We start from the raw sequence: 144,179 nt of genomic DNA, 5'->3' as shown, positions 1-144,179 counted from the left end.
GGCATTTTCTAATACAACTACGAGTGCTAGTTACCTATCCTTCACTAAAGCTGATGTTTTAAAAATCTTAAAAAACATCCCAAAAGCGAGGGCCCCAGGTTTGGATTCTGTTCCTGCAGATTTGTTTATGCATGACAAGGATCTTTGGGCTTCCTACATTCAGTTGCTAGCAAATGGTATTGCGAAGGGTTCGCCTATTCCGGAGACCTGGAAGGGAGCCGAGATTATCCCATCTTTAAAAAGGGGGCATGCTCGGACCCAGGCAACTATAGGCCTATCAGCCTTATCGCATGCATACAAAAAGTATTGGTGAGGCTTGTACTGCAGCGTATCCATGGCTGGATAGATGAACAGGACATTCTGTCACCTCTACAGGCAGGGTTTCGCAGTCACACTAGTACCATTGATCAAGTTTTTAGATTTGTTTTATTATATTGGCGTGTAGTGCTACTTGGGGGGGGTATGCTTTTTGCAGCCTTTGTTGATCTAAAATCAGCATTCGACTTGGTCCCTCGTGCTAAGCTGTGGAAAGCTCTACAAGAACAGGGCATCCCAAATAAAATGTTGTCTTTATTAATCAGATTGCACGAGAATAATTTTGCACAAGTTCGATGGAATCAGCAGGGTAGCGTAACTGATCAATTCCCCATTGCAAGGGGAGTACGCCAAGGATGTGTGCTAGCCCCAACCCTCTTCTCGTTATACATCAACAGGGTGATCAAGTATTTTGAACAACAACCGACCGACGCACCTAAGTTGGCGGGAAAACTGATCCCCCTGTTGATGTTTGCGGATGATACTTTACTAATATCAAAGACCCAACAGGGACTTCAGAAGGCCATTGGAGTCTTTGAAGCATTTTGTGCAGACCATGGTCTTGTTATTAACACAACTAAAACAAAATTCATGGTTCTGCACAAACAGAAACATGTCAGAGGGAAGGTGACCATGGACGGGGTTCAATTAGAACAGACCCAAGTCTTTAATTATTTGGGCATTACCCTGTCATACAAGCTAGATTGGAAACAGCACACCAGCCAGCTGGTTACGAGGCATGCACAATTGACAGGAGCACTCACCAAGGAATTTTATTCCTCACGCACTAGACCTATCACTCCGGTCTTACAGATCTACAATGCAAAGGTTGGAGCAGCGGTCCTCTATGGGGCTGAACTCTGGGGGCCCAGTAACCTTACAAAGCTGACGGTTGCCCAAAATACATTTTTTCGCAACATCACTGGTTTACCAATATCCACTCCCTTGATACCTCTCCACTATGACCTGGGAACTCATAGCTTCGAGGATATGGCCAAATATAGATCGGTTGCCTACTGGAGGAGATTATGGGTAACCCCGGAACTCTCCCAGTATGCCCAGGGTTTCCTCGAGGTTAGAGCCTCGGATAAAGCCCATAACATTTTATGGATGAGAGAGGTGAAAACAATTTATATGGCTATGGGTCTAACTCCACTATGGGATGACCCTGTGAGGAATGTTTTCCCACCTAAGAAAATACTTCGTGATCTGTATTGGACCATGGTTGAGGCTAAGAGCTTTGGAGGTCGTATTGAACCATCCTTTACTACTGATTTCTTAGAACTCAAGCATGCTCCGGCCCTAGAACCTTATTGGGATTGGATTACCAGCCCAGGGGACTGGAAGAAGTACCATCAATTGAGGGTGGGAAAACTACCATTAAATGCCTTAACTGTAAAATGGCATGGGAACCAAATTTCGGGGTGCCCTTTCTGTCCTGATCAAAGGGAAAACATTGGGCATGTGTTGTTTGCCTGCCCAGAATATAACGCACCCAGACGATCGTGGCTAAAACCGATTTGTGTTCAGTTAGGCTTTAAAACGGCTAGTGAGGCCGCTAGGATCTTAAGAACTGATACCTCTCAGCCAGTTGTTATAGCCATGTCAAAATTTCTTCATTGGATGTGGATAATTCGGGCCCGTAAAATGAGTTTAGAATAATCCTAGGGCCAGTTGTTATATGCTGCTATCCGATTTTGTACATTGTATTAAGTAACTGACATATTTTGCATTGAATGAATTTCGTTTTTTAATAACTGTTTTATTCATTTTAATATAATATATTTAAACTTTGTAAATATGGATGAGCTAGTTTGCTATTTTTTTTTTTAGATAAAGCCAAAATGACTTATTGTGGATCTTGTATTTTGCTGGGTGTGGGGGGGTTAATTTGTAAAATGTCTTTTTATGATTGAAAAATATTGATTAAAGACTTTTGAATTGACTGCTACAAAGGTGTGTGGTATGTACAAACCCTATTTTGCCAGTCGGTATTTGTGGGAGGCTGGCTTAGTATATGGTGCACACTTATGTAAGTGGGCACCCTGCACTAATCCAGACAACCCTTATGGTGATTTTAGTGGTCTTAGACAACCTTAGAAAGCTTTCTAAGTGGTGGCTGTGGAGAGCAGCCTTCCGGCTTAGTCCAGAAGTGGTGTAAAGCAGCTTGTTTTACCAGAACATAATCTTATTTGTATAGATTAAGTGAAAAAGAACCATACAATATATTTATAAAAATTGGTATTTATTATAAGATACTCACTACCACATACTACCTGGAGATATACACAATGCACACAATACTTCGCAATAAAATAGGTAAGTAGCACACACAGTGGTCGCCATGGGAAGGCCAAACCATATACTAAAATAGTGGTATGCGAACCAGGGCTCAAGTCAAGACTATTCCCAGAAGACGTATAAGTGCTGGGGACCCTAGGAACCACCCGAAGTAAGTAACCAGGAACCCCTCTGAGGTTTGTGCAGAGTGGGAACACGACCATGTACTCAATTCAAGTCAATAGATAAGTCGCAGTTGCAATTTTAAAGAAGAAGGACCCTTCCCATTAGACCCTGAAGAAACCTTGTGGAAGACAGAAGGTTTGAGAGCCACCCTACCTGTGGCTACCCTAGGAACCCGGATACCTACACCAGGGAAGCCAGGTGAATAGGTGTGAAGTGGCATCAGAAACCAAAGTCGAATTCAATGGAGAACTTCAGGAAGATGCTGCAGCTGGGGAAGGTGAAAGTGTCCAAACCCAAAGGTGGATTCAAGTTGAGAAGACCCTGCAAGCATAGGGGAAAGAGTCTATGCCACCCCAGGAGTGACCAGGAGGCACGGAAGACGAATTCCCACCGATGTCGGGTATTGCAGGAGAGTTGACGGTGATCTTGGAGCTGCAGCTGTGTGGACCAGGCGATGCTGTGGAAGACCAAGAGCCATTCACGAGCTGTCCCACGACGTATGTGTGTCAGTCGGAAGCACCAACAAGCCTTGGCAACTGCAAACAACATGGAAGGCGAAAAAGGTGCAGTGTCAGGACCAGCAAGGTCCAAGTGACTCACCACAAACAGGGGAGTCAGAGAAGGCCCTGAGCAATCAGGGAGCCTGCTGGAATCCAATAAGACCTTCAAGAGGACCTATAGGCCTGAGGCACTAGAGTCGCAAGAGGACGTCAAGCAGCTCATCAAAGATGCAAGCCCACGGTGCTAGAGATGTGGTGAGGACAGAGATCTTGGTCATAAGAGATGCTTGAGGTAGGGGCTTTTTGGAGCCCAAAGATATTTGAGAAGGAGAGGCAACAAGCCTTTGCAACGGCAAGTCAATGTGGTGCACTGGGGTTTGGTTTCTGAGGTTCTGACGAGAAATATTGGCCTCAAACTTGGTGTGAAGACAGTGCAGGCCTCGAGGGAGTTGTAGAACCATGAACTGTGTTGCTGAGCCTTTCTTAATCTGTGAGAGCCCAGGAGAAACAGACCAGTTAGCTTGGTTGCAGTGCCTCCAGATGCAGGGAAGTGACTCCTGAACTTCAACGGAGATTCCTTCAGGTGTCTTGGATGTCCACAGGCCTTGGAAGTTTCCTGTATGGAGCACAGCCACAGACATTGCGGCAGATGAGCAGGTTGATGAGACCAGGAGCAGCAGGATTCTTCCCAGTTGCAGCCTTAGTGCCCAGAGCGAAGTCCAGCGAAGTCCAGAGTGCCCGGACGGTCGAAGATAAAGTGGAATCTTGATCTGAATCTTTCCACACAATGAATCTAGGGAACGACCCACAGGCAAGCCCTTAAGTACTCTAAGGAAAGGGTTGGGACGATTCAGGGGTCCCTCCCAGAGGAGGAGCTGGACAGTGGGGAGGATACTCCCATGTCCTTTGTCCAGTTTTGTGCCAGAGCAGGAGTCAATGGCTCCTTGAACTGGTTTGAACTGGAGTATGCAAGGAGGGTACCAAATGTGTAAGCAGTCTCAGTGGCGCTGGCAAGCACTCCCACCCTGCCCCAATACACTAAATCTTGTCTGGGAGGTGGCCACACCTCCCTGTGACAGGATCTCTATTGTTCTGCCTTTTCCTACTCGAGCTGTGTTAAGCAGCAGGAGGGCAAAATCATGTGTTTGGTCGGCAGCAGCCATATCTTGTTGTCCGGTTCTGGAAGACTGGTACCGGGAACACTGAGGGCCTCCCGGAGGAGCTTTACAGTGCATGGAATCACATGTTTGATACCAAACATGACAGGTTTCGTTACAGCCAGTTTAGAGATGGTCATTGCGTAATGATGCATGGTCCCTCTATATGTTATAATGGCTGTGCACTTACAAACCAGGAGAATGGATTCCCAAGTACCATCAGCTTTCAGTCAACTCAAATCTTTTTCTAAGTGAGTAATGTTGGTAATATAGCCGTCCAAATCTTTACTTTTATCAGGGATATACATTCAACATTGTTGAACTTTCAGCATCCAGCATACCCTGCCTTCCTTTGCAAGATGGCCGTCTAATGCAAGTCAATTTTGAAGCACTGCAGATCTGATAGAAACCAGTCAGTATCTATGACAAGGTCTCTTCCAGCTGAGTCAGTCTATAATCTATTAACCACCGTTGAAAGTTTTTGAATTTTGTGAGAAATTTAGAATCACCCCAACTGACGGAATTATTGCACCAAATATATCCCTATTATTGCAACAACATTGTGTGTTTAAAGTCATTGGTTTCATCTGATTGTCCCACATGATACATTTTTAGAAATACTTTACCCATCTCGCAACATCCATTCCAGTGTTTTGGTAAACTATAATAGCCATATTTAACACAGATATAGTAAATTCAGGGAATACAGGATCCAGTCCTCCAAGATACAAACTCCATCTTCCCACACTTAGTAAAGTGTGGTCACATTCACTAGAACCAACAAATGCATTGTTTATTTCAGTTTTGTGTCGCAATATACAAAGCTTCACTTTATGTCGCCAATCTAGAGCCATTGCAGCTTGTATGTCAACCTTTTTAAACTTAGTTTCCTTGTGTGCCCAAGGTGGAATCTTTGAATGACTTTCAGCCCTTTTCATTATTTCTCCTCGTCCGTCTTCAACTGAATGAATAAATTATTTTTTTATATTATGTAAGGCAGGTTAAATTATGTTGATGTGAATAAGCAACATCTAAACTTTGAGTGAGTAGGAAACATTCACCCATCATTTCAAATATTTGTGTGTCAGGTACAATATTCATGTTTTTCAGGTACTTCAGAAAAAAACGAAATCATAGTTAGAATAATAATACTGAAATTGTCCTTTGCAATTAAACAAGCTAGTTATTACACTACCAGAAATTCCGTAGGTAACAGGCAACTGATGGTAGGTCACCCCCTTCTGATACAGAAGTGGGTAACTGCATACACACATAACAATTTCAAGCGTCCATTGTTCCCACATATTCATAGAGCAATTTAGTCAAAACAATTAAAGAATAATCATTAATAGATTGATTTACTGTAGGGTTTTTTCAGCTAGCATGTTTAACTCGACTTCATTATTTCTTCCTTCCAACGACTTAGAAACAGACGTAGGTTTAGAATTCTCTACATAGATATGATTAGGAAGATTTAATATAATAAGAAATACAACAATAACAATAGAAAATGTGGTAAATAAACATGTACATTTGTGTTTGCGTTTTACTGATACCGGGTTTGAATTCACAACTTTCCAGACCTAGACTTCATGACTCCTGTTAAAACATTTATAGAAGATGTTAATCAGCCTTTTGCTGCAAGAATTAGGTTAGAACGTATAAGTACTTTTTGTTTTTCTTGTTAGCACAGTTCACAGGTATTCACTACTTTGCGGACTCAGTTCGTTTATGGCATAGATCAGTGTAATTTCACCTCTTTTGATTTTGTAGACCTTGTCGTATGATTTTTGCTTTGATCTCTATCTGTTATAACAGCTCCTCACCGTGGTTTATGTGAGCTTGAATTATTGAAGCAAAAAGTGTGATATGCTTTCTCCCAGTCATTGGTTGCTGCCAAATAAGTCCATTCTGGTGCAGCTTATTTACGATTTAGAACTTTGGCACTTTTCGACCTTCTTACTGACGGTCCATCATCATCAGTGTCGGTCTGTTCAGATTGATTTGAGACTTCGATAACAGTCGGGGGTACTTTGCCTTCAAGCAGAAACAGCCTCAATTTATCAGTTATTTTGGGCCAAAGAGCACCATTTATCACTTGTGTTTCTGCTGCACTGTTCTCTTCAATTGAGTCATTTACTCACCTAGTTGGCTCCTCCTCTATCTGACCTCTATCTGACCTACAAGAGCTGGCTCTCTCAGACCCTTCCTAAAATCTGTGCTTCGAGACCCAGTAGCTGGAGCCCCCTCTAATGTTTGACTGACCTGAGTCGGATGTCTCACTGTAACCACCCGCACATCCGCTACAGGTACTGTATCTTCAAGGGGACATGGAACTCAGCGAGTATGGGCATCATGTACCCAATTTGGAAGACCAGCACATTTAACAGCAGTTGTGGTTACCCCTATTATTAGGAATGGCCTACGCCAGCGAGGTTCCAAGCACGACTTGTGCACGTGGTTCTTCACCAGGACCCAGTCACCGGGGCTGAGGTTGTGGCACTGCTCCTGTTGAGGCAAAGTAGCAGCTTCCCCAACCTGTTGAGACTGAACGTATCACATCAGCCAGCCCTTTACAGTAATCAAGTACCAAATCATCGGTAATGTTCACCAACTGATTAGTAGGAACTGCAGGCTGTCTCATAGCCCTCCCCATAATAATTTCATGTAGGCACAATCCTGTTCTTCTGTTTAGGGTACTTCTCAAACTCATCAACACAAGAAGAAAAATATCAGGCCATTTTAGAGACAGCGAAGCACACACCTTCGCCAACCTGAACTTTAACTTTTCATTAACCTGTTCAACCACTCCAGATGCTTCTGGATGATAAGCACAATGTAGGTTCTGTTTGTAATGCTGTACATAAGATCTTCAAGACATTGATAAAATGAGTCCCGCTATCCAATTCTAAAGAAGTCGGAAACCCAAAATGCAGTATGAGTTCTCGAAGAGGTAATTTTACCACAGTTAAACTGGCATTTTGCCTAGTTGGGTGGAGGCCTAGTAGGATACGCCTCCACCCAACGAGAAAACAGACACACAATTACAAGGACAAATTTTAGACCATTGTAAGGAGGACTCAATAAAATCGAGTTACATCCGATTAAATGGTCCTACAGATCTTCCTACACGAATCATTGTAACCAGTGTTTTCTTTCCCACATTTGTTGCTGACACACCACGCACCTTTGACACAACGCTTCTGCAATTTTGGGAATTGAACCATGTTTGACGAAAGAGATGCAACATGACATCTCTTCCAATGCGTGCAGGACCATGATAGTGGTGCGCCATGGGCAATAGAAAACTATCAGGCAACACTGGTCTCCCATCTGTGTATAGCCAGACTTCATCTTTTTGTCTCTGTGTACACCCTGCTCTGATCCAACCTTGTCTCTCTGTATCTGGTACTTCATCTTGTAGCACTTTTACTTATACCCAGGTTTCTACTGTTGATAACATGAGCCTACATTCTGCAATATCTGTTTTTTCTCTCAGCTGTACAGCAGTTGCCAACTATAACATAATTATTTCCTTGTCGGTTGGCAGGGCACTAAGAGCCAGATGTAGGTAGGCAAATACCGGTCGGTAACGGACAAAATTTGGTAATTTCGGTCGTTACCGAACGGTATTTGGAAAATGAGATGTAGGTGGGCATTTTACTGATTCGGTAATTTACCGAATCGGTATTTTAAGGAATCGGTAAATTACCGATTCCTTAAAATACCGAATCGGTAAATTACCGATTTTGCTATGTAGGGAGCACTCAAATGAGTGCTTTTCCCTTTTTAGGATTCGTTATTTACCACCAACTACAAGTTGGTGGTAAATAATGAAAACCTTGGGAAAAGCATTTTTCTTGCTTTTCCAACAGTGCCATGTTGCAAACATACATGCCCTTAGGGAATGTATGTCTGCAACCTGTGCACCCATACACAATTGAGGGGTGCAACAGGGTGTCAAAGTGACACCCTGCCACCCTTCAATGTTTCCCCTTTTTACCGAATCGGTAAATACCGATTCGGTAATTAGCATTCATTCCTATGGGCCTCCAGGCCCATAGGAATGAATGGCAATTACCAAATCGGTATTTACCGAAACTTACTGATTCGGTAATTTTTTCGGTAAAATTACCTACATCCTATTTGCCTGTTCTTAAATACCGAATCGGTATGATTCGGTATTTAAGAATCGGTAATCTGGGATTACCTACATCGGGCCCTAAACCACTAAAATTTGGAAAGTATTTGTACTGACAGCAATAGGTTTCTCACACTCTCTCCATCACAAATGGGAGAACCTGAAGAGGTCATGAACTCATGAACTCATGTTGTGACCACAACTGCCCAAAGTCATGCACGACTCCAAAGTTGTACTGACTGTCAGTAAAATGCTAACTGTCAATCGATCAGTAATGCTGCAAGCCCTTGTCAAGGCAATCAGTTCTGCCACCTGGGCAGAATACACTCCTTGCAACCAAGAAGCTTCCACTACACCCACAACCGTACAAATGGCACAAACACTTCTCAAGTTTTCTCCAACATTTCGCAAGCATGATCTATCCACAAACAACACATGATCTGTTTCAGGCAAAGGGACATCCAGGATATCCGGTCATGGCTTTGTACATAGTTCGGTCACATCCAAACAATCACTATTTCATTACCAGGCAACGGCATCAGAGTAGCAGGATTCAAACTTGTACATCGCACCAAAGTCACATTTTCTGCACCCAGAATTACCTGCTCATAGTTAGTCAGTCGACTACTTGTGAGATGTTGCGTTTGTGTATGAGTAAGCAATATCTCAACAGAGTGAGGCACATACACTTTCAATGGATGACCCATCACAATGCTTTCACACTGTTTCATACTTACATGTTGCAGCAACAGCTTTAAGACATTCAGGTAAAGCAGCGGCTGCAGGATCTAAGGTAGCCAAAAAACATGCAACAGGTCTATGCATAGTACCATGCATTTGCGTTAATACTGACAATGCGCAGTCTTTTCGCTCTCTGCAGAATAAAGTAAAGCTTTTGGTAAAGTCGGGCATTTCCAATGTTGGTGCTTGACAAAGACTGTCTCGCAGTTCGTTAAAAGAACACATGCATTCATCATTCCAATGGACTGGATCTGACACATCCTTATGAGTAACCCTTTGAAGTGGCTTAGATGTCAATGAGAAGTTTGGAATACGTTGTCAACAATAACCAACCATTCTCAAGAACATGCATACCTCCATTTGTGTGTTTGGTGAATTCATCTGCAAAATTGCAGGGATCCTGTCCTGTGACACTTTCCTGGCTCCTTTCTCAATGTGATGTCCTACGTAAATTAAGTAAAGTAAATTGTAATTTGACTGGGGACACCTTATGTCTGTTTTCTGCCTAATGATTTAGTAATGTGATGATATCACATACACATATGCAAGCCTCTTGAGTACCTTTTATTTTTTTTATTTATTATTTTTTTTTTTTTGTCTTCATCTCACCTTGGCACGTACAAATGAACACTCGCAACCCACTATCCATCCTGGGCGCCCCGGGTTGAAGTTCTTGCTGTACCCAGAGCCGACCTGGCTACCCCTTTATTCCGGGGCCAGGTGTAATCATTGGACAATTTCAGGGTTTCTTACCAGCCTCATTTCCTTGGCCCATTCCATCAGAGGTTGCCATACTGCGCTATTCCTATTGTGTGCTGTACTAGTTTCTAAGCGTGCTATTCTTAGTACAGATTGAAGCCATTTTTCGTGTAGGGGGGGAGTAACATCCTTCCAGACTTTACAAATTTCCCAACGTGCAATTAGAATAAGCGTGAAAAATAAAGCCACCTGTGTCTCCCGTAACCCATTTAAGAGATCAGTGTCCAAACCAAAAAAGACCCTTGCAACATTAAAACTAAGTTTCATCTTGAAGACACTCTCCAGTGTCTTCTCAATGGTGGCCAAAAAGAGCCAATCATAGGACACTCATAAAAGACATGGATATCATCGGCCTCTGGCATGTCACATCTGGGGCATACAGGAGGTGGGTTGACAAATTTTGCGATTTGTTTTAGGGGTGTAGTAAAGCCTATTTATATCATAATAGTGATTCTTTTTAAGGGGAAGCCTCTTGAGTACCTTTTACTAAGTCATCAATGTACTGTACCACCACAGAGTGATTTGGCATCACTAATGATTCCAGATTCTTTTTCAAGATCTGATTGAAGATTGAAGGTATACCCATGTGGAACTCGGCACTATGCCAAGATACGATTTCCGAACCGGAAAGCAAATAAAAATTGACTGGGTGTAAGGAATGGAAAAGAAGGCTTAATACAAACCAATGACAGAAAACCATTTAGCTTCGCATGGAATCTGATAAAGTATCATGGCTGGATTTGGCACAATCGGACAACATAGAATTAGAATCTGATTAATCCTGCGCAAATCCCTCATGATTCAAACTTTCCATTTGGTTTCTGAATTACCATAATAGGAGAATTACATGGGCTACCCATGATTTCTTTTCAAGATTCCTTGTTCAATCAGTGACTGTGAAGACTTGTGATTTTCTTACCGGCTCTGGCGTGTTGGAGAGATTCTTGACTTTGGTTCTTGAGGGTTCTGGTCTGTCCTAGGTAAGGGTGACCCTTTCTGGTAGCCACAGTGCAGAAGACAATGAAATAGCCAAGGCAGACTGTGGCCTCCAAAAGGGGTTCCAAGAGGAAAAAACCCTGTAGGGAAAACCTCGGGTGGAAATGGGAATTCCAGGAATTAAGAGGAAGGTAAGAATCCTCCAGAAGGAGAAAAAGAAGGCCAGGAATCTGAACCAGAATAGCAGGCTAAATCATGAACAAGGTAGGCCAACAGGAATCATAGATACACCAGGCAGGAGCACAGGATACTAACATGAGCAAGGACACACCAGCAGGAGCGAAGAGTGTTGCAACGCAAGGGAATGAAGGGTCCAGCCCTTTAAATACCCATGAACAGGAAGTGACCAAACAGGAACAGGAAGTGACCAAACAGGAAGTAAGTAATCACCATCTTGGATAAGGAAAAGGATAGTGGATGGAATAGGATGGTCGCCATCTTGAATTGGTAGAGCAGATACTTCCCAAGGCCTTCTGGGAAGAAGACTATGGAATCATGGGAAGGAAAGATGGCCCCAAGAATACATGAAGAAAGAAATATATATCCTGTGAAAGGAAGGTAAGAATATAGTGCCCCAACATGTGAAAATAAGAAGCCGTAGCTCCAAAACCAGAGCTGGGGCATTCCTATCATGCAAATTTTCACATAACGGGCCGCTGCGTAGGTAGGCACCATGCCCGACACAAAAAGAGAGCAGGCACCGAGGGACGCACTGTGACGCCAAAACAGCAATGTTAGCCTGCCGCGCAGTGCCGCACCCGAATAATAGAGGGAGGGTCCGTGGGCTGTATCGTGGCCCGCGAGGAAGAAGTGGGCAGCACCGCAGACCGAATCACGGTTCGTAGTGCAACAGTGACTCAATTAATGGTGTAATACCGGCAATAGTTTATGGGCTCAAGTTATATGGAGAGATTAGAGGAAATTCTGCATTTGGTTTCAATCTGATGCAGATTGGAGAAACTTCTTTGATTAATCCAATATCTTTATGCTGTAAAATCCCAACCCGCAGGTGGCACAGTGTCTCTTAACTCCAAGGGCAAATCATCACTTGTGAATAATGGGAATAAACCTTCAGCTTCATAATGTTGTTTAGCCAATTTAAATACAACATCCTCATCATTAGTGTGAAATTCAATTCCTTTTGATGTACAATAAATGGAACTATTGAGTTTGCACAACATGTCTCGTCCTAATAGATTTACTGGACTAGAATCACATACTTCAAACTTGGGCAATGACCCAATCTGTACAGAGGCAGGTTTGGTCACAGCATTTGACATCAGCTGATTTGAAACTCCTGTAACTTAGATTCTTTCTTCCTTGAGGGGTAGGTTTCGAACTTCCACTGTTCTTACAGTGGAACGGGTAGCACCAGTGTCAACAAGGAATGAAGTTGGAGTTCCATTTAACTTGCCATTCAGATAGGGACCAATCTGGTCTACCTCTAAGGGTGCGCCAAGCATACATTCCTCCTCCCTACCCAGGCACCACCATTGTGACGAATTGGAATTGGTATCATCAAGCTGAATTAAATACTGCTGAGTAACATTTGGGTTTGAATCAATTTCATTTGTGTGGAATCCTTTATTTAAATTATATTTTTGAACATGACCATTCATGTGTGACCTCAGGGCTTGAGGCATATTTTGGTTTAGATTTTCTATCTTTGAGTCTGCTGATTCTGTTCCATATGATTCACGTGTGACTGTGCATTCCCCTCTTGTGATACCTGTCTGTTCCTTTGATTTAAGGGATTAATTCAACACTCGTGGGTCCAGTGCCCAAACTTGCTGCAAATGTGACACAAATTAGTCATTTTCAACATCTCGATAGAAAAACCTCTACCTTTGCCTTGCTTCGATGCACCCTGCTGTTGTCCACCTCCTACTCCTAGCATTCCCGAATTCGCTTGTCTTCAACTTCAACTTCTCTTTCAATCTCTTGTGCTTGGATTCCAATTAATCTCCACAATATTTGACCTATCAGAGAATTTAGTCCATCCACAAACCGATATATAAAATGTCCCATATCCTTTCCAGTCACATTTTCCATTCCACTGTACTATCTGAATGCTTGCTGATTTCATTCATAATATACACACACTGTTCCTTCAATTCCTGTGTTGTCCTGTCAATCTTTACCCAATCTGTTACCTTTGGAGACATTTTCCCTTTCAAAAAAGGTAATGGCTTGATTGTATTTCTTCATTATCTCAGGTGATGGTGTACCAGTTTGTGGATGCCTAAAAGATTCAGTCTCAGGCCAATCAATAGCAATTTTACATTCGTTCCATAACTCACTCAGGACTACGATATCAAATAATGTATCCAAATCCTTCAATAAAACCTTTGAATCTTTAACAAACCTTTCAACTTGCTTGTACCATTCAACAGGTCACCATTGTCTTTGTTTCCTTCTTTTTAGCTCATCTACGTCCCATTTTTCTAGCTCACCCTATTTTCCAATGGTGGTTAATTCCTTAACCTGCAATCTTTCAACCTGAATGTTTCATATTTTTGAGGTCTTTCTCAATAAAATCTAATCAGAAAGTTTTCTGTAGTGACTTTGAGTTTTGCATGTCCACCCAATATTTCTGTGCCAATTCGGTTAATTTATCATAGGTAATTCTAGCTTGTTGAGAAATATCAAGAAGTTTCGACTACACTTCACTTTCCACTTCATTATCTTGGTAGTGAATAAATCTAGCAGGACTAATGGTACCAAGAATCATTTCTTCCAATTCCACTTTAAGTTTGACTACGTTGTGTGCTTTCCATATTTCTTTCAGCTAAATCTGAAAAGGAAGTCGGTCTCATATGGTTATTTGATACATTCAGATGGACCAAATTTGCACTTGATCCTAATCCAATTCCTCTAAGGGAATTATCAGAATTTGAAATCATTGGTGTTTGATTTAATTGTTCCACACTTGGTCTCCTAGGGATAGAATTTGTTCCTCCCATCCCAGTGGGGATAGTCAAGGAATGTACATGCGGTCCTCTATTCCCAGATTGATGAAGTGAAACTACAGGTCCTATTATAACTAGAACTGAAAGAGCATCAGGCAATTCTGTGTCATGGGATTGTAAAATTCTGCTCATCTAGGTGTTTCTACACCTGATAAGAAAGGATTGTATCGATTGGGATCTATGGGCATCATTGTGCATCTGGTACAATTCAATCTCACTCTCATCAGTTAGTGTCAATGGTTGAGTCATCAAGATGTTTTATCTTCTCCTTACTTCGCTCATCTTCTCCCTTCTCCGCAACTAATAAAGGATACATTTGTGTTCCCTCTGCAATATATGTTCTCCTATGATATCAAATAATGTATTTTACTTTTTCAACAATGAATATTCGAATGTCTTTAACAAATGTTTCTCTCAGCAAATTCCAAGAAATGCTTCCTTGTTTTCATTCCAACAACCAATCCCAGCCCGACTATATATGAGGTTGTCAACCTATCCCAGCACGGCTTCACACCAACCAACTGTTCCCAGTGTGACACTCTATTATGTCATTCAACTCCTTGTAGCAGCTGCCCCTCCTTTACAATTCAGCTCATACTTCTCCTGACAAAGCATCCTCAAAGCAAAATGTAACCACAAAATGTTACAAAGCAGGAGTATAAGAAATACCTCTCAAATAAACTCTTGTCTGCTCCACTAAAAGAAATGTATAGACTTTCACTCACTCAAAAAGTATCATCATTTATCACACATTCCAAGCGAAATCTCAAACAGAGCGACCTCACTTAAATCCTTATGATTATTCCCAGTGCATTGAGAAAAACCTTAACGATTATAATTCCTCATCCTCACAAAAGTTCCCTCCTCTGGTGTTATAGCAGATGACATTTCACATACAGCACCTTCAAACCATAGCAGACAATCTTACTCAGCATATTACGTGTATATCCCTGGATCTTAGGCCACTTCGGACCCGATAGAAACGTCAACTTAGCAACAGGAAAGAGTTTTGCTGAATCATAAGTACTAAAACATTGCATATTCAATTTCCACAATTTACGCTTCAAGCAACAGCAATGCACAAACACAATTACTGTTTCGTCGTTCTTCCTCAAGACTGGCACTTGATCACCTTTACTAAAGTTGGGTTTGGGTGAAATCTATAGGAACCTCAATATGCATCCAAATTATTTCCTAACTTTGTCAGACAGTAAACCAACCGACACACTACCACAATAACTGCTGTAGCATTTCCTGGGCACTCAGGCAAATTTTCTTACTATTGAGCTATACATACTTTCTATGTGGTCCTTCGATGGCTCTTGCTCTATGCTGAAAGTGGTTGGATATTTGAGTAATGGGCAGTTACCCAATGAGGACCAGGAATAGTATAACTACAAATCAAATTTAACATCATATAGATTAATCCCCCACATTTATCTCTAAACATGAACAACCCATAATTAATGTTCACTCACAAGGAATGATGAGTCGGAACAGCAGAGTCAGATCAAATATTACAGTTTTGTTATTCAACTGAAAAGTTAAAGAACATACATTCAAGAAATGTTGCATACTGCTCTAGAATTCAATTAGTAAAGGATTTAATTAATTATACCAAGGTTTCTGTATACAGCGAGTATAAGGTGAGAAATGTGGGCCAATCTTCCTCAGCCAAGGCAGATTCTGAACACATACAGTCTATGCATCAATATGGATAGGCTGCCATGTGAGCCTTCTGGGAAATCTCCCAGGAAGGTTCAGCAAAGTTTCAAGTAGCCAGTCTAGTTCATCAAGGCAGAAATCTGTCTCAGTCTCCCGCTGTAAACAGCAAGAGTCACAGCATCGTAACAGGGACCCTTTGTCAAAAGTGAGCCCAAGTCCCTCCAGCAGCAGAATCATCAAGCCGTTCCACCAACAACAACCCACATCAAGTTCTCTAAATGAGCAATTATACTTGATCAGTTTCCGGAGTGACACCCATTGGCATCACCTCAATTTATCAGGCCACTCAGTCCATTGGTTAATCCTCATAGGATGAGCGTGATTTGGCAGTAAAGTAGACACACATCTAGAAAATATATGTGGATCAATTACACAATTCCTTAAGTCATTGAAACATGTGACACATTGAACAATAGGACTTTGAAGAAGAAGACAAAAGTGTTTGGAAGGGCATTTATTTCCAGGAAGCTGTTGTAGAGTGTAACAAAACATGTTGCAAGTGCACTTTTCAGTACAGGAGGGTACAAAGGAAACAATTATTATTTCAATACAACTGGCAATATAGCAAACATTTCTCATACGCTTTGGAAATATCAGTCCATGACTTCACTGCAAGGAAATGAGGCCTCCATGAAATTTGGCTAATATACGGCTAGATCATGTTAATTTGTGAATCACACATGAATAAAGAATTAACCATATGAATTCCAAAGTACATCAAAATACATTAATAAACATTTCAATCTGATCACAACTAATACATGTAAGTATAGGGTACTCATAAAAAAGGTTGTAAGTGTCAACATATATCTATAACAAATAATCTGCATGAACTTTGTCGTTTAGGTGTTATTCTACTAATACAAATGTGTAATACATGCTAAAGAAGTTTTATGAAAGCACATTTAGGTATATTCGCTTAACACCTACTTTTCTTTTGTCATTTTCAGTGCACACGTTATTACAAGAACTAACATTATAGTTATTTTCACATGAAAACCAAACTAAATCATAATATTTTCTTTTACTCTTATTAATTTCATACTCATTATATGAATATCAAATCAATTAGCAATAAAATCTTTAACATGACTTTTTTTCTACATTATTATAACACGGGTGAATGATTTTAATATTAAAAATCACATTTATATTAATTAAACAAATAATGTTTCAAATCTCTTTTCTCCTGCATGCTTTTATGATGTAGTAACTATATCTCATATATTTTTGTAATTTTTCTAACGTGTAACTTTGCATATGTTCTATGGTTTACACAGAAGTTGTCATAAATCATTTCTTTTATCAACAAAATCATTTGATATAATCTCTGCTCTATCATCTTCAACCGTCTCCTTTTATCTTGCCACTTTTTCCTGAGCTCACCCATGCTATGTTCCTCCACCACTTCAAATAGTCTGTCAGTTCCTGTCACATTGATGCCTTCTCTACACCACTTAGGGTTTTTGATAGCTAACTTTGTAGTTCTTTGTAACAATCAACTACAAAGGTAGCTACAAGGTTAGTCTCCTCCCAAGTGAAGTTCTTCTTCCTCTTAAGTGGGACTAGTTGCATCTTAGAATGTGTAGATGTGGTGTGGTGATCTGTTTGTTCGGCAGTCCAGATTGAAGAGTGCAGGTAATTCTATGGATATAATTTATGTAAAAAGAGGCACCACCCTCTTGTAAGGGGGTGGACATTCATACATCCTACAACCAGGCAAAGATTTCTACGTGGAATTGGTGAATACTAGCAGGGTGGAGATCTCTGCCTAGGTACGGGTAGAACTCAGAGTGTGCAGAGAACTCCAAACAAAGACTTTCCTTCATGAATCAGATCAAATGTATACCCTCAAAGTCCCTCTGTCAAGAACTGAAGAGACGAGAACCAGCAGAGATTTTCTCTTTTCTCAGATGGGACAATGTTTTAATTAGATTACATTTGATGTATTTAATTATTTTTACAACATTTATGAAGACTTGCAGTGGCCTGCATCCCTCTAAAAGTAGGCACCTAGACAATGTGTGACACTGACAGAAAGTAGAAATGTAAGCCACCATCCTTGATGGCGAGACACTTTCAGCAGAAGATTGTTATAGGGGAAAGACATTTTAAAACCTCCTGCATCTGAGAACAGGATAAAATGAGTTTGTAAATGCCAAAACACATAAGCCATTGGGAAAAAGGGTGTGGGAGCTTAGGTGTTGGAATGCCTGGTTTACAGTCTTCATCAGGCCTGTGAGTACACATTGCAGGAGCAGCAATGCACAGGGCATGGGAGCAACATGATTTTAAAGTACAGGGCCACCAGATGAGAAGGGCACACTTCTAACATATCCATATGAAGGGAATTTAGTATGTAGTTGGCAGGCCTATCAGTCTATTTTGCCTGCTGTGCCAAATACCTACTTGCCAGCTACCTTTAAGTAGTAATATTATATTGAAAACTCTTGTCATGCTCCCCTGGAGAGTTGATGTGATACCCTAAAACGGATGGCCTTAATTATTATTGCCCCATGAAAGGTGTTTGGAGGTAGTGTTTATTATGTATCACAACACTGTTTCTTCTGTTTGCCTACAAGTTTCATCCTCTTAGAAAGTTATAGAGTACCTTGCAACCCCACAAGGAGCCTAACTTACTTACTACACACCAGGGCTATTGTCTTCTACTAAAATGTGAATTTTTGTGGGATTGGTGGCACCATTCCATTGGCCCAGTGTCTGATTTGCTACTAGCCTAGCCTGTAAACATATCACCACTCCCCTGTGGAACTGCCACCCAAGCTCATATTTAAATGTACCAAAACTGGAATCAAAAACAAAGATGAAAACGAAAATGCAGAGGAAATGACAAATATATTTTGACTGACATGCCACCTATCCTATCCGGGTAAAATGGAAAGAGTATGCATAAAGCTGGAAAGACAAAATGGAATCACCCCAGTTGAGAATCCCCTACCTTTTTGGGGTTCATACTCAGTACATTGTCATAGTCCCCGAAGACCATTCATATCTGTGGAAAAACAAAAATGCACAGGCCATCCTACCCACTGCCTACTTTTCCTAAATATTTCCTAAAATTCTAATTTCACCTGTGAATTTGATTTTTAACAGATCAAACCAAGGTCAATGGGAGCCCTTGCCCACGCAATGGGACTCTTGTTGATTGATCTCAGATTGATCCGTTCCTGTCTCGGACACTAGACCCAACCACCAAGTGGCACAGAGTTTTTATCAGCACAAGTTGGGTAATGCTAGGTGATAGGAATTTTGTGGATTCCAGCAGATTCCAGAAGTATCCACATGATGCTAGGATGGGCAACACCCCCCCATCATTTTAATAAAAGTATATATTCCTGCTGTACAGTGGGCTTTCTACCTCCATCTGACCCCGCAGGGATGAAGAAAAGTTTTGTCCGTTTACTTTTTTTTGTATTTATATTTTTCAAATGAAAGAAAAACAACTGACAATTACAACATAAAAAGCCAGCATGGAGTTTACAGCAGCACAAGGAATATAGCAGTCACGGTCAAAATATTTTGAAATACACTAATGACATTGAGTGACCCACGTATACATCACTGTGGAAAAGGTATGGTTTCCACCACTTCAGGCATCAATCTTCGACATTTAACACAACATTACCTTACAGTCTATGGAGGGTGTATAACCCGAAAAGGTTCAAACAGGCCCAGCTTACGGACAATGCAGTGCAAGATAGTATAAATAGCATAGAAAGGCATAGGCAGTACAAAGGCTCGTAGCACAAATAATTCTCCTCCGTGTGTGCAAGCGTATTAGACTCAGGCTGACCTTGAGCCCAGGTTAAAAATGGTTCCCATATGTTACGGGGCCTCGAGGTCGGGGGCAGAAGTTCCCAAAATGTACTCAGTTGTATGTGGCCCTACGTGACATCATTTATCCAACCCTTGATTGAGGGCACCTTCTTCCTTACCCAGTGAATTGCAACCTGCCTTTTAGCAAAAAGTAGGAGAAGTGCATGCAATTTGCGTAGCTTAGGTGATGTGTCTTTAACATAACCCAGTAGGCCCAGGACTGGAGACAGGACATCAGTTCTATCAATGATTTGGTTCACTGCTACAAAAGTTTTGAACCAGAATTCAGCTATCTGTGGGCATTCCCACGCCACATGCAAAAAAGAAGCCGGAGTGTATCTGCAGCACCAGCAGCTCTCGTCTTCCCTGAGCTTCCTACGACACAGACCAACAGGAGTCCTATAATATCTATGCAAATATTTAAAGTGTATCAAACGCAGCCTATAGTTTGGAGAAAGTTCAGTGAGCTGCCCGCAGCAGAAATCCCACTGGGCCTCAGTCAGTTGAATGGGGAGCTGGCTGTTCCAGCACTGAAGGGACTTAGGTTTCACGAATGGGTTTGTGTTTTGCATTTGGGTATATAAGCGTGTTATAAGTTTTCGGGGAGAAGAGGATTTCAACACATTCTCCAATGCAGGCAATGATGGAGGAGCTGCAGGGAAGCCGCCCCAGAGGGCACCGCAGGCTGCACACAGTTTGTGATATAAGAAAAGCTCAGCATAGGGTACCGTCTGATCTTCACCCACCTCGGGGGTGGCCTGAATGTGTCTCCAGGATACAAATCTGCAAATGTGTGTAGGTTCATGTCATGAGTCAGAGTCTTACTGACCCCATCCTGGATACAAGGCAACATGGGATTTTGTGCCAGTGGGACGTAAGGAGCGTAAAGCAACGCGACTTCAGCTCTTCTCCGCAGCGCTCCCCATGTCCACCGCAGAGTCCCGGCTGTATCTATATCTCCTCGGGGGCGCCGTGAAGCCTGGTAGAGCGCAACCCTAATTGGAACAGGGGCTACCGCATCAATCTCGACCGCCACATGGGCCTGATAGGGCGTCGGATGGACTTGTCTGTTTACTTGAGGTGGTCATGGCCATGTCATTGCTCGGCAGCCATACCACATATTTAAAACCCCAATTCTTGATGTCTAGTGGTCTTTTTGCCCCCAAGTGGGGCAGATTGGGACTAATTATCCCCACCTACCCCACAGAGGCAGCAGAAAGGTCTTTGCCCCATTTAGTTGGGGCGGGGTATAGCTATGCCCATTGTGGGCAGCCCCAACCCCTACATTGTTTGCTTTAACATTTCTCTAGTTTCTAGTGAGCTTTCTTCCCTCCTGAGGGGCAGATCAGAGGTATTTCCTCCTTATGCCCCCCATGGGGGCAGACAAACTGTTGCCCCATTTATTTTCGGTTGGGGAATAGCCATGTCCATGGTGGTCAGCCCTCATCCATATATTTAAAGACAAAAAATTCCCTGGCATCTATTATGCTTTCTGCCCCTGTGGAGGGCAGGTCAGGGATAATTACCCCATCATCTCCCCAGGGGGGCAGAAAGACTGTTTTCCCATTTGCTTGGGGTGGGGGTATAGCCATGACCACACTGGGCAACCCCACACCTATATTTTTATGTCACTAAAGCCCCGGGGCAGAAAGACTAAAATATTCAAATTGCCAATAGGGAGCACAAGCCCTTTCCCAAGGGGCCATTTGTCCTTGTCTAGTGGGTGGATCCCTGCTTGGGGATCGCTCTCCTGTTGCAATCCCCAAGCAGGGATCCACTGGGCAGATATAGCATTGGAAAGGGGAGATTCTTCCCTTTCCAACGATACTCTCTGGTGAGAATCAGTACTCAGGAGGCTGAGCTATGTCTTCAAGCACTGATGCAGTGAAAGTAAAACGATCCCATCAGTCTTTTTTACTTTCACTTTAAATACAATGACGTCAGTAAGCCCTGCGCACGATCATCACTGCAATAAAAGAAAAATCAGGCTGGTCGACACCCACACTGGGGAGGTAGTGCCACACATTAAAGGTTATTCAATGTTGGTGATGCATCAGTTTTGAAGTACCGCTGTTTAAAAATAGTTATCTGGGATTCAAAACTGAAAAATATGCTTTTCCTCCCTTCTCCTCCCTGTGCCACCAACCATAATTTACATCCTCGGGTAAAATGCATTTTACTTCACAAAAAGAAAGGTATTTTTTTTCTACAATTGCAAGTCTCCTAAAAAAGTGCAAATAAAAAAACTATCATTAGAAGTGGTGTGTAGAAAAAATCCAGGTATAAAGTGATGATCAACTACATTTTGATAGATAAGATAATATATAATGAATAAAATGCCCCCCCCCCCATTTTAAGGACACTGCAAGTTACTGAGGCGTTCCATTACCACAGAGAAGAATGAGGCCGAAGGTCGAATTCCTATATAAGGTTATGGGGTTTCGAGGTGACTTGCACAATCCTTATCATGAACAGCAGAGGGTACTTTATCGCATATATTACATGGTCACACCATCACCTTTCTCACAAAGCACTTTAAACCTTGTTGTATAGTTGTTTCATGTGAAAGCAGAGAATGTTTGAAAACATGAAAAATAAAAATAGAACCTCTAGTACAAAATTAATTACATCAAAAACCTGTTCGATATTTGTTGCATAAATATATAAGAAACAATTCAATACAAGTTATTTTAATTTAGAAAAAAACAGCAGAATGTGTAGAAACATGTAGCAAGATTGTAACTTTTCTATATTTATCTAAGGAATGTGTGGTAATGCATTATTATAGTATTATTTTGTAATTATATTTCCTATATGTTTTCCCCTCCTATTGTTATATGTTAGGTTCCTCTTCAGTGGTCTGTATTGAATGTTTATGTTGAAATTAGGAGACTGCGAAAGAGAGTTGTCAGGACTCCCCTGAGAGCTGTGGATGGAGTTTCTTTTACTGTTTGAATAAACCTGCTTGATATGTCTCAGCCGGCAGTTTTGCTGATCTAAAGCGTTGCTTCCACATTGGTGACTACTTGTCAACCTCGCGTGCGGACAGAGGCTTCAATATGGCTTGCACACCTTTTGTACATACACAGGATCTTCTCTGTTACTCTGCCTTGCAAGTGGGCTTGCATTCATAATTTTTGTGATTTACCATACTTCTACAGGTAATGTTTCGCTACGAAGCAAGCGTGTTTTTTAAATTTATTTAGCTGGTCTGCTATTGCGCCGTACGTTTTTGAGCGAACTTCATTTACTGCTAAAAAACCCTCTCGCATACTCATAGGGCCCCTGGGATTCATCTTAATCTAACCTTATTTTGTTTAGCCACCAAAATTTCTATTTTCTTGTGAAGGCTCGTGCGGGCTGCGAGCTTACCAGTTCAATTCCAAGAGTTCATCCTCAATATGCTTCTCCAGTTTCTCACTAACCATTGTTCTTCATGAGAGCTCGCTCACTCTTAGCTGGACCCACCTGGGCACGTGCTGTCAAGCGTTCACTGACAAGTGCTCTCCATTTGTGCACAGCGCTGCACGCACTCGTCATTCTTTGGCCTGCTTCCGGCCCATTGACAGCATTATCTAGTTGCTTTGCCACTCCGATGTGCTAATGGTGGATTTTGTCTTCAATTTTCTTCAATTTCTACGGATATCACTTCCTCCATTTTTTTCCGTTTTAGACTTATGATGTCACCACTAACATCGAAGAAGGACAACTCTTCATCCACTCCTCATTAAGAACTGAAAGAGGACTATTTAGTTGCCCATCTTTTAATGCTTGAGAACGTTGTTTTACTGGTGGAATTTTGGATACAGTATCATGTATTTGAGATTTATTGTGCTCTTTCGCATTTCTTTCTGTGTCCTACTCTTTATTAGAACATTGGAATGTTGGGAGCTCCATTGAAAACAATGGAGGAGCTCCGGGCTTATAATGGCTGGTATAAGCCCGGAGCTCCAACATTCCAATGTTTGTTTTTGTTCACAGCTGTGGCTGTGAACAAAGGCTTCAGGGAGCCTGAGGGGATTTCAATCCCCTCGGGCTCCTTGAAGTCTTTTGTTTTATTTGTTAGAACATTCTGCTCTCTACAAGAGCTCATTTGCTCTTAGCTGCGCCCACCTGAGCTTGTGCTGTCAAGCTTGTCACTGACAAGTGCTCTCCATTTTTGCATAGCACTGTATGCACTCTTCATTCTTCGGCCTGATCCCGGCCCATTGACAGCATTTCTTAGTTGCTTTGCCACTACGATGTGCTAATGGTGAATTTTGTCATCAATTTTCTTCAATTTCTACGGACATCACTTCCTCCACTTTTTCTGTCTTAGACTGTTGATGTCACCACTAACATCGAAGAAGGACAACTCTTTATCCACTCCTTATTAACAACTGAAAGAGAACGATTTAGTTTCCCATCTTTTAATGTTTGAGAACGTTGTTTTACTGGTGGACTTTTGCATACAGTATCATCTATTGGAGATTTATTGTGCTCTTTCAAGTTTCTTTCTGTGTCTTACTCTTTATTAGGGGTATAGCGAGGGGGTTTTACCCAATAAAGTCGCTGGGACCTGGGTTATATGAGGTATTGCAAAGAGGGGGGTCCCAGTGAAAATATGTTAATGAATCAAACAAATTATTTTATCAGAAAATAAACACAAATAATATATGCACTAAATGAATCTACAATGTTTTAATCACACGGTAGATGAAGCCAGAATATGGTATCAAACAATTTATCAAATTCTAGAATCTTAAGTGGTTGGATTGTGCCCAAGAATAAGGGTAAGTGAAGAGTGAGGATAGTGCAAGTTGGGAAGGTGACATAAAATATGAATCTGAGATCAACCGACAATTGATGGATGGTGCTAGTTACCATAAATTGAGATCTGACCCTACACCAGCCATTGCCTCTGAAATTTTGTTACTAACTAAGGAAGGATTTGACCAGGGTTTCCTGTCAAAAAATGAGTTTGATTACCTCAACCAACAACATCCTCGCCTAGCAACGATCTACACACTTCCCAAGATCCACAAGAACACCACGGACCCACCCGGACGTCCCATCGTATCAGGATGTGGTTCGATTTTGGAACCCCTTGCAGATATATAGACTTTTTCTTAAAACCCTTGGCCGAAGCTACCCCAACTTACTTGAGAGACACACTTCATACGATCAATATCATTGAGAACCTACCGTTCAACCCAGAGCACCAAATTCTTGCCACCTGCGATGTGGTTTCCCCCTATACCTGCATCCCTCAAGAGGAAGCATTGGCAGTCATCTTCAAACACCTACAGCTAAGACCAGCTCCCATGCAAGTACCAACTGAATTCATCATCGCACTACTCCGGATAGCGATGACCAAAAATTTCTTTATGTTTAAAAACCAGTTCTTTTTGCAAACCCAAGGAGTAGCCATGGGGGCACCTTTCGCACCGGATGTGGCCATTCTATACATGGCATCATTTGAGGAAGATACTGTGTTAGGCCCACACAATCCATTCAGAGGTAACCTACATCTATGGGTGAGGTATATCGATGACATTTTACTGATCTGGAATGGAGATCAACTGGAATTGTTAGCTTTCCATACTTGGTTAAATCAACAACTACCACACCTTCAATTTACTATTGAATCCAATACCCATAATGTGAACTTCCTTGACATCACCATCTACGAGGAACAGGGACACCTACTGACAACCCTATATCGTAAACCTACGGAGAGAAACTCTTTACTGCAGTACAATAGCCATCATCCCCGGGCCCTCCGCGACAACTTGCCCTTTGGCAAATTTTTAAGGATTCGTCGCAACTGCTCGAATAAAGATCACTATTTCCAACAATCAGATGACCTGTCCAATCGCTTGAAACAGCGTGGATACCCCAGGAGACTCATCACAAAAGCCCGCAAAAGAGCTTGGTTCTATCCTCGAGAAGAACTTTTGGCTCCTAAGGACCCACCTAGCCAGACACAAGATCGCATAGTCTGTGTCACCACTTACTCTACCAAGAGCAACAAAATCAAAAACATTGTGAACCATCACTGGAAACTTGTCTCAGATGATATCAACCACTCTGGGACTCCTTTACACGCCTTCAAACGAGGAAAGAGTGTCAAAGACTTTGTGGTACGATCTCTGCTACCGACCCCAGCTCAACCCACTCTAACAACATTATGGAATTTGCCACCAATAATCGGTCATTTTAAGTGTGGCAATTGCAAGGCTTGTGACTCTACAATGCAAGTAAAAGCATTCGAACATAACCAACATAAGGTCACTCTAAAGACCTTCAGCAATTGTAACACCTGCAACATCATTTACGCAATAGTCTGCCCCTGCAATCTAATTTACATTGGGCAAACCCAGCAGAAGGCCAAACTACGTATTCTCCAACATATGAGCAGAATCCGCTGTGATGTACAGGGCGCACCTCTCGTTGACCACTTCAGATTGGCTGCCCACCCTCCAGAAAGTCTTAAATGGGTCATAATTGAACAAGTGAAACTTGGACCCCGGGGTGGCAACATTGCCACCATATTGAACACTCGTGAACTAAAATGGATGTTTTTCTTTAATTCCATACTAACTGGTCTTAACGAACATGATAGCTCATTTTCTCAGACATTGCCCTAATACATCTGTAACATTTCTCGAGATTTTGGCATTCTTCCTATATGACACTGTACCAGTACTTTGTAACCAGTATACCTAATGCTATTCTGGAATTGGTTTATTTAACTTATGTTGATGCACTTATTTTGACATCTAAATGGTTTTCTCCTATAATTTGGCAGGGTATGTATAATGGCAGTATTTGATTTTGCACCTTCATTGGTTTGTTTGTTTAATTTTGAGCTATCAAGGTCTATACCGTCTTGTGACAGGTACACCTTTACAACTACCAGCCATTAAATGCCGAAGGTGTTGGGGTTTGCAAGTTTTTGACACGGCTGATTCTTCTTAATACACCTTGAAGCCATTTCCCTTTGCTCCATAACTCTATTGTCATCCCCAGTACTAAGAATGCTACAGTGCATTACTAATTCATATTGAAACAGAATCTGTCTTCCGTACAAACCATGTGGCATGCTTGCTGCGCAGTCTTTCTACCATTTCGACCATTTTGTTTGGTCACCTGGTTAGATTACCATGGTAACAACCACCCCTACAGGAAGCGGGTCAGTCAGCTTCCAGCCTTCTGTGAAGACGCCGCGCTCGGCTACCCACCAGGTAATCCGGACGGCTGCCCTGAGCATTTTCTCGTACTTTAATGCGAACGAGACCCCGCTAATGCGGTGGATACTCACTTAGTCTTGTTTTCTTCCAGCGGGTGAGCACCGATTTATTCACAGCGCTCGGTGATCTTTGGGGACGCCAGCAGTAACGACCTACAGTCACGGTAAGCCCCGGTCCGGGAACTAGCCTACTTCTCGTACGGTGTTCCTGTGGCTCTTTCTTCCCTGACGCTATTTCCCCATTGATTTTATTTAACTTTTTAGAATGATTGGTGCAATTTCGTGCTTGCCGTCCCTGGGCTGCATTAGATCCTCCCCCCTACAAACTCAAAGTGATATTGTTTACATCAATGGGGACTACCGTGCAGTTTGCCGAATATCTCGGTAAGCCCTATTAATTGTCACACGATTGCTGTCGTAGCCACGATTAAGATCGGCACCTGAATATATCTTCTTACTGCCTTAGATTGAGCCAAGACAACCACTGCCCAACGTCCCCGGGCCACGCCTGACCCACGCCTCGACGCTCGCCTATGATATTTACTCACTCATATGTAAGTTTCAAGGGGTTGACATCTAATACCGATGTTGCAGTTTTTTCCTCTTCTATCTAACCAGTATTAAGTACTTATGCCATGTTTGATTCACTCTATTCAGATTAAATTTCGTCTCCATGGAGGTTTCCCTATGTGATGACAAGATGATGAGCCCCACACTACTTGGTATGCTCTCTTCTTTCTAATGTGTGCCAGAGAATAACATTGTCCTAATGATTATGCTAGTTCTATATGCGGTCACTAACTTTGACTCCTCTATTTTTAACTTCATTAGGTTGCTAGTCCCAACCCCCGTCCTGAAGAAGACCCCACCGCAAGGGTGCAATAAGTCCTGCTTCTTTTGAGGGTCGAAACGTCGACAACACTTTCTTGTTTCGCAGCCCCATCGCTAAATAATGACATAATATGTACTCATGGGGCATGTGTTGTGAATAACTTATGTGATTTATTATCATTGTATTTTCATACAGATGCAAATGTATCAGATCTTGTTCTGATTTTTATGTCACCTTCCCAACTTGCACTATCCTCACTCTTCACTTACCCTTATTCTTGGGCACTATCCAACCACTTAAGATTCTAGAATTTGATAAATTGTTTGATACCATATTCTGGCTTCATCTACCGTGTGATTAAAACATTGTAGATTCATTTAGTGCATATATTATTTGTGTTTATTTTCTGATAAAATAATTTGTTTGATTCATTAACATATTTTCACTGGGACCCCCCTCTTTGCATTACTCTTTATTAGAACATTGGAATGTTGGGAGCTCCAATGAAAACAATGGAGTAGCTCCGGGTTTATAATGGCTGGTATAAGCCCGGAGCTCCAACATTCCAATGTTTGTCTTTGTTTACAGCTGTGGCTGTGAACAAAGGTTTCAGGGAGCCTGAGAGGATTTCAATCCCCTCGGGCTCCCTGAAGCCTTTGTTTTATTTGTTAGAACATTCTGCCCTCTAATGGCAGAATTTTCTAATAGCTTTATAGCCCTTCGTAGCTGGGCTATTTCGGCTATTAAAGTTCCGCTCCCTTGTTAAAGTTGTTAATGTTGGAGCGGGCCTTTAATAGCAGATATAGCCTGATACGACGGGCTATAGGGCTATATTAACAGTTCTATTTTTCTTTGTTCCTCCTGTTTATATTATGCTCTTTTTCTTTGTTATCTGCAAACTGTTTTCCTTTCTACCTTTCTTACCCTTTCATCATGCAACATATTTCACGGGCCCTATTCTTTCTAACAACACCAGGTAATCCTCTCTGCCATGGTCTAAATGGAAAAAAGTATTTATGAATTATTTAAAGGTATGTGGTACTGATCCATCTCCTGAAAAAAGACATCCATGCTTATACACTGCCTGGATGCAGAAGGGCAAGAAATATTTGAAGATTTCTTGATTTGTCTTTAGATGGAAATGTTGATGCTTTACATTAATTTGAAGCTGCTGTTGGGAAACTTTATACTCATTTCTTACCTAAAGTGTCTATATTATTTCAAAGTTAATATTTTGGGAAAACAAAGCAAGATGAGGGTGAATCTGCAGAAGAGTTTGTGACTTCTCTTAAAAACTAGCATTGTCGTGTAATTTTGGAGAATACAAGGAAAAGATAATCCCAGATCAGTTCATGCTTGAGTGTAAGAGTGACAAAGTACGGGAAGAATTGTGGTCTCAAAATGATTCCAAAGTGTGGCAAAAAAAATAGAGCACTCCATGCAATGTTTCTGAGATCTGCAAAAATCCAAAGCAAGTGTGTCTTCTGTTCAAACTATTAACACTTTTAACAAAAAGCAACAAAATACTTTTAAGACAAATATTTTCTTTTCAGGTGTGGCAATCGGATTCATCTAGATATTAGTAAGGATTGCCCTGCTTTCCTTGTCACGTGGACACTATGTGGGAGGGGGGCATTTCGCAAAATGTTGCAGGTCCACTCCTGTCAAAGAAAAAAGTCAATGAAGTGTACATGGAGATGGTTGATGTTTTACAAATCGTCAATTATGTCAAATGGATAATGAGTGTACGTTGTGAGCATCCTGCTGATGTGGATAAGGTCAATGGCATTGAAGTATCCATGATGATGGATTTAGGGGCAAGATTGTCCTTAGTGTCCAATAAGGACTATCCTCAATATTTTGAGTGGAAAGTAGTTCTTTTAGATCCGGGTGTCAATCCATTCAGTTATGGTGAGAAAGGTATAGGGTTGGTGGGCTATTTTGAGGTAGACTTTGAGTTTAGAGTGAACTGTGCCAAAGGAAAGGTATATGTCCCTGTGATTGGTGACGCATTTTTAAGCTGGCTACATCAAATTCTCCTCGGGATATTTCTTGATCCTAATCTCAATCCCCCAGTACAAGTCAGGAAAGTAGACTTCATATCAAATCTTTTTCTTCAAGACTTTCCTCAAGTTCTTTCCAAGGGATAAACCCACCGTATCATTTTGAAAGATAATGCCACAACAATTGCTTTCAAAGTGAGGCATTTTCCTTTGGGTTTACATGGTGCAGTTGAGACAGAACCCATAGGTTAAACAGATAAGGAATAATTGAGCCAGTGAAAGCCTCACGATCGGTACCACCTGTTGTGGTGGCAACTAAGGGCCATATGTACAAAATTTCAGGTTTGCAATTTCCAAATAGCGAATCAATAGAAATCACTATCAGGGAATCATAAATAGGGCTCCCGGTTTTATGGTATTTATTTTTTTGCCATTTACGTCTGTATTTATCCATATTTATTTTTGGGGCATTTTTTTCTGTATTTATCCACATTTATTTTTGCCACAAGCGAAAGACAACGCTACAGCTGATATTTTTCCACATTTATTTTTCCTTCACCTATACTTTTCTTTCCTTGTTTCTATCTTTCTCTCTTTGTTTATTTCTATCTGTCTTACTTCCTTCCTAAATTTTTGTCCCTCCCTCCAATTTATCCCTCTCTCTCTTCTTTCCTCCCTCTCTTCTTTACTGAATTCCTGCTTTTCCTCCTCTCTTCCTGCCTTCTTTTCCTGCTCCCATTCTTCCTACTTTTGCAACAACTGCCTGAGAGAGGCATGGGATAACTATCACTCCTCACCTACCGGTGGCTGGAATTGTTTATTTATATTAAAGACAAATGTCATCCCGTGTTGCACAGTACTTATTGATTTTTAGTGGGAAACTCCTTCCAAGATTGCTGGACGAGCCTGCACATGCTTCTTGAAGCATGTGTTCACGTCAGTCAGTCTTGTAACTCAGCCAACGTTGAGAGATATTGGCTTTGCCAATGCTTGTTAATAGTCCTGTACTGTTAAGCTACAAAGTAGAAGAAGCACAAGAGCCTCTTGATTACTTTCCCTTGCGTTGTTCATTACTTTCCCAGTGACCACTTTTACATTGAGTAATTCTCTGAGGCATTGTGTCAGCTGTTTTTGTCCTCGTTTTTTCTTAGTCAGTCTTTATGGGGGATATTTATTGTGGGCCTTTCTAAATTTGGACCATAAATATGGGAGTGCATGGGATAATCTCATGCCGAACTAAAAACTTAATTTAAACATTCAGACAGTGCAGTTTTTTATAGAATATTTTCCAGCAGCGCCGTGGTGCTTGGGTTATTTTTATTTATTTATTTATAAAGTTTTATATAGTGCAAACTTGATCCCAAAGGATATCAGAGCGCTTTACAATTTGAGGCAAAGGTAACAAATCAGAACAATGTGTAGAATGTCCATTTCAAGTGCAGCCTATCCATTCCCTGTGCAGACTGTCCATTATGTTTTTATTTTATTTATTTATTTATTTATTTATAAAGTTAGAAGGATATCCGAGCGCTTTACAATTTGAGGCAAACGTAACAAATCAGAACATTAGTCTAACATGGACTGTCCATTCCCAGTGCAGACTGTCCTTTACCAGTGCAGCCTGTCCATTCCCAGTGCAGCCTGTCCATTCCCTGTGCAGCCTCCATTATGTCCTAGAGAAGCATGGATTGTCAATTCCTAGGGCAGCTTGTCCTTTCCTTGTGTAGAATGACCATTCCCAGTGCAGCCTTAATTTCCATGATGGCCCCCAGCGCCTTGAGACCTGTAAGGTTGAGTAGTTCGCGCTTTACAAATACGGACTTACATGCGAGCAATGCCTGCATAGGTGTGGTCCTGAAGTTCGAGATGCAGAAGAGGTGGGAAATATAAACAGCCTAAAAATGCCAGTCTGCTGCTGAGCCAGTAGCTGAGTGACTAGGTGTCTTATGTGAAGGTGAGTTGACAATGGCGGGGGTGAGCTTCATTAGCCCCTTGATGCAAGGGGCACAATCTGCCCTACTTCAAGTTATCCAGGAAGAATGTCAGAGACCATCAAAATGGGGTCACCTGGGAACCTGTCTCTTTAGGAGTTATGTCCGGAACCTGCCTATACATCTGATAGAAACTGGTGAGACACTCAAATGTGGGATACTCTGCTTGGTACAGCATCTTCTCAAAGATACACAGGAGGCCTCAATTTGACCATCCTGCTAACAGCAAAGACACCCGATCGATATCCCAGGACTGCCCACAGGCGGTAAAAGGATCTTGGGCCAAGAGATAGGTTTCAGGAAGTCCCTAAAAGTCAAAGGACTTTAAGCTTCGATAACACCAAAACAGGTGCCCGAGTGCCAGATGAGGGGGGAAGAGTCTGCAGGGGTTTAAAGGACTTGGGCATGGGCAGGTTCCATGGCTTTGTATTAAAGACCTCTATTAAGGTTCCAACTTTGCACATTACATTATTATGAAGATTTCGTCCAGTGGCTAAGCTGATGTCTCTTTGACCCTGACTATGCACTAGACCTCATTTTGTAAATCTGAGGAAATTACTCCATATTCCTGGTCTGACCTCCCTACCCAACCCAGTTTAACCTCACAATTGACATCTATTTAGAAATGACTGCGTACTTTGGAAGCTATATGTCCGTAATTTCAGACGGCAGACTGCCTGATTTAAAGCTCTGAATGTAAGATGAAAACCACTGCTTCGCATTTCAGCATTATTAAGCATTCCAACATTCAGAAGTTGATAACAAGGGCACCGTTGAATTTGGTATACATTACACATTTCAGTTTGTGTAATGCACTAATCATCCATATTATCATTAGTTCCACAGAAGTAGTACGGACAGCGGGAGAGGGTGGGGGGTGCTGGAGCCTGGCTCAAGATGGCTCAAGATGGCGGTACACACAGTCAGTGAATTCTGCTGTAGCCCTGTAGTACCAGAGAAATAGAGTAACAATCGCTCTACTTTACATGTTAAGAAAAAGGAAATTGTGCATGGATGACCCAAAAAATAAATAAATAAAAAAAGAAGAAAGCAAGAAGCATAATATTTGAAGAAAGGCTAAAAGCTAAATTTATATACGTTAACAAGAGGAGGGAGAGATACACTTTTTGGGAGGCAATGCTCCCAGCGGGTGAGTATCTGGTGATTAACTGCGACTCAGAATACGGCACCCATGTCAAGGCAGTTTGTAAAGGGAGCACTTGTCTAACTCCCACTCTTCCTGTACCCTCAAACGTAATCACCAAATACAGTTTACACATACTCTTGCTATACCGTCCTTGGATTACAGCAGCAGAGTTTATTCTGGATACATAATAAATGATTCATCAAACTTCAGAGCCACTCATCTGCCTACGCAGCCACCCTACTTGCGCCACAGGTGACAGCAGAAAGAACAATAAAGCCTCGTTAACAAGTAAATGGTCTTCAAAAGACCTGTGAAGTACTCAGGCGCGGCTGTGTGCGCCCGGGAAGAAATTTCCAGCAGCAGCAAGGGGGTGGAGAGGGGGGGAGGGTGGCGAGGCATCATTTTCTAGTATTTTGCCGTTTTTACATATAAATACATAAAAAGGAAACATTCTTTTCCATCTGTATTTATATGTAAAAATCTGTTTAAACGGAAAACCGGGAGCCCTAATCATAAAACAAGCTGCATGTAACCGCTGATTCCACTTATTAGTGATTCCGGCTGATTTGGCTTTGCAAAAATTGCTTTTTAATATTTATGTGTCCGAATTAGCAGCGCTCATCAGATCCTTTAGATTGGCACAAACATCTTATGCGGACGACACCCAAATTGTCCTGTCCGTTTATAAAAACTGTGTGCCTCCACTTAATAGATTTAGGGACTGTATGAGGGCAGTCAGCTCCTGGATGAGTTCACACTGTCTTAAATTGAACTCAAGCAAAACTGCGATAATCTTTTGTGGCAATCACATCCCCATCTGATAGCATTTCTGGTGGCCGGACGAACTGAGGGTAGTACCAACTCCAGTATCCAAAGTGAAAAATCTGGGAGTGATCTTCGATGAGAAATGTTACTTTGAGGATCAAGTCAATGCCTTTTCCTCATCCAGCTTTTATCTACTTAAAGTGATAAAGTAAATCCTGCCTTTTATTCCAGCAAATAAGTATAAATATCTTTGTTACATCCTTAGTTCTCGCCAAGCTGGATTATTGCTTTATGTTAGCATGCCTGAGAAGCAGCTACGAAAACTTCAGATGATCCAGAATGCTGCTCCAAGGCTATTGTTAGGGATCCCTAAATTTCAATGAATAAGAAAGCACCTTCAAAATCTTTATTGGCTTCCAGGCAGAAGCCGTATCGATTTCAAAGCTTTATGCAGTACATATAAACGCTCCATGGTACCGGCCTTCGGTTTCTGAGGCAGTTTTTGAAATGGCACTCCCCAAATAGATGCCCCTACTCGGAAGGAGTGAAATTGGTGCTTTCTCCCAGGTTTCGCAAACCCAACTGGGGTGACGGAAGTTTCACAGGGGGTGCCACGAAACCTTGGAATAGCCTTCCTAGTTCCATTAGGACTCTCCCTTCCCTTACAGCATTCAGGAAGGCTCTCAAAAATTGGTTATTCAATAAATAGGGATCTCAGTTTACTCAGGACTGCTAGCGCCAAGACACAGTTTGGTATTCGTGCGCTCTAGACATTATAATAACATAAGGAGATCTCAATTTTGGAAAATGCAAAATTGCGATTTCCTAATAGGAATTCACAAATTAGGAAAAGTGCTTTCTGATGCAGAAGGAGGATGTCAGACTAGGGAATTTACAAATAAAGGCAGTGGCTACAACCCAGAGGGCTAGAAAGGTTCTGGAAGTGAGGAGCGCACTTGTCTCAATACTGGCAAGGGACTACCTCTTACTGCACTGCACTGTGTCCAAAAAAGATGAGGACAAGGAAAAGGGGAGCAACAAGTGGAAATTCTCTGAAAAGGAGCTGGAGCTCCTAACAGAGGAATGTGTGGCCCATATGGACCAGCTATTCAGGAAGGCCTCTCTTTCTCTGTACCTGAGAGCCAGAAGACCAAGTTATGGACCAGCATTTAGAAGCAGGTAAATTCCCTTCGCGTAACACAGAGGACCACCCCAGAGATCAGTAAATGGTGGTATGGCCTGAGATCCCGCACAAAGAAGAAAGTGGCCAGCAGGATGGCTGAGGGTCGTGGCACAAATTAGTGGACCCTCCAAACACCCGCCTTCTACTCCCATGGAGACACTAATCGAGGGGACACTGGATCCGGAAAATGTGGGTGGTGGTAGTCTCTGACACTGACAGCATCAGCGCTGCAGGCACAAGCTAGAGTAAGTCAACTTCCCTTTGCTCCCCATAACTTAATTTTTTGTATTCCTCAAAATAAGATCAAAGCAAAGCTGACTCCATGGAGATGCTTCCGCTTCCTTGGCAATGCATCATGGGAGTTGCAGTACACAATAGTTAAATGCTGTCCTGTGGGCTGAAGACTAAATTACACAGACCTGTCCATCACCATCATGTCACACACATGAAGCACTGTTACAACAATATTGTGATCAGACATTAACCATTTATTTACACTAACTATATACATGCATTTCCACAGATCAAACCCAGGATGTGTCAGAAACAATTGAGGCTGAAGAAGATACTGACACACATGTTGATATGGGGGTTAGGAATAGACCACATTACAAGGCATGCTTTTAGAACACATGCCATTACAACGCGGTCATTACAACGACGCGTTGTTACATCGCATACCATTACAACGCAAGTCATTAGAATGACTTGCTGTAGGGGGGCGCTGGATGTTGGAATAGTATAATTTACTATTCCAACTCCAGTCTGTGCAATAGTTTGGAAGGTATAAGATTAAAAATCCAAAACCTTCTGTAAGCTACAGCAAGTCGTTGTAACGACCTGCATTGTATTGGTATGCAATGTAACAATGCAGTTGTTGTAAGGACTGTGTTGTAATGGCATGCGTTGTATCTTATGCGTGGTAAACGATGTTTACCGAAGGTTAGCACAACAGCAACCCCTATGACCATCAGTCCAACTCCAACTGCTCGAATAACAACCTTTACACCACTACCAGACTTTGTGGACTGTGATGAGGAACAATCCCAAAGCAGAGACACATCACACCTGTGGGCAGGACACACAGACAGTGTGGAATGCAATCAGTAAAAATCTGCAATGAGAATGTGTCAGACGGTATGGCAGAAAGTTAAAATCCAATACCTTCTGCCCCCTACGTAAAGTCGTTGTAACAACCTGCGTTGTAATGGTGTGCAATGTAACAAAGTAGTTGTTGTAATGACCGCATTGTAATGGTATGCGTTGTACCGGAGGTTAGCACATCAGCAACCTCTATGCCCATCAGTCCAACTTCAACTGCTTGAATAACAACCTTTGCACCACTACCAGACTTTGTGGTCTGTGATGAGGAGCAATTCTAAAGCAGGGACAAAACACACCTGTGGGCAGGAGACACAGACAGTGTGGAAGGTAACCAGCAACAATTCACAATGAGAATGTGTCAGACGACATGGCAGAGAGTTCTCCTCTGTTTGGTGGGCTGGAGAAGTCCATCTTCTCTGTACAGGACCTGCAAACCAACCAAACCAAGACTGTCAATAGGCATCTGCTAAGAATGTTAAGCTCCATACAGCAAACGCAAATGTAGACAAGGCAAGACAGGTGGAATGCTACCATGGAGAAAGAACACCATGTGCAGAGACAGAGACACAGGCAGTACCTGGAATGTGTTGATGCCTTCACCCATTCCATTAACAGATTGGCAGTGGCCACAACAACCATGGCAAGGAGAACTGTAAACAAACAGACTGACATGGGGCAATGCTGTCAGGATGTTGCACGTGGCTAGTGCAAGTAACCACAGCCTTGGAAAATATTCAGACCCACAACCTTTGTGTCCCCAACATTCTGCCCCCACCTCAGAGTAACGAGGGTTCTAGCCTCAGTGGCACTTCTAAGCAGAAGGATGCTGTACCACGCGTACATTCCGATACAATTCCGGGTCTGGCGTTTCCGTTCTTCCACAGGCCACTGTTGCTGACAAGGCACCCAACCTTAGAGGCCGTAAGAAGTGAATCCACTGAACATTCAGAGTCATGAGTGTACAGATTTTTTGTTTGTAATTACAGACTTTGCTGCCATGGATACTGTTGTTTTAGGAGAAAAGCAAATACAAAGAGATGATGGACAGAGCACTAAAACTTTTCAGACACTCACCCCCATCACAGATCTGGGTTGAAACCATCATAGTTCTTTAGCTTACTTCGCCACCCCAGTTCAGACCCAGCTATATGCAAATCAGTCTTGACGCTGTACCTCATGGGAACAGTCCAGCCCGTACTGCCAAGCCTGGTCTTCCCTGGACCAGAAACAAACATCCTGGGACCGGTTTCGGGGTATCACCCCCTCATCAGCCAGCTTAGCTTGAATCCAGTGGCAAAGTGAGCAAGGGACCCATGTCTGGAGAGATACATTTTTGTCACAACCTGAATAGAAGGTGATCTTACCGTTATGCACCATGGAATGGCAATTATGTGTGATGTCCATTTCTTACATGTTGTACTCACTCTTACCTTAAAAATAGCTGTTGGTAATCACATGTCCCATTCTTCTGCACCTGTGGTGGTAGTAATTCAGCATCTGAGTCAGATTTGTCCTCAATGTCGATGTTGTGCAGACCCTTCCACTTTGGAATATTGTGCAGGATGGCACATATGGCGATGATCTTATAGCACATCTCAGGTCTGTACCGTAGTTCTCCGCCGCTCTTGTGAAAGCAGCGAAACCTGAACTGCTGTACCTCAAAGGTCCTCTCAATGATAGAGAGCATTGTCCTGTGTGCTCTGTTGCACTACCTTGCACTCAGTGTCCTTGGAGTCAGGTATGGTGTGAGCATCCCGGGTCACAAGGCATAAGCGCTGTCTACTTAAGAGCATGAGAAGAAAAACCCTTAGGTCACATTACACAAACAGTCCAGGGCACTGTATTCATTGAGTCTGCAAATCTCTTACCCAGTAGAAAACCACCCCCAAATTCATCCTGTGACAGTCAGTTTCGTATTCCACTGTGATGAAACATGAAGGAGTCATGGGTGCTGCTTACTAATCTAGCTACAAGGTCTGTTATGATACATGAGGCATCCCTCACTACCTGCACATTGAATGAGTGTGAGCTTTTCCTGTTTCTGTTTATGAATTCAATAGCTGAAGGAAGACATATGGCAATATGTGTGCCAACAACACAGCCAATGACATTGGGGAATTGAACTACCCGGTAGAACATTAATTTGGTCCATTTCAATGATTGGGATGTATTTGGTAAATATATGTATTGGTTAACCTTGCTAACCATGATGTCCAGGAACTTGTAAAAGAACCTGGAAAAGGCACTCTCTGACACCTCCACCACTGCTATGACCCCCTGGTAACTGCCAGAAGCTGAGGTGTAGGCAACACAATACCTGTACATAATGGTGAGATCGCATTGTTCCTGAGTGTTGGGTCTGAAGCTGGGGTTGTAATTCAGCTATTAAGTCCAGGATTACCTCACTTTAGAGCCTGTATTTCTCAAACTTCTCCTCCTCTGTTAAAACAGGGTGACCGTCAACCTAAGTATCCTCTCCTATCTCCTCCTCCATCTCTACCTACCAGCCAAAATCCTCATCCTCCATGCCAAAATGTGCAAGGGCACTATTGCAGAAGAGCAATATGAATTTGGGCGCCTCTTTATAGTTTGCAGATGGTCACCCCAGATCCAAAGTGATGGTAGTTGCATTTCCTAAATGACTATTTTGCAACTAAAGTCCACATTTGTAAAGCGCACAATCACCCGTAAGGGTCTCTAGGCGCTGGGGGCCGTCGGGAAGATTAAGCGAGCTATTGCCCAGAGTCACATGGTGCTGGGCTAACCTGCCGCCAGAGCCGGGGATCGAACCGTGGTCCCCAGAATCCAGCGTCAGTCGCCCTGGCCGCGGCGCCACACCTCTTCCACTAATTGGAATGAGGAAAACCTTTGTACATGTGGTTAGCGATTCACAATTTAGAAATTCCCATTTGTAATTTTCTATATTGCGATTTGCAAAATGTGATTTTTACTGGGTAGAAATCGCACCATCACAAATGCCTTACCTAGATAGCGGAATGACATTTTGCATTTCCTAACAGCCCAAACTTGTGATTCTCACCATTAGGAAATGCAAAATGCCTTTGTACATATGGCCCCAAGTCTTTCAAAGACATGCATTTATGTATTGACCTCAGACATCCTAATAAGGAGATGGTTGAAGACAAATTTCCATTTCCGAACCTCATGGAAACGAAAACGATGATCTGAAATGCCAAATTTTTCACCTCTCTTGACTTATGCCTTTCATCCAGTTCGGCTGAATGATGATTCTAAAAACCTCACGTCAGTCATTACGCCATTTGGAATTTTTTGTTTCTCTTGGATGCCCTTTAGACTTGCTCAGCTGCATCTATCTTTTAAAAATGAATGTCGTAGCTGTTTAAGGGAATGTCAGACGTCATGTTTTTTCAGGAGGATGTGTTGATTTTTAGTGATGCTTTGGATGAGTATTAGAACAAGGTCAGAGAATTTTTGAAAAACTTTAAAAAGAAAGGGATGACACTTAAATTTAGTAGATATTTTTGTCTCTCATAGATCACGTACCTAGGACACATAATATCTGATAAGGGTGTGAGACTCAAAGATTACTTGATCAGGACTGTTGTGAGTTTACCACTTCCTGCAAAGATGATATCTATTTCAACCCTATTACACTTGACACCTTTTTCCCTATTGACACTAAAACCCTTACTAATCTTTCGAACCGTGTTAAATCTGGGTCACCCTATGATGTCTGTCCTCCTTACATCATTAGAGAAGTGATCCAAGCTATCCCACAGGGCATTCTTTCCTTACTAAACAAATCACTTTCTAAGGGCAAGGTGCCTGGCAACTTCAAGAATGCACTACTCATCCCGTTAATAAAAAAACAAGGAGCAGACCCCCATAACCCGGTCAATTACAGTCCTATCTCCCTACTCCCCTATCTCTCCAAATTACTGGAAGCCCACGTTGCCAACTGCATGTCTAAGTTTATCGAAGACTCCGATTACTTAGAGCCTAACCAAGCCGGTTTCCGTCCCTGTCACTCTACGGAATCCGTGATTTTGGCCGTCCAAAACACTATGCAATCCAACGCGGACAAAGGTACACATCAGGCGTTGGTGCTTCTTGATTTATCGGCGGCGTTCGACACGGTTGACTATTCGATTCTGATCAACCGTGTCGAACAGGCCGGTCTAAGAGGCCCCGCACTAAGTTGGATTGCTTCCTTTATTTCTGGACGCACACAAGCAGTTAGGCTTGGCTCCTTTACAGCACCTACAACTTCATCCACTTGTGGGGTCCCACAGGGATCCTCACTATCACCTTTATTATTTAATCTTTATCTCCGCCCTCTTCTACACTCCTTAAAACAATTTAATGTTATTATTTACAATTACGCAGACGACCTTCAACTCGTGTTTACACTTAACACCTCAGACTCTGTTGCGCAATTTCAGAACACCATGCAACACATTCAGAGGTGGATGAGTCTTAACCATCTCAAACTCAACCCAGGCAAGACAGAACTGATCTTGCCTGGGAAAAGCGAGCTGAGTTGGGGTCCACACTTCTGGCCACCTGATCTGGGAAACTCACCAACGAAATCCACTTCTGTCAAGAGTCTGGGCGTTACTCTTAGCGCCGATCTCTCACTGAAAGGACAAGTAGGTGCTGTCGTTTCTGCCAGCTTTTACCAACTGAGAAAAATTTTAAAAATCTCTCAATTTCTAACTCATACCGCACTCATTCAGGTTATAATAGCCCTTGTCCTTTCCCGGTTGGACTTTTCTAATAGTCTTTACCTAGGACTCCCAGTTGGTTTGCTGAAAAGACTCCAACTTGTTCAAAACCAAGCAGCCAGATTGATCCTCAAACAGCCAAAATGGCAGTCTATCAGACCCAGCTTAGAACATCTTCACTGGCTGCCAGTGGAACAGAGAGTCTTATTTAAAACTGGCTGCATCATTCATAAAACCTTACGCAACACCGGTCCCAAATTTATTGCGCAACTTGTGCCCAGATACAGCCCCTCATTAAACCTCCGCTCTGCTAAAAAAGAGCTTTTAATTATCCCGTCTTTTAAGAAAAAACGGCTGGGCGGCAGCTCCTTTCACCATCTAGTAGCCACCCTTTGGAATTCTCTCCCATTATCTTTGAGACAATGCTCAGACCTCCTCACATTTAGGCATTCTTTTAAGACATGGCTTTTTAGACAAGCTTACTATTAGCTTCACTACCTTGTGTTATGTTCTTCTTTCGATAGCGCCATGAAGCCCAAGGGCGTACGAGCGCTGAATAAATAAATTTTAACATAACATAACAAGTGCATCCTTTTTAGGAAAGGCTGAGTACTACTCTAGATTTGTTCCGAATTTTCCAGGTCAGACTCTTGCCATTAGGGCTCTTCTTAAGAAAAATTTTCAGTTTGTGTGGTCTGGCACTTGTCAGAAAGAATTTGATGATGTGAAGACTGCACTTTCATCTGCACAAAGATTGAGAAGTTTTATACCAAGTCAGCCATGTCTAATTGTGATAGATGCCAGTGAGAGGGGCTTCGGAGCTGTTTTGAGACAGAAACAGGAAGGCAAGGATGTGACTATTGCTTTTGCATCAAGGTCTTTGAAGGGAGGAGAAGAGTGTGACTCTACCATCGAGAAGGAAGCCCTATCTGTGTATTAGGCAATAAAAAAATGCAGCCGGTCTGTATGGGGCGTCAGGTTTCTGGTTTAGACTGACCACAAACCATTTGAGGAAGTGTTTGGTAAAAGGGGTCTGGATTACATCTCGTCAAGAATTTGCTAATGGATGGTGGGCTGGAAGATTTTCAACTTGTAGTTTCATACTTGCCGGACGTAGGCAATAAAGAGACAGATTGCCTCTCAATGTTAGCTATGAATGTGTGTGACCAGGAGAGTGAGAGGGATGCCTGGTGGAAAGACGACAAAGTAAAGGTTTGTAGCATGAAGCTAGGATATGTATCAGAAGACGAGTGGTTGTGTAAATTGGAGTTGGATGAGGGTTTGAGACAAGTTTGTCGGTTCACTTTGGCTGAAGATAACAAGTGGGAAAAAGACAAAAAATCATGAGTGTGCAAGAGCTTCTATGAACAGGCTGTGGTCAATTATCTTGTTTTAAGGAGGACCAGATTTGTTCCACCCCTAGGTGTCAGGCATCAACTGATACATCTTTCCCATTAAGGACATCAGGGGATATGTAAGACAAAAGAGAGACTCAGGAGCCTTTACTGGTGGCCAGGGATGAATAAGCAACTGAACATGTGGTCAGTACAACAAATGTAATAAGGCCATGAAGGTGCGGACATCGCCCATGATTTGTGCAGAGATACCTGGTGTAGTTTGGGAGAAGATAAGGTTGTACATTGTAGGTCTTATCAATGCAGAGGGATCCAGCAAGTACTATTGTTGGTCATGGGCATGCTGTCTAGATGGTCAGAAGATGGCGTCACAAATTAAATTAGCACAGCTGTGGTGACAAACATTTTGTCTGAGATGTTTGCCTGAGTTGGTAATACCAAATGTGACCTTACATATAGTGGGTTGCAGTTGAACTCTAGGGAGATGGAAAATTTCCTGAAGGACAGGGGATAACACACAAAAAGTGCACTCACTATCATCCCGAAACCAATGTGTGGTGTCCTACTGTTTGACATGCTGTTTCCATGTTCTGGCTACATTGCTAAGATTGCATGCTCCATACCAGAATGTGTCTGTCATTGGAATGGTGATGCTTGAATCTTGTCAGTTACAGCTTGGACCTTGAGGATGAGGTCACTATGGATGTATCCTACATTAAACCTTCGATCTACCGCATCAAATGAGTGTTACATTTCTTGCTAAAGGGTGCCACTTACCCTATTTTGGCAACAAGTGGAAACTACAAACATCATCCTTAAAGAAACCTCATGGGTTATTGAAGCGCTGCAGTCTTCTCTACAGCCCCTGATCATATTTGCTGTGCTCAGCTCAACGAAGTGGAATTAATTCTTCACCCGATTCTTCATCTGCGGCTCTCAGTCAGGTACTTTGTTTCTCAGCCGGGGGTGAGCTTGTTGGCTACTTCAGCTTTGGTTTATCGTGCCCCTTATGCTTGGGTGTTCCTCTGACCTCTGATTGTGTGCGCTTGATGACTGCCAGATGCTGCGTTTGAGAACTGCCGGACGCTGCGGGTTTTCCGCTCCTCTGTACATGCTCATGCAAGTCTGGGGTGTTTGACTTTGCTCCGCGGACCAGCGCCTGACTCTGCCTGATTCTGGTGTCCCTATGCTAGCGTCATCTACCTGGCGGCCATCTTAAGGTGCCTGACCACAATACATGCCTCATGCTGATGACTTTTGTTCTGCCTGTTTTATTCACACAACAGCTGTGCATGGACGCTACTCATGTTTTCCTATTAAACGTTTAGAACATAGACAGAGCACAGCATAAATAAGTAAACAGCTGACTTGCTACAATCGGTACAAAAGGGGGTGGTGATGGACGGAGCATCTGAACCAATCAAATACTCACACCCAGTCAAAAGATCTGGGTTTGACCCATCACCGTTCTTTAGCCCACTCTGCCACCCAAGTTTAGACATGGCTATATGCAAATCAGTCTGACCCTGTGCCTCATGGGAACAGTCCAGCCCGAACTGCCAAGCCATGCCTTCCCTGGACCGGAAACAAGCTTCCGAGGACAGGTTTCTGGCATTACAGCCATCTTCAGCCCGGCTTGCTTGAATCCAGTGGCAAAGTGAGCAAGGGACTCACGTCTGAGCATACCCTGCCACACTTATGGCGGCCAAAAGCGGTCCAAAAGGGGGTGGTGATGGACGGAGCATCTGAACCAATCAAACACTCACACCCAGTCAAAAGATCTGGGTTTGACCCATCACCGTTCTTTAGCCCACTCTGCCACCCCAGTTCAGACATGGCTATATGCAAATCAGTCTGACCCTGTGCCTCATGGGAACAGTCCAGCCCGAACTGCCATGCCATGCCTTCCCTGGACCGGAAACAAGCTTCCGAGGACCGGTTTCTGGCATTACAGCCGTCTTCAGCCCGGCTTGCTTGAATCCAGTGGCAAAGTGAGCAAGGGACTCAAGTCTGAGCATACCCTGCCACACTTATGGCGGCCAAAAGCGGTACAAAAGGGGGTGGTGATGGACGGAGCATCTGAACCAATCAAACACTCACACCCAGTCAAAAGATCTGGGTTTGACCGATCACCGTTCTTTAGCCCACTCTGCCACCCCAGTTCAGACATGGCTATATGCAAATCCGTCTGACCCTGTGCCTCTTGGGAACAGTCCAGCCCGAAATGCCAAGCCATGCCTTCCCTGGACCGGAAACAAGCTTCCGAGGACCGGTTTCTGGCATTACAGCCAGCTTCAGCCCGGCTTGCTTGAATCCAGTGGCAAAGTGAGCAAGGGACTCACGTCTGAGCATACCCTGCCACACTTATGGCGGCCAAAAGCGGTACAAAAGGGGGTGGTGATGGACGGAGCATCTGAACCAATCAAACACTCACACCCAGTCAAAAGATCTGGGTTTGAACTGGGGTGGCTGAGTGGGCTAAAGAATGGTGATGGATTAAACCCAGATCAGTTGACTGGGGGTGAGTGTTTGATTAGCTCAAACGCTCCGTCCATCATCCCCTTTTGTATCGCAAAGATCCAAAGATGTCTATTATAGCGAGGCTGGATCAATAAAGTTTTCACCCGCAATGGCGTGGAGTCGGAGTTTCTTACAAGTAATACCAGTATGGTCGCTCTCTCGAGCGTATATAATCGTAATAAGACATCCTCCAGTAAGTAAACATATGTCAACACAGTCGCCAAGTCGCCAAAATCCCTTTAAACTCGAAAAACGTTAAACTCCGGTCCCCACCAGCAGTAGCAGTATGAATAGTTCATTGCGGGTGAAAACTTTATTGATCCAGCCTCGCTATAATAGACATCTTTGAAGTACGAAGAAAACCGACGGGCATATGTGGTTTTTCCAGTACCAGTCTACACTTGAAAGACTTTTTTATTGATCTGGAAAAACTTAATCCAGACCTCGTGTGATTTGATCCGCTTGAACAAACGCAATTTTCGATTTTTGACCATACTTAGCACTGGAGCCTTGAAAAAGTCGCTAATGGCGACGAAACACGTATCGGCTGTAGCTGTATCAATGTTGTAACAACTGAACAACTGTGATGAAGATCTTTCGCTGAACAAATTACCTACATGATTTTTTTTGCATTAAATATCTTTGCTGGTTGTGACAAGTCAGCTGTTTACTTATTTATACTGTGCTCTGTCTATGTTCTAAATTTCATTTATATATATGGAGAATTCTGCATATATTATATGGTACTGTGGGTGGCATGGTATGAGGACATAGAGCACGCTTTGAAGGAGAGAGTTATTATCTAACCCTAATGCAAACATAACGGAGGTGCTGGCTGTTTAAATTATCCACAGCCACCATCTATTTGTTTACTATTAAACGTGCCTGACTTTGCCTGACTCTCGAGTGCTACCCACTTCAGGTACAAGACTTGTTTAGTTATGCTGACTTGCACAGCTGATGTGCAGATTTTATTATGCTGAGCTGCACAGCTGAACTTCAGGTCAAATCTTTCACAGTGTTCCTCGCTCACATTGATTTGAACCCAGATCTGTTGACTGGGTGTGAGTGTTTGATTGGTTCAGATGCTCCGTCCATCACCACCCCCTTTTGTACCGCTTTGTCACCATAAGTTGGCAAGGTATGCTCAGACGTGAGTCCCTTGCTCACTTTGCCACTGGATTCAAGCAAGCCTGGCTGAAGACGGCTGTAATGCCAGAAACCGGTCCTAGGGAGCTTGATTCCGGTCCAGGGAAGGCATGGCTTAGCAGTTCGGGCTGGACTGTTCCCATGAGGCACAGGGTCAGACTGATTTGCATATGGCCATGTCTGAACTGGGGTGACAGAGTTAGCTAAAGAACGGTGATGGATCAAACCCAGATCTGTTGACTGGGTGTGAGTGTTTGATTGGTTCAGATGCTCCGTCCATCACCACCCCCTTTTGTACCACATTGATTTGAACAGCTGATGTGCAGATTTTATCACTCACTTTATTTTCACGTCGTCTACTCTGATTTGCACAGCTGATTGGCAAATTAGTCTGCTAGTCATTTCCACTGGCTGGTAACGTTGTCTGCTCCAGTTCTTCGGATGGTATTAACATTGATCTGCACAGCACTTTGGCATATCATCATATTATTATCAATAAGCTTATTTTATTTCTTATGCTAATTGGCTTAGTATTTGTCTGTAGTTCTATTTTCTTTCTTGACTGTTTAGACTCTCTTTTTGTCTACCATGCAAAACATCACTGATCCTCCATTCTTTTCATCATCTCCTGGGGATCCTTCCATACCCTGGCCAAAGTGGAAGAAAGTCTTCTCTAACTATGCCAGAGTTTGCAGCACGTCATTAAGTGCAGAGAGAAAACCGTCTTTGTTTTTTAATATTGTTTAGGGTCCGAGGGGCAAGAGGTGTTCGAACATCTGCCAGATCTTCCGGACAATTAATCTTCCACTTTGAATTAGTACGAGATTTGTATAAAAAATGGACTTACATTATCTTCCCAAGGTGAGCATGATTTTGGAGCGTTACCACTTTGGGAAAAGGATGCAAAGGCACGAAGAGTCTGTTGAACATTATATCACTGCATTGTATAAACTTGCATCTACTAGTTACTTTAGTGCAAGTCTAGAAGAAAGGTTGAGGGATCAGTTGATGCTAGGTTGTGCTCTGGATAAAGCCAAGGATAGTAACTGGCAAAAAGATAATCCTCCTCTGCAAGGAACATTCTAAGGCGTGTGTTGGTGATATTCGCAAGGATGCCCATGTTTCCAAAAGTGAGAGTGAGGTAGTTAAGGAGGTGAGGGTTGGGTCAGCTGACAAGTTTCACAAGTCTACTTTGGCCAGTGCCTCTGGGGTGCCGAAAACCTCACACCCCTACTTGAGTCTTAAAACATTTCATGGTAAGTGTTTCAGGTGTGGGAATTCGGGTCATATGATGAATTTTATGGACTGTCCGGGTGGAAAGTTTTCTGCACTCTGTGTAAAAAAAAGGGGCATTTCTCTAAGTGTTGCCGATCTAACAAGGATCGGAAGAAAGTTAGGGAAGTTGATATTTATGATCAGTCTGATCAAGAAGTAATTATTTGTCAGATTAGGGATCGGACCATTGAGGGACCTTTTGAACAAGTGCTAATTAATGATGAGTCAGTTAACATGCTATTTGCCTCAGGTGCGAAAATTACTCTCATTCCAAAGGGGTTCTATGAGAAGCAGCTTTCTGGAAAAGTGCATCTGAACAAGCGCAATATAAAACCTAGGGGTTATGGGGTGAAGTCTTCGATCATTTAGGATATTTTTGGGGCACCATTGAATTTAAGGGAAGGTTTGTTCCAGGAAAGATCTACATCTCGATAAAGGTGACTCTCTTATTAGTTGGTGTCACCAGCGGGACTTACATGTATATTTGGATCCCAATGAATCTCCCTCTGTGTGCATGAGAGTGGTACCTGTAGTCAAGACTGTGAGTGGGGCTGGTGAAACTTGGCTCACAAAGTTGCCAAACGATTTTAGTAATGTTTTAGGTTGTCTCAAGAATTATGTACATCTTGTAAAGTTGAAGTCTGATGTCATTCCTAAAGTAGCAAAAGTTAGGAATGTGATGTTGCTGGTTAAGAGCAGCATGAGACCAAAATTGGATAAACTATTGAACAATGGAGTCATTCAAGAAGTCGAGGCCACGGAATGGATCTCTCCTGTGGTGATGGCTCACAAGGCCAACAGGGAGTCCAGGCTGTGTTTTGACTTGAGGGAACTAAACAAGGCAGTTGTGGTGGACCATTATCCCCTTCCAAATATTACGGAGATGTTGTTGTCTCTCGGAGGTGCCACTCACTTCTCAACTTTGGACCTCTCCTCGGCTTACCATCAAGTCAAACTTCATCCTTCTTGTCAAGACCTCACAGCTTATATTAAGCCCTTTGGAACATTTACATTTCTTAGGGTACCCTTTGGACCAATCTCTGCTTCCGCGGTGTTTCAGATGGCGAGGGAGAATATTCTGTGTGGTATTGATGGCATCAGGATATATCAGGATGAAGTGCTTGTTCATGGTGTGGATTTGGAAGAACATGACAAAAGTTTGGCTGAGGTTTTAGGGAGATTGCCAGACTCTGGTCTTGCACTTAGATTGGACAAATTCAAGTTTGATGTGAGGGAGATTGAATATTTGGGGCATTTGGTATCAGAGTCTTGCATTAAACCAAAACCCTCTTTAGTGGGCACTATTTCTCATCTCAGCTAATCTGAAAGCAAAGATGAACTGGTAAAGTTCTTAGGTATGGCGAAGTTCTATAATAAATGTTTTCCTAACTTTGCACAGAAGACTGAGAATATGAGAGGGCTTTTGAAGAAAGGGTGTGAATTTGTGTGGGGTCAAACCTGTTGTGATGAGTTTGATTTGGTCAAGAAGTGTTTGAATGAGGCTCCCAATTCGGCAAGTTTCCATCCCTCTAAAGAATCATTTGTGATGACTGATGCAAGTTCCAAGGGGTTGGGTGCAATCTTACTACAAAATGGGAACGATTCAGAGAACACTATTTTGTTCATAGAGGTGCAGAATGTAGCTACTCAGTGGTAGAAAAAGAAGTGCTAGGTGTTTACTGGGCAATTCGCAAACTCAAGACGTTTCTGTGGGGCAGGCGTTTTTGTGTTGTTTCAGATCACAAACCATTGAAAGAGCTGTTTGGGAAGAAAGGAGTAGACTTTGTCTCACATAGAATAAGGAAATGGGTGGTTGCATTACGATAGTTTGAGTTTGATGTCTCCTATTTATCAGGGTCAAACAACATTCTGGCTGATTGTCACTCTAAGCTTGGTGGTTGTCCTGACACCCTGGATTGTCTGGACTGGATACTTGTGATTATTTTGCTGGTGAGGATATTGAAGAAGAATTGAATGTTAGTCTGGTTAGTGAATGTATCATAACTAAAGCTGAGTGGATGGATGCTCTGAGTGCTGACACTGCATTACAATGAGTTATGATCTTTGTAGGTGAAGGATGGGGTGAGAAACGCAATTGTAGTGACCAGCTGAAGAGTTTGTGGTGCGTAAAGGTTGAATTGGCTGTGTTGAATGGATTACTTATGAAGGGAAGCAGATTGGTGTGCCTGAGAAGTTAAGAGACAAATTAGTGGCAAATGCCCATGCGTGCCATATGGGTATCGCCAAGACCAAGGAGAGGATTAGAGAGGCCTACTGGTGGCCTGCCATGGATGTGCAAATCGAAAGGATGGTACGTATTTGCTCTCAGTGTGCATGTAGCGACTAAATTCTCAAATGTAGAACTCAGCCCATGGTGCTCAAAAAACAAGTGAGTGGTCGTTGGATGGACATGGGTGTGCACATTTTGGGTCCTGTGAGGTTAAGATCATAGGACTGCTATGTCTTACTCTGTCTTGACATGTTCTCCAGGTGGCCTGAGGTCAACATTGTCAACTCTGTGGATTCTGGGATGGTTGTCAACTTTTTGGAGGACCTTTTCAAGAGGGAAGGGTTGCCAGCTTCCATCTTGTCTGATAATGGTGTTCAGTTCACTTCTCGTGTGGTAGAAGAGTTTTTGAGAGTGAGAGATATTAATCATATGCAGTGTGCACTGCACCATCCTGAATGCAATGGCATTGGAGAAATGATTGTGAAGGTTCTTAAGGAGGCTATGCAATTAGCAATCGTCTTTGGTAATGACTGAGAAGAAGCGGTAAAGAAAAAGGTGTGTGAGTACAGGTTCACTCCTCATTCCGCCACTTGGGTTACTTCCTTCAGGTTGTTCAAAGGGAGGACGGCCAACAGTGAGGTGACTCTGTTTTGGGCTACGTCTAGAATAAAGGAGGCAGGCTGGGCTGTGGAATGCACTGAGGGGTGGAAGGAGAGAGAGCTGGAAAACATGGAAAAGAGGAAAATGTGTTTCGATTTGAGGAAAGCTATGTAGAAAACTGTGGTTGTGGTTGGTGACTGGGTTAGCGTAAAACTTCCCAAAAGAATAATAGGTAAATCTAAGTTTGGTCAACCTATAAAGGTCATCAAGCTGTTAGGTAATGCTGTCAAAACTCAGGATCATAGGGCCTGGAACCTTAACAGGATTGTCAAATGTCTACTCCAAAAGCATGGGTGTGCAAGCGCTTCGTGCTCCTCAGGTTGTGAGGAGCATAGTCACTTCAGGGCCACAGGAACCCCCCGCCCCCACATAACCAACATCCCGCAAATAACACACAGACACAAGTGTTAAGATTGGGAAAAATTGCTGCAGGTTTATTGTTACATACAACATTATGTAATCACGTTGGGTTATCTTACGGGAAATCCAAGGGCAGGCCGCATTCTCGCCACCTGCCCGCCTGATGAGCCAATCAGCACAGTGGCGAACCACCCATATGCTGACCATTATGGTAATACACTACTCACGCCCCTTGCGGGGCGTATCTAGGCAAACCCCCGGTTGCGCAGGCCCACAACCGCCCGAAGGACTACTGGGGCGCCGACTCGGATTCCTAGACCTCACATGAGGTTCTAGGTTAGGCTCTGGCACCCCTATGTGCCCGCTGAAGTACTGTGTTGCACCTCTCTGTTTCCGGATTGCCCTGTAACTCCGCCACAGCCCGTGCGATGGTCCCCGCCGCCGCACGGGCCCCCCCCCCACCAACGCTACTACTTTTACCTGCAACCTTTGCTCTAAAGAGCCTCTTTTAAATCGAGGAGGAATAGGTCAAAGCCCACAGGCGTGAGATGAACCCCATCCGCCTCAAAGTAGCATTTGACTTTGTCCTGAAAGTTTCATGTTTGAAGAAACCCAGACCCCTCCGTTGGGAAAATTTCTTCATGGCGCTGTGCTTTTCTTCCTTGACCTTACAATTGCTTGGCACAACAAGCGCCCCACCAGTGACCTGATCCTGACATGACAATACATGCCTGAAGAAACCCAGGCCCTTCTGCCCCTAATCTGCAGATACCCCGGGTCTTACTCCTTTACAACATTAGTGTAACCATCCCCGGGTCGTGAAGTCATACTACCAGGTAAATGACAAAGTGAATAGGAGGGGCCCCTACTTCTGAAGGCGCTTCGTAAAAAATAGGCGTTCCAGCACCCGCCCTGACACTCAAACACCCTTCGCGACCAGCGACAGCAGGCTACCCCCATCTAAGTTACACTTCTGCTGTAACGCCACTCTCCGCATACATAGAGACAGTGTGCTTACGAACAACGCTTGTGCTGCTATACTCATAAGAGCACAGAGGCATAGAAGGGATAAGTACCTATCCTACTATCTAACTAAGGCGATGTCCTTGCATGTGCCAATACAGGATTGGAAAGGTATCAACAGCAGGCATCACCTGCCCTCTCGGGTATTAGTCTGGAAACAGCTTAGGCCATGCTACCTCTATGATAGCTTGTCTGAAGGTTGATTTAGGACCACCACAAAGGGATTGCTGGAATTGAAACAAGTGCCCCCTTACAATCCCGACCTGTATCAGGACACGCCTGCTGAACCAAAAGCCCCTCTGACGCTAGTGAGCATATACCCCCGGGAACAACCCCTCTACAGCAATAGTGTAGACTATCCCAGGTTCGTGAGGTCATACCCATGGAAAGAGCCCCAGAGGTGAGGGGGCCTCCCCTGTTGAAATCGCTCCCTAACCTAAACACTAGGCGAACCAGCGCTTTACACTGAGACCCCACCACACACCTTCCCACAAGCATCAACAGACTATCCCCAGTAATGTATAACTTCTGGCGAAACGCAGTTCTCTAAATTCAACTGTAACTGTGCTTTGTGTACGCTTTTGCAACTATACTAAGCAAAGTACAGCGGGATATTACAGTGTGCAAGCATAATCTATTATAACTTGCGTGGAGGACTTACATTATACACAGGATTGCAAGGAAAACAGCTGGTAACACATGCCCCCTAGAAAGGAGGCTGCTCAACCATGCTACCTCAAACCTCAGGCCATCTTCTCACCTTGGGAGGAGCACAAAGGAATCTAGAGGTTACTCCGGTTCATCACGAGGCTGTTCAACGCAGCCAGGGGAGCCCAACCACGCTAACCCAGAACGAGAAGCCGTGAGTCCTATTCCTGATAGGAGCCCATCGTGCAATTCACCACACATAATAGTGAAACGAACAACAGGGGGCTGGAATACCAGAAGACATTCTGAGTCCTCATCCAGCTGTTGCTTCACTTACTGAGCCATTCTAGTTGAGAGTCTTCTAGGGGCCCACCCTATAGGTATTATTGGCAGTCCAGGCTCAGGCAGTGGTTGCAGTAGCTCCACTACCGTGAAATGAGTGTGACACTGCAGGCTGTAGACCCTACACACTACTGAGAGGCCGCAGAAGCTCCCGACTGATGGCTCAGCAGGTAGGCTGCCTTCAAGATTCCATAGCCTTGGAAGAAAAACAGACAACAGCAGTAAGGGGAGAGCTAATAAACTATTGTCAAGTTAAAACAGTGCAGGTACCATGAAAGTACATAAGCAAGACTAAATATACCACTTGGTAAGGCCCCAGGATAGATATGCGCATGGGGTTAATATGCCCTATTAGCTTAGGGCTAACCTTAGGATTTGCTGCCATCTAATTTTGGCACATCCAGGACGGACTTCCAAAAATTAAAAACCATGACAAGACAGTTCAGTCAGATAATACACAAAAGTGAGGGCCCCAACCATTGAGCGCCACAGGAGTAAGCCCAGCAGGAATCTGTCATATGTATGATATTAAGGGCCAATATTAATTTCCCCACAGCCGGGGCTCCCCATACTACACATACACGTGTAATATATGGGGTGCCTGCTCTTCAGTAATAAAACTGACGCACCGGCACCAAATTGCATAGAAGTGACTGAAATTAACACCATTGGCACACTGATATCACACTGTTGTGGTCTATGTACATTCTGTTCTGACATTCGCGGCACTATCTTGTTATGAGGAATGTTAGATGGAGTCCAGAAACGCTCCAAATGACCTTACAAATGCGCACGAGCAGGTGTCCATTCACATACCTGTACACTGAGCGCACAACTGAGCGCCTCCCCTGGACCGAGCAGTCAGTCAATAGTCTGCTGTGCACACATGACCAATGCTCGGCGCCTCTCCTGCAGGTGACAGGCGCGCAGCTATCGCCCTGCCCCGCAGCAAGATGGCAGTAAACCATGCATGAACCAAAGACAAGGTTCACTATGCGGCGCGCGGAAAACTGACGTAGACAGAAACAATGCCAGGCAACGCCTGTGCCCACCGGCCTGGGATCTGAACTGCACGGAGTGACAGACGCCAAGAAATGCGAAGTCTGGCTGCAGGTGCTCGTATTTCGACCCCAATAGAGAAGGCTGAGGGACCCGACTAGGATAGAACCTGTGACCCCGAGGTAGACCGCGGGCCTCGTATGTGGCTGCTAAATTCCACTGAGCCACCCGACCCGGCGGCACCCATCGTCCCCGAGTGCCACAGAGTAACTGACAGCCGAAGTGACGTCACAACTTGAAGGAACCCTGGTCCACTACCCGGGATGAGCAGAGAACTCGCATAACGGACTCCTATCCTGCCAAATGTGATTACGTGAAGGAACACTATATTACGGAAACCGACGCAACCTCAAATTATGTGTAGATCAAAACTCCTACTGGCAAACTATGCCCTCGAGAACCGGACAAGAGATAGATTTTGGACTCGCAACTCTGAAGTCCCTGCCGATCTTGCTCGAAGGCAAGAATCACTTGACAGTACACCCCCCCTTCACATGAACGCCCATCCGTGTGAATAGAACCACAAGGATAGCTCCTGTCTTGATGCCTAGTGCATTGTGTACCGCAAACCTGATGAGATAGCAAGGGATCCAATAGTGCCACAGAATACACATAGATGGATCTACCAGAGGACCTAAACGTCGGGCGTAGTTGGCCAACCCCTGCCACGCCGCATTGCCCGAGGTACCAAGGCCTAATGACACGCCGTCCCATATTTACATCAGGACGCTAATAAGCATACCAGCACACGAGATCGGCTTACCCTATTCGCTGAGATATGCCAGGCCACGTATGAACTGAATAAACCTTCGATTGGGCCTAGAACTGCCAAGGCCCCTGATGCTATACACCAAATGCATAATAGAACACAAAACAAGGTAGCGGTCGAAACGGCTTATCTCTCACGCAGGAATATGCATCGCCGCTTGACAGAACTAATGTGCCTGGAGGTACTAATGTCAAAGACACTACCTACTTTTGACACTACGACCCCTTTAAGAATGCTGACTAAGGCAAGAAATTCGCGCACGCAATGCATACCAATCTCACATCAATAAACAATGGCACATGAAAAAATTGCACAAGGCACACAATTGGGCCTATGATACTACTCTGCCCTTCGCTGCAAGGAGAAGAGAGCGCTACTAAATAGCCCTTGAGAACAAGCGCGCAACTGATGTGGTAAAATGTGGGCATGGCGCGACAAATTGGAAATGCCCCAGGCACAGGACCATAAGCGTGAAACGAGGCTCGACCCTGCTCCTTAGGACGGGCGCCTCCACCGGTCGGCCAACTGGCCGGACGTATGGTGTGTTGAGAATGTATTCCGCGGCCTGAAAACTGACTGGAACACCCTACCTGTGAACCACCTACCCGGCAGCGGGTACAATCACGCATATTCCTACCCTAGTAAACATGAAACGGTATACTTTCAATTTCAAAATGGCCAACTATATATCTACACTTCAATACCCCATCCCGGAACACGGGACTAGGTGAGAAATTAAGCTTCCCGCAACCAGGCCCACAAACGAGTGGCCTACCAGTGCACGCACCCCAGTGCATGGCACATCCTGCCCACCTGCGACTGCCGAGGAGGTTGGGCAACCGGTGGGGAGAAACAGCAACTCCGTCAGCACTAAGTCAAGCCCTATCGAAGGCCGCACCACCCGCATGCATGGCCACATCGCACTACTGAACAGGGCACTAGAACCAGTAACGCCTACACAGCCCGGCTTGTCAGGCAAAAAACGGACCGAGTCGAGCATGGCCACTCGACGAAAGCAAAGTGCTCCAGAGATGCCCGCTCGATGCATGAAAGACCGAAGCTCCTTCAAGAACCGACGCTAAACGTGGCCCCACTAGTGGTCTAGTACCTACATGTTATGTAAACACGGTGGGCAATCCACCAGAAAGTAGACCTGGAAAGCCTAGCGGCGAAACTACCAAGTGCCGCCCAAAAGGTGATAACAAGCAAACTCTAAAACGCCTCACCCCTACCGCGCGATATGGTCACAACAGCCATATACATACCTCACAAATAATGCAGATGCAGGCAGGGGGGGGCGTACCACCGGGGCGCGCGCGCCGGGGCACCAGGCAAGGAGATGCATTCGAAGATAAACCGCAACCGTCTCACGCTGGTGCTAAGCTCAGAATTAAACCGACAATGGTTGGCCGACACACGCGTCCATAAACACTGATAATCAATCAAAAAAAGCACTTCCAGGCTTGATTGAGCACAAATTGCTATTGCTGTAAACAACCCGGCCCACACAACCTGTATAACCGCTGCAACGACATGGCCACGACCTATGCAGCACAAGCACATCATGTTATTGCGCACGCATGCCCCCAACAGCGGTACTACCCCGCCAAATGCATACCACACTGTGCCAGCCCCCACGCACCACGTGGAGAATGGCTGCCAAGGCGCAATACGCCAGAGTTTCTCACATTCCCATGCGCCAAGATGGCCAAAATGGGCTGGTCTGAACAGAAAGGCACGCGAGGACTGGCAGGAAAAACTTGGGTAACGAGTGATGAACCCCAAGGAACAAGACTGCTTTCGCTAGCTCTGTGGGAACAAACCACTCACGTGCCAACCTGACAAACATTGCAATGAAACACAAGATCCCCACATAGTGCCTGATCGGCTAAATGTCCCCAAAAGTCATGCAAATAGATACATACATGTAGATGCTTTACATTTTCCTGCGCGCACCGCATGCTACCTAACCCAGAAATGAAGGGGACAAGGGGGGCCTGAAACAAACGTGTGTGCACCACCTCGAGTATTGCGGGCCTATACGGACAAGAGCACCCATACATATTGCACGGGATATACATAGCAAGCTGCTTCTATACATTGGATCCCGCATCTGAGCAAGAGGTCATGAATGGTACGCCCGCTCTAGGCACCCATCCATATTGCACGTGAAATACCTTGAAAGAATGTTATTAACATAAGCTCCCGCATCTGAGCATGAGGACATAAGGAACGCCCGCCAAAATGCGCTCTACACATTTCCCCATCTAAAGACCCCGGTGAGACACGGAGGCCTCGGCACCTGTGCACGACATAGAACAATGCAGGCATAAAATTGAATCATCACAGAAAACATAGCATTCCTCATAAACCTTATCATCAAAAACATTAGCGCGCCTGAACCAGCTGCGCCTAAATACATAGCATTCTCGAGGCCAAAGCAAACAAGGAACAACGCCCCTCGCCAAGGCATGGAAGGAGGTGACTGCACGGCCTCACGCACCCCGCCTAACGCCCAGGGACGGTGAAGGCCGCGACACATTCCCCGAAATACCTGCCCGCCTACCTCCCGGCGGGTCCCAGCAATAGGCACACAAAACCATATGGTGACTGGGAGGGCAGGTCAACGGTCCCCTTCCACACCCGCCAAGGACCAAGGGGCCCAACGCCTTGCCACGTGGCCCCAGCCCAAGTTTGCGGGCAACGAGGCAGCGGCCGCTCGGAGCCGCTAGGACAACGGAGATGCGGAGCAAAACAGCAACGCACCCCCACCCGGCCCGTTGGACACGGCCCTAAAATACTCCTCCGCAATACTCCGATTCCCCCAGCAATAAAGAGAAGGAATCGCTGGGCGGGCCAGCACCTCCCGTACCTCAGCCGAGGCCAGGACCCTGTCCCGGATGCACGCGGCCCCAGCCAAAGTCTGCGGTCACAAAGGGATACCGCCGCTCGGAGCCGCCAGGACCACGGGGATGCGGAGCATAGCAGCAACGCACCCCCACCGTAGGCCGCAAACCCGCCTACAACCCCCACCTCCACAGCGGCCCGACGCTAAGCGGGCCGCCTGGCCAAAACTCAGAAACCTCCACAGGGAGGGAGTAGGCGGAGGGGGGGGTAATGCCCGTAGGCAGCCCGAAGGACACTCACCGAAGCGGAGTGAGTGTCCCGACGTGTCCGCCGCAACGTCCGGAGCGACAAAGAGGCCGCAAAATGGCCAGTGGGTGAGATATACCCTCTCCCAGCCAGTGCCCCGGACGTGCATCACAGGACCGCCCACCTCCACCGGGCAAGCCTGCCCTGAGGAGGGGTGGCCACCATAACCGCTGGGGGGGCGGGGGCAGCCCTACGTGACTAAGGGCCCGCCCTCCTGATGGCCACCGGGTGGCCTCGGGCAGGCGCAAGTCTGTTAGAGTTAAGAAGGTGCCCCTTCACTTACAGGATTGTGATTCTTAATCATTTGCTTATGCTTGCAGGTTTGTGTTTTCATTATTATCTTTTCATGTACTTTTCTTTCTTCTGGGTTTTTGTAATTTATACTTTGTTATGTTGGGTTCTGTTTTTCCACTTGATTTTCTGTGTTGGATATTGTTTGCAAAAATGATATTAGAAACAATTCAATACAAGTCAGTTTGTTTTTTAAACAAAAAGCTGCAGTAGTTCTGAATGTGTTGAAACAAACAGAAAGATTCTATGAACCTCCATGAAAAATGACATACAGGAGGTGCACAGACAGGTACTACCGGGACAAATGTACTTAACTGTCTCAATCATTGTCACCTACACTAAGCTGTGGCAATGGGTGAGGCCTACCAAACATGTCTGCCAGTGTGCCAACATCTTTATAGGATGTTAGAAGTAAATGTAACTTGTAAATCCAGTATTTGCAAAGCGCAAACAGTTACCCGGAGGCATCCTGGCGCTGGGGGCCATTGGGAAGATTAAGCAAGCTATTGCCCAGAGTCACATGGTGCTGGGCTGAGCTGCCACTGGTGCCGGGGATTGAACCGTGGGCCCCAGATTCCAACGTCAGTCGCCCTGGCCGGGGCGCCACACCTCTTGTAAATGAAATAAATGATAAGAACCGTCACTCTCTCTTCTCTTCTCTCACCTCTCCTTCCTCCCTTTCCCTTCTTTTGCCTTTTTTTCTTTCTTTTCCTCTTATTATTGATCTTGTGGGTTAGATAAGCAAGCGAGACACACTGTCTTAGGACTGTTACATATGATAATGTACCTGATATGCTTATGCTAACCCTGTAACAGATTGCCTGTTTGTTCTTGGATAAAATCAATAAAGTATTTTGAAATTAAAAAAAGAAAGATTCTAACTTTAAAAAAATATATATTTAAGGAATGCAAAAAATAATCATGCTCTTTCTGCTGGTCACTTTAATCTAGAAAAATAAAGCAGAAGAAAGAAAAGCAACATTTCATTTTCATTGCTTTTAACAGCTGTACAGTGAGTTGACCTGGCCTGCCTTTCACCTGGCAGCTGGCTCCGGCAGCAGTGCTGCATTGCGACTCAGAACTCGACTGCAATAACTTATTACAGTCGAGTTCTGACGTCGTTTCTTTATAATCGGCTACTGTGCGCCTTACAAGTCACCGATTATGAAGAAATTAGAAGCAGGCCTTTATTTACACTGGGATTGCAGAATCCCATGTATTATGAGGATATTACTAATAAGTAAGCAAAGATCATTTTCATTAAAAATAAATAAAACCGAGAAATTTCAAGTAACGAATTAGCAGTATCCTTAATAGATGGAAGAATCGCTGTTAATTCATTTTCATAAAAGAGACCGCCCAGAGCATGTGAATGCCACGTATTCCTTGCACGCTGCCTCATAGACCCACACTAGAGACTGGGAGGGAAAACAACAACAAAACACGTTTCCTGTGATCCGCTGTTGGGTAGGGCTTAGAAGGCGAATGGGGAGGGTGAGAGGGGGTCCTTGACAGCATTCAACCAATTCCAAGCAAAACAAATCTGGCATTTGAATCGGGGACATTGGATGGGAATTTTTTCCGTGCCTGTTTTTGGCTGGATTCTCGTGTCAGTTTTGTGCCTGGTGTCACCTAGCCAACCAGGCCGCTCTGTGTCGCCATCCAAGCCGGAGAGGAAGTAGAGAACAAAGGGAAGCTTTGCAGGCCGGAGCGTACTAATGGGCTGGAAGGAGCCGTTAATTCAAAAGACTTTGAAACAATGCTGCGCTAATACTTGACATTCTTTAAATAGTATTTCCAGAGCTACCGCCCTCCCAGTGCCAGGCCAGTTATCAAAGAGCCCGTGCAACGCAGCACCTTACTCGGTGCATGAAACAGGGCAAAGGCTGGGACTTTTTGAGGGGTCGACAGAAGTCTACTTTTTTTTTCCTCACATGGGCGGGGTCTCTAATGAGGGCCTGGTGCTGCCCCTTTAGATGCAACTATTTGAAAACATTGAAAAAATGTGTATTTACTCGCTCCTCCTGGGTTGCCTCCTTCGTCTGGAGTTGATTTACAATTTTTATTTAGTGCACTAACATTTCCTGGAGTACTTCCGCGAAAGGGATTTAAATATGCCCTTGCCATGAGTAAATTTCCGACCTTTTTCAGGGTGGAAGTTGTTGAGGAAAAACATTTTTAAAAGCTCACACACAAGTACTGTCTACAGGCACACACTTTCGCATATTCCCACCCTGTTATACCCATTCAATTCCACAAATTGGTAGCAGATTTAGTCACACAAAAATCTTTGGGGCTTATTTACAAGCCCCTTGCGCCACTTTTGCGTCAATTTTCCCATGTTAAAAGTGATGCAAAAGTGGCGCAAGGGGCCTGTAAATCTGCCCGTGTGTGAGTAAATTATTTAACAAGCATAAACCCAACTTTTATACAAATGAAAAGTGGATTACATGCCTAAAAGTTTTCATTGCATGCGTAAGCTAAAATTACGCATCTAAATAGCATTGTGAATCGGATTCAAAGTGTCAATTAGATTAGAAACGCAAATTGTTTTTTAAATGATCTGTGCAAATCGGCATATGCTTATCAGGTGTTAGATGCATTTTGCATTGCCAGCTCTTAAAATGGCTTCATTGTGGAGCGCTATGTAAAAAATCAAGCCCTCTTTTGTGAGAGGGTTGCGTCATGTTTGCACCACGCAAAGTGGTACATGCATGACGCAAACCTCTAATTCAGATTTTGAAGCCATGCAAAGCCACTTTGTGTGGCTCTGAGAGGCTTTGAAAATCTGGAGTAATGCAGCGCAAATCTCTGCGTTGCATTACTCTGACCTGGGTAGGTGTTCTATTGGTGTTGTGTGGGTGTTCCAATGCAACTCCCATGGATTTTGACGCATGCTCAGATTTACGAGAACTTGTAAACCTGGGGATGCGCCAAGAACATACAACTTACCTGGGAGGAGTAAGAGGATAAATATCTCTAGTATTCATTGTTTCTTCCTCTTTCTATGTGTGTTGCATTCTGCAGCACACATAGAAAGAGGAATAAGCCTACCAGGATTGGTTTTGTGGAGGAAGGTGTCCCTTCCTCCACAAAAACAATCCTGCATGCAACACAGGGCAAGGGTTCCTGCAATGGCACTAGGCTGTCAAAAGGCAGCCAGTACAGGGGAAAGGACAGGAATGAGTCGTATTGCCTTAACCCCTTCGCTGCAGGGATAATTCCCCCGCTGTGCTGGGGGGGAGGGGAGAGCGCACAGCGCCTCCATGCTCATGACGAGCTCAGCTCGTCATGAGCCACGGTGCTCCTGTGCTCATGACGAGCTGAGCTCGTCACAGGTGCACCGGCTCCCGTGGAACGCTCAGCACAGCAGGGGAATTCTCCTCGCACCTGAGCGTTCCACGAGCCATGACGAGCTGAGCTCGTCATGAGCACCGGAGCGCCGTGGCTCATGACGAGCTCAGCTCGTCATGAGCATGGGAGGGGTTAAATACGGCACATTCCTGCCCTTTCCCTGTCACGCAGTGCAGCGCAGCAAGGTGACTTGCTGCGCTGCGCTGCACTGCGTGACTTCCTCATAAATAGAGCCCTGAGTGTTTGAAATTTTCCCCAAAAGAGTATTTGTGCAATCTGTCACATGTATAATTGGCAAGGCCATTGCGCAAAACAGTATTAGTTTTAAGAGCACTCACAGGGCAGAGAGGAGATCACTCTACTAAAACCATCTGAAAAATGGGCATAACATGATATTTATCAAGCTGATCGAGAAAAGCAGCATGTCCAGTTCTTCAATCCTATCAATTACACTTATCTGCCACAATGTGGGAACCAAGTAGTCTGCAACACAAGTGGGCTGTATCTGGCTGCAACACGCGTGTTCCAGGCACCTTCAGCTAGCTCAGCAAAAGTAATAGATGGAAAAACTGCAACAATAATGACGGGCAATCCGGCGCCATTTAATATTCACAAGTTGCAACAATGTGCATATATTTAGCAGACAGTGTCCTGTCCCCAACACACATATGCATTAAACATATTGCTGCTGTTATAAGCAATATAACTGGAGCTTTATGCTCTAGCAGTAGCCTTATATAGCAATAGTCACGGCATAAGTGCCACTCAGGGTTAGCCTCTAGGACAAACAGGCAGTGCCTGAAGAGTTGATCTTAAAAGTTAGTGTGTGGGCCGGTTGTTTGGCTGCCTGTGGGCCTGTTTGATGATCTGCTGACAGTTCTTACTGTAGATTTCCCGGATATTAAAACAAACCAACTGCAGCAAGCTTAAATCCAAGCAGTCATACATGCCTTACAAAACCCTTGAACAGCGTGTTTTTATAAGTTCAAAACTGCACCATTTGCAAACAAGGGCTTCTTCTTTAACTATCCAATTCACTAATGGTGCCACTTTTATTTTGGTTCCCCTGGCTGCTGTGTGCAGCAGGGGTTGACGACAGGGCCTGTGCCTAACCCTCTGCTGGCAGCCACTGCTGCAGACTGCCTTCAGCTTTGTACACAGAGTTGGCCTCAGGCGATCAACCCCCGCTGCGCATGGACTTTGCCTCAGAGCCTAGCCTGTTGTCAGACCCTGTGCCCAACCCTTCGATCAATCAACCAATCAAGGATTTGTACAGTGCAGCAAATCACAATTGAGGGTTTCCAGGCGCTAGAGAGTGTAGGTTGCTGTGTTGTAATTGTTTTTATTCGCACAGCCAGGCCATGAGTCCTTCCTGAATTCATGGAGCGATGAGGTGACCCTAAGGTGCAGGGAGAGGCTAGTCCAAGCCTTGGCCTCCATGTATGAAAAAGAGATCATCCGCTGCTGTTGCTTTGGCCGATCCGGGGGGTGTCAGCGATTAAGAGTGCGGCAGATCACAGCTGTCTGGTCGGTTTGAGAAAGGTCATGTGTTTGTTGATGTATGCTAGTCCTTTGTCATACAGGGCCAGTGAAGTTCTTGGGGTGTGGTGTGAAGTGGGTTTGTTTGGGGAGGTCAAGGATCAATCAATGAATCAGGGAATTGTGAAGTTTGCTACTCACCCCTGAGGGTCTCAAGGCGCTGGGGGTGGGGTGGAGCAGCTCCAGTCAGTCGAAGAGCAAGGCCTTGAGGGTCTTCCTGAAGACGTGCAGAGTGGGTGCGTGTCTTATGTTGATCGGGAGCTCGTTCAAGAGCTTTGCTACGACGTAGGAGAAGGCTCTTCCACCTGTTCTGGCTCTGCAGATGTGTGGGGGTTCGGCGATGGCCAGGTCGGCGGATCGGAGGTTTCTCTTGGGTAAGTAGAAGGCGATTCTTTCGTTGAGATATTGAGGTCCGATGTTGTGGAGGCTTTTGTATGCATGTGTGAGTTACTCTCTTCTCGATGGGGGGGCCAGTGTAGGTCTTGCAGGTGTGGGGTGGTGTGTTCCTGTCAGGGGACGCCGAATACGAGTCTGGCTGCGGTGTTCTATATGGTCTGGAGCTTGCGGATGTAACGATTACACACGGTAGGAAAGCAAGTCAGGTACACACGCACCATAAAAGTCTCCCCTGTATGCATGGGCATCCGCTGCACTACATTTCCCAGAAGGCAATAGGGCCTAGCAGAGACAAACTGAACTGCCTTTTGTAGAAACTGCCTCCTTTATAAGCAGCTTCTCTTCAGAAAGAAGGTGCTTGACAATTTGGGCCAGTGTTTTCCTGCAAGAGCGAAAGGTTCTTCCCTGCTGGAGGATTTGGTATGTGGCGTTTCTAGCTGTGTGTTTTTCCAAGGATGTTGGCTCTCCATTAAGTACTCGTTGTGCTTTATTAAGACTGCCCAGTTTGAGCCCGACGACCGGTTCGGGAGCCTTTCAGATATCGTGATTCCCGATTTTGAGAAGCGCTGGAGCGCTTTTCTTTCTCTCTCCCGCTTCTTGTTTTGCTGTTTTAGTATAGCGTGCTGGAACAATTACTCAGCGCGTCCTCCCGGCAGACCCTCCAGCGCCTTCGTGAACCGCGTGGAGGCTGTGACTGGCTCTTCCGCTGTGCTTTGATAACAGCAACCGGGGCCTTTTTTGGATTTGTACAAACACTCGCTGTGATATTGAACAGCAGTGGAGTGCCTCTTTTAGTTTGTGATTTCATTAACATTTGTGGTTGCTGGAGACTGTGATTAATGAAGCTGGAAGGATCCTGTTTTTTCCGTGTTGGGGTCCAAAGAGATCATGGTGTCTGGAGGATTTTAGTATCCAGGTTACTTTTAAGAAACTTGCTGCTGGGCTCCTTGTCAGTGGGAGACGCATAACAAAAACTTGTTGATTGAATCTGTATGTGGTTGTCTGTGTGGCTTTTCACGCTTGTATTGTATTGTATTGTATTGTATTGCATACTTGTATAGCGCGAACTGTCACCCAAAGGGTATCCTGGTGCTTGACTTGTCCAGACCAACGCAAAACACAGCCCTACACTGCCCTGGGGAATAGATGGGACTTCAAGCCTTTCTTAAATAAGAAGAGTTCCCCTCTGCTCCTTAGAGTCACTGGCAGAGAATTCCAAAGTTTGGCTGCAGTATATCCAAAGGAACGGCCTCCCATCCGTATCCTCTGGATCTTAGGGACTGTGACCAGACAAGCCGATAAAGATCGCAGGGGTCTGGAGGTCGAGTACCAGGAGAAATGCTCTTGTAGCGGGACAGGCCCCTGATCATGGAGGGCCCTAAACACTATACACAATGCTTTAAAACAAATGCGCTGGTGGACAGGTAACCAGTGGAGGTCCTTGAGCGCAAGGGATGAAGAGGCTAGACGCGGTCGAGAAAGGGCTAATTTAGCGGCCATATTCTGGATGCGCTGCAATTTTCCGATCAAAATACCAGGGGCACCTAGAAGCAGTGCGTTGCAGTAGTCAAGCCTACTGAGAATAATACTGCGCACTACTTCTGGTCTGGCTTGAGCCGGAAGCATAGGGAGAATATTACGTAGAATGCGAAGTAGCATCATACAACTGGCGACAGTTTTGTTTACAAAAACATTCAACTGCAAATTTGGTCCAAACATAACGCCCAAATTACGGGCGGAATCTGCTGCCGCAACTGTACCCTGGAAAGCAGAGGGACAAAAATCCGCCGGCAAAGGCCGAGGAATGCGATCCATAGAGCAGTGCAGCACCTCAGTTTTTGAGCCATTGAACTGAAGAGAGTTAATGCGCAACCAGTTCGCAGTGGCTATCATGCAGCGGTGAAAGGTCTCCTGGGACACAGCCTCTCTACCTTCCAGGGAAAAAATAAGCTGCGTATCATCGGCGTATTTAATAACCGAGATACCGAATGATTTAATCAGCTTAACTAAGGGCCGGAGGTAGAGATTAAATAAGATGGGACTGATGGCCGACCCCTGAGGTACCCCTTGCCCCACTCTTTTTGTGCCAGATCTAAAAGGCGGTAGGGCCACTACTTGATGTCGATCCTGAAGATAGGAAACCAGCCAATCTCTGGCCAGACCAGCCACCCCGGCTTCCTCCAATCTGCTGATGAGAATAGCGTGGCTGACCGTGTCGAACGCGGCCGACATATCAAGCAGCACTAGAAAGGCTGCATGACCTGAGTCGACACGCGAACGAAGATCATCCAGGACAACCACTAATGCAGATTCGGTGCCGTGGGCAGGCCTGAAACCAAACTGAGCCGTGTCCAGCCAGGTGTTAATTTCCAAAAAGCTGGACAGATGTTAGGTGACCCACCTTTCCAGAATCTTAATAGGAAATGGAAGCAACGAGATTGGCCGGTAATTTCCCAAGCAAGAGGGGTCCAATGTTGCCTTCTTCAGGAGGGGGGAGACCACGGCAAGTTTCCAGCTATCCGGAACCGTAGCAGTGCTGAGGGATTGACAGCAGATGGAAAACAGAGGCGAAAAGAGTTCATCTTGAAACACCTTCTACAATCTATGGGGCAGCGGGGTCCATAGGAGATCCGGAGGACACACCATTTGCCAATTGCCATTTGCTCTATTTTTTTTCCATGCAGTGCATTGACATAAAAGGAAGATATTCCGAAACCTAGACCAGACCTAGGAAGCAAGAATTCCCGGCAGTATTCTTTGTTATTTTGTCCCCTTCCCTTTTCCCCGGGCGCTATTTCCCATAGCTGTGTTTACTACACTGTGGGGAGTTGCGCTCAGGAGAGTAGGGAGGCTCCTCTACAAGCCATCGTCCCCGCTGGCTGCTAAGAAGAGGTTAGTGGCTTGTTTTACCTTTCTTGTGCTACTAACAGCAGAGCAGGGATTTGTTGGTCCCAGCATAGATGGCATTTTCGAGGTGTAATCTGCTGGTTATGAGTGCGTGGGTGATGGCCTTTCTTGATTCGGGGGATCCATTTGGAGGTCTTGTGAAGGATGCAGACAGACAGCGTTGATCTCACGGGTCATGGAGAGGGAGGAGTCAAGTATGATGCCAAGGTTCCGGGCATGGTCCGTGGGTGTGGGAGGGCTACCGAAGGTGTTTGGCCACCAGGTATTGCCCCATGCAGAAGGGGAGGGTCCGAGGACACAGACTTCTGTCTTCTCCGAGTTGAGCTTCAGACAGCTGCTGCTCATCCAGGTTGCGACGTCCTTCATTCCTTCCTGGAAGATTAAGTCTTACTGTTGCGTTCTATAATGTCTGTAGTCATTTCAAGAAGGTTGCAGTGATTCCTACATAGAGTGTGTTCCATTAGTCCAGTCTGCTGGTGACTGCGGGCTTGCATGACGGTCCTTCTGGTGTTGGATGAGAGCCATCTGTAAATCTTGTGGAGCATACATAGGGTGTAGAAGCAGGCAGGTGATATTGTGTTGATTTGATTCTTCATAGAGAGCTTGCTGTCCAGTATGATGCGGAGAGGTTCTGGGCATGGTCTGTTGGAGTGGGCCGAGCTCGGCAGGCCTCCAAGTGTCGTTCCATGGTGAGGTGTTGTTCCCGAAGGTGAGGACTTCCGTCTTGTTCATGTTGAGCTTGAGACAGGCTTTGAGGCACTAACCTTCTCGGTACAGCCTCCAGACTCATCAGCCATTAAGGGGATGTTAATATATCACCCCCCAGGAGTAAGGAGCAGCTTCACCAATAATCTCAGTATGGTGATTGAGTTTAATTATCAATGATAATTTCAACGTAATAGGGAATGTTAATTTTCATTTGGAAAAATACACTGATCCTGATTCTCAAAAACTGATTGACACTATGGACTCCTTTGGACTCACTCTAATCAATAAGGGTCCAACACATAGGGCTGGACATATGTTGGATGGTAGTTTCTCCACTGATGATGCCTTTAAACATTTTCTATCCTTTCCAGTGACATGATCTGACCACTAGGTGGTTAAATGGCTAATTAAAACTAAAGAAAACATCCAATATAGGCCCACTATTCAACAAGCAAGAGGCAGAACCTGAAATAAAATATGCCCTGCAGAATTAGGAGAAGCTACTACCTCCATTCCCTGTCAACTAGGTATTAATTTGGAGGAGAATGTGGAGAATTTTTCCTACTGGTTAAAAACTGCTTTTGACACCGTAGCACCAACCACTTATAAAAATTCAAATGGAACAAAGTCACAGCCAGAGTATAATGAGAGGCTCAGGATATCCAGACAGGATTGCCGCAGACAAGAGCAAAGATGGAGAAAAAGTTATCAGGCAGAAGAAATGATCATTTATAGAGCTAAATTAGCAAAGCATAAAGAAAGCATCCTAACAGCAAAGACCATCTATTTCACCGAGCACATAAAAGCCGCCTGTAATTCCAATAAAACTCTCTTCTCTGTGATAAAGAAACTGGTCACACCTACTAGTGCTAGTCACGTTGGGATAAATCAAGATTTCTGCGACACGCTAGCTAGTTGTTTTCAAGAGAAGGTTGTTAACATTTACAATAAATTTGCAGCAAGCAAAGTAGATAACTATCTGGCTGAACAGATGCCAACCAATCTAGAGGACAGAAGGAGTTTCTCCATTTTCACGACCCCTCCAGAGGAACAACTTAGAGACCTACTTCTGTCAATCAAATGTGGCTCACCATATGATCCCTGCCCGCCCATATAATGTATATGTTGCCTGCCCAAGTGGCAAAAAATGTGGGATATATCCTTAACCAGGTGTTCGCTAGTGGGATTTTCCCCCCTCAGTGGGAACTTGCCTCTATTCTCTCACTTTTGAAAAAAGACAACATGGATTCTGCAGACCCGAGCAATTATCGTCCCATTTCAAGACTCCTTTTTGCTGCTAAATAGGCAGAAAAAAATATGAATCAACAAATCTCAAAATATATAGAAGAGAACTCATTGTTAGACGACACACAACACGGATTTAGGAAACACCATAGCACTGAATCAGCACTAATTGTGGCAGCGGAAGACATACGGGAAATTCTGGATGGAGGGGGGATGGCGGTATTGGTGCTGCTCGATCTCTCCGTGGCCTTTGATACGGTCAGCCATGAGATTTTGGTAGAATGGCTCCAAGACCTGGGGTTAAAAAGAACAGCTATGATTCTCCTAAAATCTTTTTTAACGAACAGACAACAAAAAGTGGCAATGGGCAATTTTGTCTCCAGGTAGTTCTCCCTGACATGTGGCATACCACAGGGATCACCATTGAGCCCTACACGCTTCAATCTATATGTTATACCACTAGCATTGATTATTAAAAACACATCCTTCACCCTGGCCTCATAAGCAGACAACACCCAAAATGTGGTGTCTCTAACTAATGGGGGAAATAGCTCTGATGAGGCATTCAGCTCATGTATGAAGAAAGTGAGCAATTGGATGGATTGCAATTGCCTGAAGCTGAATGCCTCCAAAACCGAGGTTATCATCTTCGGCAACATACCCTCTCTCTGGACACCATACTGGTGGCCGCCTGAGCTAGATACACTGCCTGTACTCTCTGCCAAGGTAAACAACTTGGGAGTTGTGCTGGACAGTGAGTTAAAATTTAAAGAGCAAGTTAACAAAATAACATCTGCTTCTTTTTGCTCCTTAAGAAAAATCAAAAAGTATCTACCCCCGATCTTCTTAAAAACAGTGACCATGGCTTAGGTCCTCCCACCGATAGACTACTGTAATAGTCTCTATCTCACTTTGACATCAGGCCTTCTGAACAGACTCCAGATTTTGCTTCATTTTCAAAATACCCAAATATGAATCAGCAAAAGAAGCCATCAGAAGACTACACTGGCTGCCATTTAGACAACGGTGTAAGTTTAAAGCCCTCTGTTTGGCTTTTAAGTCTTTGCAAGGACTGGGGTCTGACCGGTTCATTAAAAGATTTAAATGGTATATACCGGCAAGAACATTACGCTCAGGCTCAGCCAGGTATAGGGTGGTCTCCCTATTTAAGAAGGTAACATGGGGTGGGAGAATCATTTAAAGGACAACAGCAATGCTTTGGAATGATTTGCCATTTTCCTTAAAAACCGCCACCTCTCTTCTCAGTTTCAGGAAGACACTAAAAAAGTGGCTTTTTACACAGGATAGATAAAGCCTTTTTGCTCCAATTTACCTCAGTGTTTAGCTCCGCTGTCCTTGATTAGAATACTACAGGGCCAAGATGCCTTTGGGCATAAGCTGCGCTTTATAAATTGAATTTACATTACATCACAGTTGGCCTTCATCCATTCTGCATCATTCGTCATGCATCTGTGGAAGTTGGCTCTGGTCATAGAGGTGTCTTATGGTAGCGAGAGGATAAGCCCAGGTGTTGTCAGCGTAGGAGATGACATTGAGTCTGTGTGATCTGACAATGTTGGCCAGGGGGATCATGTACGTGTTGAATTGAGTGGGGCTGAGGGGCGACCCTTGTGGTACGCTGCAGATGATGTTCTTGTCTACATTTGAAGGCATTTCCTTGGACTCCGATGTGGTGGAGTCTGTTCATCAGGATGTGGTGAAAGACAGTGTTGAGTGCGGCTGACAGGTGGATGAGGGCAGCCAGTTCTCCATGGTCCAGGAGGGCTCTGATGTTGTTGATGGCTGCAATCAGGGCAGTATCGGTACTGTGGTTGGCATGGAATCCAGATTGACAGGGATCCAGGAGGTTGTTGTGCTCCAGGTATACGGTGAGTTGCTGGTAGATGTCCTTCTTACAAACCTCCGCTGGGAAGGGGAGCAGGGAGATGGGCCTGTAGTTCTTTGGTTCTACTGGGTCGGTGGAAGATTTCTTCACTTCGGCGTGTTTCCAGTCCACAGAGAAGGAGGGCAAAGCAATGGAAGGGATGTATGACATTACAACGCATGCTTTTACCATGCATGCCTTTACAACGCGGTATTTACAATGCATGCCTTTACAACGCATAGCGCTTTGGGGTGCTGGATAGTGAACAGTTTAATTTACTATTCCAACTCCAGTCCCCGTGGATAGTACGGAAGGTGTTGGATAGTAAATTAAATCTATTCCCTATTCTAGAGCGCCCCCCAGCGCAACGCGTTGTAATGGTTTGCGTTGTAAAAGTTGCGTCGTAAAGGCACTGCGTGGTAAAAGTTGCGTTGTAAAGGATGTTTCCCCAATGGAAGTGGTCAGGACTTTCTTGAGTTCGTCATCAATTGTCTTGCTTTTTGTGGTTGAAGATTTGTTGGGGACATGGGTCCGTGAGTGCTCCAGAGTGCACGGAGTTCATGACGGAGATTTTGACCTGAGTTGTGAGAGGATCCCGGTGGGTGAGCAGGTGGTGGTGTTTGGTGTTTGAGCATGTGAGCAGCTTGATGCTGTCTGCGGTGGAGGGTAGGGGTGAAGTTTTTGTAGATGACTGGAATCTTGTTGTGGAAAAAGTCTGCCAAGGTGTCACATAATTGTTGGGAGAGGATGAGGTTGTTCACAGTGGCTGCAGGGTTAGAGAACTCCTTCACGATTTTTGCTGGCTTCTATGCAGTCTGCTTGGGCGTTCTTCTTTGTTTCTTTAAGGAGGAGGTGGTCCTGGTTGAGTGCCGTCTTGAAGGTGGTGTGGTCTCCTGTCTCTTTGCTGGTCCGTAATTTTCTCTTCAGTTGCCCGCACTTGCATTTGGTGGCTTTTAGCTCAGCTGTGAACTAGCTGGCTCTTCTGGCAGGTCTTTAGGCTTTAGCTGGCTTTTTGGGGATGATAGTCTTGGCGCAATCTGTGATCGATTGGGAGAAGTTCTTTGCAGCTTGTTCTGGGTTGGATGTGGTGTGTGGGAGGTGGGCATTGAAAGCATTGTTGTACTAGTCTTCTGATATCTTTTAAGCATGGGCGGATTTTGCGGATTCGCAATCCGCGAATTTGCGTATTTGCGTATTTGCGGATTGCGAAAATCCGCAAATTCCGCGAATTCTCGCGGATTTGCGGATTTTTTGGGGGGGGGTGTGTTCGCACGGGTTTCTGCAAGTTCGCGAGGGTTTTGTACAATTTCGCAAATTGCGAACTTACTTGTCGGGTCGCCAGTTTTGCGAACTTGTTGTTTCTACGTGCCCAGCCTGTTTGCAAGGCTTTCTTCATCACTGCCACCCTCTGTCACCACTGGCATTCTCTTTGGTCACCATGCCACCCTCTGGCTCACCCATGTTACCCTCTGTGTCATCACAGCACCCTCTGTACATTATTGGGGCAAAGCAAAGCACTGCCATCCTCTGTCAACACCTGCACTCTGGTTCACCCATGCCACCCTCGGTGTCATCACAACACCCTCTGATTGACCAGTGAGTGTACATTATTGAGGCAAAGCAAAGCACACCTGCTAAGTGCTTTAAGTTTTGCAAACAACAACACCTGCCCTGCCCCAACTGACATTAATGAAGGCTGGCACCTGCTTGTCTGCTCCCTTTCCTTTTTGTTGCAATGTAAAAAATTTTTAACAGGATGCAATGGCATACTTGTAACTATGCTGTGACTGTCAGAGCAGGGTCACACAATAGTTGCAAGTAGGCAACCGGATTCTGGAGGGCCCCTTCAGGAAGCACTACAGGTAAATGGTTACAAATGATGAGCTCGAACTTTTGCACCTGCTCGTTGGTTTTGCTTTGGCAAAACTCGTTTTTCGGTAATTTCGCCCTATTCGCGAGGCGCGGCGTCGTGCGAAATCGACCGTGGAAGCCGCGAACTCGTGCGAGTTACCCCAAGGTTGAGTATGGGCGCCGCCATTTTGTTTGCGTGACGTATTTCCGTTTCCGCCCGCTATGTGTAATCTCGCGCGATGAGCGCCTTGCGAATACAAGTTCGCACGAGTTCGCGAGAGAAATCGCGTGCGAACTTACTTACACGCACGTGTTCGGGCGGCCATCTTGTTTTTCATTCATTCCTATGTGTCTGGGCATGGTGTTTCTATCCTCTGTATATCTCTGCCATCCTTTGCTTGTTTTTTTTTTTTTGATCTATTAAACTTTTTTTCTATCCCTCTTGTTTTCTAGGTCTATATTTTTGTGTTTTAGTCTACTTTTGTTTACTTTTCAACTACTTTTTTAAACTTTTATTTCCTTCTTTTCTACTCTTATTCTTTTTCATTTTGTCTCCTTACCTGCCCAGAACATGGTGAAGACAGCAGTCAAGCTGCCCAAGACGGGCGCCGCAGCCCGTGCCCGGCTCCCGTGTGGCCGCTTGAGGGCGGAAATGGTGGTGCCCCGGGAGATCTTCAGTCCTGAGGAGGTGGGCTCACTGGTTTATTATGTGCAGCGCCGTCTCCCCAGGACCATCGCGGCAGGCGGCAGGATCGCTGCCGGTTACACCAACAGCCAGGAGCGACGGAAGCGGTGGGGGCAGGTGTGCCGGGCCCTTTTTAACATCACGGGGGTCCAGCGCACCTATAATCAGGTGACCCACCGCTGGACCGATATCCTGGACCGGGAGCACGACCTGCTCGACCTGCTGGGAGTGGAGGTCCCCGGGCTTGGTGAGTAGTAGTAGCAATTTTTTCATCACTCGTCACTACTCTGTTTTTTCTCCTGCTCTGTGTGTTATATAATATTGCAAATGTTTGCTTTAACTTTTTTACAAAGAGCAATAATGCTGCTGATTACATTGATAGGAGAGGTAAATTAATATTTCAAAATCTTCTGTGCATTTCAGGTGCACTGCTCTCCTTCTCTGCTTATTTGTTTTCTATTTTGTGTTCATTTATTTGGGCTGAGTAATGTATGAGTGTACTTTACAGAACTGCGTAATGCTAGACACAAAGGGGCAGATTTACAAGCCCCTTGCACCACGTTTACGCTGCCTTACCTGACTCACAGCGACGTAAACGTGGCGCATCCCTGCGAGTCATGTATGTGATGCATCTAGGGAGATGCGCCACGTTAAGACCTGGGCCTGCGCCACAATGGGAGCGTTCCCACGCAGGGGGAGGGGGGGGGGGTGGCAGTCAGGCAGATGTGTGCCTCGCAAAAGTGCCTGCGTGAAATCTACAAGATTTAACGCAGGCACTTCCGCGACGCTGCTACGTCAATTCTTTATGCCTGCTTGCTTGAAGCAGGCGTAAGGACTGATGCGGTATGTTGAGTATTGGGCAGCCCTGAGCATTGCTATAGTTGCATATACATATATAGCCTGCGACGCGACTCTAGAGATGCACCCCTCTTTCGTCACGAGATGCGTCACGCATCTGCCTACCCTACCAACGATGGCGCAGCTCCAGCAATGCTGCGTCAAGCCGTAAGTCTGCTTCATGCAGGCGCAGGGTTTCAGTGACGCATCATTGTCCTAAATGACTGATTGAAATTGTATATATTCCCCATAGCCACTTTTAGCATGCGTTCCTGCGCAGGAACGCCCTCCCTTGCGCTGGAACGCTCCCTTATGGCGCAGGGCTTTAGAATGGGATGCATCTCCCATATGCGTCACGTTGTTAATTTACGCCACACCATGGCGCCTCTCTTGTTGTGGCGCTGCGTCACAAAAGTGACGCAAGAACGGAGCAAAAGAGCTGCAAGGGGCTTGTAAATCTGCCCCTAGAGTAGAGGCTCAGGTGCAGTCCTTCCTTTGTAGCCCTCTTTTTGGCTGAAATAGTTAGTTCTTGTTCTTTCTAAATGTTTGATTTGGTTGACAAGGACATCGACACGCAGCAATCATCAATTTTTTCTGTTCTTTCTTTCATGTTGTACGTCAGGTCCGCCCAGGGGCAAGCGGACAGAAACAGTGGATGCAGTGGCTCCAAAGGAGGAGGAGGATGCAGGCCAGGGCGGCAAGTGCTCCTTTGCTGGCCCCAGTAAGTTTTCATTTAAATATAGAGGACCTATTGTTGTCCAAGCGTTCCTAATTTAATTTTTTCGAAACAGTGTTTAGATAGGAGCAAAATCAATAATACTACTGTTGCAGGGACAATTCTCCACAAACCAAACTATGGACACCAAAGACCAGAGTCATAATATTTCAGAGTGGTGTGTTTGGCACACTGTATAAACCTGGTAGTGTCAGCGGCATGGACTCCTCCTTGCAAAAATTACAAAACCTTTCGCTCAGTCACTCTAGTCTGGAGGACCAAAAACCACAGAGTCTATTCAAGTTTAAAAGCTTTATTTAAAGTAAAAGTAAACACATATATTAAAATAAAGTTAGCTGGAAAAGGAAAAGTGCTTGGTGCTGAGTTGATGAGTAATGGAAGTTGGAACACATTTCTTGTGGTCGAGCCGAGCTTTCACCTGGTTTAGTTGATGTTGCTCTTGTCCGTAGAAGTGTAGCGTCTGTCTGTTCAGAGAAAAATGGTGTGTGTTAAAATTAAGCAAGCATTCATCAATTGTGACAAAAAAAAGCACAAAGCCAACAGCCTTCCCTGCAAGGAGGGACATTTTTACTTTAGACTAGAGTAGACAGTCAATTATTTTTTCTGTTGTTTTCAAATTTCTTCCTTCCTAAACCAAATACTAGTGAGTGGTGTAATCTAACAGTCTTAAATATATTTTTTAGGTGGAACATCTGGTGGCGGGGCCAGCTCGGACGTGATCGTGATCGACTCCGAGTCTGAGGAGTACTCTGTGGAGGATGCGGCGCCAGCGGACAATCAGACTGTGAGGAAGCAGGCAGTGGTGGTGGCGAGTACAGGTAAGCTGGATCATGGTACTATCTGACTCTTAGATAGCATATGATGTGTATCCAGTGCTGGCCCAGTGACAAATTACAATATGGTAATTACAGCAGGCTGGGATTGACAGACAGATAGAGGCAGAGAGAGAGGAAGACAGAAGGAGAGAGAGAGAGAGGGAGGGAGCCAGAGGGAGGGTGAGGAAGGGAGACAGAGAGAGAGAGACAGCGAGGTAGAGGGAGACACAGGGAGACAGAAAGAGGGAGACAGAGAGAGCGAGAGAGAGAGGGAAACAGACATATCGCCTGGGCCTGGTGCAGATGATACGGTTGCTGGTGTGGTTAACGGCTGAGAGGAAAAGTCACTCACTTCTGCCAGATCTCTTTCATATGAAAGAGCACCAAACCATAAGCGCCCCACCTTGCCCCTCCATGCAGACGCCCATGATAGTGGCCTGAATAGATTTGTACTGCGCTGGCTAGTTGCTAGTTGTACTGTGACACAACTTCCTGCTGAATCATTTTGTGTTAATCATATTTTTAAAGAGCATTCGTTACAGATTATGTCTTTCTTTCTTCATATAGTTGGTAATACTAAAACTGCAAAACCGAGCAGGAGTATGCTGGCTGTACTGGCCCGGCAACGGAGGCTGGATGCCACTGTTGCGCAATATCGCCGGCTGGTGGAAATGGAGGGGGACGACACGCACTCAAGTGCATCAAATGTTACATCTTCTGCATCCTCCTCCGTGACCCCACGTTCTGCCGGTAAGCGCAGTGCTCCAGCCAACCAGAGCCGTGCTGGAAGACGCCACCGCCGAGCAGCAAAGGCTGCACCTCCTCACAGTACTGTAAAGGCTCGCTTGCGCCGTGCACTCCGCAGAGTGTCCAACCTGGAGGCGGAGGTCAAGAAATGGGAGGAGTACAAAAAGGTGATGGAGGGCCTCCGCTTAGATCACGCCATGCTCCGGGAGGAGTCGGATGCCCTGGCCCTAAGGCATGATGCCCTGGAGGCCAAAGTGAACAACCTGCATCCGTAGAGTGTCCCTTGCCCCTTTTTTAGAGACTTTTGGGGGGTGGGAATTGGGAGTTGGGTTTTTTGGGGACTTTTGATGGACTATTTATTTGGGGTTAGGGAGGGTCTTGCGGGAGATTATTTTGTTAGGGATATAAATATACTTTTTCAAACTTTATCTGAGCATACCTGTTTTTTTACTACTTTTGAGCTTGGTGGGTGGTGGTTTTGCAGTAAGTTCATTTAACTGAACACTGTCATCGTGTTGGTTCACGTGTAATAGGCCAAATGTTTTCCGAAGTAAATGCCTGTCACAGAGTTTGTTAATTCAAGAGCCCTAGGACTTTACTGCTAGTACCACTGTCACTCTCTCGCCTCTCCGAACACTCCATTATACTACCTCCCATCCAAACGCTTATCTTACCTGTAATTTGTGTTTGAGGGCTGGCTCCACCTGGAATTCACAGTGTCCTAAGGCGTTCTGCAGCAGGGCCCCAACTGGAGTTTCCCGGCGTGGATTTTGTGCAAAACAAAAGCAATCAACATTAGAAATGTGGCAGCGGTGCTCACACAACCCAAAAACCTAGAAGCCCCACAGACAGCACCCCTGAGACAGGCAAGCGAGCAATAATAACGCCTAAAAGTTCACGTGTAATAGGCCAAATGTTTTCCAAAGTAAATGCCTGTCACAGACTTTGTTAATTCAAGAGCCCTAGGACTTTACTGCTAGTACCACTGTCACTCTCTCGCCTCTCCGAACACTCCATTATACTACCTCCCATCCAAACGCTTATCTTACCTGTAATTTGTGTTTGAGGGCTGGCTCCACCTGGAATTCACAGTGTCCTAAGGCGTTCTGCAGCAGGGCCCCAACTGGAGTTTCCCGGCGTGGATTTTCTGCAAAACAAAAGCAATCAACATTAGAAATGTGGCAGCGGTGCTCACACAACCCAAAAACCTAGAAGCCCCACAGACAGCACCCCTGAGACAGGCAAGCGAGCAATAATAACGCCTAAACGTTCACGTGTAATAGGCCAAATGTTTTCCAAAGTAAATGCCTGTCACAGACTTTGTTAATTCAAGAGCCCTAGGACTTTACTGCTAGTACCACTGTCACTCTCTCGCCTCTCCGAACACTCCATTATACTACCGCCCATCCAAACGCTTATCTTACCTGTAATTTGTGTTTGAGGGCTGGCTCCACCTGGAATTCACAGTGTCCTAAGGCGTTCTGCAGCAGGGCCCCAACTGGAGTTTCCCGGCGTGGATTTTCTGCAAAACAAAAGCAATCAACATTAGAAATGTGGCAGCGGTGCTCACACAACCCAAAAACCTAGAAGCCCCACAGACAGCACCCCTGAGACAGGCAAGCGAGCAATAATAACGCCTAAACGTTCACGTGTAATAGGCCAAATGTTTTCCAAAGTAAATGCCTGTCACAGACTTTGTTAATTCAAGAGCCCTAGGACTTTACTGCTAGTACCACTGTCACTCTCTCGCCTCTCCGAACACTCCATTATACTACCTCCCATCCAAACGCTTATCTTACCTGTAATTTGTGTTTGAGGGCTGGCTCCACCTGGAACTCACAGTGTCCTAAGGCGTTAGGGGACTTGTCAACGTAAGTTTCTTCATTGTGCAGAATCCAGGCATCAGCATTATGGGTAATGGATAGGGTGAGTCTGGAGGAGGAGGACTCAGGATAGACGACCAGGACTGAGTTCTTGTCAACTAACTGTTGTGAACCTGAGGAATGCTGCGGCATCAAAATCAAGACAGTTCTGTTGATGGGCTTGTTGTTTTATTGGTTGATTACAGTTTTGTTGGGAATGTGATGAAGCACTTGCTAAAGAAAGACAGACACACAGGAATAAAAGTGAATAAGGAGGACTAAATTTACAATTAATGAATGATTGACTCGTTTTCAGAACTCGCTGTCAGGGAAGCAGAACTCGTCCTCATACTCTGCTAAATCATCAGTCGGGGTTACTTCTAGTAACTGAGGAGAACTTTCCTCAGGTAGGTCGGTGTCCTCTTCTTCCTGCGTGGATTCTCGTACTCTGTAATCTGGTGGTATGAAGTGCTGGTTCATCTGTATCAAGGTGAGCCGCTCCACATTTGCGGGCAAGAGGCGGGACCTTTTGGAAGTCACAATGCCACCAGCAGAACTAAAAACACGTTCTGAGGACACGCTTGCGAGTGGGCAAGACAAGTAATTGATGGCCAGGTTGGTGAGCTCTCGCCATATTTTTCTTTTCCCATGCCAATACGCCAATGGGTCCTCAGTAATATTGACCTCTGTTGAGTCATCCAGATAGGCCTGCACCATTGAAAGAATGTCCTCCCGGATTCCTGTACTTTGCACTTCTGTGTCCTTTCTAGGACAAGGAAACCCTAGCTGAGTTAGCCAACCCGCTTCAGACATATCGCCTGGGCCTGGTGCAGATGATACGGTTGCTGGTGTGGTTAACGGCTCAGAGGAAAAGACACTCACTTCTGCCACAGGCACAGATGCAGAAGTGCTTTTTTGGGACGCCTGATGGCCTGCTGATTCACTAGTAGTACTGTCTTCTCCTACAGTTTCCTTCCACTCTCTTTCAAAACGAATGGCTGACTGAGCTAGCCAACCTTTGTACTCTGTAACATCCGATGTTTCAAAAGGAATTATTACTTTGCCAAACAATGGCTTTTTGTAACGTGGATCCAGAATAGTATCACAAATGTAGTGCTGTTGTTTCTTGATTTTTACAAGCCGTTCATTGCTAACTAGGCGTTGTAATAATCTCTGCGCCAACTCATGTGCTTCGTTCTTTCCAACGTCCTTTAATTGTGAAGACACCACCTTGACTTGGTGCTCGAGCTTCAGCAACAATGGGATAGCTTTGCTCAAAGAACAGTCCTCCCTGCTGACGTCACGCGTGAAGACCTCAAAAGGACGAAGCATGTCTGTCAGGCTTTTAACTAGCTGCCATTGCTCCACCGCTAGCATCATTTCTGTTGTATCACCACCCAGGTTGTAGAAATACTCATTGACTACTGGAAACAGCTCATGCAGACGCTCAAGCATGTAGAAGGTTGAGTTCCAACGTGTTGCCACCTCCTGGATAAGTGCTTTCACTGGCATTCTACGTTCATTTTGCTTGCGCCTCAGCTCCTTCCGGGCCTTAAAAGAATGGTTGAAATGTGTGCATATTCTTCTGCAGATGGTCAGTGTTTTGTCGACTGCAAGTTCTTTTTTCAAAAAATTTTGCACAACAAGGTTGATACAGTGCGCCAAACACGGCACTCTGAAATAGAAACCGTCCTCCATGGCCCTAACTACATTGCTGCCATTATCTGTAGAAACATAACCAACCTTGCAATTTCTTGGGGGCAGCCATTGCGAGACCTTTTTGTTAAAGTCAGCCAAAATGTTGACTGCAGTATGACTTTTCTCCATGCCAAACATGGCTAATGTTGCATGTTTACGAGCACCCTTAAAAATCTCGACCAAGTCACCACCTGCATTTATCTGTTTTATAACCCCTGAAAAAGAGACCCAGTGTGCAGTGATGCACATGTAATCAAGGGCTTGGCAACTGGTCCACATGTCTGTTGTCAGGTGTATAGTGTGAACAGCACTCTTCTGCAAAGCTGCCCCCACCAACTCAAGCACCTCTTTATGTAGTGCTGGAACAGCAACCCTGGCAACATAGAACCGGCTAGGAACCTTCCATTTAGGGGCCAGTGTTGCCACGAGTTCAAGGAAACCCACACCTTCGACAAACGAAAAAGGGAGAAGGTCCACCGCTAGCATTTTAGCCAGCTTAGTGTTATACAGGCGTACAGTTGGGTGGTTGCGTTGAAATTGCACATCTGAGGAGAACATGGCTGAAATAGTGCGCTGGACAAATTTACGGGATGATGCTGATGCCTTCTTCGACCCACTTCTGATCAGTGTTGACATTTTCCGCATTGGTGTGTCTTCCAGACTCTCAGTGTGCCTTCTATGTGTTCCGGAGGGTGTGGTGCTGCCAGGGGTACTGGGTGCAACCGGACACATGTCTGACGCTTCTTCTACCTCCCCGTCATCTTCAGATGAAACACCTAGTATGGGTATATTTTGGCCACTTGCCCTTTGGGATCGCTTTCCCTTGACGTTTGCTAGGTGCGGAAACCATTCGACAGCGTGCTTTCTTTCAAGATGACCTATCTGGCCTCCGGTTCCATAGTTGGTACCAGTCTTACCACGGCTAACGCTAGTCTTACAAATGCAACAAACGGCTATGTTATCATACTTTTCATGGACACTAAAAAAGTTCCAAACTGGGGACTGGAAACTTCTGGTTTTGCCGCACGAGGTGATACTGCTGCCAATGCCAGATGAAGCAGTGGTGGATGAGCCTTGCAGACATCTACTGGGTTGTGCAATTATTGCAGCAAACTTACTTGAGGGAGTCGAGCTGGATGGAGTCCCCCTCTGGGGAGAAAGTATGGGAGCTGTAGGTTTTGTTGAACTTGTTGTACTACTTGACTGCGTTGGTGGTGCTACCAGTGGCACGTCGCCAGGGTCACGCTCAGCATGACGTCGGGATAGGGTATAAATGTCTGTCTGCTGCATGGCCGGTGTGGCTGGACTGACATGTGTGATGACTAGGTCATTGCTGTCATCCTGTTCAACAACATCACAATGCACCACTTCATCAAGTCCGACGTTCGGATCCATAAGTATGAGCTTTCCGGGGCCCTTCCTTTTAACATTTGATACCTTTCGCAGCTCATGGTGTGCCTCCCTCTCAGACGTCAGAGATGGTTGCCAATCTAGATCCAGATCATCATCTGATGGAGCGGGGCTTGAAGAGGAACTTCTACACACCCTCCTTGATCTTTTCCTTGCTGGGGAGCTGGGAGAAAATGAATCATCAGGAGGAGTGGCTTCGTCTTCCTGACATGATACCCCGGCTCCAAAGTCAATTTCCTCCTGTGCCCCTACTTCTGGAAGAACAACCATTGTGGGCACTTGCACCGCTCCATGCGCTGCTACATGGGCATCTTCACTGACCTCTACTTGCAAGTCTCCATGGACCTCTCCTTCTCGGTCTTCTCCTTCTCGGCCTTCTCCTTCTCGGCCTTCTCCTTCTCGGCCTTCTCCTTCTCGGCCTTCTCCTTCTCGGCCTTCTCCTTCTCCTTCTCGGCCTTCTCCTTCTCCTTCTCGGCCTTCTCCTTCTCGGCCAGCTCCTTCTCGGCCAGCTCCTTCTCGGCCAGCTCCTTCACAGCCAGCTCCTTCACAGCCAGCTCCTTCTCGGACATCTCCTTCTCGGACAGCTCCTTCTCGGACAGCTCCTTGCGCATGTACTTCTGCTTGTACTAGTAACCCATGCAGTTGTTGTTGCGGCTTTGGTTGTTGAATAGTACTTGTGAGATGAGTTACAACCTGTATTGATGGTGTGCTGCTACTTTCTTGCGATGAACCAACATCACTGGTCGTTGGTGATTCAACAACTAAACAGGCTACCTGTGCAGCACTCATGGTGGGCATTTGTTTTTTTTGTTGTTTTTCCCCAAAAAATTTATTGGTTGAGCCACCAGTCTCCTTGGTAAGTGGTGCCACTTGCTTCTTCTTCTCCTTAGTAGAGACATCTTTCTTGCAAGAGGACCTACGGGCACCTCTTTTTGGAGCCATCTTCTTCAGATGTCGGAACAACAGGCCGCAGCAGGACTTCTTCCTGGCACTGATGCTCAACGATGATGCGGAGTTTTGTGCACCTAAAAGCAAACGAAGACAGAGGAACATCAGTAAATATATGTTGCATATGTAGCGCTTCAATAAACAGTTTGCAAGTAGGCATTTATGAATACACACGTGCACACCACACAATATGGAAATTTCAAAATTAGGATTTGCTAAATTTTTGGGAAACAGGAATTTAACATTGATCCAAGAGAGCACACACAGAGAGGGTTGTACTTTCATGTACCCCTGACTCCGCCTGGGCACAATGGGTGAAAACAAGGCACAATGGGTGCAGGCCTATGTCTCAAAGCTCACTGCCTGCCTTCAAAATGGCCGCTTGACCCCCCCATCCACATGGCCAGGACCATGCCTCAAAATGGCCACCACCAACATAGCCAGCCCCCAACCCCTACTCCAAAAAGTGAAAAAACACAACACAAATCAAATCACCACAATCCAATGCCATCCATCAAGTTTCAGAAGGCTTATGCTGCCTGCTGGTGGTTTTCCGGTGCAAAATTGCAATTTTTACAATTTCGCGAGTGCGAGATTGTTGCTTCACGGCGCGAACGTGGCGAAAAACCAGCAAAATCCGCGAACAGACCGATTCTGGGCCCCCTGGGCATAATGGATGACATCAGAGCACACTGGGTGCAGGCCTATGGCACAAAGCACACAAACTGGCTTAAAAATGGCCCCTAGACCCCCACCCACACGGGACCAGGCAATAAAATGGCCCCCACCCACATAGCAAGCCCCCAACACCACCCCAAAAAGTCGTAAAACACACAAAGATCACCACAATCCAATGCCATCCATGCCCTCGCCAGAATCATGTTAAAAAAAAAGTTCAACAAAACAGTTGTATCATGCATGCACCCATAACTAAGCCTGGTGGTTTTCAATTCATGTGCAGAATTGTAATTTTTACAATTTCGCGAGTGCGAGATTGTTGCTGCGCGGGACACGAGCAGTGCGAACACAAGCAAAAACATCCTCAGCTCGCGAACTTGCAGATTTCCCCCCCCAAAAAGTCAAAAAAAAAGCAACACACACAAAAATCACCACAAACAAACAACATCAACTTACTTGTTTGTGAAATCAAATTTCGAATCCAAAAGTAATCCAAAAGGCCTCAAATCCAAATATCCAGCAGCAACCACAAAAAGTAATCCTTCCCAGTCAAGATCGAAATCAAAGTGGCTAGGAAATGGAGGAGCTTGCTGGACAGGAACAGGAAGTTGGAGACTGGGCCACTTCCTTTACCCCTCCCCTTGTAATTTTTGTACTTTTGCGAGTGCGAGATTGTTGCGAGATTGACCGCGAGCAGTGCGAACACAAACAAAAAATCCGCTTCGCGCGGATTTGCGTATTCTCGCCACATCCGCGAGAGTTCGCGGATTGCGGATTCTCCGAAAATACGAAAAATCCGCGAGCGTAACGGATTTTACGCCCATGCTTAATATCTTTTTCCTTTTTCTGCACATGGAGCTGCGGAGCAGAATGCCCATGCTGGTAAGTACTGAGATGGTGAACTGGACACTGTAGTGGTCTGTCCAGGTTAGCTGTGAGATGTGGTTGTACTTGACCCTGTCGCTAGACATGAAGATGGGGTCAGGTGTATGTCCTGTGAAGTGGGTAGAGTCAGTGACCAGTTGCTTGAGGCCGATGATGCTCAGTCTTTCCAGGAGGTCTGCTGTGTTTGTGTCATCGGGTCACCGAGGGGGAAGTGGAGGTCTCCTAGAAAGATGTAATGTTCTGAGTTGATTGCGAGCGAAGCGATGAGGTCCGGGATGCAGTGCCTAATTTGTAAAAAAAGAAGTGCAGGTGCTGAAAATTTTGCCAAGGAGACCACCACTCACGTCTCCCTCTGGTGAGCCCCCCTTTCAACACTCTCACTGCCTCAGTCTCTATCTTCTAACCTTGATCTGTGGTCTGTCCCCTACGTGTTTGCTCTAAGAGTCTATCATCTCACCTCTCTAATTGTTTTCTATTACCTTTGTCACACCCTGTATTTCTGATTTGCCATCTATTCATTTCAGCCCTGCCCTTTTTTCTCTTCACTCTTATCCATGCCCTGCTCTCTCTTCCCTCGATCTTGGCTCTTTACTATCACTCTCTAGCAGTGATTAGCTGTGTCTCCATTTTATTATTTGTCTGCTTTTTTTCCTCTGTTCTGTCCTCCACATCCTTTCATTCTATCTTCTCTCTTCTTAATGCTTTCTTCTTCACGTCATGGCTGCTTTCTCTTTGTATCTGATTTGCTCTCCTCCTTTTCTTCTACTTCGCTCATTTTATCTCTCTCCTCTCTTGTTGTTTATTGTCCTCTTTACTCTTGCTGTCTCTCATCTCTAACACTGCTGCTGTCTGTGACCCCTGTCGTCAGCCTGTACATGTCCCTGCTATTTTGAACTCTATGTTTTCCTGTTTTCATTCCTAAAGAAGCAGAAGATGGCGTGTTTTACTTTCTTACCTACACAGAGTGCAAAAACACCAAATGAAAATGCTTTTTGCATATGTTAATCAGTGTGGTATGACAGGGCTTGCAGAACAGGCGGCTGCTTGAGCACAGCAGGTCATGTCACTGCCAGTGCTTCCTGTAATTAGTAGGTCTAGGGATGGCGACGGCATCGGCATCCACTGCTCAGCTTGAAGTGATCCTGCCTGCTACCACACAGGCATCGTCCCCAGTAGTAATGCTGCCAATGCCGGTAAGTATGGCTGTGGTGCCTACTGGACTCACTCACGCTCAGCAATTACCATGCTGGGGTGCAGCACACAGATTCTACTGGTGACGCCATGGCACACAAAAGTTGTGTTGGGCCACAGCCGCATCGAGCATATTGAGGATAGCAGCAATGCAGGGCTGCTGGATATGCTACTCTGGCTACGCAACAAGTGGAAAGTCCACACTTACTTTCATTTATTCTTCCTCAAGAGCCCTCACTCCCCCAAGTTCCAAATGCGCTCTTACAGCTTCCTTGCCTCAACTCCGTCATGAGACAGCCCCCAGCTACAATTATCCAATGGGAGGTTTAGGCTCAGGCAGTGGCAGGGTGCAGCAGACTCGGGGAATAGAATGCAGGCCATAGTTTGTCGATGACTTTTTGGATTAGTGATCAGCGTGATGACATCATCACTAATGTGGTGATACGCAATCATGCCTGCCTGGACAGGCATATGCTAGCCTGCCTATGAACATTTACCAGCCAGTCACCATGCAATGTATGTTATTCTTTTTATTTTGAATTGAACAATTAATATTGAGACCACCACCTGCAGGTTCAGAAATTGTAGCCCCGGCCCTGTGAAAGAAGTGCAGGTGCTGAGCACCTGAAAGCACCTGCTCAAATTAAGCACTGCCGGGATGGCATTGCAGAGCTGGGACATGGTCTTTGTGATCTGTAGGCAAGGGTACATCTTATGGTGTTTTTTTCGTCTGCATGAAGTTGGAACTTTATGTGTCCCATCAATGGGATTGAGCTGTTTGAGGAGGTCATGCACTGGATGGTGTCCTTGTAGATGTTGGCAATTCCACCTCTGTGTTTGTTGGTTTGGTAATTGTGCGTTATCTTGTAGCCTTTGGTAGTGACGGTTGCGATGTCCTGTGCAGAGGTGGGGTTCAGACAGGTCCCTGTGAGGAAGATGATGTATGGGGCCATCGGTATGATTGTTTCTCCGTAGCGTGTTTGCCCAGAGATCTTGCGTTGAGTAGGATGCACTAAAGTAGCGTCTTGGTTGTCTTGGTTAGCTTGGGGGTTGCAGTTGTGTTTGAGGGGTCTCTGGCTTTGCTGGGTACTTCAGTGCTGCAATTGAGGCGGTAGTGCATGCAGGAGAACAGCCCACTGGTGGTGCGTAGGGTTGCGCAGCAGCAGTTGTTGTTGTCGATGCGTCCGGAGTCCAAGGCTTGGAAGTCTGCATTGGAGTAGCTGCACAGGGTTGAAGAACTAAGGTTCCTGGCACAGGGCATGATCCAGGTACGGATGGATACAGATGGGCTTGCCTTTGCTGCGCCTTTGGCACTCCAGCGGGATGGCCGCCCTGTGGCCTAAGTATGATCCGTCCTGTGGGGTGGGGTTCTGGGTGGCAGGAAGTGGGAGACAGGAGGGCTGGAAGCAAGTGGAGAGGCAGGCAGCAGATAAGTATATAGAAAACATAGGCAGTGTGAGATAAACGGCTGACTGAGCTAAAACGGGCACTAACAGGAAATAAAAAGGGTAGAATGGCTCCTCTACCTAACTATACAGAAGCAGTGAAATACAATTACTGTAACTGAACAGAAGCAGTGAAATACAATTACAAAACAGTGCATTGTGGGATAAACTAGTACAGGAAAGTCAAACAGCTAACACTGGTGTCTGAAAGTACCCCAACAAGGAGGGAGCGGTGAGCTGCAGAGAGCGGATAGTTAATCTGCACACAAGCAGCGGAAAGGGCACCTGGATGCAGGAAGGGAAACTGGTGGTTAGCTAACTCCATTGTTCACTGCTTTGCGCAGCAGGGGTTGACCACAAAGTGAACCCTACGCCCAGTGTGTAAAGCCATGTGTAGGAGCAGATAGGTCAGCCAGGCTCTGAGCCCATTCCTCCACACACAACCAGAGTCCACTGCACACAGCCACAGGGCATGGCCCTTGGGAAAACTCTTTACAGGAGGCCAACCCCACTGACTGCGCATGGCCAATGCAAAGGTGCCTGGCTGCCGGATCTGGTCTAAGATCAGACCCTTCTATTTTTATTTTATTATTTTGGATCCGTACATCCTGCAACAAAAAAAAACTTGATTTTAATCAGAGTCAGGGTTTGCTCACCTTACCCCCTTATGTGACCCTTTATGTGCTCTTTTGCAAGATTTTTCAGGATTTTTGCCCTGTAACGCTAGCCACAATATTTTGTTCCTGTTTTGTGGCCAGTCAATCAGATGGTTCCAGTACCGTACATCCTTCTATGGATCGGCTGTACTATTCAATCAGAAATCAGTATTTTTAAGTCGAGCATGGACAGCGCATGCGCTGCTCTGCAAGCCATGCTGTATTGAGATGCGGAATAGAAGCTCCGCCCATTTCCCGCCCCTCTTTCCAATTGGCTCCTGTTACTGTTCTTGCAAAATCGTTGCTTTTCATTTGTGAATAGGATTAGTAGTACCTCCTTGGTACTGGCTTGTCTGCATTTGTAACATCCCATAACGACTGGACCTTTTACTTGTGACTTACACGGACTACTTTATAAGTCGGTGAGCACTATTTTCTTTAATCATTGCCTCCTCCAGACCCCGGGAGTGCTTAAATCATGCATTGGGAAGCTGCTGTTGGGTGAGGGCCTGTCTCTAATGCACACAGCTGTTTCTCGGTAATGCAACTCACAGAGATTTATTGCATAGACACACTGCACCTTGTCATGTCGTGCAGAGGGCGCTGGATCACACTGAAAGGGAAATCTCTGCTGCTGTAATGCTCAGCGCGACACCTACTTCAGGGACACCGGGCTTTTTGTTTTACTTTGTTTGTTTCACTTAAAAGCTGAGCACGGAGCTCACTTCAGGGACACCACTGTTTCTGCTTCAGCGTTTACATTTTTTTTTTTACTTTAATGCTGAGCGCGGCGCCCACTTGAGAACACAGCACTCTCTGTTTCAGCTTTAAAAAAAGTTTTAACTTTAATGCTGAGTGCAGCGCTCACTTAATGGACATCGCGCTCTCTGTTTCAGCTTTCCAATGCAATAGGTCTTGCAATTGTGAGATTTTGAGCCATAGGCATTGTAAATGACAATGCCTTTTATGGGTCTAAAAGCTGTTTCAGCTTTCCAATGCAATAGGTCTCGCAATTGCGAGATTTTGAGCTACTGTCATTGTAAATGACAATTCCTTTTATGGGTTTAAAAAACCTGCAATACTAAAAGGCATTGTAATTTATAATAACAATAGGTTAAAGTTTCGAAAATGCGAGACCTAATGCATTGCAAATCCTTTTTTATTTGGGGTTTGTGGAGGCACTGCAGCACTAAATATCTCTACCTTTTAACCCCTTCATGCCCGCCCAAGCAGGGGCGGCCGGTGAATTTTTAAAGTAGAGGGGCGAAACGCTGTTTTCATGGATTTGCATATGATCAAAATACGACAAAATTAATTCATTCACTGTCATAATGTGGAACTAAACTACAACAGCAGGGTAAACGTGCTGACCAGTGGAGCTCAATGCCACCTATTAATCACCTCTGTGGAGGGTTCCATTGCATACATAAGGCCTGCAGAACCAGAAATCCCTTGGATCCGTACGGACGAGCTCTGAAATCATGTAGAGCTCTGAAATCATGTCGCACACCAAAGAATATTAACTGGGTAAATCTGAGGAAGTTCTGTCAGCAGCAAGGTCGCTGTGACCTTCAAGGCCTCGATATTAAGAGAACCCGAAAGAGGATTCGAGGAAGCATGACGAAGTATTTAATACCAGCAGATGTTCTGCACGGGACGAAAACTGTTGCTCATTATTTTTTTTCCATTCACGTGAATATAAGATAAAACCTTTTGTTGTTCTATTTAATTAACAGAGAAAGTACTCACCATTTCCAGCTTGGTCACCGTGATGGGTACGGTGTTTCTCCCAGAGGTGTCTCTCGGGCCATGATGCATCTCGTTGAAGGAAGGAGAGGAACAGGAACCCAGCACAGACCGAAGGAAGAAGTGCTAGAAATGCCACCTCCTCTTCTCATAGGCTTACAGTAACAAGGGTCAGCCAGTCAGAGGAGGAGGCAGGATCCTTGAAGAGAGTGATGAGCCACGTCATCGATACAACATTTTCTAGCTATCGCAACAAGAATTTTAGATTCTATTAAGGACACGGAGGCGAGGATTATGCTTTCTCATTTCTTTACTGCACAAACAGTAGCCAATGAAAGTGAAACTACAAATGTAAAAAACAACATTTCCCATGAGGCTTTGAACCACGCCTCCAATACTTCAACCAATCACAGTAGTAACAAGCATATAAAGTATAGAGACACTAATCTGGCCTCCTCTTTCTTTGCGCGAACAGTCTCTGAATAATAACCAAGTCTTGAACTCTCAACGGAGAGAAAAAACTGTTCCTTAGGAATTCTCAACGGAGAACAATCCATAACCACGAAGGAATCATCTTTCGCCAGGAAGGTACAGCGACACAATCCAACGAAGGCACTCAACTCTTGTTGGAGTCGTTTCCTGAAACAGAAAAAGAAGTTTGAGAAAAGGAGCCCACCACTACCTTTCTCACAGGGTGGGTACAAAGATGTTAAACAACGTAGTCTTAACACTCTACAGTTACATAACTGTCCCAACGGGTGGGATAATCCTCGCCTCCGTGTCCTTAATAGAATCTAAAATTCTTGTCGCGATAGCTAGAAAATGTTGTATTCTATGGCAGGACCGGAGGCTTCTGATTATGCTGGTTCAAAGCTCATCAATCACAGCATCAGAAACATGAGGAATAGGTTTATAATAAAAAACTTTAAACAATGAGTCAGAAGACCAATCAGCCACTTTGAGGATGTCTTCCAAGCGGGAACCCAACAAATAGGCCTTAGAAGCCATCGCACCTCTAGCTGAATGAGCACCATAAGCAGATATATCGATGCCAGCCTCCGACATAATCCATCGAACCCATCTGGCTAAAGTAGCCGCAGCAACTGGTTTGAAGGACTTCTGAACAGAGATTAGCAACTGGCCTAAAGGATCAGTTCTGTGTGCAATAGTACGTTCCTCATAGCATTTCAGACACTGCAACACACATAACTTGCTATTATGAGGAAAAGCGGGATACTCCAATGAGCGTGACATAGTCTTAGTTCGTCATGTAATAACAAAGGAAACACCCTGTGGAGAAAACATCCTACCAGCCAAATCTAAAGCTCTAACATCTGAAACTCTGCGACATGAAATGAGACACAGTAACATAGTAAGCTTGGCAGAAAGCTGTTTTAAGGATAAATCACCATTATCGGGCCAGGTTTCCAACAGGTTAATAACTTTTGTAACATCCCAAAGCGTGGAATACCTGGGCCGGGGAGGATTGGCCACACAAACTCCTTTAAGTAACTTACAAACCAAGGGATGCATCCCCACAGGCTTACCATCGATGTGATCGTGTCCAGCAGAAATAGCAGACCTGAAATTATTCACCGACCTGTAAGCCAGGCCTGAAGCTGCACATTGAGACAGAAAATTCAGAACATCAGTCACATTTGATCCCACGGGATCCACCTGTTTTGGAAGGCACCAACCCACCCACTTCTTCCAAGATGCAGAGTATCGTTTCCGGGTGGAAGGAGCCCACGCCTGCTGCATAAAGCTGGAAGCCTCCTGTGAAAGGCCTGCAAGGCATTCATGTCTCCGGAGAGCGTCCATACCATCAAAATCAACTGATTCTGCAGGATTAAGGGGTGGCAAGCCCCCACTGGATCCTGCAGAAGCGTCGGGAAAATTGGGAGCCGGAAGGGAAGGTCCACAGATAGCTCCAACAGTGTGGGAAACCATGACTGAGTCGACCAGAACGGAGTCACCAACACTATCGTTGCTCTCTGCTGGCGCACAAAGGCCGCCACTCTCGGGATCAGAGCAAACAGGGGAAAGGCATAATTCCTCCGTTGCCCCCAATGGTGTAGGAACGCGTCCGTTCCCATCGCCATCGGATCCGGTCTCCAACTGTAAAACAGGGGAAGATGGGCATTGAGGCGAGAGGCAAACAGATCTATCTGACAGGGGCCTCGCATAGTCATGATCTGAGCAAACAGCGATGGATGAAGTCTCCAATCGCTGAAGTCTCGAAGAAACCGGGAATTCCAATCCGCCACCTGATTGAATTTCCCCGGAAGGTATTCTGCCACCACAGAGATCTTGCGATCCAGGCAAAAGTGCCAAAATTCCTTCGCAATGTGTACCAGCATGCGAGACTTCGTCCCCCCTAACCGATTGATGTATCTCACCGCTGAGACATTGTCCATTCGAAGGAGAATACAACAATTGCTCTTCAGCGGTGAGACAGACCTGATAGCAAAGGACCCTGCCAACAACTCTAGACAGTTTATGTGTAGTGTGAGTTCGTCTGCTGACCACCGTCCTCCTGTGGTAAAGTCTCCACAGCTAGCGCCCCAGCCCCACTGACTGGCGTCTGACTCGACTACCACATCTCTGGGCTGCGCCGAAGATGGCTCGGACATTCCAGGCTGACATGTGCTCCAGCCACCACTGAAGTTCCTCTCGGGCTTCGGGAGAAAGAGGAATAAGATGGTCGTAATGAAATCTCCTCTGTAAGTAAAAGATTTTCAGTCTCTGGAGGGCCCTGTAATGTAAGGGGCCCGGGAAAATGGCTTGAATCGACGAAGCCAGGAGGCCCACAATCCTCGCCAGAACACACAAGGAGATCATCTCCTTGGTCAATGTGGATGTAATTTCCCTCTTGATGGACCTGATCTTGTGAAGAGGAAGGAGGAGTTGAGCTGAAACTGAGTCTATCAGAAAACCTAGGAATTCCATCTGCTGCTTCGGTACCATCACCGATTTTTTGGTATTGATAACGAACCCCAGATTCTGCAGCAGGGACGTTGTCCACTCTAAGTGCGTGAGAAGAAGGGACCGATCTTGGGCTAAAATAAGCATGTCATCTAGGTAAACAATGAGACGCACCCCCATCTCTCGGAGGCGAGAGATCACTGGTTTGAGAAGCTTGGTGAACACCCAAGGGGCTGAGGACAGACCAAAGGGAAGCACCTTGTAACAGTACCACTGCCCTTTCCAAGGGAACTGTAAGTACTTTTGATGAGAGGGGCAAATGGGGACTGTCAGATAGGCATCCTTTAAATCTAAACAGACCATCCAGTCGTTCTCCAACAGAAGGTCTGGTAAAAGATGGATACCTTCCATCTTGAAGTGGCGATAAGTGACATAGGGATTAAAGTCTCTTAGATTTAAAACTAGGCGCTGGCCGCCTCCTTTCTTCTGTACAAGGAAGACGTTGCTGCAGAAGCCTCCTGGAATGAAGGGTCCTACTGCAATAGCCCTTTTGGCTAACAATTCTTCCAGCTCTGAGTCGATAAAACTCTGTTCTAGACGGGAAAAAAGGAGAGGCTGAGGGGGAAAGGCCTGAAGGGGACATTATAACATCTCTATCTGGTAGCCCTGGACGGTCTGGAGGACCCAAGCATCCAAAGTGAGGTTCGTCCAATTCATCACAAAGTGACGTAACCTGCCCCCTAAAGGAGCCAAGGGGCACACGGGACTTACCAGAGGACTGATTGTCGAAATTCTTGTAACCTCTGTTGACACCTCGATTAAAGCGGCCTCTGAAGCCGCGGGATCTTGACGGGTAGCAACCGGCCTGGTCCGGCTCCTGCGTGTAGCCTCTGCCACGTCTAGGTGCGTATCCCCTTTGAGGACTGGTATTAGAATAGCGGCCGGTCGAGCGTCCTCTGCCACATCCGGCCCTATTAGAGACCTGGTGCAACACCCTCTTTAAGGAGGCCTGATATTTATCAAGGGACGCGAAGGTATTTACAAATTTCGCAATGTCTTTCACAAAGTTGTCTCCGAACAACTGCCCTTCCGCCAAAGGACCCGGCTCTGACGAAGCCAACTCTACCAACTGAGGGTCAATCCGGAGCAAGACCGACTTTCGTCTTTCAGAAGCTAAGGCGCAGTTGGCATTCCCCAGCATGCAGATGGCCCATTGCGCCCAGCCCGCCAGGACCTCAGGATGAATGGTATCTCCAGTCTCTTGAGCTTGGAGGGCCAGTTCCAGGATCTTGGCCAACGGACCGACAGGTCTAGGACCTTATCTTGGCACGCTCTGAGCGCGCGATCAATCCCCTTCTTAGGGTCTTTTTTATATTTCTTGAGGAAAGTAGTCATGGAAGTGTCAATGTCGGGGGTGACGGCCACCTTGTGGGCCAAGTCGGGACGGGGACATTCGGACTTAAGGCGTGCTCTCACCTCTTTGTCAAAACCTTTACGGAGGTGAGTTTCCAGGTATTCCGCCACCGCAGAGGGGGGACCCAATCAGAAGACCTAGGGTGCATAATGTCCGATGGGTCAAAAGAGAAGGGTGAAGGGGTGACAAGAGTAGAAGCATGCTTACGTTTCCTAGTGCGTTTGCGGGAGCAGCATCCGAGGAATCTGTATCAGTATTAGTGTCAGTAGTGGTAGTATCTGGGGGGGGGACGGTAAGGCCTTGTCACCAGCAGAGGACTCTTTGGATATACATAGCTTATCATAGGACTGGGCATGGGGCCAGGCCGGGTCAATAGCCACCTTCTTAGGGGGGGGGGGAATGGTCCTGGCCAGGAAGAGGAAGAGGCTTACCAGGACTAACAGCTCCAGTTTCTTGGCTAAGGGAAGCAGGGCAGAGGAAAGGGCTTTATCAAGTTTAGCGTCCAGTTTTTTGTCAATAATATCCTCCATAGACTCCTCTTCGTAATGCTCATCATTGCCCTGGTAGCCACACGCAGCACCCTCCTCATCGCAGTATTCCATATCTGCCATATCCACCAGGAATTGTCAAATTCCACTCCAAGTCCCCAGAGGGAAGCAAAATTGCCAGCCCAGGCGAGGGCGTCGATCAGGGGAAGTGCCAGGCACAGGAGCTGGAATATACCAAGAAAGAATGTTAAAATCGGGCGTATAAAGTCCAATTCTAGGACTAATGGAGGGAAATAAACCTTATCTAACCTAGAGAAGGGTTTCCAAAAAGTGCCCCACTTCCTCACTCACTGGGAAGCAAGGGGTTAATGTTCAAGAGCTCCGATGCAATTTGCGATGGAAAACGCTGTTATTTTAGTGTCAAAAATGGCCCCTCTGCTCCTGGCCAAACTGCGTGATTCCCCACTTCAGCCGGGGGCAGAGCGTCTTGCAGGCACTGATGGCGGGCTGCGCGCACACACTGATGCGCGCGAGACCATGAAGACGCACGCAGGGCCCCAAACGGGCTCCGACGTGCGCCTCCTTCCCCGAGGGGGGGGCCAAGTCCCTCCTAATCGTGGGCCGCGATCGAGGCGGCTGCGATCTCAAGCAGCAAATCGGGAGAAAAACGGGGGCCTACGGCCGCAACACACGCTCCCATAAATAACTAAAGAGACACGGGGCGGGCCAGAGAAGCTCCGCTCCGAAGTCGGGAGGGGAAAAGAAGACGCCAGCGGCGTAGACCCAAGAATAGCAATAGCGGTACCAACATTGAATACAAGGTAAAACAATGCAAAATATACACGATATGAATAATTATAATCAAGTAAACGCCAGGGGCGATATCTACCACCTGAGGCTTGCCATGAAGCAGTACAAGTATATAAAGTAAAAGAGCACTTATCTGGGCTGCAGAGCAGCAAAGAAAGAGGAGGCCAGATTAGTGTCTCTATACTTTATATGCTTGTTACTACTGTGATTGGTTGAAGTATTGGAGGCGTGGTTCAAAGCCTCATGGGAAATGTTGTTTTTTACATTTGTAGTTTCACTTTCATTGGCTGCTGTTTGTGCAGTAAAGAAATGAGAAAGCATAATCAGAAGCCTCCGGTCCTGCCATAGAATCCGGTCGAGCTGAATATTCGACCAAAGTCCTGGCAAAACTGCCGCTGTAAGTAGCACCAGCTTGCCCACACTCCAGCCTCACAGACACACACTGCACATGCGGGATTTTGGCAGTATTGATGTCGTCCACCTCGCATGCAGCGTGTGTTTGTACACGGCTGTGCTGCACTGCTACCATAATGGACAGTGTAAGTGCTGCAGCCTCAGACCAGTCCGATCTCCTTATCCTCCTCCAAGACTGGTGGTGCTCCGCCCCCTATGTCCTCATGCAGGAACTGCCACTGCGCCCAAGCACTTTATCAAACACTTGTTTCTCAAACTACTGAACAAATTTACACCAACTACAAAAAAAATACACTTTTAACTTTGTTCCAAATTTGGTGCAATTATGTTAAGCTTTTTTTTGTATGAGAGCAAATATTCCTAAGGCATTCAAAATGGAAAATTGCACTTACTGTCAGGGATTTGTGACGCTCCTCAGAATCAGGAAGATGCTATAAGGGTTCCACTCCCAGATCGTTCCGAACTCAGAATTAATGACAATGAGTTCAAGTCAGATCAGGCGGGGGAAAGGTTGGGTAGGGACTGCAAGGACAAAAGGATCTGTAAAACAAAAGCAGACACCATGAAAATACCACAGGCAATAACAATGTCTACTCTCAATAATTCTCGCTAAACCCTGGTTACCTTAACTTCAGACCCATTTGCATTTATTCATCAGAAACCAAAACACCTCGCCATCCGGCGGTAACCATTGCAGTCTCTTTCCTGCCACCAACTTAAATGTCCAACCGAAAACAGAAACCAGGCATAAATGTTTGGCTTGCAACAGCAAGCATTCACAAAGGAAGTCTCGTAGTTACTACATTAACCGACTCTTCCCGAACTTAGTATGTCTATGGACACAACAGGAATGGCTTCCACGGTGTCTAGAAACCGCCGCCCTAATTAGCTAATAGCTTCTCTCAGCGCTCCTCCTCACGGGGGATCAACACGCTGTTCAAGTATCAAGCGTTCTATAAATCACCCAAAAAGAACTCTTTGGAATTCGTGGCTTCCCTCCATCCGGAGGCTTAACCGCCAGGATAAAATGGTGCCTTTTTAATTAGCGGAGCTGAAGGAAGAGCCGTTTGCATCACGGTAGTTTCCCCTCAATGCTCCGTAAGCTGATTCCCCAAGGACGCGTAGCAAGAGACAGAGCCGAGACCCGACTTTGACCCTCCCTACCTTACAGCCTAGTAAGTCCGGAATCTCTAGTTCCGCTTCGGGTGCTTCCTCCCTGGGCAGTGTAGATCGGCAACTTGCAAGCTCCCGCTGTCTTTGCCTGCCGCTTCGAGGTCCATCAGATGAATACCGGAATCCAAGGAATTACGCACGCGCGGAAGTGCGCATTAGCTCCTTTTAACCGCGTCGCCTTCTGCTAAGCTTTCTGGGACTTGTAGTCCTAAAACCTCGGCAGGCGCTGTCTGCTTAGATCCTGACAGTAGGCCCCCCTCCCATGCGCCTCCTAAAACCCGGCTTCCCCGGGAAACCTTTTGTAGAAGGACTGGATCGCTCGTGGGGCATGCACACCACTACTGGGCTCCCAGGAATCCTCTTTTGCCGAATACCCCTTCCAGGACTCCAGGACACCAAAAACCATAAACGGCCCTGACGAATCTGCGAGTCCAGTATCCTCCGAACTTCGTACTCCACACCATCATCCGTGAGGATCGGCGGGGGGGCCTTTCTCCTCGCGGGCCCAGCCAGTTTCAGAAGGCTGCAGTGGAAAACTGGGTGAATTCTCAGGCTCCCTGGCAGCCGGAGCATGTAAGCCACAGGGTTCACCTTCCTTCGTACGGGCCAATGAAACGAGGGTGAAAGACACTCCGGAGCTTAAACCGAATGTTCTTGGTGGACAGCCACACCCGGTCCCCCACCTTGTACTCTGGCCCTTCCACCCTCCGTCTGTCCTCCCATTTCTTATATTCCTGCTTAGCCCGAAGCAAGTGTCCAGCCATTTTCTAGTGTAGTATCAACAAGGCCTTAATACGGGCCTGGACCGTCGGTTGATCCTTCGCCTCTGTGGGGTTGACCACTGGGAGTGTCCTTGCGGTATATCCAAAGTTGGCCATAAAGGGAGAGACGCCAGTGGAGCTATGCACCACATTGTTGTAAGACAGCTCGGCCAACCAGAGCAGGGAGACCCAGGACTCCTGGGCTTCTTTGGAGTAACACCTCATGTACTTCTTTAAGGTCTGGTTGAGCCGTTCGGTCTGTCCATCCGTTTGTGGGTGGAACGAGGTGGACACTGCTGACTCGATAAGTAGGAATTTGCACCACGTTTTCCAGAAACTAGCAATGAACTGAGGATCTCGGTCCGACACTATCACCGATGGCAGTCCGTCGAGACGTACAATTTCCCTCAACAACAGCTGAGCTGTTTGCCCCGCCGTGGGAAGGTTCCTGCAAGGCACAAAGTGACCCATCTTGGTCAGGCTTTCGACCACCACCATCACCGCTGACTTGCCCAGCTCTGTGGGCAGCCCGGTGATGAAGTCGATACTGATGGTGTGCCAGGGGTGAGGAGGCGTGGGCATTGGCATAAGTTTTCCCCTGGTTTTGGTGTTGTCCGATTTCCCTCTGGCACAGGTCTCGCACTGTGATACCCATTTCTTAACCTGAGCAGACATGAGCTCCCACCAGAAGTGACGCTGTAACAGCTCTATGGTTTTCTTTATTCCAGGATGCCCGGCCAAGGGCGACTGATGACACCAAAGAAACGCCTTTCTTTGTAGCACCTGGGTAGATAGAAATAACTTGTCCTTAAAGAAGGGAAGACCTTTTCTCACGGTTCGTCCATCCAATCCCTCCGCCCAGGCTTCCTATCTTTCCTTTGAACGGATTTCGCGTATCTCCTTCAAGAACGATTCAGCTTCCACTACACATATTACCTTCTCCTTAGGGATAATAGCCATGGGTGCGTGGACTTCCTGGTCTCCAGGACTCTCCTGTCGAGATAAGGCGTCGGCCTTGCGATTGTCGGCTCCTGGTCGGAACGTAATGTGAAAATCGTATTCCGCAAAGAAGAGAGTCCATCTCATCTGTCTCTGGGTGAGATGACGAGTGGACTGCATGTATTGCAGATTCCTATGGTCGGTGTATACCGTAACAGGGTGACGGGCACCCAACAGGTACGATCGCCATTCTTGAAAGGCCTTCTTTATGGATAGGAGCTCCTTCTCCGCAATGGTATAGTTGCTTTCTGCTTTGTCTAACTTCTTGGATAAATACGCCACCAGGTGCAACCGCCCAGTATCCTTATCCCTCTGAGAAAGAACCGCGCCTATGGCCATGTCGGAGGCATCCGCCTCCACAATGAATGGCGCCTCCAGATGTGGGTGTCTCAGCACCGGGGCCGTTGTGAAAGCCCTCTTCAGAACCTCGAAAGCCCTGGTTGCCTCGGTGTTCCATGCAAATGCTGTTCCTTTCCTAAGCAAACGTGTGATGGGTACCGCTTTCTGCGAGAAATCACTGATGAAGCGTCTATAGAAGTTCGGAACCCTAAGGAGCTCTGCACTTCCCTGATGTTTTTAGGCGTGGGCCAATCCAACACCGCTTGTGCTTTGCGTTCAGACATGCACAGCCCTTTTGGACTCAGATTCACCCCTAGAATTTCCACCTCTGTTACGCTGAATTCGCATTTGCTTAGTTTGCAAAAGAGTGCATGTTGCTGGAGCCTCTCTAACACCCTACACACATGATGGTAATGGTCCTGGGTCTTATCTGAATAGATGAGGATGTCATCCAAGTAAACTATAACAAATAAGTCCACAAACTCAAACAACACTTCATTCAAGAAGTACTGGAATTCCGCCGGGGCGTTGCACAACCCGAACGGCATTACCAGATACTCATACAGCCCATACCTTGTTTTGAAGGCTGTCTTCCACTCATCCTCTTGCCTAACGCGCACCAAATGGTACGCTCCTTGCAGATCTAGCCTAGTGTATACCACAGCCTCACGAACCTGATTCAACAACACACTGATGAGGGGGAGCGGATACCTATTCCTAATGGTGTTTTTGTTTAACATTCGATAATCACAGCAAGCTCTCAAATCGCCATTGGCTTTCGACATGAAGAACAAAGGGGAGGCTGCCGGAGACCTAGGAGGACGGATGAAGCCCAACTTGATATAGTTGTCCAGATATGCGCGAAGATGCACCCTTTCAGGCTCTGACAGAGCATACACTCTACAGGTTGGGAGAATGTTTTCGTCTACCAAATCGATCCGACAATCATATCGTCGATGAGGCAGTAGCTTCTCTGCTTTTACTTTGTTGAAGACTTCTGCAAAAGCCTGGTATTATGCTGGTAGACTAACCTCTTTTTTACCACCGTAGCAACGCACCAGGATGATGCCAATGCTACCGCGGGTGACCTAGCTTCCCTCATGCAGTGTTCGCTACAAAAGGCTGAGGGGAACCTCACAGCCCTGTCTGCCCAGTTCACAGCCGGATTATGCTGGCAAAACCACGGCATTCCCAGGATGAGCTCATACTGTGGTGCGTCTATGATATTCAGTACTATATCTTCTGTGTGTTGCATCCCTCCACCCGAGAGAATTAGCCTCAACACCTCAGTCTGAGCGGTGATCATGCCTGACTTTAAGGGCTTGCCGTCCACCGCCACCACCTCTTCAGGAACCTTCCGTGCAACCACCCCTAAGGATAACATGCTGACCAAACCACGGTCAATAAAGTTGCCAGTGGCCCCCGAGTCTAACATGACCAATACCTGGTGGACCTGTGAGCCAACGTCCAATCCACCTTGCAGCACTATGTGTGCCTCTGAGGCGGAAGGTAGGTCGGATGCCAGGGATGGTATTCTCATACTCGGTCTTTCGTCAACCTGGACGCTACCAGATAAGCCACCCTCTTGACCTACTTTGGAAACAGCTGCTCTTTTAACACGAAACTAAGGGTTCTGCGACTTAGGTTTAGAAGGGCATTCGTGAACATAGTGGCCTCTTTTGCCGCAATACATACACAGTCCCTGTGTGCGACGGTTCTCTTTTTCTGTGCCAGAAAACGGAGCCCTCACTGCCCCTATCTCCATAGGCTCCCCGCCTACTTCCCCCGGGGATGCCTCTTTTTTGAGCCCCTTATCAACTCCTCTGTCAAATATGCGCCCATCCAGACGCAACGATAGACTGACCAAATCCGCACACGTGCGGGGTTGAGGGTCAATACTCGCTATCACATCTTTGAGCTCTCCACACAGACCCTGATAAAACAGAGACATGCACTTCTCCTCCGGCCATGCAGCCTCAGCCACTAATCTGTTGAAGCTGGTGAGGTAAGTAACCAGATCGCCTCTTCCCTGCTGCAAAGATAACAACTCTTTATCGGCACTGAAGGAGGTCGTTCTCCTGTCGAACACCCCCTCAAAAGCGCTTCTAAAGGCATCCCAGTCGGACAACACCGCATCATTACTGCGCACCAGTTTGCAGCGTCTCCGCTGTAGTATGAAATGGCAAAAGCCACACTTGAGTGGTTGGTAGGAAACGACGAAGGCTGACAGGAGAAGTGCAGCAGTATCTGCGTAAGAAACACCTGGACTTTATGGGGGTCTCCAGTGTATCTTTCTGGGGTAGCCAAAGGGATAGGAGGTGCTACTGTGACCTGTATGGGAGGAACTGCTGCTGAATTAGCGTCAAAGGGATTCCTATTGGTTCTATCTACCCTTTCCCTCAATGCTGCTGTTTCCAAACGGGAAGTGGCAAGTTCCTGCTGCAAGGCCTCCAAGACCTGCATCACATCTTCTAAAGTGGTCATTATAGCCACCGACCTGACCAGGAGGAGCAACCTTCTTGGGTGCGTAATTCTGTCAGGGATTTGTGACGCTCCTCAGGATCAGGAAGATGCTATAAGGGTTCCACTCCCAGATCGTTCCGAACAATGAGTTCAAGTCAGATCAGGCGGAGGAATGGTTGGGTAGGGACTGCAAGGACAAAAGGATCTGTAAAACAAAAGCAGACACCATGAAAATACCACAGGCAATAACAATGTCTACTCTCAATAATTCTTGCTAAACCCTGGTTACCTTAACTTCAGACCCATTTGCATTTATTCATCAGAAACCAAAACACCTCGCCATCTGGCGGTAACCATTGCAGTCTCTTTCCTGCCACCAACTTAAATGTCCAACCGAAAAAAGAAACCAGGTATAAATGTTTGGCTTGCAACAGCAAGCATTCACAAAGGAAGTCTCGTAGTTACTACACTAACCGACTCTTCCCGAACTTAGTATGTCTATGGACACAACAGGAATGGCTTCCACTGTGTCTAGAAACCGCCGCCCTAATTAGCTAATAGCTTCTCTCAGCGCTCCTCCTCACGGGGGATCAACACGCTGTTCAAGTATCAAGCGTTCTATAAATCACCCGAAAAGAACTCTTTGGAATTTGTGGCTTCCCTCCATCCGGAGGCTTAACCGCCAGGATAAAATGGTGCCTTCTTAATTAGCGGAGCTGAAGGAAGAGCCGTTTGCATCACAGTAGATTCCCCTCAATCCTCCATAAGCTGATTCCCCAAGGACGCGTAGCGAGAGACAGAGCCGAGACCCGACTCTGACCCTCCCTACCTTACAGCCTAGTAAGTCCGGAATCTCTAGTTCCGCTTCGGGTGCTTCCTCCCTGGGCAGTGTAGATCGGCAACTTGCAAGTTCCCGCTGTCTTCGCATGCCGCTTCGAGGTCCATCAGATGAATACCGGGATCCAAGGAATTACGCACGCGCGAAAGTGCGCATTACCTCTTTTTAACCGCGTCTCCTTCCGCTAATCTTTCTGGGACTTGTAGTCCTAAAACCTCGGCAGGCGCTGTCTGCTTAGATCCTGACACTTACCCCCTTTTCTTGGCCTCTCGCTTAAATGGTCACTTCAACACTTTCCAAGAAGAAGCTAAATTAGATGGCATTTGTGTGGGGGGGGGGCAACTTTTGTGTGCAGATTTGTCAATGAACACCAAAGTTATTAAAACAAAAATGCCTTGCATTCCTTTTTGATTGAGATATAAGTGTTTTAAAAAGTTGGAGAGTGGACTTAAAAAGATTAACCGATTTTCAAATCTCTGTCTTTTCAACTCACAAAGCATGACTTGTGGATTTTGCCAATCACATTATCAATTTTCTTCGGCAAATTCTGATTGGCTGGATAATGGATGAAACATTTCTTCACCATCTTGAACTTGTGAAATGGCACTAAATCGTTTCTTTCGCACTGTGAAAAAAAGTATCTACTACTATTGAGGATCAATTTGAGAAGTGACATATCCCAGGGCAGTGGTAAGGGGTACCCAGATAATGCAAGGCACTCTTGAGAACAAAATGGCAAAAGCGGCGTGACTGGGGAGTTTGCCATCAGCCATTTTATGTTGTGGATTCGACCTCCATTTAGCACCTGACTCGCGAATTTTGAGGAGTGTAAACGAAAAAAAAGCACAAGTAAAACCAAAACTAACATAAGGGTTACTATATGTGTGGAATGCAGGAGGTAGAAGGGGGGGGTGGCTGAAGACCATGCCCTGTGCTGAACCTCCACTGAGCCGCATTCAACTCTTGCTTAGCATGGCTGAAGGTCACACAAAGAGGGTACTGGGTGCCCCAACATGGACGCAGTCCTGATGCAGGCCAGGCCCCAACAAAGCAAAGAGTAGTGTGTATTCCCCGTCCATGGTAGACTGGGCTCAGGGCTAGGCCAGGATTGTAGTTATACTATGTTCCTTGCGCCTATTCTTTTTGTGTCACAGTACGTAATTGGTATATTAAAGGACTGGTTCTTACAAGAATAAAATCACTGGGCTGGGTATTCTTTATTTATAGCTATTGTGTTGGATGTTGAGTTCTGAGTGTCTAACATCAACCCACCGCCCTGGGTTAGACTTGGACCGCTTGTCCAGCTACCCTGAGAGGAAAGGGCTCAAGGGCTGAAGGAGTGTAGTTGATGATCAGTAATCAGAGGCCATACATTGTAAGTGAGGCCACGGGACATCAGTGACAACAGGACTCAGCCCCTCTTGGTATAGGCCCAGTAAAGCATATTTGCATCGAGATCGCCAGACATGTTCTCATACGGATGCTATATTATGTCTAATTTAGGTAAAGTAATTACATTCTAACAGAAATTCCATCTATTTGAGAATAGTCGATGAGAGAGAGGGAGAGATCAATGGGGAAATGGAAAGTTATTTTGATACAGAGCGAGGAAACGTACTGTTTAATAGGAGATTCAGTTTATCAAAAGTTTGATAGTATCTATACCAGAACAGTTGGACATGTTATTGATGTGCAATAGGCAGTTTTAATCATATGTAGAATTTACAAATCTAACAATGACTTCCATGCCCATGGAATGTTTGGAACACACAACTTTAACATATACTATTAATAACGCTGGATTACACTATAAAAGTTGTACTAAGAATCCTTGGTCGACTGGACCTTTATTACCTACTGAGAAGCAGGGCCGGACTGGCCATAGCGGGCACCTGGCAATTCCCCGGTGCGCCGCATGGGTGGGGGACGGTTTTGGGCACCTCGGGGCCGTTTTTGTCACAGGGCCTTTTTTGCAGCATAGCTGCAAAATCGGCCCTGTACCAAAATCGGCCGAAAACCGGCCCGGCAAACAGCTCGGCGGCACCTCCAAACCCCCACCCGAGTGGGGAGGGGGAGGGCGGCCGAGCACTTTGCCAGGGCAGATTGTGGTTCCCATTCCGGCCCTGCTGAGAAGTGTAAAGGGGAGAAACAATGCAGTCATAACAAACTAACATGGACCAATTAAGCAAAACTCGGAAAGGACCACTGATTCTGAATTCCAATTTAGGGTGTCATATAGCTACTGTTTATCTTTATAATGTGTTAAGTTAGCATAGGCTTATTAAATGTTTAAACGCCATTTTTCCTTTTGCTGCTTCTGCACACGACTCTTAATTGTTGATTTAGCTTTCAACCTAGAAGTCCGTTGTGATTTACATGAGAATAATATGTTATTGCTCTGATATCAGCTTTGCTTAATAAACTATGTCTGTACAGAGAGTGCTGAAGCTTCAAGGATAACACGATACAGAATTGTTATGAGGTCTGATCTCCGCACCTTCATAGACATAACATAAGTGCAGCTTCTGCCAAATTTAGGCTTTAGGCGGGTTTTATATTGCTTTGCTTAGAGCACAGATACACACTTGATGCGGTTCGAATGCAGAGAGAGCTGGTGGAAGCAGATGTGATCTCTTCATACTAGGATCTTGAGGTATGGGCCCGCCCTGCTAAAACCCAAAGAGACCTTCTTAGATAATAATATAATATGCTAGTTAGGGAGGGTGAGAAATAGGTGTGGTTAACGCTTATTCCTTACAGCAGGTTAGCATGCTGTCACCTTTTGCTTTTTATGGACTAGTAACTATGCTGATAACTTTGCTTCTGATAATATGTTTCCTTGTATTATCTAAGATACTGCGTTTGAGAAAACGGCATTAGTAAATAAATATTTCAAATGTGCACGTGTCCTCATTTACTCCACGTTCTCGTTTCAAATGATTGTATAACGAAAGAGTGCTCATGTGTTCCACGTAACCTGAGGTATTGTAAGTTCATGTTCTGGTTTGTCTAAACATTGGGAGTTTGTTATGACCAATGAGACACTGTAGCTAGCCTGGTAAGGGGTTTTGGGTACTGAGGTGAGTTTTGGGTCACCCTAATTCACCGAGGTTCCAAATCTCTATGCACAGTTCTGTGGGAGAACGGAAACCCTGCGACATGGCGCCCAACCGTTGGTGGTCTTATATCACGACACTCGAGTAGTATATCATTCAAACCTTAACCCCTTCACTGTCGTTTCCGGAAAGCGGTGGTGTCAGACAAACCTACCTATTTTTGAAATAGGTCTTTTCAAGCTTGAATCTTTCTAAAACGGTTTCCTTGAATTACTACCCAGTTGTGCTACAAAGTTTACTTTGTTTTTCTAAGTTCCTGTGTTATCATGGCCCAGCCTGTGGACATTCCGCAGCATAGTCGCATTGCGGTGCGCAACCATTTACGGACTTTCCAAGTCCCATTGGAAGGCTTGGCTGTGATTTTGGTAGTGAGTGCGGATGCAGCTTACCCATACGAACTGTTTTATTCGTGGGTAACGTTTCCGGTTGTGGACGCTAATTCTGGTGTGTTCCACAACTACACTGCCTCACCTGTACCGAATGAATATACTCCGTACAGGGCACTGGAAATACCTATTGATCATTGGCAGCATCGCGTTTGGTTTGGTGGCGCCCTACCCCATTCGTTAACCGCTCCGAGGTTAGGTCCTTTGTCCATTCCAGGCGCAAATTGGCCTGTTTTGGCTGGATTTACTCCTCATCCTCAACGCGGCAATTGTACCCTAGCGTAGGTACGTCGGCTACATGACGTTTCCGTTGCCGTGATTCGTGCATTAGTGCAATACATAGGTCCTCATCTCCCGGGAGGACCCCCGGGGGGTCCGGCTCTTCCAGCGGAACATGGCGGATTGAAGCTTAATCCGGTTATGGTCAATGCAGTGTTTGGTAAGCGACCAGACGATAAGGATGACTTTCCTTTTTGGCTTGCCGAGAAATTTGACCAACTGGAAGCAGTATTTCCTAACACGACTCCTGGTGAAAAACATAGAATCTTGACGATTAGTTTACCTAAAGATTTAGCTCCCGAACTCGTTGACTGTGAGAGCTGGGGGAAGACTTTTGCGGCTGTTTATGCGAGGTGTTTCGGCACCCCGTCTATGGCTGTACTGCCTACGATCATTAAACGTGTTCAGGACGATCACGGACCGGAAGCAGCAGTTGAATTGGGTATGCGCCTGTGTGGCTCCTTTGAAATAGTTTGCGATCTCGTACTTGCTAATGTCAAGGAGGACGCTGTGAACTTTCAGGTGTTTAACGCGTTGGCAGCTATTCCCGATGCCGAAAAACCCCGCCAGTTAGCGAAGATTGTAGTGGCTGCTTATAAAACAGTGGGTCGCACAAGTAAGGGTCTAAAGTATTTTTCTGACAAAGAGAAGAAACAACCGCAAGGGCAGTCTGCTCAGGCAGATGTCCAGCCCAAGTCCAAAAACAAAATTGGCCTAAGAAACAGAATCAGGGGAAGCAGAAGCAGCAGACTCAAGAATCTTATCCTGCGGCTCAAGTGCCTGCGCCGACTGGAGAGTTTATGACTTGCGCGATCGCGCGACGATTAAATCACCTGATCGATTTCAGGTTTCTGATCAACGCTCTCCTCATTCCTTTCAGGACTCATCGGCTCCGAAGACCGGTGGTGGAGGAGGCTGAAGAGGAAGGGGTGGTCAGCAAGGACGCGGCCAACCACGCCAGACAGACGGCACAGGGAAGCAGGAGGACTTTACGCCAAAGAGACCGCAGTTTGCGAAAAAGAAAGTCGCAGCATTAACAGCGCATCGATATGCCACAGATAGTGAGAACGCGGCTTCGGAATCAGACGTGGGCTCTGACCTTGCTGGACAGCGCGGCGGAGATTACCATAGTGAGAGAGGCCCTGCATCCACTACTGAGGGTGACAGCGACTGATGTCTACGTTGTGATAGAAACAACCGATACAAGAGTTGCTCCCCCTGATAGACTTTATGAAATTGTCCTGTTAATAGAAGGTGACATACAGCGTACCATCAAAGGGGTATTTTGGGAAAATCTTTCGTCTACGTATGACATTTTGCTTTCGGAGGCTGACTGGCCCCCACCTTTTGTGCTCGCGGCGCCGCGAGGGGAGGAGGTAATCCTCCTGAATTTCGCGAACACTGTCTCGAAAGAGCATGCGCAGCATTTTGCAGAAGACTGGGCTAGGGCTCTAGCGCCGGCTCTGTACCGCAACCAATGTGGATGGGATAAATTGTCCCCATGCCACGAGATTCCGTTGCGGTCTCAGCCGCAGCCTCAACCTCAATATCCCATTCGACGTGAAGCCAAGGCTTCCGTCGCGGAAATCCTTGAACAATTGGAATATCAGGGAGTTATTGAAACATGTGTGTCACCGATGAATAACCCTCTTTTTACTGTGACCAAGCCTGACGGATCGTATCGTTTGGTATTGGATTACCGGCATTTAAACTCGCATTGCCGTAACTGTGCAGTACAGAATACTCACGGCTCTGCCCTAGTGGATAGTCTAGTGCATAAGCGTTTTAAAACAACGCTTGACATTTCCAACAGTTTCTATGCCCACAGATTGGATAGCGTTAGCTCCCAATGGACCAGTTTAACATGCGCTGGGGTCCAAAAACAATTCCGGCGTCTCCCAATGGGCTATAAGAATAGTCCTGGTGTATTTACCGCCCGCATAGTCTCTCTTTTGGAGAGGATCGACCCAGATGCTTGCTCGTATGTGGATGACATATATCTCACGGACGACGAAATTTGGGAGCATCTGTGTCGTGTGAATTCGATTATTTGTAACTTTGCAGACATCGGTTACAAGTTTAACTTTGCAAAATCGCACATTGCTGAGTACACAGTGTTGTTCCTGGGCTATGAGCTCAACAATGAAGGTAGAGGTTTGGCTCCTCACTTCTTGGAGAAATGCGCACAGTTGCGCGCTCCTACCACACTGAAAAAATTACAGTCTTTACTGGGCTTTTTGAATTTCGGGAGGACATACATTCCGGAATATGCCCAGCGTATCAAGCCTTTGTATGCTTTGATACAACCAACTTTTTCCAAATCATGCTGGCTACCAGAGCACTCTGCCATCTTGCAATCCTTGCAGGCTGATCTGCTCGCTTCTAAATTCTTACTGACTCGTGATAACCACACCAACCTGGTGATAAGAATAATTCCTGGGACCGTGGGTTTCACGTACCTCACTTTTAATGAAGGAGACACAGTACCTATTGCTTACAAGTCACACTTGTACACTTCGGCTGAAATGCGGTTTCCCACTGTGGAAAAGGTTTTAACAGCTGTACAGATGGCGATTCTTAAAGAACGAGCTCTGTGACAGGGGAAACGCATGTTGGTTGTGACACCCTGTCCTCATTTGGAGGCAGTTACGAAAGCCAGTGTACCAAATTCAAAAGCTTTGCACACTCGGTGGATTCAATGGGCTGCTTCCTTGACATCTACGGATGTTACGTTTATTTTAGACGCCTCATTACGGTCGCAAGAGTACTTGCAGTATGAGTTTGTTCATCCTGTTCCTCTAGCTATGCGACCTTTGGAGGACTTCCATTGCATCATTTACACTGATGGTTCGGCGCAGGTTACGCATGGCTCTAAACACGCCTACGTTTGCGCCATTGTGGTCAGTGCCATGGTGAACGATGAGTTCAAGTCCAAGGCAGTACAAACGCAGCCTCTAGGGGACTGCACCGCACAATTGGCAGAGCTTCGTGCTCTCTTACTAGCGCTGGAGTACGCGGATCCTAGTGTAACTACTCTTATTGTGAGTGATTCTTACTACTGTGTCCAGTCATACAATGAAAACTTGTTCTTTTGGATTCAGAATGATTTTCGTGATTCCAAGGGTAGCACAATAAAACACAAGATGATCTGGGTTCGAGTGGCTGAGCTTAAGGCTAAGTTGCCACTCGTTTTTGTAATTCATACTCTCGGCCATCAGCGTGTTGGAGTCCACGCTGTCGGTAACTCGCTTTCTGATGAAGCAGCGAAATCAGCGGTGTCTACATACTTAGTTGCAGCAGTTACTCGGTCCAAAAGTAACATTGATGATGACATCTTGGCGGCTGTTGCTGCCACTGAGAGGGGAGATAAACATCCTACGGGGTTCCCTTCGAAGTACACATACCACTTAAGTCCAGAAAAGGTTCCTTTTGTGAAAATTCCTGAAGTTGGAGAACGCTTAATTCCCAACTTGGATCGCAGGGCTGACTTGATTACAGCGGCACATGAAGGTGTGGCATCTGCGCATGCGGGCATCTCGGCCACTGTAACTCAATTACAACAGCGTTTCTGGTGGCGGGGGCTGTACAAACAGACGCGAGATTATGTCCTTCATTGTGACATTTGCCATCAGATTAAACCTTCGACTGCTGCGCGTCCGCCACAGACACAGTTGTACATTTCTAATAAACCGCTAGGTTGTGTTTATTTAGATCACTGCGGTCCTTTTTCCTCTGAAACTGCGTATAAGTACATCTTAGTAGCAGTGGATTCATGCACACGCTTTGTATGGGTCTGGCCCCATCGCAGCGCTGATTCACGAACCGTCATTAGAGATTTGCGTGTCTTTGTATGGATTTTTGCCTGTGGTACCTTCCATTCGGATCAGGGTCCGGCGTTCGCCTCTAAGGCGTGCCATGTCTTCGATGGGGGTCCAAGTCAAGTTTTCGTCTCCCTACAGACCTGAGGGTAATAGTGTAGTGGAGCGAATGAACCGTGATTTTAAGCAATCTTTGACAGCTCGAGTTATAGGCACTGGCAGAAACTGGCTGGCCCACCTCAATGGCGTGCAGCGTGCTCTTAATAATCTCCCTAGAAGGTCTCTGGGTGGGCGGATCCCATACGAAATGCTCTCTGGCATCAAGATGTACGTCCCTGACCTTGACGGTCTAGACTGCGCGGCTCGCGCCACATCCTTTGACGTAGATGAACATTGCATTGTTTTACAGGATCTACAAAAGACCAGAGACAGTCTTGCAAAGGAACATTTGCCCTCCACATCGGATGTTGCGTTGCAGATCCCGGTAGTCGGCTGGCTACCCCAAGTTGGAGAACTGGTTTGTGAGAAGATCGATAACAAAAAAGAATTTGGTCCTTCCTATCGAGCTCCGGTTCCAGTCTTTGGAGTGAAGGGCACAAGAACAGTAATTTTACCACCACTTCCTGGTCGTAAGGAAAACAGGTTTATCTCACTTGACAATGTCAAGATACACAGAGTGGCCGATTCTTCTTAGCATGACACCGGCAGTTTCCTGTCCTTCCATTGTGAGAAATTCAGTTTTGGCCACTGCTTCTAATCCTGAAACTGAGGTGGCCATCGAATTGCCTGCAATTTCCAGTCCTTTAATAAGTACTTTGCCTGGTACTGACCATGATGAAATAGACTACACTTACCCCACTGACTTATCCATGCCTGACCTGCAAGCACGTTTGGCCGCAGAATCCAGATTTTCATTTGACACTGTTTCCAATGCCTCGAAAAGACCCTCACATTTTGCAGTTTATGCCAGCTTATTTAAAAAACATTTTTTGATTCCCCCATGGACATATATTTGGCTGGTGCTTTTTTCAATTTACCTTTTTATGTCAATTGGGTTTGTGTTTTATTTTTTCCGGATTGTAAATGGACACTATGTCGAGGAAAGAACATGCATTCGTCACCTCAATGGAACTTTGGCCCCCCTTTCCTCGTCGCATTCTGCACACAGGCTGAAAAGAGACTTGACATTTGTTAACATCACTGCTTGGCCTGTCCTTGATGGGATAGTGTGGGATGCCGTTAGATTTCAAATTCATGGCCCTACTGAGGTTGTTAATGTCCCTAATGTGCTTAGAGTGAACATGGGGGATGTAGTGAAACAAAACATACGTTCTGATGATTGGGATGTTCAGGCCGTGGAGTCTTTGTTTTCTGATTTGAAATACTATGCTGCTGAAGATTTGTACTTAGAATCTGCTAATTATGGTGATTTGTTTTGCTTCCAACATTTTGGCAATCACTTCTTACATAAAACGGCTTCCAGAAGGAATACTGTAAATTATACGCAATGGGAGCATTGCCCCGCTCCTAAACAAGGCAGTTCAAGTACTTTTTTGAATAAGTACACTTATTTTACTGACTTCAATCAGTCTAATGCCGAGTCCTTTTATTTCAAAATGACACAGAAGCCTATGTCCAAGGTTAGACTTACCGATACCAAATTATTGTACTCAAAGTCCTTTCTTGATCAGCAGGCTGTTGGCGGCTATGATTTGTGGAAGGAAACTATTGACCTAAAATCAGTTTGGGGTTCTAAAAGCTGGCAGGTACAAGGCACTGAGGCTTTGCACCGTGCTTGTCTCATCCCGAATCAAATGTTGTTTTTGAGTTCCTCTATTTCACAGACAACATGCTTTGGATTGGCTACTTCTAAAAAATGTAATTCTCCAAACATCCCTGAGTTAGAAGAATATTCTGGCTGGAGTAATTATACTCAGTTTTCGATTAGGGACTTACAGACCCTATTGCTGAATTCATCCTTTAACATATCCAGTATGGATCCAAAAGGTTGGCTGATGTGGCACAGGAGTGCTGATTCATGCCAGCGCCGTTTTCTGGGTTTGTCTGAGGGCTTTACACAGGTCAGACCTGATCCACGTTTTGTAACTGAACATTCTGTCACGACTTACTCAGTGGGCAAATTATGTCAAAATTGGCTGACACATTCGAAATTGTCTGCAGTTAAATTACATCTTGCAAAGCTAAATGATGATGTAGATTTAAATGATTTCATAAAAGGCCCGGCTAGTGGTAGATCAAAAAGGTGGATATATGCTGTTTACAATGAAATCTGGAAGACATCACAGATTGAAGCGGCGACACGCCTTAGAGCTATAGATCAAGCCAATCTAGAAAAAGTGCTTGCTGTGGTAGATAATGGTATTAACATGCTTTCTTCCCGCATTTACACGTTAGATAATATTGTGTCTTCTGTAGTGGATATTGTGCAGGATGAAGTGTCTGTATTGTACCATGGTCAAAATCAATTGCGTTCTATCATGCAATTTGCATGGACCCTTCAAACGCTTAAATCTGGCAAGGTGCCATGGACCTACATGAATGTCTCCTCTCTCTTTGCCCCCTTTAATTTAACTGACAAGCAGCGCTTGCTTTCCATGCGAGATGCTTCCTTTTCTATGTTACATATTGAGAGATTAGAGTCCTTGCCTTTTTCTGTGGCAGAGGCCACCGCTGCAACGTGGCTTATCCACGGTTTGATAACATTACCTTTTGCTTTTTATAAATTTACAAATTATATGCGATATGTTGCCATAGGTCGATATGAACTATTAGGTAGTGCGTTTCTCCATGAAGTCTGGTCCCTTCCTTTCACTTATAGATGTTTGAAAGACGGACAGGAGGTTTATCTGAATGGGGAGGAGTGTACAGAAACACCGGATCACTCATTAATGTGTAGACACATACAATTGCACGGTTCTTGTAACCAGGACCGGCCAAACTTAGCCTGTGTTTTGAAAGGGACTCCAGTTCCAGCAATCGTCCGGACTTTTACCTTACTGGGGAACGGAAGTTATTTACTTTTAAATAATGAAGATTGTTGCGGGTTAATTAAAGGTGTTGCTTATGTGGTAACAGTGACTGAGCGTGTAGTTTGCTGCAAAAATGTACTATACCCACCCACGCATGGGAACGGGGATGTTTCCATCTGGCCGCGCATCCCAACCTTGAAAGCGGAGTTCAATGGCATGAGCAGAATAAGAGCTCTATTGTCCCAGAAAGAAGTGGCCTTGAGTTCGGCTCGAGAAACATTCGTGCTTCACATAGCTAACACCCGTACAGAGGTTCAGGCCCTTTTAAATACTGATTTACCGTTGCATTTCAGCGAACTGGTTCATTCTATCTTTAACGCTTCCTCGACGACGGGGCTGGCGCACTTTTTTAAAATAGTTAGCAGCGGTCTCGTGACTTCATTTGAGAAAATATTTGGGGTCATTCCTGCTTTCTTTCATTCCATTTTTTCAAGTCTGTTTGGTGGATTCCCGGTTTTACTGGCACTGGCGGCAGGCGTTCTGGTGATTTTTTGTTTCTTTAAATATGGATGCCCTTCATGTGCAAGAAGCCGCGCAGCCCCTCCTGGTACTGTTTCGCAACAGGATGCTTGAATATTATGGCACACTGCCACTTGCGACTTTAAGCACGGCGTTTGGATTATCGTTTCGATTTTCCTATTTCACCTGTGTCCAGCCTGTATTTCATTGCCTCAGCTGTGATTTTGACTGGGCCATTGATTTGTGTCTCTGCACGACGGTTTCTCCTGACGTCGATTTTAATCAGCTGATGTGTCCCGTCGTGGCTCACGAGTTGATTTGTTCTGGCGATAGGATTATGGCCTTGGCATTGATGCATGGACTAATGGGTCCTTGGAACATACTCGCAGCAGCGCAAGATTTCTTGGCACAGAGCTTTCTTGAAAACCCACCGAGTTGTCCTCTGATGGTGATAGAGACTCCGGTACTAGAAGAGCACGTATGTTCTTTCCCACTTTTGAATTGGATGGCTGAACTGTTTTCGGATGCCGACAGTGATTTCATGTTGGAGACTGTTGCTGCATTTTTTGCATATTCGGTCTTGCCTTAAAACACTTTCTTGGTTTCTGCTCATGACACCTTTTTCTTTGCATTTTTTCACCTCCCAGACCTATTGACTTGAGTGCTGATGAACACAGTATTGACATTTTTATTTTTTGAATTGGTTCATGGGATTTTTTTTGCCATCAGTCATTAAGATTATAACATTGCTCATCGTTCTTGAACTCTGCTTTCATGAAGATGCCCTTATCTTATCTTATCTTGTCCGTGCTCGGATCATGGGGGTGTGTCATATAGCTACTGTTTATCTTTATAATGTGTTAAGTTAGCATAGGCTTATTAAAAGTTTAAACGCCATTTTTCCTTTTGCTGCTTCTGCACACGACACTTAATTGTTGATTTAGCTTTCAACCTAGAAGTCTGTTGTGATTTACATGAGAATAATATGTTATTGCTCTGATATCAGCTTTGCTTAATAAACTATGTCTGTACAGAGAGTGCTGAAGCTTCAAGGATAACACAATACAGAATTGTTATGAGGTCTGATCTCCGCACCTTCATAGACATAACATAAGTGCAGCTTCTGCCAAATGTAGGCTTTAGGCGGGTTTTATATTGCTTTGCACAGATACACACTTGATGCGGTTCGCATGCAGAGAGAGCTGGTGGAAGCAGATGTGATCTCTTCATACTAGGATCTTGAGGTATGGGCCCGCCCTGCTAAAACCCAAAGAGACCTTCTTAGATATTAATATAATATGCTAGTTAGGGAGGGTGAGAAATAGGTGTGGTTAACGCTTATTCATTACAGCAGGTTAGCATGCTGTCACCTTTTGCTTTTTATGGACCAGTAACTATGCTGATAACTTTGCTTCTGATAATAAGTTTCCTTGTATTATCTAAGATACTGCGTTTGAGAAAACGGCATTAGTAAATAAATATTTCAAATGTGCACGTGTCCTCATTTACTCCACGTTCTGGTTTGAAATGATTGTATAACGAAAGAGTGCTCATGTGTTCCGCGTAACCTGAGGTATTGTAAGTTCATGTTCTGGTTTGTCTAAACATTGGGAGTTTGTTATGACCAATGAGACACTGTAGCTAGCCTGGTAAGGGGTTTTGGGTACTGAGGTGAGTTTTTGGTCACCCTAATTCACCGAGGTTCCAAATCTCTATGCACAGTTCTGTGGGAGAACGGAAACCCTGCGACAAGGGGTTGTATTACAAAGCCAGAAATAACTGAACATACAAGCACCTCATGACGAGGTTGTAAAAATACATAGGCACTAATACAAAGCCCACCCTACGAATCAGTTTAATCCTATGCAGCATAAAAAGAATGAGCAACTCCAAAAATACTAAACTGCCAATAACTGCCCCAACATCTATATTAGTCTTCATTAGTGGCTGTAAAAGAAATCTGTTAATCTATCCCTACACTATAACCACAGTGGCATCCCTACTTAGCATTTCCCAGGCAAGATCAAGAAAAGGTGTCAGCTCGTGAAGACTTCCTAAGAAGTACACTCACGTTGTAAGGGTCAGTAGCCAAAACGACAGAGTTCGTTCTAAGACTTCCTTCTAAGAATCAATCCCTTCCTTCTGCCCCTCTAACTGCTCTCTGCTAACCCATCCCTAGGGGCACTGTCCCTAATACAAAATGCACAATTGATAGAACACGCCCCTGAAACACCTCCTCTGGCCAGGTACCTCTCGTAGGTAATTTTCCACCAAAACTTGTACTCGGTCCAGCAACAGTTGGTGTGTCCTTGGGTCTCAGGCTTCTTCAGCAAGAAAGAATATCGGCTCCCAATTAATGGCATTCCTAAATACTTTGTAACAGGTCTCCTCCATACCTAACTCCTAAAATAAAAGTCATCAGTCTAACTAATGAGGACGGGGTCCTTGCACCTGCAACAGTTTTGGCCACTGCTTCTAATCCTGAAACTGAGGTGGCCATCGAATTGCCTGCAATTTCCAGTCCTTTAATAAGTACTTTGCCTGGTACTGACCATGATGAAATAGACTACACTTACCCCACTGACTTATCCATGCCTGACCTGCAAGCACGTTTGGCCGCAGAATCCAGATTTTCATTTGACACTGTTTCCAATGCCTCGAAAAGACCCTCACATTTTGCAGTTTATGCCAGCTTATTTAAAAAACATTTTTTGATTCCCCCTTGGACATATATTTGGCTGGTGCTTTTTTCAATTTACCTTTTTATGTCAATTGGGTTTGTGTTTTATTTTTTCCGGATTGTAAATGGACACTATGTCGAGGAAAGAACATGCATTCGTCACCTCAATGGAACTTTGGCCCCCCTTTCCTCGTCGCATTCTGCACACAGGCTGAAAAGAGACTTGACATTTGTTAACATCACTGCTTGGCCTGTCCTTGATGGGATAGTGTGGGATGCCGTTAGATTTCAAATTCATGGCCCTACTGAGGTTGTTAATGTCCCTAATGTGCTTAGAGTGAACATGGGGGATGTAGTGAAACAAAACATACGTTCTGATGATTGGGATGTTCAGGCCGTGGAGTCTTTGTTTTCTGATTTGAAATACTATGCTGCCTTTGATGCTGAAGATTTGTACTTAGAATCTGCTAATTATGGTGATTTGTTTTGCTTCCAACATTTTGGCAATCACTTCTTACATAAAACGGCTTCCAGAAGGAATACTGTAAATTATACGCAATGGGAGCATTGCCCCGCTCCTAAACAAGGCAGTTCAAGTACTTTTTTGAATAAGTACACTTATTTTACTGACTTCAATCAGTCTAATGCCGAGTCCTTTTATTTCAAAATGACACAGAAGCCTATGTCCAAGGTTAGACTTACCGATACCAAATTATTGTACTCAAAGTCCTTTCTTGATCAGCAGGCTGTTGGCGGCTATGATTTGTGGAAGGAAACTATTGACCTAAAATCAGTTTGGGGTTCTAAAAGCTGGCAGGTACAAGGCACTGAGGCTTTGCACCGTGCTTGTCTCATCCCGAATCAAATGTTGTTTTTGAGTTCCTCTATTTCACAGACAACATGCTTTGGATTGGCTACTTCTAAAAAATTAAATTCTCCAAACATCCCTGAGTTAGAAGAATATTCTGGCTGGAGTAATTATACTCAGTTTTCGATTAGGGACTTACAGACCCTATTGCTGAATTCATCCTTTAACATATCCAGTATGGATCCAAAAGGTTGGCTGATGTGGCACAGGAGTGCTGATTCATGCCAGCGCCCTTTTCTGGGTTTGTCTGAGGGCTTTACACAGGTCAGACCTGATCCACGTTTTGTAACTGAACATTCTGTCACGACTTACTCAGTGGGCAAATTATGTCAAAATTGGCTGACACATTCGAAATTGTCTGCAGTTAAATTACATCTTGCAAAGCTAAATGATGATGTAGATTTAAATGATTTCATAAAAGGCCCGGCTAGTGGTAGATCAAAAAGGTGGATATATGCTGTTTACAATGAAATCTGGAAGACATCACAGATTGAAGCGGCGACACGCCTTAGAGCTATAGATCAAGCCAATCTAGAAAAAGTGCTTGCTGTGGTAGATAATAGTATTAACATGCTTTCTTCCCGCATTTACACGTTAGATAATATTGTGTCTTCTGTAGTGGATATTGTGCAGGATGAAGTGTCTGTATTGTACCATGGTCAAAATCAATTGCGTTCTATCATGCAATTTGCATGGACCCTTCAAACGCTTAATCTGGCAAGGTGCCATGGACCTACATGAATGTCTCCTCTCTCTTTGCCCCCTTTAATTTAACTGACAAGCAGCGCTTGCTTTCCATGCTAGATGCTTCCTTTTCTATGTTACATATTGAGAGATTAGAGTCCTTGCCTTTTTCTGTGGCAGAGGCCACCGCTGCAACGTGGCTTATCCACGGTTTGATAACATTACCTTTTGCTTTGTATAAATTTACAAATTATATGCGATATGTTGCCATAGGTCGATATGAACTATTAGGTAGTGCGTTTCTCCATGAAGTCTGGTCCCTTCCTTTCACTTATAGATGTTTGAAAGACGGACAGGAGGTTTATCTGAATGGGGAGGAGTGTACAGAAACACCGGATCACTCATTAATGTGTAGACACATACAATTGCACGGTTCTTGTAACCAGGACCGGCCAAACTTAGCCTGTGTTTTGAAAGGGACTCCAGTTCCAGCAATCGTCCCGACTTTTACCTTACTGGGGAACGGAAGTTATTTACTTTTAAATAATGAAGATTGTTGCGGGTTAATTAAAGGTGTTGCTTATGTGGTAACAGTGACTGAGCGTGTAGTTTGCTGCAAAAATGTACTATACCCACCCACGCATGGGAACGGGGATGTTTCCATCTGGCCGCGCATCCCAACCTTGAAAGCGGAGTTCAATGGCATGAGCAGAATAAGAGCTCTATTGTCCCAGAAAGAAGTGGCCTTGAGTTCGGCTCGAGAAACATTCGTGCTTCACATAGCTAACACCCGTACAGAGGTTCAGGCCCTTTTAAATACTGATTTACCGTTGCATTTCAGCGAACTGGTTCATTCTATCTTTAACGCTTCCTCGACGACGGGGCTGGCGCACTTTTTTAAAATAGTTAGCAGCGGTCTCGTGACTTCATTTGAGAAAATATTTGGGGTCATTCCTGCTTTCTTTCATTCCATTTTTTCAAGTCTGTTTGGTGGATTCCCGGTTTTACTGGCACTGGCGGCAGGCGTTCTGGTGATTTTTTGTTTCTTTAAATATGGATGCCCTTCATGTGCAAGAAGCCGCGCAGCCCCTCCTGGTACTGTTTCGCAACAGGATGCTTGAATATTATGGCACACTGCCGCTTGCGACTTTAAGCACGGCGTTTGGATTATCGTTTCGATTTTCCTATTTCACCTGTGTCCAGCCTGTATTTCATTGCCTCAGCTTTGATTTTGACTGGGCCATTGATTTGTGTCTCTGCACGACGGTTTCTCCTGACGTCGATTTTAATCAGCTGATGTGTCCCGTCGTGGCTCACGAGTTGATTTGTTCTGGCGATAGGATTATGGCCTTGGCATTGATGCATGGACTAATGGGTCCTTGGAACATACTCGCAGCAGCGCAAGATTTCTTGGCACAGAGCTTTCTTGAAAACCCACCGAGTTGTCCTCTGATGGTGATAGAGACTTCGGTACTAGAAGAGCACGTATGTTCTTTCTCACTTTTGAATTGGATGGCTGAACTGTTTTCGGATGCCGACAGTGATTTCATGTTGGAGGCTGTTGCTGCATTTTTTGCATATTCGGTCTTGCCTTAAAACACTTTCTTGGTTTCTGCTCATGACACCTTTTTCTTTGCATTTTTTCACCTCCCAGACCTATTGACTTGAGTGCTGATGAACACAGTATTGACATTTTTATTTTTTGAATTGGTTCATGGGATTTTTTTTGCCATCAGTCATTAAGATTATAACATTGCTCATCGTTCTTGAACTCTGCTTTCATGAAGATGCCCTTATCTTATCTTATCTTGTCCGTGCTCGGATCATGGGGGTGTGTCATATAGCTACTGTTTATCTTTATAATGTGTTAAGTTAGCATAGGCTTATTAAAAGTTTAAACGCCATTTTTCCTTTTGCTGCTTCTGCACACGACACTTAATTGTTTATTTAGCTTTCAACCTAGAAGTCCTATTGACTTGAGTGCTGATGAACACAGTATTGACATTTTTATTTTTGAATTGGTTCATGGGATTTTTTTTGCCATCAGTCATTAAGATTATAACATTGCTCATCGTTCTTGAACTCTGCTTTCATGAAGATGCCCTTATCTTATCTTATCTTGTCCGTGCTCGGATCATGGGGGTGTGTCATATAGCTACTGTTTATCTTTATAATGTGTTAAGTTAGCATAGGCTTATTAAATGTTTAAACGCCATTTTTCCTTTTGCTGCTTCTGCACACAACACTTAATTGTTTATTTAGCTTTCAACCTAGAAGTCTGTTGTGATTTACATGAGAATAATATGTTATTGCTCTGATATCAGCTTTGCTTAATAAACTATGTCTGTACAGAGAGTGCTGAAGCTTCAAGGATAACACAATACAGAATTGTTATGAGGTCTGATCTCCGCACCTTCATAGACATAACATAGGTGCAGCTTCTGCCAAATGTAGGCTTTAGGCGGGTTTTATATTGCTTTGCACAGATACACACTTGATGCGGTTCGCATGCAGAGAGAGCTGGTGGAAGCAGATGTGATCTCTTCATACTAGGATCTTGAGGTATGGGCCCGCCCTGCTAAAACCCAAAGAGACCTTCTTAGATATTAATATAATATGCTAGTTAGGGAGGGTGAGAAATAGGTGTGGTTAACGCTTATTCATTACAGCAGGTTAGCATGCTGTCACCTTTTGCTTTTTATGGACCAGTAACTATGCTGATAACTTTGCTTCTGATAATATGTTTCCTTGTATTATCTAAGATACTGCGTTTGAGAAAACGGCATTAGTAAATAAATATTTCAAATGTGCACGTGTCCTCATTTACTCCACGTTCTGGTTTGAAATGATTGTATAACGAAAGAGTGCTCATGTGTTCCACGTAACCTGAGGTATTGTAAGTTCATGTTCTGGTTTGTCTAAACATTGGGAGTTTGTTATGACCAATGAGACACTGTAGCTAGCCTGGTAAGGGGTTTTGGGTACTGAGGTGAGTTTTTGGTCACCCTAATTCACCGAGGTTCCAAATCTCTATGCACAGTTCTGTGGGAGAACGGAAACCCTGCGACAAGGGGTTGTATTACAAAGCCAGAAATAACTGAACATACAAGCACCTCATGACGAGGTTGTAAAAATACATAGGCACTAATACAAAGCCCACCCTACGAATCAGTTTAATCCTATGCAGCATAAAAAGAATGAGCAACTCCAAAAATACTAAACTGCCAATAACTGCCCCAACATCTATATTAGTCTTCATTAGTGGCTGTAAAAGAAATCTGTTAATCTATCCCTACACTATAACCACAGTGGCATCCCTACTTAGCATTTCCCAGGCAAGATCAAGAAAAGGTGTCAGCTCGTGAAGACTTCCTAAGAAGTACACTCACGTTGTAAGGGTCAGTAGCCAAAACGACAGAGTTCGTTCTAAGACTTCCTTCTAAGAATCAATCCCTTCCTTCTGCCCCTCTAACTGCTCTCTGCTAACCCATCCCTCGGGGCACTGTCCCTAATACAAAATGCACAATTGATAGAACACGCCCCTGAAACACCTCTCTGGCCAGGCACCTCTCGTAGGTAATTTTCCACCAAAACTTGTACTCGGTCCAGCAACAGTTGGTGTGTCCTTGGGTCGCAGGCTTCTTCAGCAAGAAAGAATATCGGCTCCCAATTAATGGCATTCCTAAATACTTTGTAACAGGTCTCCTCCATACCTAACTCCTAAAATAAAAGTCATCAGTCTAACTAATGAGGACGGGGTCCTTGCACCTGCAACAGAAACATGAGAATAGAACAACCTTGCATGCACATGAATTTCGCTGACTGCCTCCAAATGAGATCCTTACCAGGGGAAAATGCACTTCAGGCCTACACAAATCAGCTAACATAAGAAATACAAATAGGCCTTTCATAGCACGAAAGAATAAATACTCCATCTAGGCCTTTGACATCAAATTAAACACGCATTTATAAATGTTGCATCTGAAAGCACTACATTTCATAACGTTTAAAGCACAATCAATCATCAATCAATGCATTACATTAAATATGAGCTACTTTGTTAAGCATTTGCAATGAATATTGAAAATTACATGATTCCCTCTAAATGCCATTCTACTTTTCTTAAATGGCATGACTCATTCTAACACTTTACGAACTAAAATTATCACACATAAGAATATATGCGGGTACGGACTATTTGTGAATATAATGTACCCCTATAATTTCTAGAAAATCACTGCGCTCTATCAGTTGCCCCCTCTGATGACTAGTGTCATCAACAAAAATCACAACTCCCGGGAGAAAAAACCAACCTAAATAGAACTTTTAGCCACTCTTCCCTGTCAGAACTTTTCTAGATTCTTTATATTCTCGTAATGACTGTACTGCAGTCTACTGACCAGATTGATCAGTGATACCTGCCAAGAAAGATGTTTAGTGGCCCTAAATTTATTTTGCTCCTAGACAGGTATATTAAAAATGGGATGTATATGACTGCCAACGCATGCTTTATACATTTAGTATTTTTTCTTAAATTTTTATTTATCACTGTCTTATTAAGGACTTTGGAGTGTCAAATGCAGGGCTGGTCCCTGCATGGTCCTGACGAAATGCTAGGGGTAGCATGAAACTTGTTGACCTTCTCACTGAACCAGTTCCCATTATAGGCTGGTTCGCAGTGATATTCACCCCATTTTTAATATATCTGTCTAGGAGCAAAATAAATTTATTGAGGCCCACTAAACATGGTATTTTTAATACACCCACACCCACTCCACCACCGTGCACTACACATAGTCTCTCACTTTGAAGTGCTCCTGCGTAGTTCGTGAATCGCAGCACGCCCCTTTTTGTAGAGAACTGGGAGGGCCCCAATGATCAAGCATGTCACCGTGGGGCAACCCTGGTGAGTGAGGGGACACTAGAAAGACATTTTTCTTTCTTGGCAGGTATCACTGATCAATCTGGTCAGTTATCACGACATGAGCTAGGTCTTGGAACCCAATATTTTGGATTCTTGGTTGTACACTTTATTCGGAGGGCGACCTAGTCTCTCATTCCTCCTTCTCCCCTAGTTTTATACTTGTACTGCAGTCTAGCCATCCTTATCACTCGCTCCCTAAGGGATCTTTTGACTTGGTTCGCTCTGTACCACTGATAAACCCTGACAAAACCCCACAGGCAAACCAAGCAGATCACAATTATAATGGTAGGCTTCAGGATGTAATCAAGAATACCTTTTCCCAAGCTCGCAAACCAATTCCCCACTCTACCAAATCCTTTACCAACTTTTTCCCAAAAACCCTCTTCAGACAGATCCTGGATCTCATGATGGATCACAGTGGTGTTACTTATATACTTCTTTAGATCTTTACTATTATCAGGTATATAAGTACAGCACTCTTGAACCTTCAGCATTTTACAGACTCCGCCCTCTTTTGCTAATTAAACATCTAAAGCAAGACGGTTCTGCATCACCATCATCCTTATTGAATACATCTCTCTATCAACAAGCAACAATGATTTAGCTGTATTCGTCGACAACTTGTCCACAATAGTCGGCAACTTTCTAATCTTCACATCATTCAAAACCACTCCCAAACTTGGTGTCATTGCTCCAAAAATATCGCCAATCACTCCTCCTACACTTGCATCTCTCCTTGCTCTGGAATGCATTTCTCCTTTTAGGAGTTCTAGTTCTTCCACATGATAAATCTCGGGGAAAACAGCTGCCAGGTAACTGATACTGTACCAATTAGCAGTCAATCTCACATGAGCATTTTTCCCACACATATAATATACTGTTGGCACCACTTGTACCAGACCTTGCAAAAAGTTCTTTGCTGTCTCTTCCATAGTGAAAACGTGATCACACACACTCTGTCCCACATAGACCTTATCATAATAGATCTGGACACGTTGCACACACACCTTCAACTTCTGCTCTAGATCCAATGATATAGGGCCTCTGCTCCCTTTCTCTCTGTGAGCCATCTCCTCCTCTGTCCAATCTATTGGACTTTCTCTAGTGTTACATGTTTGCATTAGTTGTCTATATCTATCTTCTACTTGATCTACGAACTTCTTCTCTATCTCTGTTCGTGAACATGTCGAATTGTGTCTATGTGCATAAGCAGTATCTAACGTTGTAGTCAGTCAGTCAGTCAGTCAGTCACTTAGCTTTATTCGATTTTTTGATTTAAAAATCATAAAAGCATACAAACAAACATGAAGAAAAACATACGAACAAAATATATCTACAAGTTAAAAGAGCGTGTGCCCAGCCTATTGGAACAATTCATTAATTACAACGCACTATACATAAGATTAGCATTTACAGTCTGGGTTAATGCGTTGACGTGTCCCTTCAGAAATTACAATGTTTGTGCAATAAGTAAAATCTATTGCGGGCAGGAGAGCTACTACCAGTAAAAGCACAAAGTCCACTTCCCATCAGATATTTGTGTGCTGTCATTGATCTAAGTGGAGGGATATGTGGGGTACTTGGGTAGAAATCGTACAAGTCCCAGATGGAAATGGGGCCGTCTCCTTCTTTGGGCTGGGAGGATCGTAGATGGGGACAATGTTCCGATTCTTGAATTTCACTAGGATTAGGTCCCCAGAGATTTCTTTAGGTAGTGACCCTAACCAGCCCACCCTTCTAACACTCAGAATTCCACCGTCTTGATTGGGTGGAAGGTGTCTGTTTTTATTTAGCCAGAATATGACCTTATTTAGAAGGTCCTGGGGTCTTTCGGGTATCCCATAAGAGGGTGCCGGTATTCCCGAAAGAACAAGCACAAAAGGGGCGGCTTCCGGAGGTAAATGAATACGTGCTACTCTATTTCGCTCTGCTCTAACCACAGGGTAATTTGTTAATACAGATTTGGGGGGAATTTTAGTAGCAGTTAGGGGTGGTATTTTGGAATTTTGACTTTCAGTTGGGACATTTTTCCTGGTGTTAATTGGCATAGGGGCTTCGGATGCAGTGGGTAGGTTGAGACGCTTAGGTATTACCGTCTTTATAGGAGGTAAGGAGTTGGTTTTAATGGTTGTCTCTATATTTGTCAGCCTATCCCCCAAGATATTAATTTTTTCTGTCAGGGGTGCTATTATGGATCTTAGCATTTGCTCAAACTGAAATAATAGTGGCAACTGGGGCAATGGTACTTGGTCATCCAAACTTTCAATACCCCCCTTAGATACGGTGGAGTTCATGGCGGGCGATGTGAGACCAACGCAAAGTTTCTGTATTTTGCATTGGGTTCCATGGTCATTAACCCCGTCATATTTCCTTTTAATGTTTGAACCCTGTGGCAGTACAGCGGCTTGGGAGTTGACCTCGTTAGATGGTAGGGATGGTTTGCACAGTCTGCCAACAGGGATCTCGATACAGGAGTTTTTTACAGGGGAGGGGGATGCTACTGGAGCGAACTTAGTACCACACAATGCATTTAGTTCCTCCCAATAAGACAAGTTTTGCGGTGTTCCCAAGTTTAATGGGGGAGATTGCGTAATATCTAGAAGTTGGGAAGATACATCAGTGACTACTTCTCTTAGAGAGGACAGTGTCTTACTTCTCGGAGTTTCATTTTCCATCCCCTTCCCCGAGCCCCGCTGTGAAAATGAGTTTTTATTTGCCTCCTTTCGCATCATTCTTGATGGAATATGTTCAGTGTTGATGTCTTTCACCGTGGAAACAAAAAGTTCATGGAAGGTCAATAAATAATGTAGATCTCTGTACCTTGTGTAGTCAGGGAGCCAAGGGAGGTGGCCCGTCCCGTCCTCCTCAGGCCTCGGAGGGCCACAGAGGGCCCGCCCTTTGCCCAGGCTTAGCCCGGCGTCCCGCTCGCGTCCCGCGAGGGAGGGCTGACGGTAGTTTTATGCGCCTCCTGGCGCTCCAATTGATCAGGTGGTTCTCTGGGCTGCTGGGGCTTGTAGTTTCCCTAGCCTGCACTCCACGCAACGGCCAGCGCGTCCCCTGTTGGTAATGGGAGCGGGCAGCGGGAGGCAGGCGGCAATCCCAGCGGGTCAAGATTGGTCAGCAGTCCTCCACCCAGACTCCTTACGGCAACAGGCAAGTTCCCGAATTCTCCCCCCCTGCTCAGCAGGGCTGACGGTAGTTTTATGCGCCTCCTGGCGCTCCAATTGATCAGGTGGTTCTCTGGGCTGCTGGGGCTTGTAGTTTCCCTAGCCTGCACTCCACGCAACGGCCAGCGTGTCCCCTGTTGGTAATGGGAGCGGGCAGCGGGAGGCAGGCGGGCAGGCGGTAGGCAGGCGGCAATCCCAGCGGGTCAAGATTGGTCAGCAGTCCTCCACCCAGACTCCTTACGGCAACAGGCAAGTTCCCGAATGCTCCCCCCGTTGTAGTCACTATGAGGTACTTCCCAATTCTATCTTCCTGCTTGTAATAATCATACTTGTTCAGGTGCTTGTATGCTGGAATCTCTGAAAGCACCGCATCATAATTGGAAAAGAAGTCCTCTCCCATAAAATATGCTAAGCAACAGACTACATGAAATCCAATAAGTCAGCAGAAGATGATGGTATCTAATATCCTCATTTACTGATGCAGGCAACTGCATACACACATAACAGTGTCTCACATCCATCATATCAACATACTTGTATAGCAGCTTGGTATATGCATTAAGCTTAAAATCACCTCTAGATAAATCTACATGCAAACTGCGACTGATCTGATCTAGCATAGACTTTTCAGCTCCTATGGTATCCTCGTTCTTGCTAAAAGTACTGGGTGTAGGTGTTCCTTTCACCTCTTCGACTTCTGCCTCATATAGAACAGTAACTGACACTATAATACCTATGGCTATTAACACTACCACTCCTACTATAAGGGTACCTATTATACACTTGGACTTCCGGTTTGGATTTCCAGCCTCCATTTTCGTTTTCGGGTTGGTCTTCAGCAAGGAACACTTAGAGTCTCTTTCTCCACCAGAGATTGCTGCTTAACGAGTTCAAACACCACTCCTGAAGTGCTGGGAATTCCCTTTACAGTACTTTAGTTCTTTACTTACACAGTCCAAAAAGACATCCTTAGCCGTCTTTCTTCTTCTATGGAAAGTCCGTACGTTTATTCTTCTTCCACTCGTGCCTAGGTTATCTTCCTTAAACACTTATTTACAAATCACAGTTAATTCGCAATCTACGATAAGTTCAGATCCACTTTCAACTAAAACACGTTGCAGAATTTCAAGATGAACATCTACCAATTCATGAGATGGTGGTTCAAATCCAAACGTTGGGAAAACTACTTTGTGCAATATCAGAATTCGCACCTTGCTCAAGACTGGAGGTTTTGGAACTGTGATTGTCAACACCCCTTCAACTTCAAGTCCTGGAACTATCAGTCCCACATCGATTTTCAGTAGAGGATTCCTGCTGACCACTTGCAAGGACCTCAGCCTCCTGGAACTCACTACTCCCTGCCTCAGTTACCACGTAAGTTTACTCTGGGGCAGCGTATTTCTGGCAAGGCACTCTTGTCCTTCTCGACCTTCTCAGGCCTCCTTGGGCTTGTTCTTCTTCACTCACTTCTGATTCAGATGTCTCAGACTCAGGGGCAAGATCTCTCTCAGGGGCCAATCTTATATTCAGCCTTCTCTGTATCTCAGGCCATGATTCTTCTGCTCGTTTAGCCCTTTTGCTTTCCTCTCGAACACTCTGCATACCACTTCCTTCAGCTGAGTCTAACTCTATACCACTCGCAAAGTTACCTTCTTCCTCAGAGTAAAAACCTGGTTGTGCGTGGTGTAACCCTCTTCAGCCTGGTCTGGTGAGCAACCAGCTTTGTCAGCAACCCTCACAGTTGGGCGTGTCCTCTCTCGTGGCCCTGCTGCGACAGCTGGATTTTCATTCTTGAGAGGAGCTGTTTCCTCCAAGGGTTTTGAAACTCTGCGGGTGTGGGAGGTATGCATCCAGTTCTGCATCCCTCTGCACTTCACCGCTGTGTTCGTTACCAGTATCACCTGGTAAGGGCCTCGCCACCGAGCATCCAGACAGCTCTTCCTCATGTGCTTTCGGACAAGAACCCAGTCACCCAGGCACAGGTCGTTGCAGAGATCTCTTGAAGCCGGAACAGCGGCAGCTTCCACTTGCTGAGACACAGAACAGACCACATCAGCTAGCCCTTTGCAGTAGTCAAGGATTAAGTTATCAGTGATGTTTGTCAAAGCTGTGGATGGTACTGCTGGCAATTGCATCACCCTCCCCATAATGATTTCATGCGGGGAAAGACCGGTTTTCCTATCTGGGACACTGCGAACACTTATCAACACCAAAAGCAATGCATCATGCCATTTCAGAGATGTAGACGAACATACTTTTGCCATCCGTGCTATCAAAGTTCCATTAATCTGCTCCACTATCCCAGAACACTCTGGTCGTTAGCTACAATGGAGTCTCTGATCAAAATTTAAAGCAGCGCAAAGCAACTTCATGATCTCGCTGTGGAAATGTGTTTTTCTATCCGACTCCAACGAGGTTGGAAAACCGAACCTAGGGATCAGTTCCCTCAATAACAGCTTCGCTACTGTAAGGGTGTCACACCTTCATATTGGGTAAGCTTTCACCCACCGTGAATAAACACTCACCACCACTAGAATGTATCTCAATCCATTGCACTTAGGCATTTCAATAACAAGCTGTATCCTATTGAAAGGTCCTCCTGATCTCCCAATGTGACTCAACACAACCACGGTTTTCTTCCCAGCATTTGTTTGTTGACAGGTAACACACCTATGACAAACTGTTTCAGCAAACGCACAAATTTGTGGATTGTAAAACGTTTGTCTGAACACTCGTACCATCGCATCTCTTCCAAGATGCACAGCACCATGAATTTGCCTTGCCAATGGGCTCAATAGGTCATCTGGTAACACTGCTTGACCATCACTTGAAACCCAAATGTCAATATACCCCTTCTCACATCCTGATCTGATCCATACATCATTTTCCTGATCTGAAGCTTCTCCCTGCAGGCGCTTGAGTTCCTCCCAAGTGTCTGCCATGGCCAACATCATGCTGAGCTTGGTTCTCTCTTGGCTCTCTCCAGTGTAATCTCCCGTAAATATACCACCTTGTTCAGTGCAAAAACGTGCAATTTTGTCGGCATACTTATTTCCAAAGGAGACAAAATCCATCCCCCTCCCATGTGCAGCACACTTTACCACTGCTATTTCCCTGGGACGTTGCAACGCTTCCAACAGTTGTCTCACATATTCTCCATTCCTGATGGGAGTTCCAGACGATGTCAGGAAAACCCTCTGCGACCATAGCTGTCCGAAATTATGAACCACACCGAACCCATACTTGCGGTCAGTTTAGATGGTGATTCGGATCTGATCAGCTGCCAAACAAGCGCGAGTCAAGGCAATGATTTCGGCCACTTGTGCGGAGTGTACTCCATTTGAGCAGGCAGCTTCAACCACTCCAGTAATGGTACATACAGCAAACGCTGCTCTCAAATGACCCACATTGTCTCTTAAACATGAACCATCGACAAAGAAAATTTCATCAGGGTCAGACAGAGTTTCATCAACAATGTCAGGTCTAGATTTGATGCAAAGTTCAGTCACATCAAGACAGTTAGGGTCTTCACAATCTTCGTCATCTACATTTGGCAATGGCATCAGAGTGGCAGGATTTAAAACAGAACACCTTTTCAGAGTCACATTCTCCGAGGCAAGTATGACTTGCTCATAGCGTGTGAGTCTATTGTTTGTCAGGTGCTGTGTTTTCGTCCTTGTCATCAAGAGCTCAACAGAATGCGGAACATACACAGTTAATGGGTGACCCATGATAATGCTTTCACACCTCTCAATGCTGACACCTATTGCAGCAATGAATTTAAGACATCCAGGCAATGCTGAAGCTACTGGATCTAAAGTAGCTGAAAATTAAGCAGCTGGTCTATGGACACCCCCATGACACTGAGTCAGAACTGACAATGCGCAACCTTCTCGATCATAACAACAATGAAAAGGACTTGTTGCAGTCAGGCATTCCTAGAGCTGGAGCCTGACACAGGCCCTCTCTCAACTCCAAGAACACAATCACAAAGTCGGAGTCCCATGGTACCAAATCACTCTCATCCTTAGGCATCAGCCTTTGCAAAGGCTTCGCCTTCAGTGAGAAATTGGGAATCCCTTTGCGACATTAGCCAACCATCCCAAAGAACATTCTAACTTCCTTCTGAGTGGTAGGCACAGTCATATTCATGATTGCCTCAATTCGGTCTGGTGACACCTTTCTTTTGCCTTTCTCAATTCGATGACCCAAGTACTGGACCTCACTCAGACAGTACTGTAACTTGTTTGGGGACACCTTGTGTCCATTCTCCACTAAATTATTCAATAAGGCAATCGTGTCGATCCTGCAAGCATCCTCCGTTTCGGGCGCAATGAGGAGATCGTCAATGCACTGTGCGAGAACGGAATTCTGTGGCAGTACGAGACTCTTAAGATTCTTTTTCAAGATCTGATTAAAGATTGATGGACTCTCTGAATACCCTTGAGGGATACGACACCACGTTAACACACGATCTTCCAGACGGAAAGCAAACAAAAATTGGCTCTCCTCGTGCAAAGGTATCGAAAAGAATGCTTGGCACAAGTCAATCACAGTGAACCACTCTGCTTCACATGGAATCTGGAATAGTATTACTGATGGATTCGGTACTACTGGACAACATGGAACCACAATCGTGTTGACCTTTCGCAGGTCTTGCACGATTTTGAATTTCCTGCTTGGTTTATGTAATCCCATGATGGGTGAGTTGCATGGACTGCCTATTATCTCCCTCAGAATTCCCTGCTGAGTCATGGAATGAATTACAGGTTTAATCCATGCGATCGTCTCAGGTGACAGATTATACTGGGGCGTTCTCTGGAACTCAAAACTTTGCTTAACCTGGATCTTAACTGGCTCAACACCTTTGATCAGTCCAATCTCTTCTCCTGTGAAATCCCACATCCAATGAAACAGAGTCTCTCAGGGCTCTCAGGTCACTGTTAACATAGGATACATTTCTATGCACAAATGCTGATTTGCAACCTTAAAGGTGGCATCATCATCATTAGTCTGTAATTCCACTCCCTTGGGCGTGCAGTAGATGGTACAATTCAGCTTGCACAAAAGATTACGTTCTAGCAAACAGACTGGACTTGAGTCGCACACCACAAACAGGTGTCAATCTCAAAAAAGTTCCTATTCTCACAGGAATTGGCTCGGTCAATGGGTTAGTCATCTTCTTATTTGCCACTCCTACTACTTGGATTGATTGTCCAGTGAGGGGTAGGTTGGGAACAACTGCAGATCTTACAGTAGAACGGGTGGCACCAGTATCAATCAAAAAGGTGGTGGGATGACCTTCAACATCCTCCTCTACAAACGGTCCCCTCTGGTCTACCTCTAAGACTGCCCCAAGAGTACAGTCTTCCTTCCCCCTCAGGCACAGTCATTGCAATGGGTCTGAGCTATACTCATCGCAATCCTCAAAAAGGGGCATCTGCTGGTACGTTCGTTTTCCTTGTGGAATTCTTGGAGGTTATGGAACTTGCACCTGCGGGCACAATGTTCCCCATTGCATGGACCTGGGTCTCGTTACTGTATTGACAACCTCAGACATCTGAACCGTCTCTTCCTCTTGTCGCACCTGGTTTGCTGGATTCAATCTACACTTGCGCTTCCATTGCCCGATCTTGTGACACAGGTGATACGCAGTGGTCTTTTTCAGTGTTGCCACGTCCATCGCTGTCTTGGGGTCTACAGTTTCCCTTTTCCTTGACCCTGCACATTCTGGGTCCCTCCTTGATTGTTTCCCTGTCTTCTCCCTATCGTCCCTCCACCTGGCTGTGTCTGGACTACCCTGTCAGTGTTTTGCATTTGGACCAGCATTAGCTTATCCAATAGCTTCCTATGTTTCGAGTCCACTTCATCGCTGCACCATCTCGCGTACCGCAGTATTTCGTCCACCAACTTGTTTTGCCGGCAGATCAAATGCTGCTGAATCATAAAGCTAATTTCTGATCTCAGACCCAAGACAAACTTGGAAACTAACTGTCCCATGTCTTTGGGGTCTAAGGTGTCTAGCCCGCTGTACTGCTTAAAGGCTTGTGAGAGCCTCTCGTAATATTCATGTACTGACTGAATTCCTGTGATCCCAATCTCCTTTTATCCTATCATTAGGGCCTCTCCCTGGTGGTTCCCACACCCTCATGTCAGATCTTGAATCGGCCAAAGACCTTGGTCTCGCTGTTCTTACGTCCACCTGCCCTCTAGAGGAGTCTGCCGTGGCTGGCAATGGCGTACTTGATTCCATGGGTCTCGGAAGGTCACCTATTCCACTCACTATGCCGATCCCTCCAGAACCAGTCCCCTCTCCTGCCACTGATCGTGCTAGACTTCCATTTCCTCCTGATCTGGGTCATATACTGACACTATGGCGTCGATGGTAACCGGAACAGTAAGAGCATCCAGTAGCCTTTCAGCAATTGTAACTCTGTTAGCTTCAGTACTTGCTGGTGTCTGTGTTCCCATAATTTCTGTTCCTGTTGAGATTCTTCCAACTATTCTCGCACCAGGTCGAGTCTGCAATTCTCCAATTTCCTCTGTTGGTACTGCCTTTCCCTGTTCTGAATCTGGATTATATGGAGGTGGTCTTTCTAATAGTAATCTATCTAACAAGCTGTTATCTGTGTCACTATCGTCCTCCTCGCCACACTTCTTCTGGGTATCTCCTACTTTTACCATCAACGGGAATATCTTATCCCCCTCAATAATTTCCACCCTTCATCTCTTCTCCAATACATCCCATCGCGCGTCTTGAAACACCCTGATGGGCTTTTTCACCCTTTCCTGACTTTGGTCTCTTTTCCTGTCATGTGCTGCTCTCATCCATGCATATAGCGCCTCAAACTGTGTTGGTCTGGGTAAAGGTCGCAATGAAGACATCACTGTTTTCAATTGTTACACTTCCAACCTGAAAGTACTATAACACGTAAAAGCCAATTCTCCCTCTTTTTCAGTCATTTTATTCCAATTTGTGAGCCAGATTATAGTATGCAATCCCACATTCATAGCCATGTAATGGGCTGGGGTGTCCTTGGGTGGAGCTTCTTCTCCTCCTTGAGTAACCACTCTTCCATCTCCTCTATACATAACTTGGAACACTTTAAAACATTTCATGATCAAATCAACTTTTCCTCTTCACTTGTTTTCGCTCTACTTCCTTATGACAATACATCAAAACCAGCGCGGCTTCACACCAACCGACCTCTCGCAGCGCGGCAATCTCTAACGTCACTCTTCCTCCTCATGCAGCACAATCACACAGCTATCATTCCAGCTCCGCAAGACATCACACAATCAAAACAACGCCGCAATCTAACAGACACACATCCCTATTCATACTCACTCTACCATGCAGTACCATTACTTATGCAGCAGAACAGCACTGCTTCACAGAATGTATTGTATTGTGGTTTGTTCATGGTTATCATGAAAAGTCAATAAAGAAATTTAAATGTAGAACAGCACCACTTAATGCCCACCGTTGTAGCATGCATTAGGGGTTTGGTATGTGGTGTATGCCATATAGATTGTTGAATATCTATAACATAATATGTTCCTACATGGTTTAGGCCTCTGGAATTTGGAATCCTTGCTTGCTTTAGTAGCTGCATAAAAGTGGCGTTTGGCGAAATAACATTGATCTGCCTGCCTTTGGGATATTTCCTTAACTCTGGTGGTTTGCATTTGAGTAAGAAATTATTTCTCTCCAGGGGTGCAATGTTGCTCTTCTAAAGGAATCGTCTGTGCTTCAATATAAAAATGCACATGGATTCTGATGTGCTGGGTATTACTTGAATACATTGATTACACGTGTTATGTAGCATGTAAACTCAGAGCCCTTTTAGAATGGCCATGTACTCCTCTGATCCATCGGTGCCTGAAAATATTGGTGTTATCTGGTATACTGGCATACCCCTGTCCGCACACTGTGACAAGTAAGCCATTTTACTTCACTGGATAATTCTTAGCCCAGAAAAATGGCATTCAGACATGCAACCCTGGTTATATCCTGATTCTGCCAGAATACTGAATACATTGTTTACACAGTTTAAATCTTTATCTAATATATTGGCTGTAAATACCACAACGTAAGACCCAGGGCCCTCTTGTGAGAGTTCCTACATTCTTGAAGCAAACCCACCCAAGCTATTGTTATAGTCTTGGTCTCAGCAGGAAAATACATATTGGGTTCCCCACGTGTGAATGGAGTCAGATATTACAATTCAGGTCAATGGTCTCTGAGCAGTTCTAATTTGTTAGAAATTGGGTTATTAGCTGAGCGGGGTAGAAGCCCACTCAAACAATAAACATAATTCTTCTCAGGAACCACAAAAGTCACCAAAGTAAACATGTGCTTAACCCTGTGGTAGCTTGGCACAAAGCTGTCAGGCTTAACTTACAAGCAATGTGTAAAGTATTTATACAGCACACAAACAGAAATAAAGTGAAAACACAAGACTAGAAAAGTCACTGTCCGGACAAAGCACAGGTATCACGTTGCATCACTCCAAAAGAGGCCAGCAGACGGGCTCAGGCAGATCCAGTTGATGCTGATCAGCTGGGCATGTTCAGGTAGGACTCTGGAAGCTTGTGCAAAACTGTAGCTCACACCGGAGGTCAGCCAACGAAACCTTGGAATCACTCTGGGTCACTCTGAGTAGCATGGGATCAAGGCATGGAGGTCTAATCTTCCTTTCTACAGACAGCAGGACAGTCTTTCTAGCAACAGGGCAGTCCTTTTGAATCGTACACAGATCCTGGAGTATTCTGATGAGAGGTTCTGAAGGTCCCATTTTATACCTGGGGCCATCCTTTGTATGGAGAAATTCCCTGACCTATCCCCAAAAGTCAGTTCTTCCCTTCCCCTGGTATTGGCTCTAAACTGTCTAGGATGACAAAGGCAAGGTCAGGCCTGATGTCATGTCCCCCTGTGTGTGCTGCAGGCAGGGCCTTTTGAAGTGTAATCCAGGCAGGGTGCATCTCATTCCTAGCCATTCTGTCTGGAAGACCCTCCCCCTTATGTCTAGGCTTCATGTGCCTCACTGTCCCGAAGCAATACCCATCCAATGACAACAGATCCATTCACAGTCATGTGATTTATGACTCAGGCAGAAACGCAAATTTGGTTAACGCAGGAAAATGGCAACTTTCTAAAAGTGGAATATTTAAAATTCTAACTTAAAATCCGACTTTGCCATTAAAGAGGATTTTGAATTAGAATTCATTTGAGTGTGAACATCATTTATCTGCTCCCAATCTGAAATTAGCATGTATTAACTTTAAAAACATAACATAACCCAATGTTAGTCTATGGGAGGCCTACAACAGTAAAAATGACATTAGGAATTCTTCACAAAAAGGAGTTGTAAACCTTAAACCCACATGTGCTACTTTTTAAATACAGTGCACTCTGCTCTATTAGCTTAAAAATGGCAGTTTAAAACAGCACTACAGTCACAGAGGCAGGCGTGAGACATGTTTGACAGTGCTACTTTAGTGGATGACACAATGAGTACTGCTGCCCACTGTGGGCCTTTAATTTACATGCCCTGGGTATATTGAGTACTTTTTACTATGGACTTATAAGTAAATTAAAGGTTCCAGTTAGATGTAGGCCAATGTTACCATATTTTATGGAGAGCGCACAAGCACTTAAGCACTGGTTAGCGGGGGTAAAGGGCACTGAGTCAGAGTGCAAATGTTTTCATCCAAAATCGGGGAGTGAATTCAAAAGGTTTGGAGGAATATCACACCAAGTATTGGCATATTCAGCTCCAGGCAGATATTCCACCATAAAGTCAATTCTCTGTAGGGAGGTGAACAAACTCATTGGTTTGGGATTCTCACCTCTCAACTGCATGAGCCATCTGAGAGGTCTGTCTGAACCTGGAAGTGAGTCACAAACAAGTATGGTTTCAACTTCTTTAGGGCCCACACCACAAAATGTTAATGTTAATGTTATTGGTATTTATAGAGCGCTAACTGTTACCCGAAGGTGTCCTGGCACTGTTACTGAAGACTAAAACGATATGGGAAATTACCAGATAAATTTGAGAACAACCACGTTTTCAGTGACTTCCTAAATGTCAGAAGATTGGTCATGCTACTCAAGTATAATGGAAGGGCATTCCATGATCTGGCCGCATTAGCTATAAAGCTTCTCCCGCCCCAGTTGGCTTTTTTCACCAAGGGAACAATCACAGGTTTTGCCTCAGATGACGGGAGTGCTCTTTTTGGTAGTTCTCGCTGTTTTAGAAATTCGGGACCGATGTCCTGAAGGGCTTTAAAGACCAGACATAGAGAATTGAATCGAGGACGCTTCCTGACCGGCAGCCAGAGCAGCTTTTTGATTTTGGCTGCAATTGATTCGAACTTTGGTGTGTCTGTAAGGATTCTGGCCGCTGCACTCGGCAGAATCTGCAATTTATTCGGCGATCCTTCCTGGATATTTAGAAATAGACTATTACAGTAATCTAATCTGGACATTATTAATGCAGTAACAAATGTTTGTAGCGCATCTTTGGGTAGAAGTGGCATTATCTTTTTGCAAGATCTAAGGAGAAACGATGTCGATGAAGGCACTGAGTTCACCTGGTCCCTGAAACTCAGTTTATCATCCATCCATACTCCCAGATTCTTCACTTTCCTGATGGCAGTGGGGAGTGGACCTTAAGTCTCTGGCCAACAATCAGGGGTCCAGAAGTTGGGATTATTGCCAAATAACACAACCTCTGTTTTCCCGTAGTTGAGTTGCAAACAGTTTTGTGCCATCCATCCACCCACAGCGTTCATACAGTTCTGCAACCTCGAAACAGTCTCCTGGATCACTTCTGGTTGTATGGTCACCACAATTTGGGTGTCATCCACGTAGGAAGTCTAAGTGAACCCGAAAGATTCAATTAGGGGTGCCAATAAAGGCACATTAATATTAAAAAGTGTTGGGCTCAATGACGACCCCTGCGGTACACCACAGGGTAAAGAAAATGATTCTGCTTTAAATTCGTCCATGGCCACCGTTTTCCTTCTGTTAGAAAGAAAAGATTTGAGACGTTTACAGGCAGTGCCTTTGACTCCTATCTCCTCCACTCGGTCCATCAGCAAAGCATGATGGACCATATCGAATGCTGCAGATAAATCTAACATGATCAAAACGGCCTTCACTCCTTGGTCCAGAATGGTCCCAATCTCTTCAGTGGACTTGAGGAGCGCAGTTTTCGTACTGTGGCCCTCTCTGAACCCATACTGAATTGGGTTCAGCGCCTGAGAATCATGCAGCAATTTGTTGAGTTTAGCATTCATGTTTCCTTCTATGATTTTTGCCAGGAGTGGCAGTCTGGATATAGGTCTGAAATTATTTGGATCATTAGCGTCCAAGCTGGGTTTCTTAAGTAGGGGCAAAATTGATGCATGTTTTCAGTCTCTCGGAAAATATCCCTCTACATACATTTGCATTAATGATGGAAGTCAGTTTTCGTGACACTGGCTCTGCAGCTAGTTTTGCAACCGAACTCGGACAAGGATCATACAGAGAGCCTGACTTCACTTTCGACAATAAATTGCGAGTGTCTACTTCTGTTAAACACGCAAAACTGTCTTTTCGTGGGGCATAATTTCTTACTTTCATGTGATCCTTTGCCAAATCCATTGCCAAATCAATCAAGGCTTCCCTTTATATAGCAAACCACCTCTGTTCCCTGGAACTAGCCTTCTGCTGACGAAGGCCACAGTTTGGCGCAAGAGCTCATCAGCCATGGTCAGATGTGTCTGTTTGGACAAATAACTCTTTGGAAAAGTCTGGTTTCCTGAGCACTGGTGCTGTGCACATGGCCGTCTTCAATGTATCAAAAGTGTTCAGGCTCGTCTCTGTCCAGATCTCCTTCTTGAGCTGCTTTTTGGAAGCCACTCTGTCCACAATGGTGCCATATCCTTTGACAAATCTCCTCTAGTAACCGATGAGGCCTAAAAAGGCTCTCACCTCTGTGTGGGTCTCAAGGGGTTCCGAAGCCCGGAAGGGACTGTACATTGGCCTGGAGGGGCTGCACCTTGGCCCCACCGACATGGTGGCCAAAGTATACCACAAAACCCTGTCCTATTTGACACTTACTGACCTTGACAGTCAGACCTGCTCTCTGCAGAGACTGCCTGGAAATGGTCCAGGTGGTCATCCCAACTAAAACTGAAGACTGCAATGTCCAAATGGTGGCACTTAAATCCTCTATTCCCGCTAGGATCTGGTTGGCCAACCTCTGGAAGGTGGCACTGGTATTCTTTATCTCAAAGGGCATTACTCAAAACTGGAAGTGACCCTCTGTGGTGGAGAATGAAGACCTCTCTTTAGCCCCTCAGTTTAGGCAGTCTGCCAGTAACCTGATGTTAAATCGAATGTACTCAGAAACTTGGTAGCTCCCAACCTGTGATGAGCTATTCAGCTCAGGGAATAGGATGACCATATGTCTTAGTGACTGAGCTCTGCCCTATGTAACCCACACAGAACAGGAGGTCTGGTGTCAGAACCACTGGAGTGGACCAAGGGTTGTTGGAGTGCTCAATCAACCCTAACTACAGCATCTTGGATACCTCCTCCTTGATGCTGTCTCCTGTAAATTTTGTTTTTGACTGGCATCCTTTCTCCAGTGTCAATATCATGAGTGGTGAGCCTGGAGGTGAATGAAAAAAGTGAGTCGAACTGTGCCAACAAGTTGCAGGGAAAGGACTGCTCCTTCCACTGACCATCTTGCTATTTGGCAGACAGATTGGGTAGAGTAGTATAGGTACTTTGGACCTCTCAAAGTGGGGTTTGCTGCAGTTTACACGTAGTACCCTTAAGGTTTTCCTCGATGTGCTGAGTTCCGTCAAATAGGTGGCCTCCTCCTTCCGCTCTTTGACCTCAATTAGAGTGGCCTTCTTATTGGACCAGTGCTTCTTCACTTCCTGGTAGTTGTCCAGGTGCTCAGGCGACTTCTTTCCAGAAGTGCTGCATCTGAGACCTAATTGCCAACATGTAGCTCCCCACATCCTGTAGGTGTTTCTTGAGAGCTTGTTCCCATCGTCATTGACAAGACTGAGAGATCCACACAGAGGGTGGCCAAAACAGAAGCTCAAAGGGACTGAACCCATTTCTTTTATTAGGCACCTCCCAGTGTGCAAGAAGACAGCATGGTTGAAAATGTCCCAATGATGCCGCATGGGTTCTGGTGGACCCATAATCATACCCTTCTGGGTCTTGTCGTGTTCACACTACTAGGAGTGGAAGCAGGGGGGCCTTTTCCTTGGTCACTGACTTCTCACTGTCCTTGCAGGTGGGACAAGACCTACAAAATGCATCTGAGGTCATTCTCAATCGGTGCCAATAAAAGTGGGTAACCAACCTTGCAAAGATTTTGGCCTACCCCAGATGTCCTGCCATGGATCTGCCTTGAGCCGCACCCAGTAGGGCATGTCAATAACAGGGTGACAGGACTCTAGATTTAATAATATATTGTTAATTACACTTTCACGATTACCAAACCTGGAGGTTTTATTTGCAGATGTGTCAAATGGAGTGAACGTAGCACACTAGATGCCTGCAAGTCTACTAATGTGAAAGGCGTAGAACTCTTTTTGGAGCCGTTAGGAACTGGGCATTGTAAGATTCCAGACCTATGATCTCATTCTCCACATGGACTTCCTAAACTTCTTTTGGGGCCCTCTGTTTAATCTTCTGCTGTTAAGATGTATAACGGAATGATGCACCCACTAAGAGGGCTACATTTTTGTTAGAAATGTTAATGTTTTTTAAATGCTCAGTGGGGGAATGTTTTGATTGTCTGTGTAACTGTAATCCTGTTTATGTGATGAAAATCCAGATGTACTGTTTCTGACTGAAACAGGGTTAACAGACTTTTCTAACCCTGCTATCACCTCTGCCATTCTGAAAGGTTATCCAATATATAATAAAGACCACCTAAGTGGTAGAGGGGGTGACGTAGCTTTGAATTATGGAGCTATTTTCATCTGAACGTTAATCACCATAGAGGGCTTAGAAGATGTTGAGGATCTTGGTGCCTTTCTTTCTTTATCACCTCATCAATCTCTGGCTGGAGTTTTAATTTATCGCCCCCCCGGGTCATGCAGGCCATTTTCTTAACTTTCTGTCCAATACCTTGGCCCATTTGGCCTTGAGATATGCCCACTTCATACTATTAGGAGATTTTAATTTCCATCTGGAAAAAATAAGGATAGTGAGGTGGTTTCCTTATCTGACACTATATCCTCCCTGGCATTGTCGTATTTTGTATCTAGCCCTACGCGTTAGGCAGAACATGTTCTGGATCAGATTGTTTCAAATGAATCACTGAAAGTGGCTACTCCCAGCACACAAGTTTGGCCTGATCACTTTCTGTGTTTCAAGAGCATTTTTATCAAATCCAGTCAGAGGATTTCTCTAGATACTGGAGGCAAGAACGCTGTCTTTCTCAGTTGATATGAATTGCGACACTCACATCCTGGACAATTGGATTGGAGATACGGCTAAGGATCTAGCATTAGAAATCACATGAGTCCCCTGTAGAGTTAAACCTTCATTTCTTTGGTACACTGATGCCCTCAAAGAAGGCAAGAAACAGTTCAAGGCTCTAGAAAGACGCTGGAGGAAAAAATACAGTCCTGTCTCTAAAGCCCAGTATAAAGCTACTCTAAATACATGCTGTAGGGAGATGAGATTAGCATAGAAAGCTTATCTGGAAGATAAAATTGAACTTGCTGGGAACAAATCACAAGAATTTTTTTAAATTGTGCTAAATTTTATATCTTCGGAAGCAAGCTCCAGACATCAAGAACCATAAGTTGATTGGTGTGAGCAGCTGGCACAATACTTCCATGATAAGATCAAAAACATCCAGGACAGTCTCTCCCCAAGCATGTTGCTGGAAGGAGCCATACCAGACAGTATCTGTGCAAGTTATTGAAGAATTCAGAATTCCACAGGGTCTCTCTCCAAATTTAATTCCCTTTCTCTGGAAGATTCCCTGAAAGCCACTCAAAGCCTCACGTTGAGTTCTCCAGCAGGCCCTTGCTCCCCCAAGGTGCTGGCACTTAGCGCAAGCACTATTGACCCTCTAGTAAATAAACTCTTTAATGAATCTCTGTCATCAGCACTGATACCCCAGGCCTGGAAGCAGGCTAAGATCCTGCCTCTGCTGAAAAAATCTCAAGCAGACACAGCCCAACTATCTAGCTACAAGCCCATATCCTTGCTTCCAGCTTAGTCAAAAGTATTGGAGAAGCATTTCAACTCCAAGCTTTCCCAATACCTGGTAAACAACAATTTAATACATCCTAGTCCGTCTGGCTTTTGCTCATGTTTCAGCACAGAGTTGGCTCTCTTGTAGGTGGGAGATTACATCAGGTGTACTTTAGACTCCAAGGGGAAGGCACTGCTGATAATGTTAGATCTCTCAGCGGCCTTCAATACAGTACCCCATGTTGCTCTACTGGCCTGTCTCAAAACTATTGGAATTGGACGCAAAGCCCTGGACTCATTGCCATCATTCCTTCAAGGACATGGGCGAGAGGTCTGGATCCCTCCTTTTTCATCAGGACCACTTGTATTGCAAGTTGGAGAACCCCAGGGCTCGGCTCTGAGCCCTACTTTATTTAACATCTACCTTACTCCTCTTTTTCTACCTGCAGAGGCCTTGGGAGCATAAATAATCTCATATGCTGATGACACCCAGCTATTGTTTTCATGGGACAGGGAGCCTGGTGAAAAAATATGAACCTGTCTATCAGCTGTTTTCCAGTGGCTCACATACCATACACAGCAGAACAATCCCCCCAACTCACCCTTTACCCAAACAAAATAACCACAATCAAAAATATTTTGGAGCTCACATGGGACAGATGTTGCCCTGCGGATTCTCACTGCTGCACTATGCTGCACAGGGCTGCTATCATGCATTAGCTACACAACAACAGTTCAACTAGAATAAACAAATAAGAGGTGCTCCAAACATCACCCCACATTCCTCTGTGAGCAGCAAACACGATTCCAGGGCGATCCGGTTCTCTGCTGATGCGTAAAGCCCTCCCAGGCAATGCCCACTGTAGAATCAGTGAGTGCCCATCTCTGACAGGCTATGTGCAGCCAGCTCTTGGGGACCTGGACACATGGCCGGTCCTAGAACTTCTGGGGCCCCGGGCGAAAGGAAAGATGTGAGGCCCCTTAAATTTGCATGTAACATCCAATCGCGGCCGGCCTGATGCGCGAGTGGGGGGTCACGTAGGTGTTCACTCGCGGGGGCGTAATTTAAAAATAAAATAAACTTACCTTCCCAGGTCTCGCGTCGTCTCTGCTCCTGACCTGCTCTCCTGCAACAGGAACAGGAACAGAACAGGAAGCCTCCCTCCCCTAAGCCAATCTCAAGGCTGCAATGGCAGCATTGTGATTGGTCGGTAAGCAGACAAGCCAGACCAGCCAGGCGTACCTGCCAGCCAAGCCATTCTTACAGCCTTGGGGGCCTTAAATAGTTCAAATTATCGCGCTTGCAGTAGTGTGATGGTTAGTAGCTGTGTTGTTACTAAAGTTGGCAGCGTGGCGAGGGCAATGTGTGGTGCAAGCTGCAGTGACCTCTTGATGAGAGCCCTGGCACTTATGTTGTTACAAATTAAGCACTCACTGCTCTGCTCTTTGAAAATATTCTGCCAGCTATAAATAAACTACTGCAGGCCACTGCTGGCTGGGTGTGTTTATTTTTGTCTCTTTTATTGAAAGGCTGCATGCTACATCGTGTGTTTTTGGTAAAAGGACAGGCCCCGTACCAAGGAGCGATATACCCGCTTAATACATACATGCAGATGGTATTGTCAGACTTCTCTCTTTTTAAATTACGGACAAAAAGCCTCCGGCAAAGCTCATTTATGCAACATAAATGAGGAAACAAAACGGCCCACTTAAGCCTCAGGGACTGGGCCTGTCGCACCAGCTGAATAACTCCCTTCCCAATCCAACCCTGGCACTGCATAATTACTACAAGGCCCAGGGAAGGGGGCCCCCACACCTGAACCTTGCAGCTTGATCCAGTGCTTCAAGGCCCAGGGAGGGGGCCCTCTCCCCATGGCAATGAAACAGTAAGGACACACTTCCCACAACACACAGTTTATACACAAAGAAAGGTCAAAACCAAGTTGATCTGGCAGCCCCCTCCACCCATCACCCACCTCCTCTTACCTGTGTCCGCCTTCCCTTGGAAACAAAGGGGGCTTCTGTCCTGGATACAAAATGCACAAAGGACCTAAAACGGCTGATACTTAACTGAGGCGCTGCCTGCCTCTGACACTGAGCCAAGATAATTGCTGGCCCAGCTGGTGTGCTGTCCCCCATTCAGTTTGTACCTTCCCCCACCCTGCACCCCCAGGAATGTCACCACGCCAGCAAGTTCAAGATGTAATATGATCAGCTGAGGCAGGGGGCCTCGCAAGAATAGGTTGGCTAATGTGAAAGTGTGGCCTTTCACGCTCATGGGGGGGCCCCCTAATCTTTGGCAGAGCGCGAGGCCCTGGGCCGCTGCCCATACTGCCCATGCCTAGCGCCGGCCCTGCCTGGACACATTAATATTCGGCCATGAGTGTCTCCGTTAGTCAAACGTCATAACAAGTCCTCAGTTTGGTAAAAAGAAATATTCTGGGGGAGGCTCCATAGTTCACAGTACACATATTGAAAGACAGTTCATATGTCCCGGAGGGTACTAGTCCTGCCCATCTGGGTCCTGCGATGTCATGGATTCCCCCTCTTCCGATCAAGGCAAATGTTGCTGTGCCCCTGTGGCCATGTGTTGTTTTATAAACTGCTGCATCTGTTTAGCATCTCCAAAAATGTTGGCTTTTCTGTCAACCATCACCTCGAGGAAGGTATGTAATACTGCATTCCATGTGGGGGTCTTTCAGTTTACGATTGACTTGGACAAATTGTTTCTTCACCTTCTTAACCTGCTGCATAAAATCAGGAAAAAGCGACAACGCTGCGCCCTTGTGCCGAAACACCTTCAGTTCAGGCGCCCTGTGGAACGCTGCACCTCGGTCCCTGTAATATAATATCCTCTCTCATATCGGGCAGGGCCTTGCCCCAGGCACCGGTTGCGGCGCCAGGGTTCAGTGAGCACATTCTACCACAAAGATCTCTGAACAAGTCTCATGCCTTAGGAGGTCTAAGAGATCTACTAAGAGTTGTTCCACAAATATCTCCATGTTGCAATTGTTGGTGGATTCAGCCAGCAGGGGCGGCTCCCCCACTAGGGTGGAGGAGTCCCGTCCCACTGCTTTCTCGCAGTTCGAGAAGCCGAAACATAAAATGCGAATAACTTCTCGTTATTACCATTTTATGTTTAATCGTGGGCGGGGTTGTTCTGTGAGCAGGGCAGGAGTGGGGAGCCCACTCCTGAGGGTGCAATGACTGTTTGGTCGGCCCTCTGGGGCGGCCCAAACCAGTCATGCCCACTCTGACCTTTCTTTCTGACCTTTCTTTCTTCATGCAGGCTGCAATACAGCCTACATGCAGAACATGGCCTCCCCATAAGCCCCTGGCTGGGCGGTGTCCCCACCAATCACACTGCAGCGTTGTGATTGGCTTAGGGCAGGGGAGGGAAGCTGCCTGCTTCCTGTTCCAGGAGAGCAGGAGCAGGAGTCGAGAACATGCAGGACCCGGCGGCGGACAGGTATGTTTTTTATTTATTATTAAATTAACCCGCCCCTCTTCACCGCGTGACCCCCCACCCGCGATTTATGCTGGCCACGACGGTCAGCCAGTCCTACTATCCTGAGGTTATTGCAGTGTGACCCAGCCTCACAATTATCTGCCTTAGCCTGCAAAGTAGTGAACGCCTTCTCTATTTTCTTCTGGGATGCCAAGGCTGTTAACTGCTCATCCTCAACCTCAGATATTCACCACTCCACCATATCAAGTAATTTGGTGTATTTTTCCAGGCGCTCCAACATTCTGTCCATCCGTAGGTACAGGGCATCAATCATCCTGTCTATTTATTGAGGCTGCTCTGCATTTTGAACAGGATTTGTCACAAGTTGTTGCCCATCTCCGGCATCGTAGTGTCTTGCTGTGCATTCATCGTGGCTTTTGGGGCTTTTCCGCATACCAAACTGCAACTTCAGATGTGGTTTATCTGTTTTTCCCATTGTGGAGAGTCACACAGTCAGACTTTGCGATGAGGTACCACTTGTCTTACAGCAAACACAGGGTGCTGCCCAGAATGGAAGTCTTGGAGCCCAGATGCAAAGCCCCAGCTAATTCCACCTGGACCACTAAACGTCCATGCCCTTCCAACCAATAAGAGCATCCAGTGAAGCACATCTAGTGCATGACAGTGCACTACCATGACAATCAGGTACAAACTCTGCAGCAATTGGGACCCCGGGGATCCCCTTTATTTTTATCTGCCTTCTCCGGTGCCAGGAGTGTTATAGCCCGGCTGCACGGCGCACCCATGGCAACCCACTCAGCCGCTACAGGGCCCAGATCGCTCCCCTGATGTACCATTTTTGCTTGGTTCAATCAATTTAGTCCAAACATTATTTTTTTACAGGAGACACGCTGGGTTAACGGGAAAGAAAATCACATATTTTAAAAGGTAGGGCTGTGGAACCAGTTCTTCTCTTCGTCTAAGGCCACTCACAGGCTGCATGCAAATTTGGTTTAAAAAAAATATGCAGATAAAGTATCATCCCCTTATGAAGGGTATTGGCCTATTCTCCCTGTGAAGATTAGGGGCCAGAGAATTAACCCGGCATCCTAAAATAGCCTAGCGAATGATGAATAAAAAAGTCGCTCCAAATGTTGTGACGGGAACTGTGTTGTATGCCTGGGGAGGTTATTTTAGGGGTGGGTTTTAACTAGATTAGCCTAACCCTTCCCAAACTCAGCATAAGAGACATACTAAAAAAAAACTTTAAAAAGTCTTGCTCCTGTCTAGGAATATGTTATATCTGGAGACTGGAAAATGCAACAACTAGATCCTATACCTGTTAATTCAAACCATTTCTGCTCTGCTTCTAGAATTGATATGTATTAGGACCTTACTCTCTAATACAGGTATTTCGTATCATGGCTGCATATTTGTAAACCATTTGGAAGTAATCCTTAGCTGTGCCTTCCACACATCTACTAAATCTTATAGGTGGAGTATGGATAAGGCCATCCTTTAGAAGAAGATCTTATTAACTAAATTAATTTGAAAATTTTGAATTATTTTACGCATAATTAATTGACAGCTGATGAATCCACTGTGCAGGATGCTTTTAAAAGCACTTTCAGAATCATTTTATATCACCCATTAACTCAAGTACTAATCAATTTATGGATGAGATTTCTGAAGTTAACAATATTTTTATGATTGTTATTCTAGGTTATATCAAGGTGCACAGTTAGGGTATTTGGGTTTGGAACAGCAGGTCAATCATTTCCTTAAAGACTTAAAATGACCCCCCCCCCCCCCGGCCCCTGAAGC

This window comes from Lissotriton helveticus, chromosome 6, assembly GCF_964261635.1.
Source record: "Lissotriton helveticus chromosome 6, aLisHel1.1, whole genome shotgun sequence".
Classification (NCBI taxonomy): domain Eukaryota; kingdom Metazoa; phylum Chordata; class Amphibia; order Caudata; family Salamandridae; genus Lissotriton; species Lissotriton helveticus.
The sequence above is the reverse complement of the archived record's forward strand: the minus strand, read 5'-3'. Positions refer to the sequence as shown.